We start from the raw sequence: 142571 nt of genomic DNA on the forward strand, positions 1-142571 counted from the left end.
TAAAAAATTGTGGGAGAATTTATTTACTCGTTATATTTATTTTGATACAAATGCACCCCTGGTAAAGCTTTCAGTTTCTGTTTATCAGCCTAGTTGGATCAGTTTCTAGTTTGCGGAAGCCAGAACAACATGAAATATTGTTTTAGAAACTCTTTAGGAAAGGATACAGCATTAGGAAACAACATAACGAGATTTTGATTTATCAATAATTGTTCTCTTTGTGGGTTGTTTCAGGTTTGGTGCATTCTTCATTCTAGTACCTGCTTTTACAGTGGTAGTGGTTCATGATGGCGGACACAGGCTCGGTTGATGTGATTCTGGAGTTTTTGAGGAGAAATCGCTTTACAAGAGCTGAGGCAGCTTTGCGCAGTGAGCTCAGTAACCACCCTGATTTGAATGGCTTCCTTGAGAGACTTAACTTTGAAGAGAAGGACTCAACTGAGGTGTTGGCAGAGAAAAATGGGAGCAAACCGGCAAGTGAGAATCAAGGTTCAAGTTCACAAAATAGTGGTGAAATTTCTAAGGAACTCATTGTGAAAGAAATTGAGTGTGGGACTGGTAGAAATGGTTCTGAAAGCAAATGGAGAAATGCTGCTTCTAGTGGGGAACATAATAAGCTTAATGAGGCTATTGGGACTAATGAAAAGAGCTTCACTTTTTCCAAAGGTTCAGAGGACACTGTGCTGGATTTGTACTCTTGGAATAATTATAGTTCTAGCAATGGACCTTCCGATCCTCACCGAAAAGATGGTGGCAGTAGTACCAACAACTTCCCGGAGCTTCAGATTTCTGAACAGTCAAGATACCCTACAAATGAAGTTCCTGATTCTGGTAAAGTCAATTTGAAACCTCGGGATTTAGATTCAGTAGAAGAGATTCTCTTTCCTGGTGAAAAGAGGACTTCATGGGTTGAAAGTACTAGTGCCAATGTAGAATCCAAGTATGAAAGTTTTCATACAAGTGAATCACATCAACTTAAGACTGGTGTTACATACTCTAAAGAAAGCTTTGGGAACAACCCGTGGTCAAGAAATGAGGAATCGACAAATTCATCTTCAGATCTGTGGAAAGACTGTTCTGTCAAGACTGTTTTTCCATTCTCTAAGGGGGATGTGTCTACCAGTTATGACATCATTGCTGCTTCTGACAAAAAGGAAGGTAAGAAGAAAACAGATACAGTTGATGTGCGAGCTGCAATTAAGCAGCAGGTGGATGAGGTTGGAAGAGCTTTATACTATGGGAAATCTCAGGGGAATTCTGAGCAGAAGAATATAAGCAGTATAGGTTTTCCTCTAGCTTCTGATAATCCCAGGGAAGAGTTCCCTAGGCTGCCACCGGTTAAACTGAAGTCAGAGGACAAGCCATTGAATGTTAATTGGGATGAAAAATTTGACCGCGATGGACCAGGTGCAAAGCTCATTAGTGCTGATAGTACCTTACTTATAGGGTCATTTCTGGATGTTCCTATTGGACAAGAAATCAACTCTGCAGGTTTGTCATATGATAAAAGATTGGACAAATTTGCCTAGGTTCTCTACGAATATTGCTCTTTTTACTGTGTCCTTATTGGTAGATTATCTAGAGCACCTTTGCATTTACTTGATTGAACCTGTTATCACTTACCAGATTTCTGATCTGGTGTTTATTTTGGCTGGGAAAGTTATATTTATGGCTTAATTTTTGATTTCTGAAAAGAGAAATATATGTTATATTGAAAGTCTTTTCTTTGCATAGAGCTCAGTTATCTAATTTGTTGCTGTATAAGTCGTCGTTGACATTGGAAGACACCATCTAGTTTAGGTGGTAAAGCTTAGGGTTTCAAAAGATGATATATTGCGGGTTCTCTTGTGAATGACCAAAAAGAGAGAGAGAGAATGGAAGCATAGGCTAAACCTTGCTTGAAACAAAATGCTCCAAAAACCTTCAAACATCTGCTTCAGTCACATGCCACCTAGAAAAAGTATCAAAAAATAACAAAAACAAAACCTTTAATATTGTTCTTTTATGCAGCCAAAGGAGTTTTTTTTTCTCTCTTTTAGTTGTTTCCTGCGAAATTTCAATCTTGAGAATTAGTTTTTATTGTGGCATCCTTGTGCTATCTATTGAATTCAAGGTTTACATTCTTCTGAGATTGATTTTTATATATGAGGATTAAACTGATCTTTAATTCTTTTACTCAATGAAAATTCGAGTTATATGATGCCTAGTGCTCTCTCACTAATGGCATGCTCTTATTTTTTTTCTTCCTCCAGCTACCTTTCACCGTTCAAAGTTTTTGCTGTGTTCTTCTTTTTCATTGATCATTAAATGAGCCCCTAATACCTAAGTTCTTTATTTCAGCTCTAGTCCGATTAATTCTTAATCACCTCCAAATCAGCTTCTGTCTCATCACCTTCCCCTTGCAAAATATCCTTTAAAAGTGACCTACTTAATATCATTTACTTTAGTGCTTCTGGTAGTAAACTAATTATTTTTTATATGAAGCTATAATAATTGCATCTATGAATTTCATGGTAGTGTTTATTTTTACGGTGTTTGTATCTAAGTTCTTTTTATTTATTTATTCATTCACATTGAACATCTAAATGAAACACCTCTTGGGGAGGTTATTATTATTTTTGATATCTGATCACATTAAACTTATTGCATTACATGCTTAGCCTTTGATCCCCGCTAACTTTATTGTTGTAATACACACACATACACACCCATGGCAGATGAAGCAATGTCCTTTCACAGGATAAGAAACAAAGAAAATTGTTCAGGGAATCCCCATGCTTAGTATACTCGTTAAGGGGATTCCCTGGACAATTTTCTTTGTTTCTTATCCTGTGAGAGGACATTGCTTCATCTGTTATATTTACGTTCAACGTTTTATTTTCAATAAATTGTGACATCCATTAAATAAATGGGAACTTCTTAATTGCATCTGTTATGCACTTACATACTACATAGCAAATAATACTTGATAGCATATTACAGCCATTAAATATATGATTTTTTAGTTATTATATTATAAACAATAATAAAGATGCTTAGTGGTCACTAGTTATTCCCTCTTAGGTTTATACGGGACATGTTTAAGCAGAAGCATGCTCACTTGTTTTCTCCAGATTATTAGATCTGTGTGAATAGTTTTCATCAGCTTTCAGGATCCTGCATTAGGATATTCTCTACCTTTAATTTTTGTTCTGCGGTCATCTGTGAAATAACTTTTAATTTTTTGGTGATATAGGTGGAAAGAGGACTGGAGGAGGCAGTTGGTTGTCTGTAAGCCAGGGGATTGCGGAGGATACATCAGATTTGGTTTCTGGTTTTGCTACTATTGGTGATGGTTTGAGTGAATCTGTTGACTATCCACACGAGTATTGGGACTCAGACGAATATGATGATGATGATGATGTTGGATACATGAGACAACCTATTGAGGATGAGGCATGGTTTCTGGCTCATGAAATTGATTACCCCAGTGACAATGAAAAGGGAACAGGACATGGGAGTGTTCCAGATCCACAAGATAGAGGTCCGACAAAAGATGAGGACGATGATCAATCGTTTGCTGAGGAAGATTCATACTTTTCTGGTGAACAGTATTTTCAATCTAAAAATGTTGAACCGGTCACGGCTTCAGATGATCCGATTGGGTTGACAGTGACTGAAATGTATGAGAGGACTGATAATGATTTAATAGATCAATATGATGGACAGTTGATGGATGAAGAAGAGTTGAATTTGATGCGCTCAGAACCAGTCTGGCAGGGATTTGTTACTCAGACAAATGAACTCATCATGTTAGGAGATGGGAAAGTTCTAAATGAGTGTGTTAGACCGCGGTTAGATGATATATGCATGGATGATGATCAGCATGGTTCTGTTCGGTCAATTGGTGTGGGAATCAACAGCGATGCAGCTGAAATGGGCAGTGAAGTACGGGAAAGCTTGCTTGGAGGTAGTAGTGAAGGGGATCTGGAGTATTTTCGTGATCGTGATCGTGATGTTGGAATTGGTGGCTCCAGACTGTCTCATCATGAATCTGACAAGAAATATATTGACAGAGCAAGCAGGGATAAAAAGAAAATCAGTAAACAGGATTCCAGTAAATATGTGGTTATGAATGATAAAGGAACATGCGCAAAGGTGAAAAATCTTACTGATGTGGGATTTTCGTTTCCTCCCCCACTAAGAGATGGGCAGTCGGTGCAGGCCAGCTCTAGTAAATCATTATGGTCAAACAACTGTGATCCTGTTATTAGTGATGAAACTGATGAACGGTTGAATGCATTGATGGGGCCTGATGACATGCTTACAACATGGAGGCAGAAAAGCAGTGATTCTTCAACTGTTAAAAGTTCTAGGGATGAAAATAATGCAAGTGCTGTAAGATCAGAAAATTCTTCTCCCTCAACTCTTTCAAACTATGGTTATAGTGAACGAGAGCATGTCAAGAGAGAAGAGGATGAAAAAATTAGTGCTCTAAGGGAAGAAGATCCGGGAGTGTCACTTGAAGATGAAGAGGCAGCTGCTGTCCAAGAGCAAGTGAGGCAAATAAAGGCTCAGGAGGAGGAATTTGAGACTTTTAATCTCAAGATTGTGCATAGGAAAAACAGGCATGTCTCTTACAAATACATTTTACTTGTCAATTCCTTGATCATGTTATTTGCTGGTGATTTTGCATACATGGTTGCTGGATTTACATCTAGATTGAACTTTAAAATGCTGTTGCTCAAAAGTTATGATTTTCTTTTTACTATTATTTTGTAGGTTTTAAATTGATGTACTTTGAAATACTCTCTTATTTTCTCTAATTTCCTAACATATCAACAGCATCCTCAAGTATCTCTGATAATAATCTACCGTAATTGTTGTACATGTCTGATGATTGCTGGGTGGGCCCTTGCTGGTTGTGTATCTCCTTGTACCCTTGTACAGTTAACGGAGACTTTCCCATGCACCAAGATTCATGCACTGACTAGTCAACCATGGAAACAGGGATAGAGATGTTATAAATGGAGAAAGGATGATATGAGTTTGAGCTTCTTGGTTAGCTAATCATGTATTGACTTAGCTAATCATGTATTGACTTGCCTTGTTGCATCTAAACCTTTTGTCAAGTGTTCATTCGATGGTGCTTTTGCCTTCGTATTTTTCTGTTTTTGCTGGGATCTTCATGAGCTTTCCATTTTGGTGAATTATATTTTGATATTTAATTTGCAAAAACATGAGCAGTTTTTTTTTTTCTTAAAGGGACCTGCATCTGTTTTCTGGTTGGTGAATGTAGGATAAAGAGGCAGATTTTTTTTTTTTTTTTCTTTTTCTTTTAAGAAGGATCTTCTTTAAGTAGTGATAGAATGTCTTCCTATTGGAGGTAATTGATTTGTAAATTTTCTAAGGAAGTATGATATGCAAACTTTTATTTATTTATTTTTAAATTTCAAGGTATTGTGTAGATATTACCCCTTTTCTGATTTGCTGTTTTCTTTGTGCATACTTAGTCTATGTACCTGTCTAATTTTCATCCTTTAACATAGTTCAGCAGCTTCTTGAGAATAAAAGGTAGGGTTGTGCTCTGTGCTGGTGGAGAGGACCCTCTCCTGCAGGAGGAAGGGATGATTTAGAAGTGTTTTAGTTACCCTTTTTTTTATTTCTCTTTAATACTCTTAAGTAAATGACTCTCTTCTATACCAAAATACTTGATCTCTTCAACTGTTGTCATGTATACTCCGGTGAAAAGAATCGCTTATTTAACATTTTAGATAGACATTCATGCTTTGTGTGTGGTGACAGCTGTGCTCTTTATGTGGTAAACTGCTGCTATTAGCTCGTTTGATTCCAATGGATTTTTTTGCCTGAACTACTTGTCTTTGTTCTCAGAACTGGCTTTGAGGAGGACAAGAACTTTCATGTTGTTTTAAATTCTGTTATAGCTGGTCGCTATCACGTTACGGAGTATCTTGGATCTGCTGCTTTTAGCAAAGCTATACAAGCACATGACCTGCATACAGGCATGGATGTTTGTGTGAAAATCATAAAAAACAACAAGGATTTTTTTGATCAGAGCCTTGATGAGATAAAGCTCCTCAAGTATGTCAACAAGCATGATCCTGCAGACAGATACCACCTTTTGCGATTATACGATTACTTCTACTATCGAGTATGTAGAGTTATGCTCTGATTGTAATGTCAATGCTCCTTTTAACTTTCTCCATGTCCATATACTTGTGCTTATGCCTTTATTTTGTTTTTACTGTTTTTTTTTTTTTTGTCTATTTATCTATTAACATTTCACTTATCACTAAGAATTGGAGTGAGATTTGTTCCATGCTAATACCAACAACCCCTTGGGTTGTCTTGAGTGGTGAAGGCCTTCGGTTTCAAGAAAGAGGTAATGGGCACAATTCCCCTTGGAGCTGGCAACTTGGGATATTATATCCTGCCTGCTTGTTCTTGACTATCAAGATTTAGGGTCCTGCAAAAATCCTCAGATTAGAATTCATTCCCTTACCAAAAGTCAAGGAAATTCAGGGTATCCAAAAAGAGAAAAAAAAATACAAATTCTGATCTCCCTATATGTGTGGTCATGTAGTGCGGACTTTCAAGACAATACATCTCACTACACTTCTTCCCAAGTTTGATAATTTAATTTTTCATCAGTGCTTTAACAGTTGTCCTAGTCGTAAAGGACGTTGTTCGGTTAATGTATTATCATTCACTCTCTCATCCTGATTTCAATGTATTGCATTTTGTTCTTGTATTTAGAATTGGAGAATGGTTATTATATGAACATTTCTGAACTGATTGAAACTATAAACTGACTGCTACTTGTCATTCTCTTACTGCGTGCATGTTTCTATTAGTTTACTTATTTGCTGGAGGTGAATGGTTCTTAGAGCAAAATATGTTAAATATTATTGATGCTCTTAGTGGGATGTGGTATGTGGTATGTATGCAATAAATTATTCTGTGAGAAGTGCATGCTGAATTAATTATTAGCTGACTTCCTGTTATTTTGTAGGAGCATTTGTTGATAGTGTGTGAACTTTTGAAGGCAAACTTGTATGAGTTTCATAAATTTAATAGAGAGTCAGGAGGGGAGGTCTACTTCACAATGCCGAGGTTGCAGGTCAGTTGGTTTCTATTTTCACTGCCACAGTATTTCATTTATTTTTCCTGATGGTTTGTAATCTCTTGAAATATCTTCTCTGCAGTCGATTACTATCCAATGTTTGGAAGCTCTTCAGTTCTTGCATGGTCTTGGCCTTATACATTGTGATCTGAAGCCTGAAAATATATTAGTGAAAAGTTATAGTAGATGTGAGGTGAAGGTCATTGATCTTGGGAGTAGCTGTTTTGAGACAGATCATCTATGCTCCTATGTTCAATCAAGATCCTATCGTGCTCCAGAGGTTATCCTGGGGCTTCCATATGATAAAAAGATAGACATATGGTCTCTTGGCTGCATATTAGCGGAACTTTGTACTGGAAATGTAAGTATAAGCCTTTCAGAGACACTAATTATTATTATTTCCTTTATTGTGTGTGAAGTATGAATCATAAGATGCGATAAGTTTCTTACGCGTCAATTTGATAGTGGTAAAGGTGCTGATGAGATACCAATGATTCATGGTCAGAAGTGTTGTAACTGGCTGGAAATTTTGTCCTTAAGGCTTTTTTTTTTAAATTTTTTTATCTTCTCTTTTTGAGAATATAATTTCTGATAGTTGGTATTCATTTATGAAATACTGATTGTGAAACTAATTTATTTGCCTCGCTTGAACTAAATTTTGTCTTGAAATGCTTGTTTGTTAGGTTGTTGTTGCATTGATTTTTTCTCATATGGCCTTGACAGAGACACATGTGTGTTTCGTGGGAATAAATTGTGATATTACACTCAGATTAAATTCTAATGTGATTCTTGCATTTTCTATTTTGAATAATTTTTTAGTCAGGGACTTGGATTATCTGAAGTATATATATCTTCTGTTTGCCTGTGTAATTTCCAAGCCAGTTGAAATGCATGATACAATGAGCATATCTGTAATTATTTCACCTGAGTTTTTATTATTAGTTGTACTAGTTAGGGCAATTTGGTTATGAGTGAAAACTTTCCTGGATGTAGGTCCTTTTCCAAAATGATTCCCCTGCAACGTTACTCGCACGGGTGATTGGAATCATCGGCCCCATTGAACAAAGCATGCTTGCCAAAGGACGGGATACATACAAATATTTTAGTAAAAATCACATGCTTTATGAACGGAATCAGGTAACAACCGCACTGGTTTTGAATACTTTTATGAATATGCTATTATTATGCATCTACACGCAATATTTATTTGTCATTCCAAAAAGACAAGTCTTTACTACATAATGTCTTTGCAAGCTTGTGATTTTGTAATGTGTGCTAAAAGTGATTGTGTCTGGTTGACTGGGCATGCTGGAGTTATCTGTTTGCCTAAATAATGAATTATTGCTTGCCTTCCTCCTGCCATGTGTTAGCAGAGGTACCTGAGCTTTGAAGAGATTTATGAATTTTTTTTTACACCATATGATTAGCTGCCTGCCTTAATTTTTGATTGCCCATGTGTTGATTCAATACCTTCATATTCCTGTATCATCTCCGCATCATTAGTCTTGATTATGATGTTTTGTATAACATTCTTTTTTCACTATTTTTAACTTCTGTGAGTGTCCTGAACTCTGATTACCCTACTTACCATAACACTTGCTTTAGCAATCTGTTCAGAATATTATGACAGTATAGTGCCCTGAGGCAAATGAGACATTCAACAACTTCTTGCACATCTACCACTTTCTGTTTAATGTTGAAGGAAAAAGTTTAAGATAGCATTTGAGGGGACAAGATATTTTTGTTCACCTGGATACCTGTTTAGCAAAAGTTTCACTCGAAGCATGATAATAGAACTCAGTCATCCAATTATTTATTTTCTTTGATGGAGCATTTTCCTACCGAGTGTTTGTTAAAGTATTATTATTGTCATATTTGTCTGACTGCATTCTAGTCAATTGTTTGATACAGAAATTCTTTTACAGTGCTTGTCTTATCAAATTGTATGTGTAAATAACATGGTCCTTGCCATACTCTTTTAATTCTTCAGGAAACCAACAGACTTGAATACCTGATACCGAAAAAGACATCCTTACGGCACCGATTGCCAATGGGAGATCAGGGCTTCATCGACTTTGTAGCTCATTTGCTTGAAGTAAATCCTAAGAAGCGCCCTTCTGCATTGGAGGCTCTGAAGCACCCGTGGCTATCATACCCTTATGAACCCATATCAGCTTGATCCATCAGAAAACTCTCTTGGTGAAGACATTTTGCTGCTGCCCTCAAGTGTTTTGGGGTTTTGGGTGTTTGTCTTTTCGAGGGGGAAGGAGCCACATTTGATTACTAACTCAAATCGGTCATCTATTTAAAAAGTGATCTTCAACGGTTTTTTCCGGCCCTTCACACATGCCAACACAAAGCGGTTGAAAGGTGTGTTTGAATGTTGGTGATGTATGATTTTCCTTCCCCTTACCATTAACAAGTTGTATTTCTTCAATTTGCCATTATCAAGAATGTAATTTTGCACGTACCGTGTAATTTAGGGATTCCTTCATCGCGCTTTGTTTGATGTGGTGGTAGGGGAATCTTGTTGTACATGATGTGTGATAATTCTTTTAGGTTATTTAGTAATAGCTTGTGAAATAGCTGCTGCTTATCCAATTTTGATTGGCTTTTGACAAATTTTTTTACTGCTCTATATCAAAAGCTTGGAGCAGCAAGCCCAGTGAGAACCTATCATTTGTGTGCCTTCTCTGGTATTGTTGTATCACCTGGGCTCTCTTGACATCCTTTGGCATATCATGCCATTATTCCACCTAAAAATTTAGTTGACATCGTTGAGCTTTGGGTTAATTTTTAGTTTATTACATAAGAGCATAACCTAATATGACACTAATGTAAGATTTTTATATAACCTATTTTGGATCTTTCTAATTTTCTTGTGATTTTACCTCGTCCATTCTTATTATAGTTTGTGCAGAAAATTTTTGAGATAGATTGAGATACGTTGGTAGAGAGAGTTATGGACTATTAGATACAAGGGTTGAGTGGATCATAATCACAAGATGTTTTCGACCATTGAATTATGATTTGTAAGTTGATTTGACGATGATCTAGTGGTGTTATTCTTCGTCCAAATCATTGAATCATGGTTTAAGCCATGATCACATGGGTAATGTTTTTACATAAGGTTTTTATGCTTTTCGAAAAGCATAAAAAAGCCCTTTTATAATTATAAAAAATCCTAAAAATTATTAAAAATTTATATTGCAGGGTTTATAATGAATATAATAAGAATTTGAAAAAGTTTAGTTGCCCTTCAAAATTCAAATTAAACAATTTCGCTAGGGGTTGAAAGTTGAAACCTTATTATAAGATGACATTATTTGATGTATCAATTGGCATGGACATGTCTTAACATTTAATGAACATGTGCAAGCAGCTATAAATTTAATTCCATCATTAAAGTCTCAATCATTCGATATATGAATTCACCCCCATTTAAAGAGGAGTTGGTGGGTTCAAATAGAGTATTGAAGGAGCATAACCTTTTTTTTTCCATATCTTATAACAAATCATATGCTTTTTATAGTTTCTCTTCTTTACAAAACCCATAGATTAAGATGGAATATGTCATAACGTTTGAAATTAGGTCTTTTTGATGCAACTTTCTAAATATCTACCAAGCAATTTCGATCATTCCATTTTTATACAACCCATCAATGAGGCTGCTAAAGATTTCAATATTAACTTCAAACTCGTAGTTCTCTAAAGTACGAAAAAATTTTGCTGCCTCGAGAACATAATCGTTCTTGCATAGCCCATCAATCAAAATACAATACGTACTTGAATTCGGTGCAACATTATTAAGTTTCATCTTGCCAAATAGTTTTTGGGCATCTTCAAACTGTATTTGTTAGAAAAAGACTAGTTAACAAACTATTATATGTAGGAAATGTTGGTCTAATTCCTTTTGAAATCATTTTCATGCGAAGATTCATAGCATTCTCTAGTTTCCTATTCAAGCAATAACCATCGATGAAAGTGTTATAAGTACATGTGTTTGGTTCTAATTATTGATTAGATCAAATCCAATATTGAACTAAAATCTAACTAGATTCAACTTCAATTAGTTTTGACAATACTCTTATTAAGTTCCTCATACAAAATTGGGATAAAAAACTTAACGTAAACCTGGGCATTTGGGATCAACCCCAAAAAACGGGTCCTAGGACCGTTCTTACGAGGCCTAGTCCCAAACCCGGACCATGCCCTTAGAGGAGGGACCGATCCCTAGATCGGGCCCTCCTCCAAGGTGCGGGCCTGGGACCCCAAACCCCTTTGCATTTTTTTAAAAAAGTCCTCTGAAAAAATCTAAAACCCCCTATAATTTTGAAATTGACAAAAATATTGAGGGTTAAATAATATTTTACAAAATTTAGGGGTGCAAAGAGATTTTTTAGGCCCCTCAAAATTATTAAACCACCCTACATAATTTTGTTTAACCCCAAATATAAAAAAAAGTTGTGGATGGAACAAAATTTTCCAAGCCTGTGGGTCCGGGCCTACATTATTTTATCCTTGTTACACAAGGATGAAAGTAAATCTAAGTACATTTAATATCCACTGATGAAAGTAAAAGAATAATCTTGAATACAATGAAGCATTACAATTGACTATTGAATCTAGGGCTGGTCTCTTGTTTCTTTCTTCACACAAGATTATCCCAATTTCAACCAATTTTGCAGCCTGGTTTTTGCTAGACTTTCCTTTTAATTCTTGTCACTTAGCTTCCTGCTCCTCATCACCTTCCTCTACCATCAGATTCGAAACTCAAATTGCTTTCACCATTTCAAGAATCATCACTCCGTAGCTATAAACATCAATCTTGGAAGTGATACGAAGATTCATAGCCTACTTTGGAGCCGTGTAACCCTTTGTACCGCTAATCCTGGAGGCTTCTAAAGTTTGTTTGCCTCTCGGGGACAACTTGGCCAGCCCAAAATCTGAAATCTTGGATTCAAATTCACTGTCCAGGAGAATGTTTACAGGTTTCACATCACAATAAATTACCCATTCTAAACACTCATGGTGAAGATAGACTAAGCCCTCAGCTGTTCTCACAGCAACATTGAACCTCTTTTTCCATCTAAGAAAATTTTTTAAAAATAATATCCAAAAAAGAATATGAAACAATTATGTATATATAAAAAAATGTGACCAAATGTTTCCGAGAGATAAATTCAATTGCATAAAGAACAAGTTAGAAATAGTCAGAAACTATATATGAAAAATTTTATATGTACCTTTCACAAAACTTGTCAATTTGAAGGCCATAAATGATTATTATGGTAAATTAAAACTTCTTAATTTTTTTTTTTATTTGAATCAAAAGAAAAAGTATTAGACGCAGAGTTAATATCCCAACTGATGTAACAATTTATTTATCGGTATCACATTTACGATATAAAATACAAACTTTATTTCAAAACCCCAAAAATATAACATTATTAACATAGCTTATGATTAAAATCTAAAATAGAACTCATTTACTAGCTTGTGAAGCTAGTATAGTTTGCCTAAAATTCTTGAAGAAGTCAACCAATTGATCTCTTGGTGGCATAGTCTCTTTGACAAAAGGGTACTCAAGATAATTGAGCACCCATTTGGCAAGACAAGGGAATTTTTCAGAATAAAATATTTGAACATTTGAAGCTTCTTCAATGACCCCCAACCATGGGCTAATCCATCCCAAAGTTATGTCAATTAACCCAATTGTGTCTCCTCCAAATAATTTCTTCCCTTTGACCTCTTCTTCAAGCACTTCTAGGGCTTCTTTTGCTTGCTTCACTGCCTCCTCTTGTTGCTCGCCTTCCGAAAATAGGATTTTTCTTATCACTTCTATCAACTGAAATAACATCGTCGATAATTATTATTGAAGTGATTTAAATGAATGTTTTATATGTTTTAATACATGATCTTAGACATTTTTTTTTTAATAATTAAAACATAATTTATGTAAATCTAATAATAAAACATTATGCTCCGATAAGAAAACATTTTTTGACTATATAATCTTAAAACTATAACTAAACCAGAAAACAAATTTAAAAAAAAAAAAAAAACGATTACTCATAGTTTTCTATAATTTTCAACTTTGAAAACAGTTTTAAATATAAGCAAATTCTTGAATAGATCTAAGTTTTTAAAAATTATTTTCGGATCACCAACCGAAACGATCATTAATCATTAGTAATGAGAAACAACTTTTAAAAAAAAAAAATAAAAAAGAAAAGAAGAAAAGATATACCTTCTCATCTATAAACTTAGCCCAGAATCTTGCTACAGCTTTGTCACTGGGATCCTGAGGCAAAATGGGGTTGAGTTTCCAGGTTTCATCAATGTACTCAACAATAACAAGTGATTCACAGATGGATTTTTCATTATGGAGGAGGACTGGGATTTTCTTGTGGACTGGATTTGACTTGAGAAGGAGAGGGCTCTTGTTGAAAATATCTTCTTCCACAGCTACATATTTTACTCCTTTCAGCTTCAGTGCCAACTCAACCCTTTGAGCAAAAGGGCTGAACCAGGCTCCCAGTAGCTTCACTCCTTGCTCTCCTGCCATACTTTTCTCTCTCTTTGTTTCTTGCCTTCTGAGTTCTAACACTGCCCAAGTAAAGATATATATGGCCGGGTGAGAGATATTATTGCTGTTTCAATCTGTGGCCGAGAAGAAATTTTCGAGTGGGGCACCATAAGAATGTGATTAAATTATGGAAAATGAGTTAATTGAATGGATAAAGGAAAGAAACATTCAAGGGGCGGACCCACACGGGGTCACGTGGGGTCAAGTGACCCCACCTGAGTTTTATTTTATTTTTTTATAGTTTTTTTTTTTTTTTTAATTTTGTCTCATAACAAAACTAAATTGCAAAATTATAGTAAACTAAATTAATTAAAAAATTTGACTTTTTCTAATAATTTTTTTTTTTTTTTCTCAATCCCAACTTTTTCTCTTGCCTAAGGTGGCCTACTTCAACTCTCTAATCCCTATTTTTCTCTTCCCCACCCTAGCATGCCCAACCACTCAATTGAAGAATCGTCACTATTTTCATAATCTCTTTTAATAATAAGAATATTTGTTGATTTCCTTTTTTAACTTGATTTAATTATTGAGTTTTGTTTAATTAATTTCATTTAAGTTCTCTAGAATGTCCTTTATAGTGTTGTGCTCATGGGTAATTTTGATTGACTTTCTCTATGTTTTTTCAAGCACGTATATTATTATTTTTTTCTGTATAAATGGTGAGGTTGTTGGCATGTTGTTGTAGTTTTGTGTTTGGCTGGCTACTACTTTTTATCTTTTAAGCGTATTTTAATTTATTGAGCTGCCAAGCAAGAGCAAGAAATAGGTTGTTGACTTGTTCTTGTATCAAGAAGACAATAACTCTCAATAAAGAAAAATTAATTTTACTGGAAAAAAAATGATGAAGCAAAAAAAAAAAAAAAAAAATTAAAGCTTTTATAATTAAATTTCTTTTGTTGTTTTGATTTATAACATTAGAATGAATTTATGCTATTCGAACTATATGTAACTTCAAATCATGAATATGAGATTAAACAATGATATACAATTGAAATGGGCAAATTAGCTGAATTTACATACAGTTTACAGACACGTTTAATGGCTTGTAGATCAAGCATTTTTGTAAAATACTATTGATTTTGAGTTCTTGCTTAATTTCTTACTACAGTTTAAGTTCATTTATTTAACTTTAATGTTTAAAATTATTATAAATATTAGTTTAGTTTATATTGAGCATATAATTTATTTGTTGCATTTTTTTTAATCAAGTAATAATATATTGTTGTTTGGAAATAGTATGGAGAGATATTTCAAAAGGAAGTCAACAATGATCTCATCATCTCAACAAGAGGAAAATATTGATGATTCAAGAAAAAATGTGGATGTTGCTTTGCGAGATCTTCCTATGGATCTAGGTTTACATCCCCGAATTTTAGTTATGATCCTAATATTCAAGATCAAATCCGAAAAGTATATTTGAAAATGGATCATTGTCAACCTAAAGGCCATGAATTTCCTTTTAGAGATTTTGGTGGATTTTCAAGAAGATTTGTTGTTTCTTGGTTTGGTGAATTTGATCAATGGTTGGAATATAGTATAGCGAAAGACGCAAGATTTTGTCTTTGTTGCTATCTTTTTAGGTTAAATGTTGGTGATAAAGGGGGTGGTGATCACTTTGGGTCAAGGGTTTTCAAATTCGAAAAAGAAAGAAAGATTGAATGTTCATGCTAGAAGTGCTGCTCATAACCAAGCTCGAAGAATGTGTGAATCATTAATGTATTAAGACCAACACATTCATACATTTTTTGATAGACACTCTTTTAAAGCACGAATTGAGTACCGAACTCATTTAAATGCTACAGTTGACTGTGTTTGTTATCTTCTAAGGCAAAGACTCCCATTTCGTGGTCATGATGAATCCTATGATTCAAACAACCAAAAGAATTTTCTTGAGCTTCTACAATTTCTTGCTAATCATAATGAAGATGTCTATGCTGTTGCATTCAAGAATGCTCCTGACAATTCCAAATTAACATCACCTAAGATTTGGAAAGATATTGTAAGTGTGGTTGCAAGTGAAACTGTAAATGTTATCATTAGAGATTTAGGAGATTCATGATTCTTTATATTGATTGATAAATCTCGTGATATCTCTACGAATGAACAAATGGCTATTGTCTTGCGTTATGTTAACTAGAATGGCCTTGTTGTGGAGCATTTTGTAGGTGTTGAGCACGTTACTAGTACTACAATTCTCTCACTCAAGATGACACTTGACAATTTTTTTTTCTAGGCATGAGTTAAGTTTTTCTAGACTGCAAGGACAAGGTTATGACGGAGCTAGTAATATGTAAGGATAATTTAATCACTTGAAGACATTGATTTTGAAAGAGAGTGGATATGCTTATTATATTCATTGTTTTGTCCATCAACTCCAGTTGGCTCTTATGGCTTTAGCAAAGAGTCAAGATGATGTTAATGATCTCTTTAATATTGTGGCCATTATAGTTAATATTGCTGGTGCTTCATCACAATGTTACGATGTTTTTAGAGATAAGCAAGCTAGTAAAGTTATTGAAACTCTTTCTAATGGTGAACTTTCAAGTGAAAGGGCCTTAATCAAGAGATAAATTTGAAACATGTTGGTGACACACGTTGGAGCTCGCATTATGGTATATTAATGAGCATAATCTTGTTGTTCTCATCCATTATCAATGTTCTTGAAATTGTGGCAAAAGATGGGACAAACTCTGAGCAAAGATTTCAGTCAAGAAATATATTGAAATTGATGCAATCATTTAATTTTGTGTTTAGTCTATTTATGATGAAAGATTTGAACGAAATAGAGACAACAACAGGAACAAAATATAATAGTAAAACAAATCAAACAGTAAACAAAGAAAAATAATACGCGCGATTTACCCTGGTTCACCCAATGTAGGCTATGTCCAGCTGAGTCAATATTATTGCAATATGTCTTACCTCTCTCGTTTACAATGAATGAATTGCTTTAACACTCATAACAAGAGAAAAGTATGTTTATATACTAGGTTTAAGAGATTAAACCTAGTTTTACAAGGATTCCTATTCCTAAGCTCAACCCAAAAAGGAATTAATAACTTAAAAGAAATCCTACAGCGGTTATACATGGAAAAGCCCAAAACTGCCTACGGGCTCGGGGGCGCTGCCCCCGCGACCCCCACCCGCTCACCGAGTGCGTCTCCGTTACCCATTAATGTTGAAGTAGTCGACAACTCCAACAAGATTTACTTAGCTTTACAAATAAACTTTCTCAAGCACTACAAAGAAAAGATCAAAATATTGTAAATGCTATGAATTTAGTTGAAGCGTGTAAGCAAGCTTTACAATTGATGAGGGATAGTGGATGGGAGAACTTACTTAAAAAAGTTTGTTCTTTTTGTGCCAAACATGACATTGATATTCCAAATATGGATGACAAAATTTTTATTCAAGGGCAATCACAATGGAAGACTAAAGGTATCACAAACAAGCATCATTACCGTATTGAAGTATTTTATAGTGTCCTAGATGTGCAGCTTCAAGAGTCGAACAATCGTTTCAATAAGGTAAACACTGAATTACTTATTTGTTTGGCATGCTTATATCCAAATGAAAATTTTGTTGCTTTTAACAAGCAAAAATTGATGCGCCTGGTTGAACTTTATCTAGAAGATTTTTCTGACTTAGAACTCATGGCACTTGATTCTCAATTTGATATTTATATTTTGGATGTACGTTATAATGTCAAATTTATGGAATTAAATGGGATTGGAGATCTTGTAAGAGTGATGGTTGAAACTAAGAAGGATGAAGTTTTTCCATTAGTTTATCTGTTGATAAAATTAACATTGATTTTATCGGTTGCCACTACTAATGTAGAGAGAGCATTTTTACCAATAAATATTGTGAAGAATCATTTGCGAAATAGAATGAGTGATCAATGATTGAATGATAGTTTAGTTGTGTATATAGAGAATAATATATTTGATAGTATTGATAATGAAGTCATTATACAATATTTTCAAAAAATGAAATCTCGTCGAAGACAATTATAAATGTATTAGTTAATGAGAATTTCATTAATACAAATATTTGTATTTATTTATATTTATATTAATTATTACTTCAACCTTTGACTCCGTAAGTTTTTTTCCGGGGTCCACCCCTGCATGTATATATAACATGCGAGGGGAAAGAAAAAACAGAAAAGAAAGGCCATGACAAAGTTTATAGAAAAATAAGAGTTATGTTGATTGCACGAATCTCTTCAAGTTGCCAGTGTCATATTCCACGCTGCCAGTTAATGGAGTTTGGTTTAGTTTATATGACTTTGAATCCTCTTAATTAAATAGACACGTTTTGAGTGGAAGATGTTTGTAATTTGGTTTTGAGACTTGGATCTTTTAATCTCAATGGAAGGTCACGTATCTTTCTACTTTTGGCTTGCTCTATATGCAATTAAAGAGTGGTCCCTGTGACATCCTGGAAATATTTCAACTTGTTATATATAGCTATAAAATTTTATGATATGCAGGCTGTTTTATTATCACATTGCGAAAGCTCTAATAAATTTGAACTTGTTTTATACGAAATTAAAGTTGTGGTCTAACTATAGCCTCTTTGGCTTTTGGCTCCATTATACTGATTATGAAATTTCTCACATGCATGCAGGAAGAAAGTTGAATTGTAGTTGGAAAATTCTAGTTAGCTTGGAAGAAAGTTGAATTGTAGTGATGGGAAAATTCTAGTTAACTTGAAAGAAAGTTGAACTGTAGTTGGAAAAATTTTAAGCCAAGGTTTTATTTAAACGATACTGTGTGCCGTTCCAAGTCGTTGGAGACAATGGAATGGGATGTATCAAGATTGAATGGAAAGTTTAGCAGAAATCAAGCTGAAAAACTGGTTAAATATGCACATCATGTCTTGAGGAAGAGAAGAAAGAGATCAAGATTGAAACACCCAAACCCATTGTCAGGATATTGTGGATTTATCTTATATTCACTTCAAATAGCAGGGCTTAGAGGGTCTCCCTTAACTCATGACTTTATCATTAGAAACGAATTAAGAGTACCAATAGTTGTCGGATTGTCACTCCTGATTCCTTTCTAAGGATAAAGTTTTGAGTTCAAAAATCAAAATTGACGTAGAACGTCTAGCACATGAATTCCTAGATAGGGTCGAGTGTCAGAAGCCCAAACGCGGATAGACTAACTTTAAATAGCTGTAAGTTTTGATCCATGAAGAGTTATGGGGCCTATAATATATCAACAGAAAGCTCATTTCGAGTCCTACGATTTGGAAATAAGGTACCCTAGTTGGGGGATGTTTTTGAGCCCAAAATTCACCATTTTGGCATGTTTCGAGGTTGTTTTAGTTTTCTGCGTGTTTTTTTCCTATTTTATTTAGGATTTTCTTCTTTTAATTAATTTGGATTTTATTTCCTTGTTTATTGGAAGTGTTGTTAGAGTTGGTTATCACTCTATATAAACATTATTCTTTTTTTGATATGATTCAATAATTATTTAGATTTTACTTCAAACTTTATGATCTAAGTTTCTGTGATATATTAAAATTGGTTTATCGATTTTAAAGGTATAATCGAGTGATATCCTTGTTGTTGCGCTAACTTGCTGCGTCAAAAACCCTTTATTTGAGTTGATTGATGTCATCCCAATTAAACATCAATGTCACAGGACCTAGAAGTTTCATGGATGGCTCTTCTGGAGCAGTTTCATGTTCATGGAGTTGGTATGAGGTAACTGGACCAGGTAATTGGAACAAAGGGTACAAGCCAAAATTTTCCTTATTTTTAACAACATTTAAATCCTAGACTTACTTTAATGATTTCATAGATGTAAGCATTAACTCTTATTTATCTTAAATCCACAGATTTACCTCCTGGAAGAAACTTTTGAAAACACACTTAACATATGTATAAACCCAATGAACTAAGGCAAACATAAAGGATCCTTGAATAAAGAACTACTGTTTTCAATTGTCTGAACAAATATTTGATTAGAAGGTAAACTCTACGTACAAATAGATGTAAAACATGTCGTTGAATAGACTGGAGAAGGGGTCTAGTCGTCGTCTCTGAAGTCTTCTCTTAAAAGGGGAAAAATAATTCCCAATTCTCGTACATATATATTAATTATTTATGGCTATTCATTATTGATATATACACCAACTCTTCTTAAATAAAGAACGAAGAAAACCAGAGACCACATTACTACTCGGAACAACAATCGCCAACAAGAAGAATCAGACACCAAGCTTTAATGTTTTCAAAGTGTCCAACCCTTTTCATTGTTCTAATTTCCTTATTCATCTCTGTTGGAATATCAGAAAGCCAAAACTTGTTGAAAAGATGCTCTTCTTTCTCAGCTGAAAATACTTCTAATGTGTTAACATCCGCGGACAAAACTTTCACCTGTGGCTTTTGTAGTCTTGGTGAGAATGCTTACTGGTTCTCAATCTGGTTTACCGATTCAAAAGAGAGAACATTTGTTTGGACGGCTAACCGCGAGACACCAGTCAATGGAAAGGGCTCAAAAGTTTCTTTGCAAAAAAATGGAGTCATGGTGCTCGGGGATGATGATGGCACAGTCGCTTGGACGACTGACACCTCCTCTACTGGGGCTGCTAGAGCTGAGCTTTTGGACTCTGGAAATCTTGTTTTAGAGGATGCAGATGGTAACATTCTATGGAGAACCTTTGATTTTCCTACTGATACTTTGCTTCTTAACCAACCCTTCACTAAGAGCACAAAGCTGGTTTCTAGATTAGGCGATGGAACTTATGCTTCTGGGTATTTTATGCTGTATTTTAATGAAAGTACCTTCAGGTTGATGTATGATGGACCTGATATTTCAAGTATTTATTGGCCTAATTCTGATTATAACGTTTGGCAAAATGTAAGAACAACATATAACAGTAGTAAAATTACTATTTTAAATGAAACAGGCAGTTTATTATATAGTGACAAATGCCAATTCAGTGCTTTAGATATGGGGTTTGGGATCAAAGAAAGGCTGACACTAGATTATGACGGGAACCTAAGGCTTTATAGCCTCAACAATGTCACCGGACTCTGGATGGTTTCATGGATAGCTGTTCTGGAGCACTGTAAAGTTCATGGAATTTGAGGCACCAGAAAAGCCCAAGTGCCCCAGAACACCAGATAAGCCCAAGTGCTCATGCCCTCCAGTCTATGAGGTCACTGAACCGGCTAATTGGAACAAAGGCTGCACGCGCAGCACGCCTCAGTTCAATAGAACTTGTTCAAAGTAACAGCAAGTGAAATTCATCAAGGTTCTGCTAGTATATTTCTATGGATTTGATCTCAATTTCAGTATGACTACATCAATATTCTTGCATGAAATTATGCTTGGATGATTGCCAGTGTAAAGCATTTAGTTATAGGCTGATCGGCGAAGGAATATGTTACACATGAAGTGAGCTTTTCCATGCATGGATATAGTTCTCCAAATGTTCAAATCACCACCTATATATATAAAAGTGCCAGCTACTTTCAAAACATCGGAACCCACTAGTCCCAATCTCACTGGTCCTAATCATGTTAGCCATTTTAGGGAATCTAAAGTTACTGCTGGGGAGAAAGTGAGATGGACTAATTATCTTTACAGCTTCTGTATGCTCTTGGTGCAATTGAAGCTCTCTTCAGGTTGGTGGCTCCTTTTAAGATTAAGACATGTTGTACATTCTATAGTTGAAGATGGATATAGTGCACTATCAATTCATTTCAGGAAATTTAATTATCCCGTACTCAAGAAGGTAACAGAAAATTTCAAGAGGAGCTTGGCTGAGGAGCCTCTGGAGTTGTGTTCAAGGGCGTTTTAGCCGATGAAAGGGCGGTTGCCGTGAAGAGACTAGGAGATATCTGTCAAGGAGAAGAAGTATTTTGGGCTGAAGAGAGCACAATTGGAAAAGTCTATCACATGAACCTGGTGAGAGTGTGGGGATTCTGTTCAAAAGCCAGTCACAAACTCTTAGTCTATGAGTATATTGAAAATTTATCCCTGGACAAACACTTAATCTCATCAGAAAACTTTTGGATGGAAAGAGAAGTTTAAAGTTGCCCTGGGAACAGCTAAGGAATTGGCCTATCTTCACCACGAGTGTCTAGAATGGGTGATTCATTGTGATGTGAAACCTGAAAACATACTCCTGGACAGTGAATTTGAAATTTTGAACCCAAGATAGCAGATTTTGGGCTGGCCAAGTTGTCCAAGAGAAGCAAAAGAAATGGTCAAGTCTCCACGACTTGTGGAACCAAAGGTTACATGGCTCCAGAGTGGGCTATTAATCTTCCTAGCACTTCCACGGTCGATGTTTATAATTAAGGAGTGGTGATTCTTGAAATAGTGATAAGGATTTGGGTTTCGTATCCGAGTAATACTGTTTGTATAAACTATTTTGTATAAAATTTTTCATACAACCTTATGTGTCAAATGTGAGGTTCAATTTCTGACAAAGCCTACCTTATCAAACTACATTGTTTACGTAACAGAGCCAAAAGAGGGTAGAGTTTTAACACAATCATTGGAAACTGATAGAAAAAGCTGGTATAAATCATTTTTGCCAGTTTCCACATCTAACTCGGATGAGGAACAACGCATGGTGTATTCCTACAACACTGTGGTTAGTGGTTTTGCTGCAAAATTATCGCCAGAGGAAGTTAAAGAAATGGAAAAAAAACAGGGGTTTGTGGCAGCCCATGTTGAAAAGATATTGCCTTTGCACACAACGCATAGCCCTAACTTCTTGGGTTTGCAACAAAATATAGGATTTTGGAAGGAATCGAATTTTGGCAAAGGAGTGATTATTGGAGTTTTGGATACAGGAATAACTCCTGGTCACCCTTCATTCAACGATGTAGGAATGTCTCCACCACCACCAAAATGGAAAGGGAGATGCGATTTAGTTGGGGCGGCTTGTAATAACAAACAAATTGGGGCAAGAAATTTTGCAAATAAGAGCACACCTTTTGACGACGAGGGGAATGGAACCCACACGGCAAGCACAGCGGCAGGAAACTTTGTAAAAGGAGCTAATGCGTTTGGTCAGGCCAACGGTGAGGCAGCTGGTGTAGAGCCCTTAGCTCATTTGGCGACGTATAAAATTTGCAATGAAGCAGGTTGTCGTGAGAGCGACATTTTGGCTGCAATGGATGTTGCTATTGCCGATGGAGTTGACGTGATTTCGCTTTCAGTTGGTGGTGGTTCCACGGCTTTCTTTAATGACGCTATTTCATTGGATTCATTCAGGGCTATACAAAAGGGCATTTTTGTGAGCTGTTCAGCAGGAAATTCCGGACCAGCTCCCAAAACTTTGTCTAATGAAGCTCCATGGATTCTTACCGTAGGAGGAAGCAATTCTGATAGAAGCATAATCGCAACCGCAAAACTTGGAAACGGAAAAGAATATGATGGCGAAACCCTTTTCCAACCTAAAGACTTCCCTTTGACACAATTGCCTCTTGTTTATGCTGGTGCTATTGCTAATGGTAGTCATGGTGCAAACGAAGATCATTAAGAAATGGTAATGTTCAAGGCAAGGTAGTGATATGTGAGAGAGGTGGAGGTATAGGAAGAATTGAAAAAGGGAAAGAAGTCAAAGAGGCTGGTGGTGCTGCCATGATTGTCATGAATGACGAGGATGCTGGTTTTACTTCCTTTGCCGAAGCTCATGTACTCCCCAGCAGCACATGTGAGTTATACAGCAGGGATGAGTATTAAAGCCTATACAAACTCAACACCTTCACCAACAGCAACAATCTTGTTTAAAGGAACCATAATTGGTAAGAAATCTGCTCCAGAAGTTGCTGGTTTTTCTTCAAGAGGCCCCAACGTACAAAGCCCTGGAATCTTGAAACCGGACATTATTGGACCAGGTGTGAACATTTTAGCTGCTTGGCCGTTTTCTATAGAAAACATCACTAACACAAAATCAACATTTAACATGATTTCTGGAACCTCAATGGCTTGCCCTCATCTTAGTGGTGTCGCAGCGTTACTGAAAAGTAGCCATCCTGACTGGTCACCAGCAGCCATAAAATCTGCCATCATGACCACTGCTGAGATATTAAATCGTGAAAACAAGCCAATTGTTGACGAAAAGCTTATACAAGCTAACGCCTTTTATGATTGGTGCAGGCCAGGTTAACCCATCAAAAGCAAATGATCCAGGACTAGTTTATGACATCCAACCAAATGATTACATTCCTTATTTATGTGGCTTGAATTATGATGACAGACAGGTAGCAACCATTGCAAATCGTGATGTACAATGCTCAAAAGTTAAAAAGAATAACTGAACCACAGTTGAATTATCCTTCTTTCTCTATCATCATGAAGACCGATGCTCCTCAGACATACACTAGAACAGTCATAAATGTTGGTAAACCTGGATCATCCTATCGCGCTCAAATTCTTCCAAGCATAATTGTGAAACCTACGTTGTTGACCTTCAGGAACACCAACGAGAACGCTACGTACTCTATCACATTTTCCAAAACCAATCGAACTGTTGGAGAATTTTCGGAAGGAAATTTGAGTTGGATTTCAACTGACCATGTCGTTCGAAGCCCAATAATTGTCTCCTTTTGAAACAAAAGCAAGAATAGATGCTACGTTATATAACTTGTGCTACTAAATAGGTGCACATCAAAGTTAATTTTACATCTATTAATTGCATTTTTGTAAGGAATATCCATTCCACTTTAAAGGCTTGACATTTACAAGAACCTTGATTATATGTTCTTGATACTTCCGCTTTATTGTAATGCAGTATTCTAATTACACAAATCATGCCCTTGTCTACACTTATCAGTAGTGTTACTAAAAATTAGAATATGTTATTGTTGATAATGTTTTCACAATTCCAACAAAGAAGCATCTCGTTGTATCCTTACACAGAGAATATCAATCAAAGAGACCAAAACGATTGTTAAAAAATAATAATAATAATTGTTTGGTGTGGGAGGCGAATAATCCAATCACATGTTTTGATGCGAGTTCAATGATTAAGGCTTAAGGACTGTTACATCATGGGTAATCTAGATGGTTAGGGCGAACTGAGAATATTGTGTGATAGGCACACAGTCTAAAATTTGATTGCTTATCTGAATATTTACGATTTAAGTGGGGGTCATGAAAATAGGTTGATGTACTACTCTCTCAGGTCGAGATGTACGTAAGCTGACCCGAACACTTTGGTTACCACAAAAAAAAAAAAAAAATAAATAAATAAAAGAAGCTTAGGGGCTGTTTGTTTTTTTATCTTAACTGGGAATGTTACTAATTTTAGTAGATGAAGATGTTTAAGGATTGTTTGTTTTTTAACTTAAAAGTAAAAAGGTAAAATATTTGACTCTTATCTAAATACAAAAACATCTTAATCAATAATATTTTTCTTTTGTCAACAATACCCCTATTAAATATATATAATTCTAATTTTAGCAAAACCCTTATATATTATTTATTTTTTGTCTTCTTTTATTTAATTTATTTTTAGATATTAAATTAAACATCTTTTGTTTGTAGGATGCAATGCGACCGTTGGGGTCAGTATAGTACTGTCGTAAAGCTTCATATTTGGGAAGGAAAATTTCTTAGGCATCTCTGCGAGGGTGATTGCATCAACAAAAGGAGGTTCAACGTAACTTTTGTGGGAGGCTCTTTTTGATTGGGGTAGGTACTCCAGGGATCCGCTGGATGATCGTCCCCAATTCTGCGAGCTTCTTCGCCATAGCTTGTTATAAAGGAGTCCCAATCTTAGAGAACAGACCAGCACTGACAATTACGAACTGCGAAGTATTCTAACTCGAGGCGACAGGTTGAGTCGAGCTGATTGTATTGGACCACTGGTGAGGAATTGATCTTGTCGATTGGAATGCTGTGAATAGAGTTGAATGAGTGATTGGAGTCGTCGTTGTGTAGAGCGCAATAGATCCTATTGACCAAGCAAGGAATTCCAAGTTGAAGTCTTCTACAGAGGTCGTGGGCTTATGTACCAAACTATCAGTGATTATCAATTGGGCAGGCTGAGGTTGGCTTGACGATCCTCCATACTTAGGGGTCGCAAGCAATTGGGTTGGATTGATCGAGATGCAGAGTCTAGCGTCCTGTTGCTGACTCAGTGTGAAATCGAGGGAATGAAACTTATGGATTAAGATTGATTGATCTTTGCCACTGTGCCTCTTTCCTGTACCAATTGATGTTGCGGTAGTGCCTAATATGAGTTTGCTCCTACCCCAGACAGGTTCGAGGTTCCTATCGATCAATTATAGAGGTTTCAACCATGGTTGTTAGTATCCTACGATACCCGATACGTATCATACGATACGATTCGATACAGGTCGCCAATGATACATATCAGAGAGTGTATCCTAAACCTTTTATTACATTGATATATATCCTACGATACGATACGTATCCGTTCGTATTCTTAAAAATATCAATATAAATCGATACGACTTTATTAATTTGGACTAAAGGCCCAAAAAGAATTTCGGGTCGGAATCGGGTCACACAACCCGATTTATTAAAACTTGTCCAAATTTACCCATTTTGCATGAAGAGGGTGAAGAGGAATATGTGCTGCCCATTTTGCATGATAATAATAATATAAGTGAGGATATAGATATTGACATTGATCTTAAAAATGATATGAATAATTGAGAGAAAATAATATAGATTCTTAATTTTGTAATTAATTTTGATTATGTAACACCATAATTTAAAGCCAATGATACCACAAAATTCTTTACTTAATCTTGGGGATGATATTAATTTTTAGAAAATTTTTATTATTTTATTTATTAATTTATTAATTTATTAATTTTTTTTGAAAAAAAAGTATCCTACGATACGATACAATACGCGATACACGATTCAAAAAATTTGGTTTTCAATACGCGATACAATATACGATTTGATAACCCTGGTTTCAACCACTGAACTTGCTTATGCTCCCCTTTGAACATCGTCGAATGTGGGCCTTGCAATGACCAAATCTGGCTACCGTAAGGCCCCCACATGGCGACCAAGCAATAAGTGATTAAAAAATCATTCAATATTCCCCAATCCCTAATTCGTAAACCTTAAATTGTAATTTGAAACATAAAATTACAAAGAGCCCCTATTTTTTGCTAAAATTTCAGTTAAGTCTTGATTCTTAAACCGGTTCCAACCCGGGTACCCGGATCTCGGTTCTGGCTTTGATTCTTGGGTGAGTTCCGGTTCCTTGAACTGGTGGAAATGGTACTGATANTGTCACGACCAGCCTGCTTGCCCAAGCATGCTGCACGTTGCTTACTGATTAAGTATACTTCAGGGTGAAGCAAACTTAAGAGCTAAGTTAACTTAGGAGCTAAGTTAACGACTCAGCAGCTAGGTTCGACGACTAAGCACCTTCGTTTCCAAGGTTGCTCCAATACTCGACACCCACGAGCTTCGTTTCCAAGGCTGCACCAATGCCCGACACCCAGGGTTTTCTTAATCCTGAAGCATGTAGCTTAGTCATAGTTAATTTGAGGTGCTTGAGCCTATAAATAGGCAACTCCACCATGTAAATCATATAACTTGAATTCCATCAAATACAGAGTTTAGATTTTCTCTATATTGCTCTCTCGTTTATATACTTTGAGCCTGTGAGCGTTAGGCTGCTTAACTCATTTCCGACGAGTTAAGGCCGCACGAACTTAGCAAAGAAGTTAAGTGCGTGACATTATGCTCACCTAGCAATTTACAAAGTATGCTTTGGAGGTAAAGAAGACTGTGTTGAAAGCGATATACTTGCAGGGATTGATGCAGCTATTGAAGACGGCGTTGATGTGCTCTCACTCTCCATGGGTGGAGATTCAGTACCATTTGCCGATGACTCCATTGTAGTTGGCTCATTTGCAGCAATTCAGAAGGGAATATTTGTAAGCTGTTCTGCTGGAAATTTTGGCCCTTCCAACAGCACACTTTCTAATGAAGCTCCATGGATTCTAACAGTTGGAGCAAGCACCGTAGATAGGAGCATAGTAGCCACAGCAAAGCTTGGGAATGGAGAAGAACTTGATGGTGAATCTATTTTCTAGCCCAAGGAGTTCTCCTCTACGCTATTGCCTCTCGTTTATGCTGGTGTAGATGGTAACCTGGAGTCTGCAGTATGTGCAAACGGATCTCTGAATGCTGTCGATGTCAAAGGTAAGGTAGTCTTGTGTGAAAGGGGTGGGGGTATTGAAAGAATTGCTAAAGGGGAAGAAGTGAAAAATGCTGGTGGTGCTGCCATGATTCTCATGAATGATGAACCAAATGCCTTCAGCACTGAAGTTGATGCCCATGTTCTGCCCGCAACACACGTTAGCCATGCTGCCGGGCTTAAGATCAAATCCTACATCAATTCAACGGCAACACCCATGGCAACAATCCTATTTGAAGGAACAGTCCTAGGAGATCCCCAATCCCCTGCTGTTGCTTCCTTCTCCTCAAGAGGTCTCAACTTGGCCAGCCCCGGTATTCTTAAACCAGATATTATCAAAGAGAGCTTAAACGGCAGTTTTACCCGGAGAATGCCGAGGATGAGGCAAGAGCTCGCTTGCGACGGATCAAGCAAACAGGGACGATCCATGATTATATCAGGGACTTCACTGACTTGATACTAGAGATCCCGGAGATGTCCGACAAGGACTCACTCTTCAATTTCATGGATGGGTTGCAAACATGGGTGAAAACAGAGCTAAGGCGTCGGGGAGTGCAAGATCTTGCCACAGCCATAGCAGTTGCTAAAAGTTTGATTGATTACAGCACCCAAAAAGAATCCAGCAGCAAATCCAAAGATAAGAGGAGCGGCTTTGTTAAAGGTGTGGGATACAGGGGGCAATCGAAAGAAAGCAACCGAGACACCCGCCAAGACTACTCCTCATCCAAAGGCAAAGACAAGGGCAAACGTTGGGACAAGGGCTCTAACAAACCCCGCAACAATTGCTTAATTTGCAATGGGCCTCATTGGGTGAAAGACTGTCCGGAGAAGAAAGCTCTTACTTCCCTCATAGCCAAGCTTTTCTTCCGCAACATCATTAAGTTATAGGGCATTCCGACAAGCATAGTCAGTGATCGAGATCCTCGGTTCACCGGGAGATTTTGGACAGAGTTATTCAAGATGCTAGGATCAAACCTAGACTTCTCGACAAGCTTTCATCCCCAAACTGATTGTCAGACCGAGCGCGTCAATGCACTGTTAGAGCTGTATTTGCAGCACTATGTGAGCGCTAGCCAGCGGGATTGGGCAAAGCTTCTTGACATGGCCCAATTCTCATTTAACTTGCAGCGGAGCGAGGCAACCAACAAAAGTCCTTTTGAGATCATCATGGGACGACAACCAAACACACCTCTTTCACTAGCCACACGCTATGATGGGAAGAGCCCTGCAGCCTTCAGGTTAGCCAAGTCTTGGCACGAACAAACCGAACTTGCTCGTGCAGCCCTACACAAGGCAGCAAAGAGAATGAAGAAATGGGCTGACAAGAAGAGAAGGCATGTTGAGTTCCAAGAAGGTGATCTTGTTCTTGTAAAGCTTCTGCCCCAGCAGTTCAAGACCTTAAGGAAAGTGCACAAAGGCCTCGTGCGCAAATATGAAGGGCCCTTTCAAGTGATTCAACGCATCGGCAAAGTTTCGTATCGACTCCAACTCCCTCCGAAACTGAAGATACACCCGGTATTTCATGTAAGCTTGCTGAAGCCATTCCATGAAGACCCGGAGGAGCCATCCCGAGGAGTCTCAAAACGAGCCCCAACGGCCGTTGTAACATCATTTGATAAGGAAATCGAGGAAATACTTGCCGACAGAGTCGTTCGCCGATGTGGTGTGCCAAACTATCGGGAATACTTCATAAAATGGAAGGGACTTCCTGATACCGAAGCCAGTTGGGAGACTGAAAACTCATTGTGGCAATTCCAAGATTCAGTCCTGCGCTATAAAGACAATGCGACGAGGGCGTCGCAGCATTAGGTGCGGGAGAATGTCACGACCAGCCTGCTTGCCCAAGCATGCTGCACGTTGCTTACTGATTAAGTATACTTCAGGGTGAAGCAAACTTAAGAGCTAAGTTAACTTAGGAGCTAAGTTAACGACTCAGCAGCTAGGTTCGACGACTAAGCACCTTCGTTTCCAAGGTTGCTCCAATACTCGACACCCACGAGCTTCGTTTCCAAGGCTGCACCAATGCCCGACACCCAGGGTTTTCTTAATGCTGAAGCATGTAGCTTAGTCATAGTTAATTTGAGGTGCTTGAGCCTATAAATAGGCAACTCCACCATGTAAATCATATAACTTGAATTCATCAAATACAGAGTTTAGATTTTCTCTATATCTCTCTCGTTTATATACTTTGAGCCTGTGAGCGTTAGCTGCTTAACTCATTCCGACGAGTTAAGGCCGCACAACTTAGCAAAGAAGTTAAGTGCGTGACTTATGCTCACCTAGCAATTTACAAAGTATGCTTTGGAGGTAAAGAAGACTGTGTTGATAGCGATATACTTGCAGGGATTGATGCAGCTATTGAAGACGGCGTTGATGTGCTCTCACTCTCCATAGGTGGAGATTCAGTACCATTTGCTGATGACTCCATTGCAGTTGGCTCATTTGCAGCAATTCGGAAGGGAATATTTGTAAGCTGTTCTGCTGGAAATTTTGGCCCTTCCAACAGCACACTTTCTAATGAAGCTCCATGGATTCTAACAGTTGGAGCAAGCACCGTAGATAGAAGCGTAGTAGCCACAGCACAGCTTGGGAATGGAGAAGAACTGGATGGTGAATCTCTTTTCCAGCCCAAGTCGTTCTCCTCTACGCTATTGCCTCTCGTTTATGCTGGTGTAGATGGTAAACTGGAGTCTGCAGTATGTGCAAACGGATCTCTGAATGCTGTCGATGTCAAAGGTAAGGTAGTCTTGTGTGAAAGGGGTGGGGGTATTGCAAGAATTGCTAAAGGGGAAGAAGTGAAAAATGCTGGTGGCGCTGCCATGATTCTCATGAATGATGAACCAAATGCCTTCAGCACTGATGTTGATGCCCATGTTCTGCCTGCAACACACGTTAGCCATGCTGCCGGGCTTAAGATCAAATCCTATATTAATTCAACGGCAACACCCATGGCAACAATCCTATTTGAAGGAACAGTCCTAGGAGATCCCCAATCTACTGCTGTTGCTTCCTTCTCCTCAAGAGGTCCCAACTTGGCCAGCCCCGGTATTCTTAAACCAGATATTATCGGTCCTGGCGTGAGCATTCTAGCTGCATGGCCCTTCCCTCTCGACGACAATAAAAATTTAAAATTTACTTTCAACATGATGTCAGGCACATCAATGTCATGTCCTCATCTTAGTGGTATTGCAGCCTTGCTCAAGAGCTCTCATCCTTACTGGTCGCCAGCTGCCATTAAATCTGCCATAATGACCACTGCTTATCTCCGAAACATTGAAGGTAAACCCATTGTCGATGAAACACTTGAGCCTGCAGATATCTTTGGAATTGGTGCTGGACATGTTAATCCATCGAGGGCAAACAACCCAGGATTAGTCTATGATATTCAACCAGATGATTATATTCCTTACTTGTGCGGTCTGGGCTATAGCGATGAGGAAGTAAGCTATATTGTGCATAGAACAGTTAACTGTTCAAATATTCCAAGCATAACTGAGGGGCAGCTAAACTACCCTTCATTTTCTGTTACACTGGGATCGACTCAGACCTTCACAAGGACAGTGACAAATGTTGGTCAAGAAAATTAATCCTATTTTGTCACGGTTTTTCCACCAAAAGGTGTTTATGTAAGTGTGAAACCCAGCAGACTTTATTTCTCAAATGTGAACCAAAAGGCAACTTACTCAGTGACATTCAGTCATATTGGATCAGGTTACAAAGTTGGTGAATATGCTCAAGGATATATAAAATGGGTTTCTGCTAAGTACTTTGTAAGAAGTCCAATCTCTGTGAGATTTGAATAAAGAACAGATGCTACTAGGCTCAACAAGGAAGAAATGAGTTGTACTGTCATAGAATCAAAAACTGCCGGTAAGATATTGTGATTGTACAACAGTACCATCTCGTTTCTTCAAGTACCCTTCAACAATGTAGTAATTGTTTCAAAATTGAAGATTTTATATATATATCGTTTTCCAAATAAACAAGAGTGGTGGCCTAGAGAGAATTTCTCAGTGCCCCAGGCAGAGTTAATATTTATGCAATGATATCAGAAAGAAAATTAACACCGTCGTCATTTTCACTTCAGTTTCTTGTTGAAAGCAAAACTAACCCAAGTTAGCATACCCCTAGGAAACCCCCCACTGCTAGACTAAAATGTGGTGGTCTGGTCCTAGTAAAAACGCAAAACTAATGAAGCAACTCCACTTCTGTGGAAAAACTTGTAGCCCCTCCAATCAAGATGATGCACACAGTACAGAGAACAACTATAACTACAGTGAACATAAACCTTGCCCCAAAGAGGAAACCTGTTAGATGGGTCATTAACCTCTTTGTATGCAATAGCTTGGCAATCAGATTCCACTCACATACAGCAATCAGGAACTAGTAATTTGCAAAACAATGTTAAAAATTAAAGATTTGGTTGATGTCAAGCCATCATAAGTTTCAGATCCCCTACACCCCTACAGGCCTATACCAGGATGATAAGAATGGATATGCAGAACAACACGAGAAAAGTCAATGTTAGATGCAATAACTAAAATCAGAAGTGATACCATATGACCTGCAACACAGTATTCAGTGAGCACAAACAACACATGAGACTATACCCTAACCAAAGTAGGGAAAGACAAGCTTCAAAACTTAATCAAAAGCCTCTAATGCATTTTTTTATTGACGTATATGTGATGAATGAAACATCTGCCCGTATTCAGGAACTATAATAATGAAATTCAGAAAAACTGTGATCAATTACTTCAAAAATAAAAATGATGACAGGTAAAAGATAATTCTGATACAGAATATTAACAGTTCTGATGCATCTGATCTTCTCGATGATTCAGACATAAACCCTCTCTCCAAGTGTAGAAGAGCAACCTCCTAGATGTAAAATTCAGTCCCTCCACAATTTTATGGATAACTATTTCATCCCAAAGTCTCCACAAACATGAATATGTTAGTGCATCAACCAAAGCCAGGAGGCACATCAGGGTCCTCATCACTACCTCACAGGGCTGCTTGTGCTCCATATCCATTGAAAATCCAGGTGGCTCCAGCACATCTCGAGAGTATGGTTCTCTTCCTTCTGTTGTTCTACTGGTTCTTTATCATAAGGCATAGGCAGCTGCTGCCTCTTGGAGCTGCTTCTCTTGATCATTATGTTTAGATAGAAACCGGGGTGCTTTTGGCTCATATCAATGTCTCATCAACAGTACATGCTGAGGCCTTGACAGGACAATTATTGTCAGGTTCCTTTTGAACTGCATGTCTGACTTGATATTCACCCACCTTAACCCACCAGGATTCACTAATTTATCGTATACAGATTGTACTGTTTCTTCAATTTCACTTTTCATGCCATCCTTCGATCTAATTATTTCCCACACACCATCAGAAATTTGGCTCATTACTTTGGACCTAGTAATTTATCAGTCCAGATATGATTAGCATTTTTTAATTAAAATCAAGGTCATCAAAAGCTTGAAGAAGCAGAAAACTTACCCAACCTCTTCATGTATGGAATCAGAAAGTTGTCTAGGTTTCAAATTTGCAGCACCTGCAGAATTAAGGGCTGCCGATTGCTTCACAACAGAAATAATGTTGTTGCGCAATTCTTCCTGCAGATATTGCATCTTCAGGGTCTCCACACATATATTTGGTTAAACAAACACTCAACAATGCAATTTAAAAAAATAAATAAATAATTTAAATTTTTCCATTCTGTGAATTACAGTCATATGCTATGAAATAAATAAGACACACAGATAGGGTTGGTGTTTTCAAATTTAGAAGAGCTGCTTAATTGCTCTATGATCTCTAAAATTCCAAAATTTCTAAACAAATGCATGTATATAATTAAAATATTTAGTATCACTCCACAAAAATTTTAAACAGACCTGAATAAACAGTTTCAGCATGCCAAACAGTTAAATATCAGCCAACTCATTGTTTCTGGTGGAATCATAGGACACCAAGCAACAAAGAAAAAAGACCAACACTCACTACCTATAATTGAAAAAGCGCTGAAAGCATTCAGTTGATCCATAATTTTCCATAACAAAGTAAGAATGCAATCATCATATAATCCTCTAAGATGCCTGTTTTATTTTTTTTTATTTGATTTTTTTCTAGAAAAAAACCATGGGCTGGATTTAATTTTCTATTAAAGATTGAATTTTTGAAACTTCAAACAGTTAAAGGGTTTGCTTAAAATTAAACGGAGATGCTTTCTAATCTATGAGATATATACTAGAAATTAAAAAACTAAACCACTAAGTACAACTCAAAAAACCAATATACATGTCATTTAATTACAAATCAATCTTTCATATTGCTCAATAACTAGAATCAATAAACAAATAAGCCAAAAATTCGGAGCGTTTTAACCAATCTTCAATAAAAAAAAACTTGAAACAAAGTTATTGTCAAAATCGTTCATCCCACATAGGTCGAAGAAATTTTAAAAAGAAAGTTGTATCTAATCTAAATTGTCAAAAATTTGTGTGAAAACAAACAATAAAATAACCTTGAAAGTATTTCAAGGTGATTATCAGAATCATGAAATAGGAATGAAATGAAAAACCAGAGGATGTGTTGTGAGTGAGTTTTGGAGAAAAAGACTAACGTTGTCCTTGAGCTTGCGAATGATCTTAAGACGAGCCTGTCGAAGTCTCCATCGCTTTGAGTTTTGCAATAACTTCGTCTTTGCTAAACTTATTTTTATGTTTCCAGAGCTTTTCTTCTCCATGGACTTTCTAATTTGTCCTGCCAAATGCCAATATGTTTATGTTTTTTAACTTTGAAGCAAGCAGGGAGAGACTGCGCGCATTTTTTTTTTTTTTTTTTTTTTTTTTAAAAGAAAAGCTTTCAAAGAAAATCGATATGAGCTAAAGACTACAGGATTTAATTTTTACCAATATATATTAAGGTAAAATAATATCTTCAATAAGAAATACTTTTTACTTGAAAAAGTTTGTGAATAAACTTTAACAATTCGTGGCTGGGAATATATTAATACTTCTAAGCTTGGTGTTGTGATTTTTATTATTACAGTTATTATGGAAAAATTATTATTATTTATTATCTAGTATTTGATATAATTAAAATAATATCCAAATAATGTATCATTCCCTATATGAATGCATATAAATGCCTAGTTGAGGGAAGAAGTGTTTTATAAACATTGATGATGAAACTAATAGAATTTTGAGATGGTTAAATAAATGTATGTTTTACACCCAGCCCTTTTTTCAGAAAATAAAAACATTTACAGTGAAAATCTATCAAGACTCAGATCTAGTTTGGGATCAGTATAGCTTTTAATCAGTTTTGAAATGTGTTTGGTAGATGTTTTTTTTTTTACAATTGTTGTGATTTTCAATTTTCAAAAGCTATGATTATATGTTTGGTAAATTAGATTTAGTAATTGTTGGTGTATGAATAATGATCAAAATAGACATTTTATTTCTTAATGTATATTTTTAAATGAATTATTAATTAACACATTCCATTCGCATCAAAATCAAATATCCACCATTTGCCTTCGATGAGAAAGAAATAACTGCTATTAAAACCTCCAGCAAAAAAATCGATGAATTTACATATTTACATTCTACCATGTTTAATCATGCCAAACCAAATTCAATGCATTAGTTTTCTAAATCTAACATAGTCATCCTTTTCCAATCCTCTCTTTGAAAGGAAAAGGAAAAAACATAAAAGAAGAATAATTGGGGCAATGTTGCCCATTTACATGTTGGTAAGCACCCCCCCTCGTTAGATCCAACATATTGTGTACAACATCACAGGGATTAGAACAAAGCAAATTCACATATTGCCCACAGTGGAAATGCAATCATTTCTGGGATGAATGATGTGTTCTCTTCCGTGAGTAAGGCTTCTGAGTTACAAAACTTGGGTTTCTGCATGAAATAACATTAACGAATGGGCGACTTACAACACAACAGTTGATTTCAGCAATTAACTTGAATACTTACGAATCATCATCTTGCTTTTTATTTGACAACTCAGGCACCGGCACTGTCCAAGATGCTCCACCTACCTGTCAACAAGGCTGAACAGCTCAGCTTTGGACTACAGAGATAACATATGATTAGATCAAAAGAGAGGTCTATGCTGTTTAACCAGCCAAGCTCAAAGTCTAAAACAGGGTGAAGTCCCACAAGCATAGGCTTATAAAAAGGATTCAATTAACCAAAAACTGTTTCATTTATTATTCTATAAAGAGAAAAGAAAGATGACGGTGTCATTTTTTGAAATATACTATTTCAAACAGAAAATATCAATCAGGTGATTGTTATCTCATAGGATCCTGAAATTTTCAATTTTCCCAACAAGTTCCATATGCATCCTGAAACTATTGTTTCATATACTCTATAGCCCAATAGGACAAGAAAATCTGATGACCTGCCTCCATAAGTTTCTATATACACAAGTTTAATTTACTCTCAGAGGTCCTGTAGGACAACAAAGAACAAAAACCTCGGCCCATACCTAAAATTTTCACAGTAATTTCTACATGTATTTAAAACAGCTCCGGTAGGCTTTGTTCATGCCACTGCTGAATCCCATGACAAAACCAAGATACATTTAAATGGCATTACACTGTAGGACCATTTCACCCAGATCAAAATGATAATTCCTATGCCAAAAAAGGAGTTATTTCTAGAAGACTACATAAAAATCTCAATGCAGAAAAATAGGAACATATGTAATTTATCCAAAAATATCCAAATCAGTAAAATGGTAAGAGACAAATATACTGACAGGATGGCACAACTGCTTGATGCTTCTGCTATGGACTTCCAGGTATTCCTCGTATGACTACAATAACAAATCAAGTATAAGTCAGTCACCAAGGAAAAAATTAAAGCATAAGTTGCCAGAATGAAGGTTATTCATACAATGAAATGTCTAAAAGTACAAATGTAGCAATAGGATCCAAAAAGTTACATAAAATATAACACAATTTACTCTACGTCAAGTGTTCAAGATAAAAAATAAAGCATTCAAAGCCTAAAATGAAAAGTGAACTGAATACAAAATAAGTTCCAGAGGACTCAGCTGACTTGATGAATAGCCCATGCCCAACAAGCAATGACATAGAATATTCACTTAAAGCATAGTATTTCAAGTATTAACTAAAATACATAGAACAACAGTATTACACAAGATAAAAAAGGGAGAAACTAAAACAGGGCCCAATACCATTTCGAGAAAATCATCCTCAGTTAAGGTACTGGCAAGAAGACTCTCTGCAGACAAACCCCATAAATCATATTGAGAAGGTAAATCATGGTCCACTTGTAAACTAGAAAGATTCCCCTTTAGGTGAGAACATTTCATTCTTGAAAATTTTGACGACGGTGAATGGAAAGGCAAACCTTCAGCATCCCCAGAAGATCTGTGAGCTAACTGAAATGTATTTGATCCAGCTTGATGTTGGTAGAGGAAGGAAGGATAAGGCATGGGTGTCCTGGTCAATGTCATTTGCAGTGCAGGCATATGATACTCTTCATCTCCCAAAGAACATGGAGGCTCAGTACAAGGCCTCTTAGCAGGAAGATCACCCCTTGGAAAACTGTTCAAGAGTTAGTCTAACAACTGAAAAGGTTCATGAACTGCATTTTGACAAAATATAAGACCTTTCAGATCGTAAAACAAAGATACCTTGTTAGCATTCCATCCAGATCACCCTTTCCATCAAGAAGGTCACAAAGAGCTTCTCCGATATCTTGGGGTAACTCCTAAAAAGAATACAGAAATTGAAGTATATATTGTAATTTTCTTTAAATCTCCAAAAGAACTACTTAAAAAATCATGATGCTTTATTAGGACACCTGGCAGTCTCTGCTAATTTTCACAGGTTTGTAATCATTCAATGGATTCTTGAGATGAAGAGTCTTTTGGAAAGGCAAGTCATTTAACTGCAGCCATTTGACCTTAAAACTACGCCCCCAAGGATTACTTTTACCACTTCCTCGACTCCAGACACTGTCTCGCCTCCACCCAACCGAAGACATCATTTGGGCATACCCTTGGAAGAAACCACTCATGTTGACACTAAATATTAAAATGACTTTAACAGAATTCTGCAAAACAGGCAGATGCTTCTCTATAAATCATTGAAACTGAAAAAGAAGTTCATTAAGTTAGATAATAGGGGTCTTACATGAAAGGCTTCTTCCAAAATTGGTTCATTCATGACCTGAGTAGCCCATATCCCTTTCTCGATTGATAGTTGGATATTATGATGATTCAAACTCTTAATGATAAAATATCTTGTACCATACAATTTACCCTTTTTGTTTTCAGTGGACTTTTCCAATCGACCATTAGAATGCCCTGCTTCTGCTTCTTCTGCCCGAGACGGATAGTCCTCATTAGCCTTGTAGCTTGAGCTCTCTGACAAGAGGATTTCTGCTTAGTGACATCTCTTCTACATATTTTGATTAATATTTTCCAGCAAGACAATTACTTTTTCACTTTCTAAGCTATAGATACACATACAATACATAAATAAACAAATCAATATTACAACAGCATTTGTTCATCTTTTTAAAGACCAAGAGCAAGTATTAAATCATCAGATCAAATCAAATAGCAACCATACAAGAAACTGGTAGCTACAAACGTACTCTATCACATGCAGCCTAGATCCAAGTTAAAAGAGCACAATTTACTGCTTTAAGAAGAGGACAATAATGTAAGATCAAAAATTCAAATCCATCAAGTTCTGAACACACAAACATGCATAAATAAAAAATTGGGACAGTCTCCTAACAACAATTCTACAAAATGGGAAATTCAAGCAATGCCTCTAATAGTGCAAGTAAATGATGTGCTAAAAAAGTTACAATTCTACAGCTGAGACAACAGCTTAACATTACCTTTTTCCATGTTAACTGAGTAAAAGCTTATCCAGAAAAATTTGCACAAGAAGTGCTTCGACTTCAATTGTATTGAAAGAGTAACTACAGCAAAATAATCTAAGAAATTTAAGCCATGCTGTCAAGCAAAAAAAGCTTTAGTACTAATTTCTATGTAATTACTAATATAATTAATTTAGTATTTATAGGTACTTTGCATGTAGATGCATAAGCATAATTTCTACAATTCCTTAAGACTGGTTAAATTAGTAACTTTGTCGAGTCCAAGTAGAGTTAATAGTCTGTATCTGATCTTTAGTTGTTTCAATGAATTAGGCATTTTAAGAATCCTAATTCTATTAGAATACGGAAAAGAAGTCTATAAATCCTTCTATAATCTACTATTTTCTAAGGCTTTGATTAATAAAATATCTAGTTTTTGGTTTATTATTAAATGCATGGATGTTTGGTATAAAATCTAACTACAGTTTCTTTTGTTTTTGAAAACGGGTGAACAAAAAATCTTATGAAAATGTGTTTAGTAGAATTGAATCGAATGTTTTCAAAAACAGTTTTTGGGTACAATTCTAAGAACCAGTGTAAAATCAGAAAAACATTATAAGTCGTTTTCACAGTATTATATAGTTTTAATCTAAAAACGGTTTTTATATATTATTATCAAAACATTTTCATATATTAAAGACATTAAGATACAACTCAAAATTTTGAATTGTATTTTTGTTTTTGAAAATTATTTTTGAATCACAAATAAAAAATACCCTAATATTCTCTCTCTCTTATCTATTATTGTGCACTTTTTCTTTCTTTCTAGAAGTTTAAGTTACTATTTACCATTATTATTCCATCGCCATTTAGGTTACTATATCACTAAATTAATAACATTTACTTAAAAATTCTAAAAGCTTTAACCATCAAACAGAATACTTCTAGAACCATAATCAAATCAAAAATCCTTAATATATTCTACGCATTTAAATTCTAAAACCCCTAAATTACAAATTCTTTATATATCATTATGCCCAGCATAATAGAATGGGTTAGTAACAGACCAAAGATGATCATGATGGTTTAAATCAATAGTAGACTATGATCACTTTTGTGCATCAAAAACTGGGTGCAAATGAGAAGTCTTTCATCTAATATATACACAAGCAAGACAATGGCATAGACAAGCTAAGGTTAACTCCCAAGGCTATGGTATACATCAGGACTACTGAAATTTGCATGCTTGGTTGTGCCGACACTTAATTGTGGATGGCATGGACATTGTGTTCCTCGCCTGGCCAGTGCAATTGCATGCATTGTTGGCTGCTACAATTTAGTGTGAAGCCCCAAGGAAAAGACAGACCTTAGTTGCTAGGCAAAGGTTGTGTGTAATGCACCAGTGCTGCCCCCAATAATCACCTTTGCATTTCCTGGATGTTGTGTGCCTTCTCAAATCCTTGCCCATAACTAGTTTGTCAACCGCAATTCTTAAAAACTCAAATAATCTCTATTGAGGTTTCTGGTATAATTATTACATCACAGTGAATCTGACAATGCATTCATACAAACGGAAAAGATAAAAAACTTTAAGATTTTTGCATGCATAATTCAAAGCATTAAAAAAGGGAAACTATATGGAGAAATACAAACAAAGTAAACTTGCATCATAATTACCTCGATCATCCGAATTTCCAATCTCAAGTTTTTCAGTCACCGATGAATCAACCACAGAAGCATTTTCTTTCGCAGTATCAGAAGACATATCCTTTTATTAACTTCCTACGTCACAATGCAGATATAAAAAGCAGATACAAAAGGAAACCTGTAGACTGTAGCACAAAAAATAAAATAAAATAAATTAAACAAAAAGAAAAGAAACTATAGCAGTATAACATTACAAAGCGAAAATAATAATAGTAATAAATAAGTAAATAAATAAAAATTAACATAGCAGTATCATCTTCAAGGAACTAAAACAGCTATCAAAAATCTCTTGCCACTCACAATAGGTGGTGATGATTGAAAATAACAAAGCACAAAAAAAATCAATAGTACGCAATTTTAAGAATACTTCGGAATCCTTTTCATCTCACGCAGAAATTTTCAGAAAAAACAACAAAAATATAACATTTTGATTTAATTAAAATTAGCATTCATTCTACAATTCCACTCAAATAAAATCTACAGATTCCTATTCTCTTTTTCTTTTAAGCACACAGGTTAAAAATAACTTGGACATGACCATTGGAATTTGGACTACACTGGAAATGTAATATACTAGTTTCAGCTCACACCAAGTAACAAGAACCAATTTTAAAATCCTCCAATTTCCCGCATTTTCTCATCACCCAAACAGAACCAGGACATAGAATGAATTAAAACAGTAAGAAGATATAAAGTAGAGTTAAAAGTAGTTAAGATGGGAAGGGAAAAAGTTTACCTTGTATGAGCGTAAAGCCAAGTGTTGATGTTAAGAGTAAAAGTGTTGTGTCTGATTCATGATAAGTTTTGCTTCGCCAAGCCCTAGACTCCTCGACTACAAAAAACTGGCTGTGGATTTTTTTTTTTTTTTAATTATATTTTTTGTTTTGGCTCAATTATATTGGAATTACCCGCTGCTATTGATTATAGAACGGCTACGATTGGTTTGGATATAATGTAAGACCCTTCTGATGCTGACGCGTGCGTCATGTGCTGAGACTCGGACGTTTAAATTAGGGATATTGATTAAATTAACTAAAAGTTGGGGTCTAGATTAATTTACGAACTTTTCAAACTACCAAAATGCCCCTACCTCGACAATTTTAATCCATTTTCTTTACATCTTTCTATCATAACCACCAAGTAAGTCGCCAAAAAGTTCCGTCTTAAACTATTCTAGCATTTTATCCCATTCTTGTATAATTTTCAAATATTTTATTAAACACATTTTCAGAATCTCATCACTGATTTAATCAAACTCAAGTCAACTTATAACACTTTTTTCTTAACAACATTTTTCAATCTACCAAACAGGCCAATCTCTCTCTTTCCTCTTTCTCTTTTCATTCTTCTTCTTCCTCAAATCTTAGATTTTGTCTAAACGTGGTTATGTGCTAGTCCGTAGTGGTTGCCTTTCTGGTCGCGCGCGAAGTAGCCGAAGTGGCCTTATTGGCCTGGAGCGAATCCATCATGGTGGACTAGCTTGCTATGCATAAAGCCACTAGAATGGCCATACTGGTACCACTTCAGGCGTCGAAGCGTCGATGCGTGAAGCTGCTGTCGTGGATTTATTGGTCTCACGGATATAGGTTTTCATAAATAACCAAGTTGTTTATGGTTAAAAGGTTTCTTGATTTGATTTACCTGGGTGTTTATTTATTTTGGGATTTTGTTGTAATCTATGGTGATAACAGGGTGGTGGACTTGATTTGGTTTGTGGACAGTGGTATTGCAATGGTTGTAGATCCATTGTGTTTGTGGTTGTAATTCCCAATTCTATGGTGGGATTTGAAGGTGGTTGGTGGGTGGTGAAGGGCAACTTACTTTTCAGCGTCTGTGTTGAGGAAGTGATTGATTTGTAGGTGTTGAATATGTAGTATTGTAGTGTGTTCATTTGGATTGATTTTGGAAGATGTTCTCTTTCCCATTACTCCTGTTTTGATAGCATTTAAAATAAAAAGGAAATTTACTTTTGAATTAACTAATTTTTTGTTCAATAAAGCTACGGACGCGGGGGTTTTTGCATGGAAAATATGTATCGGTTTACGTGTTTTCCTGACTCACACCAACAATTCAGATGCATGATTAAACAATAAATATTTTTCTAGTGAACGGCCGTCCATCAAATATGGACGGTCGTTCACTTACATAGACTCCCGTTCATATTATATGGATGGGGGTCCATTTACTACGGACGGACGTCCCCATTTAAAGGACGTCCATCCATTAGTAAATAAAATAAAAAATTTTTATAAAAATTAAAGACGGTTGTTCATAGGTTATGGACGGTCGTCCCTTCATTTTGGATGGCTCCATTAAGTTTGGACGAGCATCCGTAAGGAATGGACGTTCGTCCAAACTTAATTTGGTCTTTACGGACGCCTGTCTAAACTTAATTTGGTTTAAAAAATAAAATAAAAAATTTGGACGTCCTTCCATAAATTGTAGACGGGCGTCCCTTAAGTTTGAACGAATATCCGTAACCAGATGGACGCCCATCCCTTATTGTGGTTTTAAAAAAACAAAATAAAAGAACTTGGAAGTGTGGGCTGAGGGACGACCGTCCCTTATGTAAATAGCAAATGGACAAATCTTGACTGCTTAATCCGACATCATTCTCTCAGGCAAAAAGGTGAGAAATTTCTCTGTTTCTAAACTACAAATTTAAACAGATAATTTGCCATCCTGATTGCATGCATCTGGGATCATATTAATATATAGATTATAATACAATGACAACAATGTAAATGCAGAAAATCATGTAAAAGTTTTTGAGAAAAGACCATTGAATGTAAATAAACGCACTTGCAGCCTCCGAAGCCGCATAGAAAGATTCAGCAAAATAGGTTCCACAACATCATTAGATGACGACTCAAGAATCTAAGATGAACAGAAAAAATGGAAACCACAGAGCAAATGAATCCAGATATCCACGACTAGAAACATAAGAAATAAAAAAAAAAAAAAAACAGAGACGCAAAGGTAGAGTGAATCACCGTCAGCAAGCATGATACTACAGTCAGTTGCACTGACTCATCCAAATCATCAAGCAATGCGAATATCACATCAAGAACTTGAGTAGTGTACTGATAAATATTATTGGATGGTATCTGCAACAGCAAATCAAGAAAGTTCATTTTTTAAAACAAAGAAAGAAAGTAAATACCATATATACAAATGTTCAACAACAAGGATGGTTTTGGACCTCCTTTCTCACCCACTCGATTCTCTGGTAAACCTGCAAAACACAAAATCACCATTCTCCGATTCCCAAAAATTATTGCGTCCAGCTTTTCAGTCTAACCTTTGAATATAATACTGGTTGGGTGATTTTTGATTACTTGATTTGGTGTTTGTACTACAGATTATTAATGGGTGATCAGGATAGAGAGAGAAAATAAGAGTTTTTCTTGGAGGATGATTCTGATGAAGAAGACATAGAAGAGAATGGCAAATCCTAAACTGTACGTAGAAAATGAACAGAAAAAATGGAAACCACAGAGCAAATGAATCCAAGATAGAGAGAGAAATTGTACGTCCTCCGAGAGAAGACATTTGCTGTTTACATAAGGGACGACCGTCCCTCGAGTGTGGACTGCCGTCCATTAGTTACAGACTGCCGTCCATTAGTTACAGACGCCCATCCACACTTCCAAGTTTTTTTATTTTGTTTTTTTAAAACCACAATAAGGGACGCCCGTCCACAATTTATGGACGGGCGTCCAAATTTTTTATTTTATTTTTTAAACCAAATTAAGTTTGGAGATGTCTGTCCAAACTTAATGGATGAGCGTCCCGTATTTGTGGGCGTCCGTCCAAAATAAAGGGACGGTCGTCCACAACCTATGAACGGCCATCCTTAATTTTTATAAGAATTTTTTATTCTATTTTACTGATGGACGAGCATCCTTTAAATGGGGACTCATCCATATAATATGGACGAGAGTCCATGTAAGTGAACGGCCGTCCATATTTGATGGACGGTCGTTCACTAGAAAAATATTTATTGTTTAATCACGCATCTGAATTACTGGTGTGAGTCAGGGGGATACGTAGGCCGGTACACATTTTCGGTGCAAAAAACCGGATGTCCGTAGCTTTATTGTTTTTTGTTTCCTTTAGCACTTAATTATTCCAAAATGAAGTACAAGTCTTTATTTGCAGCAAAAAGAATAAGCGGTGTGCCGCCTGAATTTCCCCGGAGGCAAAACAACAAATTCCTATGTGATAATACTTGTGCATCAAACCTCAAGGGTTGACTTATTCCTTTGAGTTTTTAAGGTCAAACCTTGGGTCATGTACCACAATAACATTGTGATTTACTTGATTCTTTGGGCAATGAATGATAATCTCAATATTTGTATGAAAAAGACTCGCACTTGAGCATTCCAAATTGACGTTGACCAATGTCGAAATTAGCCTCCGCCTTTTGTTCTGACCTTGTAGTTCCTCAGGAAGCCTTTGCTATTTTCTTAGAGTAATGCTACAGCCACCGACGGTAGTGTACCGAATTTGTGTATCGAATGACGTGACAAAATCCTGATCGTTGGCTATATTATTTTCCATTTTCTTATCGGGCCAAAGACACCAAGACATCAACGTTCCAAGGACAAAAAGTCAACAAGTCAAAATGTAGAACAGAGAATTCATTGTATTTCTAAGGACAAGACAATCAATTATAGTTTAGTGCGAAATTTGACATCAACAAGTGGATTGGACTTTGTTGATGGTTATGGCAATCGCCGATGATAGGTAATAATTTTCTCGAAAAATACTGTCCTTACAAAAACCCATACAAAGAGGGTTACAAAGTGACATCATCCAGAAGAAAAAAACAAAGAAAAAACGAAAAAAGAGAGAGAGAGAGAGAAATTATGAAAATCAAGGATGGGGATTGTCTTTGTATGCCCCCTTTGTATGTGTCTTTATAAAACTAGCATTGCTCAATTTTCTCAATCTCTATTAGTAGGCCTTTTGTTTTATGAGTTTGTAGCAAATTTATTTGAGTTTGTTGTTTTAGTTAATTTTTATTGTTGTATTTTGGTTTTGATTTCAGATTATGTTAAAAATGTTCTTTTTGTCCAATTTTAATTTTGTTAGTAGAATGGATTGAGTTTGATTTTGTTCTTCAATTTAAATTTGTAGTCTTGGTTAATCTCTATTGAGTATTTTGGTTTTGTTTTCCAAATTTGTTAAAATGTTATTTTAATGGATTTGTATTAAGTTTGGTTTAACTTTTTTTTTCGGGGTTTGTTAGTTTAGAGAAATTTTTCTCAAGAAATATATGAGAAATTGAAAGGGAAAAAAAATTAGTGTTAACTGAGCTTCGACCAATTTAGCAAATTTTTTTTTATTAAAGTCAATGTTAGTAAGTGATAAATTACTTTATAATTGAACTCTTGAACAAGAACCCGAAAAAAAAAATTATGTAATTTATCCACATTTTAAAGGCTAATTTAGGCATTACATAACTTAAGTGGGAATAAAAAAATATTTTTCACACTAGAACGAAAATTGACTTAGTATCATATCAACATTTAAGGCTCATTTCGTCATTTTCCGATAAAGGATATTTCAGTAATTTTATTATCTAAGTGGTTATTAAGGGCATAAAAGTCATTCTAGAAGTCAAAGGACATGGGTTGACTTCTATTAATGGCGTTTTAACGTGAATTCGGTTTTAGGGAGTTTTGATACTTTCCTAAACATTTGTTTTTATCTCTCGGGGGATAAAGAAAAAACCAGGCTTTAACACTACTTCATTATTTTTCAAAAAAAGTTGAAAACAAATGAAGGTTTAAGTTGAACAGGAAGAGCATTTTTCATATGAGCTTTATTAAAAGTACATATACCATGTCTCTTAATTTTGATTTTAATTTAATATATATTTATATCTTAAAAGAAAATAATTAAAAAAAGAGTATATATTCATAAAGAGGTTTTTTACTAAACTCCTATTTATTTTCACGAAATCATGAAAAGCACCTGCTAGTACCTGAAACTGAAATAGAGGCTAGCTCCCATTCTGTTAAAAGTCGTTAATAGTAATATGTTAAAAGAGCAAATGATGTGCTTACCCTTCTAAACCTAAAATCACTCTTTCTTTACCCCTCTAACTCTAAAATCAGACAAATCACCCCATGCCACTAAAACAGAATGAGGCCAGGTCAAGCCTCGTTGGCCTCCTCATTGGCAGTCGAGGCTAGATAGAAAGAAGAAAAAGTATTCCGGATAGAATTTATGAAAACTAAAAGCTTGAAATACACTTCTTAAAATTTACATCTATACCTTAATTTCAGTTAACTTTAACAAGAAAAACTAACAAAATGGGGATTGTTCTCTTATTTTTTATACTATTTCTTGATTTTAGTTTATCTTTCTTGATTTCTAGTATAATTATAAAGATAGATTTAGCTCTATAAGAAACACTGAAAATAAACAAAAATACTTTCAAAATTTTTATGAAAAAATGGATCTTCAAAAATTTTCTCCTTTCCTATATTTTAACTATAAATCTCTCTCTCTCTCTCTTCCTAACTTGAAATGAACCAACCTTCGCCATGTGGCATGAAATGTCCAGAAATTAGAGGTAGTACCCAGAGAACAAAGAGCAAGTCATAATTGGAGCAAAACCAACACTCTAAAGTCTAAACATTAAATAAAAAAAAAAAACGGAAAATGGCATTTCTAAGGTCTCCGGCTACAGCGACAACCACAACAGCCATAGCTTTCTTTGCTTTCTCTTCTTCCTCTTCTTTTAAGTCTCCACCCACCAAACCCCAAACCCTTTCTCCTTTCTCTTCACAACCTCTTTCACTTTTCTGCCAAAATAGATTGCCTATTGTCAAGAACTTCGTCATCCCACCTTCTGCTCTTCACATGGACGCTCCTTCATCTGATCACAAACCTACCTCCCAGGTTCATTGTTAAATCTTATCTGTCTCTTCCTTTCAAAAGTTTCATCTTTTTCGTGTTTTTTATGATAAAGTACGAATTTTTAATCATGGTTTTTTTTTTTGGTCGATTATTTGAATTGCAGGTCTTGCCTGAGCTACTAGTAAGTTCAATTCTTGGTTTTATTCTAATCTATGTTGTTGGAGTGTTGATTTAATTTATTGGTTCTTGGTGATTGAGATTTTTGTTGTTTGAAGATCGATGTTTGCTCGATTGAGGTTAATATGAGTTATTTTATTGGGATTGTTGACGTTTCTAATATGTTTGGTGTTGTAATTTAGAAGAACATTGTGGACTCTAATTATGTTCCTAATGAAATTTTTGTCTTCGTCATTTGTCAGACAGAGTTCATGGTGGACATGAAGTGTGAGGGTTGTGTCAATGCTGTCAAGAATAAACTGCAAGCTGTTGATGGTAGGAAATTTGCGACCAGTGAATGACTCCAATAGACTTCATATTTTTTGATGCATTTTATGTTGGTTATTTTAGTTTTAAGTTTCCTGTTATTTACATTTATTTGGGGTGAATATATTAGGAGTCAAGAATGTTGAGGTGGACTTGACCAATCAAATAGTGAGGATTTTGGGTTCTTCACCTGTGAAGACCATGACTGAAGCTTTGGAGCAAACAGGGAGGAAAGCCCGTTTAATTGGTCAAGGGGTACCTGAAGGTTGGTGGTGCAAATTTTTATGAGTCTTTAATATTTGATATGATTTTCCTCTTGGATATCTTTATCTCTTCTCTATTTGCTGTTCTTTTGTGATTTGAGTTAGCTGAATCTGTTAACCTTTTCACTTTATTTTAGCCTGATTTTACTTCATATCTTCTGGTGTAAAACACTTAACATAGTGAGCCTGGCACATACATAATCTAAATGAGGTGAATTGAATGTATGATTGGGATATGGGATGCTGAATAATAAATCTTTTGCAATACAAGTTAGCCGAAAAACAGTCAGTAAATATTTGTTGTTTCTTTTGTTTTGGAATTAAGAGCCCATTTAACTACCTCATGTTGACACCACAGCAATCAGCTTGCTTCGGTGTAAGGATAAAGGCCTGTCGAAAAGAAATCAATGAAATTGCAGAACTCATTTTTCAGTTCTCTACCATATGCCATTCACACGCCTAGAAAAAAATAACTGTACTTCACATGATAAAGGAAACTGTGAGATGTAGTGTGGTCCATTTGCTTTGTTTTTTGGTATAAGTGACAGTAGTTTAAATCATTATGTTAATGACTGTTTTGAGGGGGAAAAAAAAAAAGAGTTACAGTCTCTGAAGTTTATTCTTGCTCTGTTCTCTAGAATTTTTAGTGCCTGCTGCTGTCGGCGAATTCAAAGGTCCAGATATTTTTGGTGTGGTTCGCTTAGCTCAAGTGAATATGGAATGTGCTAGGATTGAAGCCAGCTTTAGTGGGTTGTCACCTGGAAAGCATGGCTGGTCTATCAATGAATATGGTGATCTGACAAAAGGTGCAGCTAGCACAGGAAAAGTGTATAATCCAACTACTGAAGGAACTGCTAAACAGGTTTGCTTCAATATAATTCTCGCATTTCATTATGTTTGTTTAAATTTACCATTAGCCGCGTAGTGAGGCTGAGTGCTGATATATAAGTTGTGTGATAATGATCATTCAGAGAGTTTAGAATTCAAATAAATGTAGTGGTTGGTTAGTAAAATTTGAGTCTAATGGCCTGGTGATATGTAAATACATTGTGAATGTACAACTTTTTTCACATTGTACCGTTTATATTAAAATCATAATGTGTATCTGGACTTAAATTGTTTATGTTTGGGTTATTTTAGGTAAGCTACTTCATTGTCGGTGTATTAGGCATTCAGCTATACCTTTGTTGAGAATACTATTGTTTCTAAGATCTATGTAATATCCTTGGGTTCTTAGAAATCTAAAGTTGGGGGTATATAGTTTAGAGATGAATTATTGACTAATTGGAGTATCGTATTATGATAGCATGACTGCTTCTCCTAAACTCAGTTGCTTTCTTTAATCATCTCAGTCCCTTGTTATGTGTATCATTGGTAAGTTCAATGGCAATAGAGCACCTTTGACAGGAAGGGTGGCATGTACTCTGGGAGTTTGGTTTGTGATGTTTACTGGTTAACTTACGTGTAATCCACTAAAAAGCCCAACTTTCAAATGGTGAAAGTGCTCTAAATTGCTTTCAAGCCTTGCTCCAACTATTTGTAGGAATTGTATTGTTGTTACAGATGATTTTGCATTTGTGGATTATTAGTTTAGCCATGCATTTTAATCTTTAACGATTCATTTAGTACTGTCACTAGTGTGTTTGTAGTAATATCATAATGGCATTTCCTAACTGGGTTTATTGGATTTTATTAGCCTCTTGGCGACCTGGGAACATTAGACGTCAATGACGAAGGCAATGCCACCTTCTCGGGAGTGAAAGAAAAACTGAGAGTTTCTGATCTAATTGGACGATCCATTGCAGTTTATGGAACTGAAGATAAATCAGATTCAGGTGTCACTGCAGCAGTAATCGCTAGGAGTGCCGGGGTTGGTGAGAACAACAAAAAGATTTGTTTGTGTGATGGAACCACCATTTGGGAGTCAACTAACAGTGATTTTGTTGCCAGCAAAGTCTAAATGTAATAAAGTGAACTTAGTATCCTTTAGCTATAGCTCCTGGTGCTAGGATGGTTGTCGTCATCATTTAATCTGTGCTCAGGAGTTAACGCAATAGTGAACAGTAAATAAATAAAATGAGCCAAGCCCTCTTCTTTCCTGGTTGTGTTTATTAAAGGAAATAAGCTGCTTAAACTGATTAGTTTTTTCTAAGTAACCTCAGAAGGTTACAGGTAACATTGTCCACGTATCTAAGAAATAAAAGGTAAAAAGCTTTTGCAAAAGAGAAAGAAAAAAAAGTCACTGCTGCGAGACAGCTGATGTGATAAATCACCTTAGCAGACAACAAAAAATGTCAAGTAGCTAAAAGGGTTTTGGAGATTAGATTTTGACTGGCAAGAGCCCTTCTCTTTGGGCCATCTCATAGAGTGCAATAGCTGTTAATACCTTTGCATCAGGTGTGATTCGCCAGAGCTTCCGATAGGGAACCACACAAACCTTAATCAGCTCACCATGCTCGCGAAGACCTGTTTCTTTTCCTTGCAGCTGCATGATGACTTCTTTTCCAACACTTCCCTTGTACAGAAGCAAGCCAATTTCTTCATCGCAACCTCCCTAAGCAGGGTAAAACAAGAACAATAAACTTTACTGATTAGATGAAAATAAAAACAGTTGATATCATTAAGACTATCAGAAAAGAAATTTGCCACCATCTTAGAATTTGAAGTTCTGATCGGATACAAGGTTCTCATAATTGATCTAAAGCACAGTTTCATTACTCAAATAATTGAGGTACATGAAATATACATGATAACATCTGACTTCATATCCAAAACCTGAAATAAATCTGACTCATTCTAGATGATTAATTGATCCTATACTGTTAAGTGCATGCTTATTAACTATAACATATTGTTCGGTAAACAGCAAGCATGCAACTAAAATAACACATGCTTTCTTCACAAAACATTATTTATGTTTCGGTGTCAAACTTACTCAGACCATAGTAGTCTAAATTGCAAGCATTGGTCCCTTCTTAATATGCCATGAATGAACTTCCCACACTCAAATACTCCAAGTAAAGATTGAAATGAACATGTACATTTCGCAACGGAATAAAAATTCTATCCAGTTGGACTAAAGTCACTCAACCAGTCGCCTTCAAACAAACAGAAAAATTGATGAATTCATTTTATACCTGTTACCTTCTGTTAGAACCCTTCTTTTATCTCCACCTGCAGAAAACACTCATGCACTACAATTTCCAGAATTCACAGTCACCGCCACAACACACAAGCACACACAACCAAACATTCTGTAATTCCTCTGTGTTACTATTAATATTCAGCAAGTACCAGTACAATCTCACAAGATACACCAAGTACAAGCAGAAAAATGAACAGTGAATGACAATAAGCAAATTAACCAAAGAACAAATTAAAGAAAAGAAATCACTAAGGGCAACCAGCTGGCTTCGAGGGCCAGTACCTCCCCAACCCAATTCCCCTTTACTTTTTCAATCCCACAAATGTTCTCTGTCAACCCTTTTTACGCACAACTCTCACTCTAACAGAATTATTCTAAACCCAATCCAAGGATGCCACCTGTCCCATGCTTTTGCGTAGAAAAAGTGCCATTTTATCCTCTATTCCCTCTCTTATTCCTTCTGCTGAAGACGTGTACCAGCGGGGTCTCATCACCTTCCAACAAACTCACGAAATTGATAAATCATCATTTCATACAAACAAACTAAATTTTAACGTTGTTTATTATTTTGTACAAACAGCCTCATAGATTTATCTCTTATATCAATTTACACCTTCCAACAAAATTGATGTATATCAATAGCCTCAAACTTTCATCAAATAATTCCATAATCTTAGTTACTCATAGAACCACCATTCCTTAGTGCCAAACTGAAACTAACAACAACAGATTTCATACTATTTAAACTCAACTTAATACTTGTGTAGTGAGAATGAAAGATGGAAATTCTATAACTTGGTAGCTCATAAAACCAAACAATCTCCAACACAAATGTTAGACCCCCTACTTAAACTTTAATTAGCACAAGTGTTTACCTCCAAAAAATGAAAAAAAAAAAAAAAAAAAAAAAAAAGTACTATAAAAAGATAAAAGAAATAAAGAACACACCGGAGAAGGAAAAACTCTGCCTCCTGTAGATGGATCCAGGAAGGCAGTGAGGTCAACCATGTCTTCTACATTTAAGTTAATGCCAATCTCTTCTTCAACCTGAAAACATGTCAAATGTTAATCATATGCTACGAACATTGAAATCTGATTAATTAATTCAAAGACTATAAAAACTCACCATTTTCAGTCAATTAGTATGGTCAATAGATTAAACTGGAATGCCAAAACAATTAATTAGGCATTTCCACAATTAAAACTTGATGAAGAAAGATGGATATCACAGATTCTTTACAGAAAGGATGAGTAGCCAGTTTAAGCCAAGGCATCAAGTGATGGACATTGATGGTTGAATGTGAAAGAGCATATCAATAAATACAGAGACGAAGTCCAAAATGACAATCTAGCAGCAGCTAAAATTGAAATTGGAATGAAAAATGAAGATGTTGCTAAATTGTTTTTTGAAGCATAAACATGCACCCAAACAATGAATCCCCAAACATTTTCATGCACTCAAACAAATAATGCATTTATGCTCAGATAGAGATTGAGAGTAGAGACAGACAGAAACCTCACGAACTGCTGTGCCAACAAAATTACCCTTGTCATCATCCAGCATCCCAGCAGGCAATTCCAAAATTAGACGCCCAGTGGGAACCCTAACCTTAGACACACATGGCACTGTATCAAGAATTAAATGAAGCAGCAGTATAAAAGCAGACATCTTTTTTACTCAAATTTTTAACTATTTGTATAATGCTTGATTAGTTATTCCAAAAATTCAAGCATAATAAGAGCACATGAATACAAAAAATACAAAAATATTACCTGTTCAGTAAGAATAGCATAAGTCTCACCTTCTGAGTCCAAAAGAATCAGCACTGCTACAGCTGGTCCTCGTGCGAATACTATACCTGGAACCTAAGCATTTATTAGCTCACTGAATATAGGAACTACAATTTTAGCAGGAAGACTACCACAAGCTTGAGAATGGGTTATACAGTCAATAGGGCACACAAAGCCACTACTTTACAAAGCTCAAGAGAACCTAAACTAAGGAACGTACATAGTACATTTATGAGACAATTAATTAAGTGTTATCAAACATGATCCAAGTAAGTAGATTGTAATGGTTATTTACTCATAAGATTACACACGGAGATGATTAGACACCTTTTTTCCTGTCTCCTTATTGAAAATATCCGCCTTAAATTTCAGAAAACCAATGCGCTTCGCAAACATATCCACTCCCTGCCACCAACAAGATGTCAATTTGAGAACTTACCCTTCAATCAAGTTTATTATCATTTTTCTTCCAATCAAAGTAGAAAGAAACTTTCAAATTGCGTTTGACAATTTAAGCGAAATGATATGTCAATATTGATTTCTCATTTTTAATCTAAAAATTAAAAAACAAAATCAATGATCTACAGAGAAATATGACGATTTTATAGCCACCAACAAGTCTTTTTCATGCTTTCATCCATCTATTTCCCTAAATTCTTTTCTCACTTAACTATCCAAACAAAAGAAATTTCAAAACGTATCTCCACTTTACTTCAATTTTTCCCAAATTTAAATCTTTGACAATGAGACTTATTATGCATTCCCGTTTCACAAAATGACCCGACAAACGAAAACTTCGTTTTAACCACCAAAATTGAAAATTTTAACAAAATGTGCTAAAAGTACATTCATCAGATTAAAAAAAAAAAAGAAAAAACCTGAATGAGAACTTGTTTTAGAAGCATATCACCACTGGCTAAAATCCCAGTTTGGCCTTGCAAGTTCTTCAACCATTGATTCAACAAACTTGACTCTACAGCACTCCTGCAAAACCCACCAGATATATAAATAAAAATCTATATAAGAATTCTGTCTATGAATTTATGTGACTCACCTGAACTCGGCTTCAGAGAGGCCAGGGGCAGCGACAACGTGGACGGGTTGGCTGAGTTGACACGGGAGAACGATGGAATGAGTCAAAGGGGAAGGTGATGAGTTGGAGGACATGTTGGAACACAGTGTCCGTCTTGTTCTTGTTGAAGCTATTCTGTGAGTGTGAATAGCGCGGAGGAGAGTGAGAGAAGGCGAAACGACAAGTCGTTTGGGGATTGTTAAGATGAGCTGAGACATGGAGACTTCAGGAAGATGGCTCCGATGGCGTGATGGGTGACATGTGTCCTGTTTAGTGTTTGTTTTTTTTTAAAATAAAACAAAAGCGCGAATTAAAAAAAGAGTGGTTATATTTGGGGTAGTTCAAATCCGGATATCCGATTCGAATGGTCCTATTTCTGATTCGATCCAGATTTTCGGATCAGAAAATATCCTAATCTACATCCGATCAAAAATATGTGGATATCCGATTTTCTAGATGTCTAATTTTCCAGATCGGATAACTGGATATCCGAAATCGATCCGATTTTTAGAAAATGCTTATTAAAAATTTAAAATCAAATAATTCTTCTAATAAAATTGAAATTACAATGCATGATTATCAACAAATTAATCCACAAGTTGTTTAATGCCAACTTAACACAAAATCTATTACCCAAATTACAATTACAAATTTAATAAAAAGACAAACAAAACAACTAACTTAGTACTAATACATTTTTTTTATCTTCATGCCAACTTCATCACACCAACTTCACTCTATTTCCTTCCTAGACTGAATTGCAAGCAGGGTTCTTCATTCTCAAGTTAAAGCTTGCCTTTATGCTTCCAAGTTCCAACCTGCAATTTACAAAATACAAACTTTAAGTTTAGAATTTATGCTTCTTTAATTATTCATCCCCAAAATTTAATTTAGCCTACTAATATATAAAGACAACATTATGTTAGCAACCTCTAAAATGTCCAACCAATGTTAATAGATCTAAAACAATAAGTATACAACCAACAAATTCATACTCATAAATTAAAACACTTCTATTTTTCCAATCAAACAAACCAGCCCCACCAATCGGCTAGATTTTCCCACTTCAACAATCAACACATTACACAATATAACATCAAATAACTAGAAGGCAATCAACAACATTAACATAACAACATTCTTTATCCAACATATATAATTAAATTGTATTTGGGGAAAAATATCATATTGGTAAAACTAATTAAACAATAAAAAATCAATATTCTACCTTTTGGGGGGTTGCACCAATACAAAATGATATAGAAATGGTCTTAGTCAACAATCATATAGATGAACACGAGAATTTTCCATTGCCAAAGATGAAATCCTTACAAAAGTTGGACAAAAACATAATATGAGTAATGATACTAAATATATTCAACACGAAAGATATAAGTTATAACTAAATATTAATTATTTGAAAATAAAGCAAAAGTTTTACCTGACTCAATTTCTGATAATTCATCCAAGCTCTCCTCATTGACGAACGGTGCACGCGTAGTCTAAATCCAATCTTGTACACAAATAAGAGCCTCCACCAACTTAGGAGTAAGAGAACTACGGAATGAATCTAATATACGACCCCCAGTACTAAAAGCTGACTCCGATGCAACAGTAGAAACATGCATAGCCAAAACATCTCGTGTCATCAAAGAGAGAATTTGATATCTTGATGAATTCATCTTCCACCAAGTCAAGTGATGGACCACCAATAGTCAAGTGGTATAACCGTAAGGGGCAAAGAAGGAAGAGTCATACAGGACAGCTGGAGCAGCAGTATAACAAGTAAGGCAGCAGCACAACAAGCGTGAATGAGTTTGTTTGACAGGTGGAACAACAACACAGCTAGCATGACAAATAAAGGAATAAAAGGAGAACCAACAGAGGAGGGAGGCATTGAGAATATTGTTGGGAATTGTGGGGAGGAGCTGACCCTCGAAGATCAACCTGGATTCTTTCCTTTTTCTGTTTTAGCCATATTTTCCTTTTTGTTTAATTCACTGTAATGAGCTACTGAATATCAATCCAAATATCCATTTTAAGCAAGACAATCACTGCCTCTTTTCTATTCTTTGTTGATTTTAGTCTAAAATGAGTGATTGAATGCATGAGTAACTGAGTTACTTGGGTTGGTTCCATCATCAAGATATCAAAGTTCTCATCTTCATCATCTTCACATTCTTCCTTTAAATATTTTTCCAACTCAGATTTAGGCTCCAAAGCATGTTGTCCAACCTTTTGCTCTTTAAACATAGCCTTCATAGCGACTTGAGGAGCAACATTTGCATCAGTCAAATCAATATTTCTTGCAAGTTTAGTTTGCTGACTTGATTGCGCACTAGGAGAAGCCTTAGCCAAACTATATTCCTCAAATAGAGCAAACAAAGTGTCATGCACTTTTGTTTTCAGTTTACCAGCTTTATCATTATCATACCACTTATCAATAGCCCAATATACATATTCTAACTTTTTGCTGGGATCCAATACCACTGCAATGAATAACATTATGTTGATATTATCAACATTTCCTCAATATTTTTCATGTTTTCCTCTCATTTTTGCTGCCATCAAACGTAAGCTCGGATCATTACTTGTACACCATGTCAAAATCTTCAAGCCAATATTGTATATATCCTCCATGTATACATTAGCGGTAACATAAAGGGAACCTGACACACGTAGAGTTGCATCATAAAAAACTTTCAAAAAAGGCAATAAGTATCAAGTATATTCCCAATCAGTAGGCGTAGGCAAACCCCTTGACCTTTTCCCGCCAGTAAGCTCTTCTCTATACTTATTATCTTGGATTTCCAACAAGTCAAATGCTTTCTGAAATTTTAAAGCGACATTCAACATCAAGTAAGTGGAGTTCCACCTTGTTTCTACATCAAGAACTAAAAGACTTTTTGTTTCAATTTTTTCTTGCTCCACACACTCCTTAAACCTATGTAATCTCGCTGGAGAAGACCTCACATATCTCACCGCAGAACGGATTCTAAATATTGAGTCATTCATATCTTTTAACCCCACTTTAATGGTTAGACTCAATAAATGTGCACAACATCTCATGTGAAGAAAGGAACCATTCAACACACTTCCATTCCAACGTTCTAACCGATGTTTAAGATAAGTTATTCCAACATCATTAAAACTTGCATTGTCAACCGTCACGGTGAACACCTTAGAAATACCCCAATCAATCAAACATCTTTCAATTGACTTTCCAATAATTAAACCTTTATGGCTAGTAATCGGACAAAAGTTTAAAATTCTTTTGTTCATTTTCCAATCATCATCAATAAAGAGAGCCGTAAGACACGTGTAATTAAGGTTTTGATAAGATGTCCACGTATCAATGGTTAGACAAACATTATGAGAGTATTTACTAAAATAATTTTTCAACTTTTGTCTCTCATCAATATAAATGTTCAAACAATCCCTAGCCACAGTAGTACGAGAGGGAACTTGAAACCTCGGTTGTGCTACACTCATCATGTATCGAAACCCCTCATGCTTCACATGCCTAAGCGGTAACTCATCAATAATTATCATTTTAGCTACAGCCTGTCTAATCATATCTTGATCAAATTTCCAAGTCACAAGTGAATGGGGTGTGGAGGTGGAAGTAGGTGCAACACCACTAGAGAAGTCACCTGAGTGTTGTTGAAAAACTAAGGTTTTTTGTCTCTTGTCCACTAAATTGAAAGGGTATTTATAACACTGGTTTAAGTGATTACGTAGAACAGTAGTAGCACTTTTCTTGCACAACCAAGACTAGCCCCACAATAATTACATGAAGCTATCATTTTCTCCCTATTCTCACAATCATTTTTAGTGAAATGGTCCCACACATCAGAAGCATTCTTCCTAGTACTACTAGTAGTAAAACTTACACATTTGGATGCTTGTGGTGGTGGTGGTAGTGTTCCTGGTGGAGACATGACATTTTCAAGAGTAGGATTCACATTGCCACTTGTCACTGGTGTCGACGTATGAACGACATTTGAAGTCTCACAAGTAGTACTAGTATTTTCACTGGTAGATGACATCTACAATATCAATGCAAAAGAATATATCAATTAAAACATTTGAAATAAATAATTAACAAGTAAAAACAGCCAAAATAAAGTGAAAATAAAGTGAAATAATGTAATCATGCCTTTATTTGTGAAAATTCCTTCATTTTAACTTCAGTTGTGATGTAATGTAATTGAAATTTTAAATTAGACTTTGTAATAACCGAGTTATTATATCTAATTATTTTTTAGGTAATTTGTCTGTCCTCAAATTTTGTCCACACCAATACAACAATACTTACAGAGCTTAAATTCTTGTCATAAAACAATCTATCCAACTATACAGGTTTTTCCAAATAAGAAAGCGATATTTTATCAAATGTCTACTCTCTTTTATCACTAAATCCCATTTTATTTTTAAGTGATACTTAGATGATTTAGATGAATCTTCTAAGATTATCATTATGATATCAATAAATTGAATGCGCCATAAAGATATACTTAGCACATTCTCAAATTAGTATACACAAAATAAATGTATATTAGGGTAAGGTTGTGTATGATTATAGATTATGGCCATAACTTTGAAAATTATTTTTCACCATTAAAATCAAGGTTAAACCTTGAATAATTAGTAGAAAACAAAGGAATAGTAGAAAACAAGAGATGTTAAGGAAAAAGCTACAATATTATTTTCACAATCAGTAGACATAAATAGCCAATATACAAGCCTTAGATCCTAAAGTTTATGATCCAAAATAATAGCTGTAATTATCTAGATACAAAATAGAAAATACAAAACAATAGTCTATCTTATACAGCTACTAAAGATACAATATAAGAAAACTAGGAGACTTGATTTCTCAACATAATTAAAATATTAAATTAACATTGCACAACCATAATCAATGATAACAAAAATTAAATGGCGAGTAAGGGGATGTTGCTTTCTTTTCTTGGATGCATACCTTCCTTCTTTACTGTTAGACATTTTTGTTCTTATTAATTCAATAATTCTACAACTGAAAGCCTCCTCGCAAACCATCCTGGACCACTCGTCTAACCAACCTTTAGGCCAATTATTTTAATTTCTACAAAAAAAAAAAAAAAATGAATGAATGAACTGATAACCAACTAGTTCCACTATCAAAACACTAAATAAGAGGGATAAATTTAATCAAACTTTAGCCTTTAGTAATAGTTAATGCTATAGAGGTTCAAGAGGTCAAAATTAGATCCAAAGCAGCGCAAATTTGTCATATACTACACCAATATATTTATATTGACAATCCTGGAAAAACCCCCCAAAAATATTACATCACTACAATGGTCAATGAATACTAACCCTTACTGATATGGCATAAAGAGGAGTGGCTCAATGGAGGAAAATGCCAAAATGGTTGCTGTGAAAAAAGAGAGAGAGGAGAATTGAATTAGTCCAAAAATCAGAGACAAAAAATTGTAGTAGAGAATCCAATTTGAAGACTTAGCCATAAAAAATTAGAAATTGGAAAACCCTAGATTGTCTTTCATCATTTTACCTTATATATGTCTAGCACTTGCACCTAACCAGCAAACTTGCGTACAGAGAGTCCAATTTGGCGGCAACCACAATTGTTGAGAAATGGAAAGAGTGAGATTGTGTTGGATTGATGGTTGGCGATAAGAGAGTGAAGAGATCGTGAGTTATGGCTTTGGTGAGATTTTAGCCTTTTAGGGTAGAGTTAAAACTTAAAAGGAAAATGTAAAAGGAAGTTAAAACGACGTTGTTTTATTTAAAAATGTAAAATCCGAATCGGATACGGATATCCGGTTGTTTAGAATGGTTGATCCGCATCCGATCCGGATATTCAGATTTTTAAATTATTACTATCTGAATCCGATCCGAATTTTCGGATATCCAATTTTTTCGGATCGGATCAGATTTCGAATTTCGGATAATTTTGCACAGCCCTAGTTATATTGACTCTATTAAGAAAAAAGTAATGCTATGAACACCAAAATTTTACACCAAATTTTTGTACCGAAGGACATGGCAACCAGTCATACGCGATCACGCTAGAGTCTTTCGTGAATGAACGGCCGTCCAACATTTATAGACGCCCGCCAATATTTAATGGACTCTCGTTCATATTATATGGACAAGTGTCCATTTACTATGCGCAGGCGTCCATATAAGATGGACGCCCATCCAAAAATTTTTAAAAGAAAAATAATGGACGCCCGTCCGTCTGATATGGACGGGTGTTTATTTACTATGGACGGGCGTCCATATAAGATGGACGCCTATCCAAAAAAATTTAAAAGCAAAATAATGGGCGTCTGTGATTATTGGACGAGCGTCCGTGATTATTGGACAACCGTTCACCTATAATGGATGCCCATCCATGAGAAAATAACAATAGACTCCCATTCATATAATATGGACGGGAGTCCATTTACTATGGATGGGCGTTCACCTAGAATGGACACCTGTCCATTGTTTAAAATAAAAAAATTTTAAAACAAAAATTATGGACGTCCGTCCATATATTATATGGACGGACGTCCATATTCAATGGATAGGTGTCCCTTTTAGATGTACGCCTATCCATTGTTTGATTTAAAATTTTTTACAACATTTGAGTCTTAATCCGAAAAGTAAATGTCGCTATCTTCATTAAATTTTTGTATATATTCAAAGTAATTGGACAAGTATCATAAGAATAAGGCATTAAATTTTTGTCTATATTCAAAGTAATTGGACAAGTGTAATAAGAATAAGGCACTAACTCAATTAGGATTCACAATTAACGCATTAAATAAATTTAAAATTTGTTAATATTAAAAGATTGACGCCTATGGACGGTAGTCCTCATAAGAGGATGGGCGTCCATAAACAATTTATGCCAATTTTTTTTAGTTTAAACTATGAACGGGCGTCCATTCCAGGTGGACGACCATCTATATAATATGGACGAGAGTCCATTTCAAATGAACAGCTGTCCAATAACAATGGACGGCCATCCATATTTAATGGACAGTCATTCATTCGTGGAATATTTGTTAATGTCATACATGGCTCATCTGATTCAGTGGACGCGCCATTCGGTATAAAAATTTGGTGCAAAGCGTCGGTGTCTGTAGCATTTTTCTTAAGAAAATAAAGAAGTACCAATTTTTTTATTAAGAAAATAAAAAAGTTTTTTCTTTTTTTCAAGAGTAATCTCTCTCTCTCTCTCTCTCTCTCTTTATAATATATATAAAGCTGAATACCTATGCGGGTTGTTCGCCAGGTGGCATGTTTTGGAACTTATAGAATTGTTCCATTTTGACACATAAGATTTGTGGTTGTTATGTAGTTGAATTTTATTGGTGATGTTGTAGAAGATATTAATTGCAGAAATTGGTATTTCAAATCCAAAGGTAAAAGCATTCCTAAAATTGGTTTATTTTGGAGGTTTAGGATTGCTCTCTCTTGTCACGTTGGATGTATGGTTTAATGAGATATTCTTAACTCTAAGATTCATGAATACCCTTGCTGGTTGTTCTTCACGAATACCCATGCGAATTGTTTGCCATGTGACACATTTTGGAAGATCTAGAATTGCTCAATTTTGACACATTAGATAGTCAAATTGCTCTGTCTTGACACGCTAGGTTGGTATTTATTGTGTCATCTATAATTAATATTTAATAATAATAGTAATACAGGTGCATTGCATTGGCATTCCAAAAATGTGAATTAATAACAAGTATACAAGTGTATTGGATTGCTATTACTTATTGCATTGTATTGACATTGAAAAATTGTCTTCGTATTGAATTCGTATTTAATTACGTTGGTATCTGGAAAGTCTAAATAAGGGGTTATAAAAGGGGTGCATGTTTAGTTGTGGATCATCGCAATTTATTAATTGGTGTCAACAATACGTCTGGTCTTTTGTTAATTGTTTATAGGTCATGTTAGTTTGTGTCAATAATATGTCTGTTCTTTATTTTTATTTTTATTTTATTTATGTTTTTGTTGTTGTTTACAAGTCAAAGATCATGAATCAGCACAGAATAAAGGCACGATGTATGATTGACATTGTCAGATGAGTTGTTATTTTGATTTGTGCTTCTGAACTATAAGTATATCTTCGAACTATTTTAATGTGAAACTATAAGTATGTCTCCTATCTATTTTAACAGTTATTGTTAGATTGAATGATTGTTTTTATTCGGTCAATTTATTTATTTGATTAATTGTATTCCTTTCGAATGGTCAATCTATTCCTTGATAATTTTAATATGAAGATTAATTAACTTTTGTTGTTGTCGTTTCTAGGTACCAGTTTTTATACGAATGGATAATTGTTTGTTAACGATGTTGACATGAAGATCGATTACATTTTATTGTGTTTATTTCAAGGAGATGAGGATATACGTTTGCTATTTCGTTTGTAGAGTCATTTTTACGTTGAGTCCATTTTGCCGATCAACCGGCATGAGATGTCAATTTGTTGATTTCGTTTTCAGGTTACAGGGAAAAAAGTTGATGTGTTCATACAATGGTCAACGTGTTCTGTATCAAGTTGTGTTTAGTAAGTCTTTGGTGAGGTTATTGATCTGGTATGTCTGTGGTTGCAATTGAACTGTGTGAAGTACATGAAATAACATAAATCAATCGGCTTACAGTTTCAGCCAAACAGTGAGTATTTGTTGTCGGTACATTCATACTATGGGCAATTAGTTTTTCCCTGTATTGTTGACGCTGAGTAACATTAAACGTTGATAGTTTGTGTTTTGTTTAAATATTTTTTTACTGTTTTTTCTATCATGCTATCTATTTGTTCCAACGATATGTGAGTATTTGTTTTGTGACTTAACGTTTTATGTTAACAAGGTTTGTATGAGTACTATTTTTGCTGGCTCTATTTTTAGGTGACACAATCGGCCCTCAACTATTATCGATTTGTGCTGCTTGGTGCACTGTTGTCACAAAGTAGCATTATCCAATAGTAGTTGAGGTTCGATTTTGTGATTTATGAACGGAATCTTATTGTATCTGAGTTGGTCATTGTGGATGTCAACGATTCGTCCAAGTCAACGGGAAAGTCCACGACATAAGATTTGGTTATTCCGGTTTAGTGTTGCTAGATTGTGATAGTTGCTTTTGTGCAAGTTATTTTACCTGCATGAACATTTGCAGTTTGAACTTTATTGACGTAAAGGTTTTTTGGTTGTATTCAATATATGGTGATTTTGAGATATTCAACTGTGTCCCAATTATCTATGTATTTATTAATACTCTGGCAATATATCAAAGGTGTGCTTTCTAGATCATGATATTTTGTGGGAATGAATTATAACAACAAATCGATTTTTTTAAACAAATTATAAATGCAATTAATTACACATGGTTATGGTTTGGCAATGCAATGTAGACCTCGATGATACCTGCATCTGTTGAAATTTCAAGCATTCTTAAATGATGGATGAATTATATATCGGTGTTTGCCTTATTACCATTCTATAGCCAAATTGATGGTTTGACAGTGAAGTTATCAACCACAACAGGCTTTGAGGAATCATAATTATGGACGATGGTTAGGCGATGAATTCCATACAATTTGTTAGACAATTTTTTAAAGGTGCCTAACTATAATATTAATAAAAAAATTGAAATGGCTCAAAGTTTCTTTCAGTTGAAAATTTCAATATCAGTATATAAACGATAAAGTTTATGATTTGCATTGTAATAAATCATTTGTTGTAAGCTATATATTTATCCAAAATTGGTACGTACAGTGTACTGTTATGTGATACTTTCAATGTGATAGTAGTATTAATGGTCAAGATATTAGAATTTTGGTTTAATTATGGGTTAATGTAATTTCTTTTTTATTGATGTGTTCGGTATTGCGATGATGTTTAGTATTCTGATATTTAATGTAACGTGATACTTTCAATGTGATATTAGTATTAATGGTCAGGATATGAGAATTTGGGTTTAATTATGGGTTAGTGTACTTCTTTTTGATTGATGTGTTCGGTATTACGATGATGTTTGGTATTCTGATATTTAATGTAATGTGATACTTTCAATGTGATATTAGTATGAATGGTCAATGTACTTTCTTTTTGATTGATGTGTTTGGTATTACGATGATGTTTGGTATTCTGATATTTAATGTGGTTCTTAATATTGTGTTTTTATTAAAGTGTTAATAAAATAGGTGGTATTGTTTATGTCACATAATAGTATAAGTTCGTGTCATATGCGATTTAAATAAGAATTACAGCTGTCTACATAAACAATTAGAATTTAATTTGTTATTATTGTTTTGTTGTTTATTAAGTGTTATTGAAGTTGATGCAATTTTGTGGATATATATTTATCTGAAAGAAATCGATACATTGTATTTGCTATGTATTATTGTTAACGTGAAATTAATGAGAATTGTGAAGAGTGTTTATCTGAATGTGAAGGGTTTTATAGATAACTCTTGAAATTAATGTGTTTGTACATCATTAATTCGTATATCAAGCTATCCAAATTTTGTCCATCCTTAAATCATGGGTGAGTATGCAAATCCATGGTTTAGCATTGTTCTTAGAAAAGTTATAAGAAATTATAAATGTAATATATCATGATTATGGTTTGGCAATGGAATCTGGGTCTCGATGAAATTTTAAGGATTCTTAAATGATGGGTAAATTATGGATCGATATTTGTGCTGTTACCATTCTATAGCAAAATCGATGGTTTGACAGTGAAATTATCGATCACAGCAGACTTTGAACAATTATAATTATGGACAATGGTTAGGCAACGAATTCCATACAATTTGTTAGTCAAATTTTTTACAATGCCGAACTATAATATTAATAAAACATGGAGTACTTAGAAAGAATATCACAGAATGGGTTTAATCATGCATATATTATGCATATGATTTATTTATATATAGCCTTGATTTGGTAAATGAGAATATTAAAGAAAATGTTAGTGAAGAATGAGAAAAGAAAGAAAGAAAATGGCTTAAAGATTCTTTTAAAGCTAACATGCAAATATATATATTTTCTCATTTACTAAAGAATGCAAGTGTAGAATTTCCATAGCTTGGAAATTCATTTACAAATGTGTATAGTATCTTTTTCTATTCTCTTTCTATAGCATGTTATATTATAAGATTGTTGCGATGGGGAACCCGTGAGTGACAAAGATGTAAAAAATTCCCACATGCACGCTGCCATCAGTGAGCAGCCTCAGCATAGCAGAACAGAATTTGTACAGTCTGTCAGCAGTGTATGTGGATGAGGACTGTACCCAGCAAAAAATACCTACATGCACGCCACCATCAGTGAGCAGCCTCAGCATAGTAGAACAGAATTAGTACAGTCCGTCAGTAGTGCATGTAGATGAGGACTGTACCCAGTATATACTCACATGGCCAAGGTTCCAAATCCATGCTTCAACCTAGTCCAATCGGCAAACTAGAACAGAAAAGAAAGAAACAGAAATAGAAAAGAAAAGAAAGAGACATAGCATAAGAGACAGAAACCAGAAAGAAAATAAAATTCTTTTCTCAGAAAAGTTTATTATTCTACATATGTATTATGCTACTTGCATGATTTAGCATTTCTTATGTGCTCGACGATGTACAGTTTTATTAATTATCTTTGCACATTGGTAAGTAGCAAATCAGAATATTAGAAAAGAATGCAGCATATCAGAAAAAAAAAAATGAGAAAAGGAAAGTCAAAATATCAGTAACGAAGGAAAAATAGTAGTGCGGTTTGGTTTACTTACTGAGCAATTAGTGCTCACTCCGTTATTTTACTGTTTTGCAGGTACTAGATGATTTACGATCGGGTGGGACGTCAAGAAATGGAGGAGTTTGGTGGCACTGTCCAAGACTATCTTGTACTTATTAAAGTATATTAGTTATTTTGTGTATATACTTATATGAATTAAAATTAGAACTTTCGGATTTTACATTATATACCTATATGTATATATGTTTACAAAAGTTATTTAGTGGATTTTGTCATATATTTCTTAAAGAATTACTAGTTAGACAGTATATTACAATTTTTTAGTCATACCCCACCCAAAATGATGTCGTATTGGCTTTCCACAAAATTGTTTTTTTTTTTTTTTTTTTGCATGCAATAATTCGGCAATAATACGTGTATAATTCGTGAATTATATGGATTGGGCATATAATTCTCGTATTATATGACAACCTTGATAAAATACATAAATTTGAGTTTTATATGCGAATTAAAAGGCAAGCTGTATAATTCACGTATAAAACGTGAATTTACTAACTAGGCCTACTAGCCTAGCCATCATGATTCAACCTCGCGCATCAATGCGCACAATAGAAGGGGCTCACAAGCAATAGATTTGCAGACTCACTTACTCGAGGTAAGGCTGGATAGGGCCAATCAGGGCAATCCCATAATGAAGACTTAGATCGGGTGCAAAAAATGCTCGATGATCTAAGAGCCTACCAGAACAATGCGGCGAAAGAGATAGTGAGCTCTCCATTCACAAAGGACGTTTGTCAGGCCCTGCTTTCCAAAGGATTCAAGGCGCCAGAAAGCAAGCTCGGTGGGAAAGGAGATCCCAAAGACCACCTTGACTCTTTCAATGACCTGATAGAGCTCCACCAAGTCTGTGACTTGGCAAAGTGTCGCTGCTTCATGGTTACATTGGTAAGGGATGCCAAGAAGTGGTACAAAAGGCTCAAGGAAAACTCAATTAGTTCTTGGCAACAATTCTCCTCACTGTACCTATAGCAATTCCAAGCGAGGAGACAGTTCACAATGTCGCTCAGCTATCTGAGCAATATTCATCAGGAAAGAGATGAAACACTAACCTCGTACTTAACGAGGTTCCAAGACGAGCAGGCAAAAGTCGCAAATGCAACTGAAGAGTCAATCCAGACTTTGCTAATCGTGGGCATCAAGCCACAGACAGGGTTGGAAAGAGCTCCAAAGAGAAGACCTTATAAGCTTGGCAAAATTCTACTAAACAGCTGCTAAACATCAACAAGTGGAAAGCTCGCTAGCGACTCTAGCCAGAAGCTTGCCACGAAGAGCCCTGGACAGGCGACAAGATCACCTAGTAGATAAACGAAAGGGCCAAGACTGCAATGATAGGGACCAGAACAAGTTCGAAAAAAGGCAAAAAATAGAAAATCGCAGGGAAAGACAACATTTTTCGCAATATGCAAAATACACCCCCTCACTCAAGACATAGCTCATATGTATGAAGTCTCTCGTGAGGCTAAAAGACTGCCCACTCTAGAAAGGATGAGAGGGCTCCGGGTAGAAGAGATTGACAAAAATATTGCCAATATCACTAGGACATCGGGCACAACACCAATAAGTGTCAAGCTCTAAAGGATGCCATTGAAGATTTGATCCGAATGGGCCACCTAAAAGAATTTGTCAAGGAAGCACCAGCTCACAAAAGTATAGGCAAGCAAAATAACCAGATACAACAAGCCTCGGCCAACAACGAAGCCTTGGTAGGCAAGATCTATGGGGGTCCCGACATTGCGGGAAGCTCAAGGTGCTCTTGCGAGCAATATGCGCTAGAGGCCAAAACAGACTCGGTCCCTCGAGTAATGAGCTATGAACAGAAGCCGCCAAAGCGGCCTAGAGAAGAAGGCGAGGTGATAGGATTCACTGTGGATGAGTGTGAAGAATCTCCTTGCCACAATCATAATGCTATCGTGATTGCAGCAAGAATCGAGCGATCAACAATGCCCGAGTACTCAGGGTGATGGTCGATAATGGTAGTGTAGCAAACATCATCTACTTGGAAGCCTTCCGAGAAATGGGGTTCACAAAATAAGACCTAAAGGTGTGTTCATCGCTGCTCTATGGATTCATTGGGGACAACCTAGTCCCCAAGAGAACAATCGACTTGCCCATGACCTTGGGGGCAAACCCCACTTACAACGTCATTCTTGAAAGACCGATCCTGGATGATCTGAGTGCAGTCACCTTGGTATGTTGCCAAGCAATGAGGTTTCTGATTCCAAGCGAGGTCACAACGATCAGGAGCTATAAGAAAGAATCTCAGGAATACTATAACCAGGCCATTCATGCTGTACTAAAACGATCGCTCCCGAGAACCGTGGTCATCGTTGAGTTCGAGCCAAATCCCAAACCCTTGGAAGACACAATAGATCCTCATATCCACAAAGAAGAGCCCATAACAAGGCCAACAGAAAAGCTACGAGAAGTATCTATGAGCGAGGAAGACTCGACTCGTGTGTTGAAAATTGGCAGCAGTCTGAGAGATGAACTGGCAAACAATCTGGTGGGGTTCCTAAAGAAAAACCTCGATGTGTTCACTTAGGTACATGTAGATATAGTGCAGATCAGCCCCGAGGTAATGTGCCACAGATTAAACGTCGACCCAACAACTTGACCAATTAGACAGAAAAGAAGATCTTGGATATAGAACGGTCCAAAGCGCTCAAAGATGAAGTTGACAGGCTTCTGAACATCAACTTCATCAAGGAAGTGAAATACTCGGACTGGCTCACCAACCTAGTCTTGGTGAAAAAGTATAATGGCAAGGGAATGACTTACGTCAGCTTCACAGATCTAAACAAACTTTTTCCCAAAGATAGTTTTCCGCTACCCTGATTCGACAAATTAGTAGATGTTACAGTCGGGAACGCACCACTCAGCTTCATGGATGCATACTCATGATATAACCAAATCCCAACGTATCAGCCCGATGAAGAACACGCCTCATTTATTACTAACTGGGGTATTTACTGTTATAGGGTAATGCTATTTGGCTCGAAGAATGTTGGAGCGACCTATTAGCGTCTGGTGAACAAAATGTTCGCCGAGCAAATTGGCAAAACAATAAAGGTGTATATCAACGACGTGCTTATCAAATCAAAGTTCATCGAGAGCCACATTGAGCACCTGGGGGAAATATTCCACATCTTCAGAAAATATAGAATGAGACTCAACCCACTGAAGTGTGCTTTTGAAGTAAGCTCAGGAAAGTTTTTGGGTTTCCTTGTTAATTAGCGAGGTGTATATGCATTAACATTCAACACAGAAGCAAAATTTGCATTAACATCAACCATAGAATTTTCATCAACATTAAACATAGAAGCAGGATTTGCATTAGCATCAACCATAGAAACAATATGCAGAACAGAATCAGAATCAGATTTGTTCAGACTAGAATAATCATCAAAATCAGGAGTATTATCAGAAACTCTGCCAGAACTATCAACCAAATCAGAGATGTTATTATTATTTGCAAGAATATCAGAAATAGCAACAGTAGAAACAAACATACCAGACTCAGAATTAACAGAGTTTAAACCAGAGTGTTCCAAACATTGTGTCTTATTAATGAAATCAGGAGTACAACCATTTGCATATGAGATAGGACTTTGAGTACTACAAAGTAATTGTGGATCTTGCAGCCTATGATTGTAATTAACTACAACATTCATTGGACTGCTAGTCAGTATATTACAGTTGGCATTAGCATCTTGAAAATTATTCAGAGAACTAATAGACTGAGGCAATCTATGACTGTACTGACTATCAGTACCTACTGACTTATTTGAAAATAAAGTATTACAAAACCTAGAACTCAAAGCAGCCGACTTTTCTAGACCACCAGAAGTGTAACCAGAGGAGAAGCAAGAAGGTATGTGCAATTGGTACAGACCAGCCTTAAGTCCTTCCTGCAGTAACACTGCCTTGGTAGCCTTGTCCTTAACAACACAACAATCAGAGTCAAATTCCATAGTTACTTGATTATCTTTAGTGAATCTAGAAATACTAAGGAGATTTTTAGTTATTCTAGGAACCCACAACACATTGCGCAAATGTAAACACTTAGAATGAAATGAATTGGGAAATAAAGTGAAGCCTATATGAGATATATGGAGAGACTCACCGTTACCAACTTGTAGTTGCTTAACTCCATCATAGGTTCCGCTGGAAATTAGTTGAGTAGGATCAGGAGTGACATGGTCAGTAGCTCCTGAATCCATGTACCAGGCTGGATCAACAGGAGCAGTAACTGGGATAGTCATGTGTGTTTGAGGATAATGGTTTGAGGAAGGTGGTTGGTTAGACACAAGAAAAGCTTGGTTGGGAGCTTGGTTGGGAATTGCATTTTGGTAGGAACTTTGCTGACTAGGGACATGAAACCCTTACTGTTGATGAGTAAAAGATGGTTTGCCTTGCAGATTAGTGTGTTGTTGTTGACTGTGCAAGTTGGAATTTATAGTTGACTGAGATGATGAATCATAGGATCCATTAGTGGGAACAATAACATGCTGACTTCCAGAATAAGAACTATACGGACTGCCAGTATTATAATGCTGCTGATTTCTAAACTAAGGTCCATAAAATCCATTGTGAAAACCTGGACAAAAACCACCTTGTCCTGACATGTTACTTTGAGAAGGTACACCAACGTAAGTGGAGTTGTAACGATGATAACAGTGAACCGCTGTATGACCAATTTTGCTGCAAACTTGACAAATAGGCTTGCCTCTGCCATTACTTCTTCCTCTGCCTCTCCCAAATACAGGTCTGTATGAAGAGTAGAAATGGCTTGAATTTCCACCAAAATGTCCAAAGTTTGATCCAAGATCATTAGAGCTAAACTGAGGATAATTCTGAGATCCTATGGGAGGATTAGGTAAGCCTTGCAGTTGAGACTGACTATGTGTGACCAAACCAAAAGTACCAGTAGGTGCAGAGGAAACCTTAGCATTGATAGGCAACGAATTTTGACCATTAAACCACTTGAATTCTCAAGAGAAGCAACATTAACCGAACCTCCATGAAACTCTATAGAGTTAAACCTATCAAGCCGCAACTCATATTTCCGCAACAAAAACTGAGCCTCTTGAAAAGTAATCGGATCAACCTTAGACTCTACCCTGGAGGTCAGATTGACAACAACAGTGTCAAATTCTGGACCTAAACCGTCTAAAATATGTTGAAGAAGATCTTCATCTGAGATCACTTGACCACTCGTAGACAGGCTTTCAGCAATGCCTTTCATTTTCTTAACATACCCATGAATATTCAAATTGCCTTTTTGAGTTATTTGAAGCAAATTCTTCAAATGTAAGGCTATGGCCTCTGACTCAGTTACAAACTCAACTTCTAGCTTAAACCATACTTCAGACGCAAACTGACATTTTGCAACAAGAGTGAACATGCACTCAGAAATTGAGGGGAGAAGCCAAGTAACAAGGAACTTGTTAGTTCGTTTCCAAGTTACATAAGCTGGATTCAACTTTTCTTTAGCGAGGGTTTCAGATGATTTACTATCACTCAACTCAATTGAACAAGAAACATAGCTAATAAAGGGAGCTGGACAAGGAATTAAACCTATTAGATGTTCTTCGAGTTCATGAGCTCCTACAGCAAAAAGGACTTGAGATTGCCAAAATCAATAATTATCAATGTAGCTGTCTCTCGTCAGTTTAGAGTGACGACCTAAAGACTTGACGAAAAGATTGAGAGCTGAGGACTAACTGAAACATTCTGCATTTTCTCCATTGAAGCTGAGAAAAAAAAAAATCAATTGTTCAGATCGTTGCTGTCAACGCTTGTGTCAGGCTCTGATACCATGAGAAACTGAAAGAGAGAAATTGAGAATTCGTGAACTCTTCTTATTAATTTCAAAGAGAGATACAATTTACAATAACTCTTTTGTTTATATACAAAGAGAGAGAAGACTAATGTTGAGAGTAAACCCAGCTCAATGATAAACTAAAGAATAAAGTTTTTCTTCTCAAAACGACGCCGTTTTTTCTTTTGTGGAGTTGCAATTTTACGAAACTGCCATCTTTTCAGTCTGGCTAATAGAGACTACTTGATGTAGAGCATATATTAGTAAAATTCTGTAGGAAAGGGGATTATATTATTTCCTTATATCTAGGCTTTCTTATTTTTGTTTTCCAATTTTATTTTAGTAACCCTTATTAAATTAGATTTATTGTTTTAGATGTTTTCCATATTAGAATAAGATTTATTTCGATTAATAGGCTTTGTAACCTTAAGAAACTCTTATTGGAAGAACTATCCACACTGCATTAGTTGGTATCAAAGCCAAATAATTTTTCACATCCACCTTTCAAATCTCAAATTCCTTTCGAACACATTTGTTCCACACACAACAACCTTTCATCTATCACTAAAAAATATAACCAAAAAAAAAAAAAAAACTAAATAAATATCCATAAAAAAAAGGTTGCTTGAAACCGTGATTGGCCGTAGTGTGTGGTTGCTTGTGGGTCTTTGTTTATAGGTTTTAGTTTATTTAATTATTGCATTCTTGTGGGTTTTGGTTTATGGTTACATGAAATGGTATAGTGTATTGGTTAAGATAGTTCATTATGATGCTTTCAACAATTACTGATATAGAATTTTACATACCTATTATTGATATGAGATTTTACACCAAACACGGAATCCCTGAAAAGCCTTTATGATGGTTGAATTTAAGGTTGATCGGTGTGGTTGATTGACTCTAGGAACTAACTCTATTGTGGGGTCGAAATGATCATACTATGAGGTCGAAATGATCCTATTTAAGGTTGACTGGTGTGGTTGATTGACTCTAGAACTAACTCTATTGTGGGGTCGAAATGATCCTACGATAGAGAAAACAGAGATCAAGGATACATCGACGGGTTTGTCAATGTTTGTACTTCAACGCTCAAGTGAGTGAGATATTTGAGGTGAAAATAAGCAATAATCAAGTGCTTAGTCAAGTGTTTAGTTGAATTGAGGGGGTTTTCAATATGAATGAAAATGATGTATGTCGTCTTTTATATAGTGAGAAGGAGACTGCCTTGAATTGAGTTTCCTCCTTGGTGTAAGAGTCCTCATATGGTGGTGGATTTGCTTGATAAGGAAGTAGGGTGATAAGATATTTAGAAATGAAATTTAATCCGAACACAACTCAATTACAATCGATGTGAAGTAATGAAAAGCAATATTCATCATTTAATTATTTCAAACCAACGTTTATCATTTAGCGAGTTCTATGAAAACATTAAATCACAATGGACAACAATATTCATCACAGATTATGCTCAAACAATATTAAAGTATCGAAATCAAACATGAAACGAAAACAAATATAATCCAAAGCACAATACTACCAAATGTCCTATAATCGGGCTCATCCAACTAGTCGAGAGCTGATGAACAGAGTCGTGGAGTCAATCTCGATCTCGTCTATGCCATAACAGACAACCGGGAACTTAGCCGCTTATGGTGGTGATGACGGAGGCTGAAATGGTGGAAATGAAGCTGATCATGGCAGAGAGGAGGTAACCGACAGCGATATGATGCGAAGAAGGGGCGAAAATGACCAACGGACAACCGCACTCACCGGAAAACGTTAATTTTCCAACGAGTCTTCCGAAAAATGGTGGCGGAAATGGGATCTGAAGGTACCGATGGAAAGCTCTGGTGATGGGGAGTTTAGAACAAGTCCTAGGGAGGTGAAAAGTCATCGGAAATGAGCAAGATCTGGGCTGGAAGTTGAAGAGTCGCGGTGGCTAGATGGCGGATTCTGACAGTTTTTGCGGCGGCTGAAGCTTGGAATATGTAGATCCGGCCGTTGGGAAGGGAGATCAACCTTCAGGGAGCCCAAATGTCACCGAAAAAATGCGAAATCTGGTCTGGAATGCAAAGAGTCGTGGTGGTGGAAGGTGAAGAGTCACGGCGTTTCGCGTGATTTGCGGTGGTGGTTTGCCGTGGTTTTGGTCGGTGCTTATGAAAGGTGAAAGGTCGTCGAAGATCGTCGGAAATGGGAGAGGAAGAGTTGCTGGAAAATACTGTGGATGGGTGTCGGCGCTGTGGCTTTTTTACGCTTCATCTTCTTTTATACACAAAGTGGAAAATATCACTTTGGTCCCTACACGATTGAAAAGTGACAAAATCAGCCGTATAAATATGACATTTTACCCCCTAAATAGCATAAACAAGACAAAATCACCCCTAATCCATAAACCACAACCTAATATCAACTCATATCCTTTCTAAAATCATTCCAAACACGTTAAATTCATAAGAAAAATATTAGGAAGCGATTTTCGCGAATAAATTCATAAATTCTTTAATTGTCTCAATATACTTCAATTTAATCACACATGGGGTATTTTTATCACCAAAATAGAGTCACTTTCATGACTCTAACAACTGATTGTATATGGCTAGTCGTGCACTAGCAAAGCCAATTCTGACCATGGATCACAAATCCATGTCCGTTTCATGGTTAGATCTATAGCCATTTCACAGGTCGTTTTACGGTTAGATCTATGGCCATTTCAGGGCCAGATTTGGCCGGAAAAGGCCTTACTGATGCATGACTGGCCAGATCCCGCTGATTGTGCGCCAGTATGGTGACTGACGCTTGCGGCTGACAGTGGTAACGGCCGGCAGTGGTCTTGGGTGGCTAGGGGTATTTTGTTAACTTTTAAACTTTTTTATAGCTAGGGTGTTTTAGCTAATTTCTCAAATGTAGGGGGATTGGGTAATTGTTATTGGGTAGACATTTGAGAACAATTGTGTTCGAAATGGTATTTAATTAAGGGCAAAATAGATATAAAATCAAATTACTTGATAATTTTTTAATAACACCCCTGGGAGAGGGTATCGGATTACTTCCTACATTACCAACAATAAACACTATTTGCAATAAAGGATACCTGTAATATTTTATTATTTGCAAACAAAACACCAGAATCTTACAAAATAAACGAAGATTACCCCTGTTATCTTATATGCCCCTGATCCAAACGCACCTATAATATATTTATACTTATACCCCACTCATAATATAAACACTTTATTTATCTAAAATTTTTTAATTTTTTTTTTTTTTTAACAAGTTAGATAAAATTTATTTTACTAAAAAAGTTTGATTAAGAGTATGTCAGTATTAAATTGTTTTCCTTTTTAATTTTTTCCTTACTTTTTTATTCGTGAGCATCTCTCCAAAATAATTAGGAGTAGTGTTATTAATCCCCACTAAATTTTTTTAGGTCTCAATTATAATTAAAATATTTTTAAAAGTTAATTTATAAAAATATTATATTTCTTCTCAAAATTACCCTCATTTATATATTATTTTTTTCTAAATATGGTAGAACCTCTCTGTAGTCATAATGTTGCAACCAACTAAATTTATTACCATAAGGAGGTTATAACTTAATAGAGGTTTAGTTACAAAAATTATTGTTTTGATTTCTTATTTTATAACTAATGTTTTAGTAGTATTAAGATTTCAATTCATTGTTTTAGTAGTATTAGGATAGTACGGAAATGAATATCAAATAGTCATTACAAAATTGAGTGATCAGATTCGACAACTTTATTTTACTAATCAAATAGATATTAATATATTTCTCAATTATCCAAATGAGTAACAAGTCATGTATGCTTTAACTGAATAAGAAATCATTAGCGAAATCATACAAGAAAAGGAATGATATAATCCTGAGGATGATAATATGAAAATACCACAAGTTTTATGTCAAGAAACTCTAAACATGTTTGAGAGCTAGAAATATAAAAGATGTGGTAACAACTCTAAAGCATAAATCATTGTCCTAAACAACTTTAGATAAATATTTTATTTCATCTTAAACCTTTAATGTAACATAGCATATACTTTTTGCAACATACATATAATTATTACTATGTAGAGGCAAATTCCTTAGGACGGGACCTAGAAAAATTATAACTTATTACAATGTAAAATTTATTCTTATTTATAACTAACCCAAGTTGGGGCCAACATTTTTTATGACTATACGAAGATTATTCCTATACAAAGTATCACTATAGAGAGGTTATACTGTATATTTCTCATATATAGCAGAGCCTCTCTATAGTCATAATGTTGGGACCAACTAAATTTATTATTATGAGGAGGTTATAACTTAATGAAGGTGTAGTTACAAGAATTATTGTTTTGATTTCTTATTTTGTAATTCATGTTTTAGTAGTATTAGGATTTCAATTCATGTTTTAGTAGTATTAGGATTTCAATTTATTGTTTATTGTTTAGTAGCATTAGATCAATAGTACGGAAATGGATATCAAAGAGTCATTGCAGAATTGAGTAATCAGATTCAACAACTTCACTACACTAATCAAATGGATATTATTGTCTTCTTCAATCATCAAAATGAACACAAGTCGTGTATGCTTTAATCGAAAAAGAAATCATTACTAGAATTAAACAATAAGAGGCCTGAGATAATTCAGAGGACTTTTGGTACATAAATACCAAAAGTTTTGTGCCAATAGACTCTAAACATGCTTGAGAAGCTAGAAATATTTTGACTTCAACAAGAAGGTTTCCATGTTGGTGACTTATTATGTACCCACAAGATACAAGATTTGATAACAACTCTAAAGCATAAATCATTGTCTCAAACAATTTGGGATAAATATTGTTATTTCATCTTCAACTTTTAATGTATCATAACATATATTTTTTGCAATATATATATATAGAGAGAGAGAGAGAAGTTACTTAACACGAGACCTAGAAAAATTATAACTTATTTCAATGTGAAATTTATTCTTATCTACAACTGGTCCAAGTTGAGACCAAAACTTTTTATAACTACATAGAGATTATTCTTATATAGAGTATTACTATAGAGAAATTCTACTGTATATATTTTTAAAAAAATATTATTGGGGTTAGAAAGAGATTTTAACGGGGTTTAAATAACACCACTCAATAATTAATCATGTCTCTATAACATGTTTGTTGATGCAAGATTTAGGCACCAACGAATTGACACGTGCGCAGCGTTGATTGGACAAGAAACACACGTGAATATGGGTTGTGAATATGAAATAAATGCAATGAGAGTTTTTAAAGTAGTTCGGATGCTAAGGTAGCAAATCTTACATCCACTGATTTGTATTAATATGGTGGGTCAGGTCGCTAAGGTGGACTGACTTACAAATGATTGAAAAGTAAATACAAAGCTTTGTTTAGTGAGAAAGAGCGTTCAAATGTTAAATGATCGAATCCCTTTAATGAAGGGGTCTTCCTCTTCTTATACCAAGCTGAATCCGTGTAATCATCATTAAATCCTTGGGTTGGTGTGAATGTCAGGATATAATCTGGCTTTACGTCCCATTACCCATTTCCCAAGCCGATTTTACGTGATTTGGAGCAGGTTAGCAGACACGTGGGAGCTCCAGGGCGCTTGGCAGGCCTGACGTGCACTTATCGTTCTGACGGGAGCAGGCCACATTTCGTCACACGACTCCACATCAGCCTTTGATTTCCCAGGCATAACAGAAGTCCCCTAGTTTGTAAGGTTTGAGGATCGAACCTTGGAAACTAAGTCATGCCGCGATTGGAGGTTCCGGTTGTTTCGACCTGAATGGAAGAAGCTCGGGACAGGACCTTTTGCGAACACGACCTCGCACAATTCTTGCTCAAACGACCTGACAATCATCACTTTAGTGACCTGGATTCGTCGGACGCTCTTTTCCGTGCCTTGGAGAGATTCAATGGACCTGCCTCCATGCTGTCAAACACTCTGCATGCGCTGCAGTGTCTGCCAGGAGCATTAAATGCGTTGTGCTGACTCGACGTCGTTTTGACAGCTTTAACTGCACGACGCATTTGAAACGACGACCCCCATCACGGCATTTAATGCGACATGGGGCGCATTAAATGCGGGGAGAGAGAGAAGGCTGTCGTTTCGGTTCCGAGAGGTAGTAACCGTCGATTCGCAGTCCATATAAAAGCTCACGTTTTTCAGATGAGGCCACCAAAATCCCTTTCGTTTCCAGTGATAAACCTTTGCAAACCGGAAGTTCCTCTTTTCCGATTGGCGCTTCTCAGGCATCTGAAACGAGTTTCGGCCTTGGTCACGCATCCCAGAAGGTAAGATTCTTCTTCTCCTTCCTCTTTTCTCTTTTTTTTTTTTTTTTTTTGTTTGTTTGGTTGGTGGGTAATGGCGTTGGGTCTCCTGGTGTTTCATCAGCCATTGTTGCCAGACTCAAGCCGTGGGTGGCGGCTCAAGTTACTGTTAGGGTTTTAGGAATTTGTCCCATGCCGTCGCACGGGACAAAATGCGAAGGCTAAAATGACCGTGTCTGTCAGTGTTGCAGACTCTGGAATGGAACCGTCAACATCCAGACCCGAGGAAGGAACCAGCTCGTCCTCGCGGGAAGTTCCCGAGGACGCATCCCTTGACGTCTTCTCGGTTCTCACCTGAGAAGAGCTGGATAGGATTAAGAAACAGTTCAATGTCTGCGTAGAGGTGTTCCTCGACTACACCCGGTCGTCACGGCATCCTGTTGATGGCCTTGCTGTGATCTCCGAAGAGATCTTCAAGGGTGGAGGGATGATTCCCTTCCATCCTTTCATCAGGTCGATCCTGGATCACTTCGGGATCGCACTGATGCAACTCACACCAAACGCGTATGTCATCGCCGTCGCGATGTACATTGCGTGCTGCGAAAGCGGCTTGGGCGAGCCAACGGCGGTGGAGCTCGGCGTCGCCTATTACCTTAAAAAGAGTAGGGACAAGGATTCATATTACTTGTCCCGGCGACCTACCATCGTCGAGGGGATACATAGCTATCCCAGCAACGCGGGGGCCTACGAGACGAAATTCTTCTTTTTCTGCTATGACGGCTACTGCCGCTTTCAGATACCAAGTAGGTTCTTCCTCGCTAGGCATATTATCTGTTCGCATGCTCTATAATAACGACCTGTATTCTTTTGCAGTTAACAGAACGACCAGCCAAGACTTACTTGACGACCCGGACAGGCTCGTATCTTTTGGAGTTCTTCCTGAGGAGAGCCAGGATGCGAGGAAGCTCGTAACAACCGCGAACTTGAGGAAGTACAGTTTTATCAATAGCAACGCGTCTTTAGAGCCCCTAGAAGATAAGTTACATTGATTTCCTTCCTGGTCACGGAGTAGTTTTGTTTACTAACGCACTTGCATGTAGAAACTATGCCTCCGAAGGAGTCCAAGCAGCCTCGTCGAGCGCCGTTCGTCTTCCCTCGGTCAAGGAGAGAGCGAGCGGCCAAAGCTGCTCGTCCTATCCGACACAACCGGTATGAACTGCCGCGCCTTCACAGCCCCAACCTGTGCAAGAAGCGACTAGGGCAGAACAGGTCGCTCAGGCACCACCGGCTCGCCCAAGGCGGAAGGCACCGACCCAAAGGTCGAAAAAGAGGAAACAGGTTCAGGTTGACGAGTCTGAGACCGAATCCGAGGAAGAGCCCTTGAGGTCGCGAAAGGACTCAAGGAGGTCGGGCAAGGAATCTGCAAGTGAGGCGATCACTGCCGACAAGGCGAAGGACACACCAGTGCTGGACTCGTTGGGGAGCCTGCCCGAGTACCTGCAGTTGATAGTCTTTTCTCTGCTCGAGTGTGGACTATCGGAGTCTTATGATGAGTTCGCTGACACGGGCGATGACCTAATGACCACGTCGTTCCAGCATCTAAGCAAGGTAAACGAGCTGTTCTTAAAATTTCATTCTAGTTCATTTCTAATCATTTCTTGCTCGCAGGCTTTGCTTGCGATGAGGATGGCTATGGAGAAGACTCGATTGGGGGCCGCAAAGGGGTCCAGTGACCTAAAGGAGGAGGTCGCGAAGCTCAAGAAAAGCCTGGAGTCTGTCGAAGCTGAAAGGACGCAAGCATTCGAAGCGGCGAATAGGTATCTGAGCCAAAAGGATGCTGCTTTACGAACTGTGGACTTCCAAAAGGCGGAGCTTGAGCGACGTGCGGAGGAAGTGAAGGAACTTCAAAGGATGACCGCCAGGCTCTCCAAAGAGGTCAGAGAGAAGGACCAGGAGATCCAGACGACCTCCATATGGGCCCAGCAAGCTGAACAGGAAAGGGAGGCCTCCAAACAGGAGAAGCAGGCTCTTGAGGCCGAACTCCAGGAGAGTCGGGAAAAGATCGCTTCACTGACTGAAGAAATGCAGAATAGTCAGAGGAGCTGGAGGAAAAGGCCGCCAACTGGGCGATCGGGTCTATTTATTCCCTCCGATTAAGAAACCCAGATATGGACATTTCCGACCTCCCGGAGGGGTGGCGAGAGACTTTGCGGATTATGGCAGAGGAAGACGATCAGGCAGCAGCCGCCACCCGACGATCCGACCAGGTAGGGGGTTCTGGTTCTGGTTCTGGTTCTGCTTCGAGAGATCCCCCCGACCAGCCGTAGTGTAATGAGTTTTGACCCCATTGAAGTTGGGTCAACTTTTGTTTGTACATAAATGAAGATACATTTTGCTTTTAATTGCAGTTCGCTTTTTCATACATAAGTTCAATTTACAATTCAGTTTTACATAGGCAATATTACATGCGAATTCTTACACGCGAACAGAACACATGCAAACTGTTTCCAACGAACAAAATTATGCTTTATATTAAAAAGGAAACTAACAGAAACTAATTGAGAGCTGAGTTCGGGTTTACTGATAGTATGGCCGGAGGTTTTCGACATTCCAAGCTCGGGGTACTTTGGAACCGTTCAATCTTTTGAGATGGTAAGTCCCCGGTCTGATCACCTTGTCGACCCGGTACGATCCTTCTCAGTTAGGTCCTAGTACCCCCGCACTCGGCTCTCTGGTCCCAAGGAGAACTTCCTTTAGCACAAGGTCCCCGACCTGGAAGTCTCTTCGCTTGACCTTTGAATCAAAAAACCTCTTTGCTCGCTGCTGGTAGGCTGCTATCCTTAACAAAGCCTTGCTGCGATGCTCTTCAACGAGATCCAAACTTGCCCTCATAAGTGTTTCATTTTCAACCTCATCGTACAGGTCCCTCCGAAGTGAACCAGTTCCCACCTCTACAGGAATCATCGCTTCACAGCCATAGGCTAGCAAAAAAAGGGTCTCTGAGGTGGAAGTTCTTGGAGTTGTCCTGTACGCCCATAAGACTTCAGGGAGGTCGTCAGCCTAATTTCCTTTGGCCGCCCCAAGCTTGGCTTTTAGAGTGTGCTTTATGGTTTTGTTGACTGATTCAACTTGGCCATTTGCTTGCGGTCTGGCGACTAAGGCAAATTTTTTATGGATGCCCAGCTCGTCGCAGAATTGTTTGAACTCCTCGTTGTCAAATTGCTTTCCATTGTCCGAGATGAGGGTGTGGGGAATTCCGTAGCAGCACACTATGTTCTTGAAAACGAAGTCCTTCAGCTTTCTGGTCGTGATCGCAGCCAGAGGTTCGGCTTCCACCCACTTTGTGAAATAATCGACCGCGACCACGGCATACTTGACCCCTCCCTTTCCAACTGGCATGGGACCGATAACGTCGATCCCCCACATGGAGAATGGCCAGGGGCTAGACATGGTTATCAGCTCGTGTGAGGGGGCTCGCAGAATGTTCGCGAACCGCTGGCACTTATCACATTTTTTGACAAAATTGTGCGTATCTTTCTGGATCCGGGGCCAATAATATCCCTGACGAACAACCTTGTTCGCGAGAGATCGAGCAGCTGTGTGATTACCGCAAATTCCTTCGTGAATTTCTCTCATGATGTAGTCTGCTTCTTCACTGGTTACACATCGGAGGAGAGGGGCACTGAATCCTCTCCTGTACAGTTGGTCCCCGATGAGTGTGTAACGAGCAGATCTTGCTCGCAGGACCCTTGCCTCGACCTTGTCGTCTGGTAAAGTCCCATCCTTGAGGTACTGAAAAATGGGAGTCATCCAGGAATCCGGTTGAGTCATGGTCACGGCCTGTTTGGTTGAGCTGATAGTTGGAGCATCCACGAAATGAACAGGGATGTTGTCTGGAGCCTCTGAGTCCAACGACGAGGCTATCTTTGTTAAGGCGTCTGTTATAGAATTGCTGTCTCTAGGGATCTGAGTGATTTCAAAATGCTTTAATGACCCCAGAGTGACCTTGGCCTCTTTCAGGTAGCGGACCATGTTCTCTTCTTTAGGTTGGTATTCCCCTAAAATTTGGTTGACGACCAGCATGGAGTCGCTGTGAATGCTGATTGCGGTTGCACCCATTTCTTTGGCAAGTCGCAACCCGACGAGCAAGGCTTTATACTCTGCCTCATTATTGATCGCCTTAAACCCGAACCGGAGAATACCATGGATTCGAGCCCCTTCGGGGCTTACAAGGAGAAGACCCGCACCGGCTTTTTTCCTATTCGATGACCTGTCGACGTAGAGGTTCCAGGTCGACAGGTTCTGCATACTTTCTTGCACGACCTCGCTGGGCTGTTGCTCGCTCGAGAGATAGGAAAATTCTGAGATGAAGTCTACAACAGCTTGCCGTTTGATGGTTGTTCTGGGCTTGTACTTCAGGTCGAATTGGCTCAGTTCCATGGCCCATTTGAGCAGCTTACCCGAGGCTTCTGGTTTCTGGAGGACCTGCCTGAGGGGGTAATTAGTCATTACGTTGATTGTATGGGCATGGAAGTAAGGTCGCAGCTTTCTGGACGCGATCAACAGAGCAAAGGCTAGTCACTCCATTTCTGGATACCGCATCTCGGCATCCGATAAACGCTTGCTTGCATAATAGACTGGCCACTGCACCTTTTTCTCTTCCCGCACTAAAGCTGCACTGACCGCGAACTGAGAGACGGATAGGTAGATGAGCAGGATTTCCTGTGGAAGAGGCTTAGAGAGGAGAGGTGGCTTCCCTAGGTGTTCTTTTATACTCTGGAAAGCATGTTAGCATTCAGGAGACCATTCAAATTTCTTGATAGCCTTCAGAACATTGAAGAATGGTAAGCAGCGGTCTGTTAGCCTTGATATGAAGCGACTAAGTGCCGCTATCCGCCCATTTAGACTCATGACCTGCTTCTTGTTGGTCGGGCTCTTCATATCGAGCAGGGCTTGAATCTTCTCGGGGTTTATTTCTATGCCCCGCTGATTAACCATATACCCCAGGAACTTTCCCGATGATACCCCGAACGAACACTTGAGAGGGTTTAGCTTCATTCTGTAGAGTCGAAGAATGTCAAACATCTCAGTGAGATGTGCAATGTGTTCTGAGGCGACCTGGGATTTGACCAGCATATCGTCCACATAGACTTCCATTGTCTTCCCAATCTGGTCAGAAAACATTCGGTTGACCAACCTCTGATAGGTCGCGCCCGCATTCTTGAGACCGAAAGGCATAACTTTGTAACAGTATAGCCCCCGGTCCGTAATGAAGTACGTATGCTCCTCATCCGGCCCATACATCGGGATTTGATTGTATCCCGAGTACGCATCCATAAAGCTCAGTAGCTCGTGCCCTGAGGTGGCATCAACGAGCTGGTCGATCCTCGGTAGGGGGAAGCTGTTTTTTAGGCAAGCCTTGTTGAGGTCGTTAAAGTCAACACAGGTCCGCCACTTGCCGTTCGGCTTCTTTACTAGGACCGGGTTGGCGACCCAGGTCGGGTAGAGTGCCTCTCGGATGGACCCATTTCGGAGGAGGTTTTCCACTTCCGATTTTAGTGCGGCGTACCCCTCTGGATCCATTGCTTTTCTTTTCTGGCGAACCGGTCTAGCTTCACTGCTAATGTTTAATGAATGGCAGATAATGTCCGGGCTAATCCCGACCATATCTGCATGCGACCAGGCAAACATGTCAATGTTTTCCTTTAAGAAGTCTATCAGCTCGGAAGCGAGCTGAGGGATGAGATAGCTCCCAATCTTTAATACTCGGCTCGACTCTTTTGGATCAACCGGAACTTCGGTCAGATCCTCAACCGGGCCACTAGGAGGAATTTCCTGAACTCGCGGATCTATGTTATCCTCCGCTGGACCAGGCTGTGGCTCGATCCAACTGATCGCCATAGCCTGGCGAGGCACACATCGCGAAATGCCCTTTTCTTTGTCTGCCATCTGCACCGCTTTTATATAGCATTCGCGAGATGCGCTTTGCGATCCGCTTACTTCCCCTATCCCTGTTGGAGTGGGGAACTTCATCTTGAGGTGATAAATGGAAGTGACTGCCTTGAAGCTTCTTAACAAAGGTCGCCCCAAGATTCCATTAAAGGCTGATGGGCAGTCCACGACCAGAAATTCGGTAACCCTAGTCACCTCGTCGTAGTCGCCGAGCATGACTGGTAGCTGGATTGTTCCTCTGGGGATCAGGTGGTCCCCTGTAAAACCGTAGAGAGGTATCGAGGCGGGCTTTAGGTCGGCCTCGTCTAAGTTCATTCTGTCAAAAGCAGTCTTGAACAGGATGTTCACAGCACTTCCGTTGTCCACAAGCATTCTGCAGACATTATGACACCCTATCAGGGGCGTGATCACCAAGGCATCCTCGTGAGAATGGTGCAAGCGAGCTGCTTCTCTTTCGCAGAAGGTGATCGGCTCCTCCTTTCGAGCCTTTTGTGGTCACTGCGAAGTATTCATTACTCTGATCGGGTCATGATATGTTTCACGAGCATACCTTTCTTGCGCTCCTCGCGTGTTCCCTGCGAGATGTGGACCTCCGAAAATTATATTAATGCTACTGTACCCACTGCGATCACGACGCTTTTTCTTTTGCTCCCCTTGGCTCTCCTTTGGGGAGTTATCAATATACTCCTTGAAGTGCCCCTTTTTAATGAGCTCTTTGATTGCCTGCTTTAGGGCTCGGCATTCATCAGTGTGATACCCGTTATCCCGATGGTAACGGCAGTATTTTTTGCTGTTCCTGGCCGTAGCTGGAGTTTTCATTGGTTCCGGCTCACCGAGCAGGCTGGCTTCCTCGGATTTGTCAAGGATCACAGATATGGACACGTTCAGCGGAGTGTATTGAGCTCTGTCCCTGTCACGATGAGGAACAGGAGCATAGGACTTTTTGTGCTCGTAGCGGGGTTTCTTCCCTTTTCGCTGATCATCAATGTCTCCTTTGCGATCAGCTCTCCTACTTTCTCCCCGACCAGACATACCGCTCGAAGCACCTTGATCGCGGCGGCGGAGTGCCGCCAACGAATTCTCTATCCGGAGATACTTTTCTGCAAGATTGTAAAATCTGGTGAGGGAAACATCGTCCTCAGCCTGCAGTTCTTTCCACAGGTCCGTTTGCGGGTGAACTCCAGCTATTATAAGTGTTCGGATGGACTCTTCTAGTGCGTGAGCCACCTTGTTCAGCTCCCTGTGGAAACGGTCGATGTAGGACTGCAGGGATTCGTCCTTTTCTTACCTTATGTTGCTGAGATAGCTCAAAGGCATCGAAAATTTCCGATTGGCTTGGAAATGCCGCAAGAACGTCGTGCTCATCTGAGGCCACGAACTGATCGATCCCGCTGGGAGCGACCTTAACCACCGCTTGGCGTGAGAAGTGAGCGTCACAGCCAAACAGCGACATTTTGCAAGGTTCGAAACCTGGTGGAGCTCCATCAGGTCGTTGAACTCGTATAAATGATCCTACGGGTCATGGTTCCCGTCAAACGGTCGCATGTCGGGCATTCTGAACCCTGGTGGGAGCGGAGCAGCTAGCACTTCGGGAGAGAATGGGGATGCAAAGGCTACATGGGCCTATTCGCTTTGCTGCTCCCTTAACCTGTCCAGAGCTCGCTGTAGCTCCTCAATTTATGGTAACGGGCCCAACTGAGGGTTGCTTTCACCCATGCGAGTCCGGCCTTCGCAATTACGGTTCAGGAAAGTCCGGAGGTCGGATTCCTCTTAGCCTCAGCCGGCATTTCTGGCCGCACTCGACACACTCTGGCTAGAGGCGTGTGAAGGCGATGGATTGCGCGGGGCGTTTTCACGACCCTCGCGGTGGTACGAACCGTCCCGCAAGGTGTAGGGGCCACCCGCATAACGATCGGGATCGTTCTACTGGCGGTGATAGGAATCATCGCGCCTGGCATTTTTGCTTGGGTTCGCCTGCGACGTGGCATGGGACAGCTTCGGATTTACTTTTTCGCCGAGTCTCAGCTTTGCCGGCACCCTACTCAAGGCGCGATTTGTGCTCGCTGGTCCTTGGGAGCCCGTAGGCTTACCTTTTGCCACTTGCTTTCCCTTACTTCTACGCGCTGCAGTGCTCGCGGCACGGGCTATTGCCCTTTGCCGTGCTTTCGCACGACCTGCAAGCGTCTTTGGCGGTTGCACCGCCCCAGCTGTCGTAGATGACATGCCTTGGTCCAAACGATCCAACCTCTGGTTGACCGTCTGGAGAGTGTTGTCGAACCTCTCCAGGTAACTTCTGATGGCGGGGTCGAGTTGCGAAGCTGCCGGGATATCCCCCGCAGCATTTTGTGGAACTGGAAGTACCCTGGAGGGGGTATCCCCTTGGGTCAAGGGGACTCCTTCAGCGCGCTGATTAGCTTGCTCAGGTTCTGATTGGCGGGCCATTTGTTGCTGTAGGACCAGTACGTCGAAGATTCTCCTGATGAAGGGTAAACGCTAAATCAGGCCCTCTTTCTAGTGCCAAACTATTGATGCAAGATTTAGGCACCAACGAATTGACACGTGCGCAGCGTTGATTGGACAAGAAACACACGTGAATATGGGTTGTGAATATGAAATAAATGCAATGAGAGTTTTTAAAGTGGTTCGGATGCTAAGGTAGCAAATCCTACATGCACTGATTTGTATTAATATGGTGGGTCAGGTCGCTAAGGCGGACTGACTTACAAATGATTGAAAAGTAAATACAAAGCTTTGTTTAGTGAGAGAGAGCATTCAAATGTTAAATGATCGAATCCCTTTAATGAAGGGGTCTTCCTCTTCTTATACCAAGCTGAATGCGTGTAATCATCATTAAATCCTTGGGTTGGTGTGAATGTCAGGATATAATCTGGCTTTACGTCCTATTACCCATTTCCCAAGTCGATTTTACGCGATTTGGAGCAGGTTAGCGGACACGTGGGAGCTCCAGGGCGCTTGGCAGGCCTGACGTGTGCTTACCGTTCTGACGGGAGCAGGTCACGTTTCGTCACGCGACTCCACGTCAGCCTTTGATTTCCCAGGCATAACAATGTTATACGTGGTAATATGATATGATGAAATGGAAAGATCAAAAGCAAAAAAAAAAATGTTGAAAATGGAGATCATTATTAGAGAGAAAACTGGGTGTATGAAATTGTTTCCATCGAGTGATGAGTAATGATCAAAAGCAACTTTGTATAATAGTATAAATTCAAATATAATACGCACTAATGAAAAGACTAAAACAAGGTTTAATAAGCGAAAAGACAAAAATATCCTCATCACGTTTCATGAAAACATTTTCAACCAGTTCTCTCCTTGTGTTCGTCATACTATTTTTACACCATCTTATTCTGTTATCCTATTATTCTGTTATCCTATTCTAAAAAATGAAAAATGCATTTGTTTTAATATTTTTCAAAATCAAATCTTATTTTATGCAACTCAAAACATTAACAATTGTTTTTCTCAATAAAAGTTTTAAAATTAACAAAAACACCCTCACTCACCCAAGCCACTATCATCCACCAACAACCACCGCCATCACCAACCGTCGTCGCTGCCATAGTTGGTCGTTAGTGCCATAACGACGCACAACCGACTAGATCTGACTGGCTATGTCATGAATCTTGCTAGAAACGGTTAGATCTACGACCAAAGATCTGGTCATCGGTCATATCTTGACTGTTGAAAAAAATTAACAAAATAAAATAAAACTTCCTCTGTCTAAATGATTAAATTCCACAGGAAAAGACCAACTGCGTCAACCATAACACTTCGACTTTTTTTAATACTTTTACTGACTTCAATAATCTAGAAGACAATCTCAACAATCTTTTAGCTTCTTACACAAAACAAATGGTTATGTTGAAATCAAATGAACCTTTAATAATACAAACTAATTTATGCAGATTTTGTATTTAGTATGAATATTAAGTACACTGCAAATTGTTAGAATAAATTTTATAGATATTCAAAGGCAAACTGTTAAAGTGTGAATCTATTTTGGAGAGCTTGAAGTTGTCATTGGCAGAAGTGGGAAGCTACAGCAAAGTGACGAAGGAAAAAGAGATGACCGATCGCTGCAGCGATCGAACCGGTCGCTGCAGCGAACGCTGAATGTGAAGAAGAACGACAGCCGCGGCGAGCGTCTTGGACCGCAAAAAGTTCCAGCTTTATTCTTTTTCCTATTTTCTAGTATTCTAGTTTTAGAATAACTCTTATTCATAAGAGATTTGGTTGAGTCAAATTAGGAAAGTAGAACTTGATTAGGAATATTAGTTCATAAGAGTTTTGCTTGTATCTAACTAGGAAAGTAGAATCTGTTTTGAAGTAGAAGTAGTATTTCCTTTGTTGTATAAAAGTAGTTAAACATTAATGAAAAATTATGAGAGTTCATTGTTTCCTTCAGTAAAAGTGTTAACGTTATTGCTTCCAATTCCAACACAAACAGCCATATATATATACTGTATTTATAATTTCCAAACGGAATGATCTGAAAATGAACCCTCATCTCATCTGTCACATTCATTCTCACAATACTCGAAAACTACACGGATAGAGAAGACAACCACGCCCAAATAAACCCCACAACATCGGAATTGGTTCACCTATATATAAATCCATTGTCCAGACGCTAACGGTGTACCCTAGAATACTGGATTAAATGTTTCTGCCTCTTCAAGTTTCCAGGTGTTGTTCCAGGGAGCCCAGAATCTGACAAGTTGCATAAAAGATCAAGTAAAAGGCTCAACATTAGTGCATGCAGACAGGAGAGTAAACAAAAACTAAACCCATACTCAAACATTAAACGGTTGCAGGTTTATACCACGTGTCAACTGTATAGGAGGTGAAACATACCAAGTTGGACAAGTGGCATTCGCCTCTGTGCATGAAAACACACGTTGAAATGTGGAAATGACAAAGTAGCTATGGAGAATACAGACACTACTTTTACGTGTCAGTACATGAAATTCCCTTAATAAGAAGAACGGTAGCGTCAGAAAGTCCTCAGTCGCAGATTTTTGCTATTTTCTGTAAAGGAAATTTGGTTCTACTTTAAACTTCTGTGTGATCAAGATTGGTGTAGTATCTATAATCTTTGATAAAGATTTTAAGAGCTGAAAGATGAAGGTTTGTTGTTAAGTTAAAAAAAAAGGGAATTTTGGTGCTTATTTCTCTGGATTTAGTATTGAAACACTTGGTTTTGATTCGGTTCTAATAATTTTATTATGTATATTTCTTGTTTCAGTTAATTTGGGTTAGTGTTTTGACAACTTAAAATGAAATACAAATTCTTAGTTGTTCAACTGTTTGTCTATCTTTATTAAATGATTTAAATATAAGCAACAACTCAAGTATTTGAAGTTTCTAATATTTGTTTATTGGGTTGATGATGTTTTGTTAATAAATATGTATGAATGTTTTGTAAATATTAAGGTTCACGAAACAAGGTCGCACTCCCATGCATCTGGTGATGAAGAGAAAGTGATGACAAGGAAGCAGAAAGCTGAAAACAGAACACATGATGCCGAGCAATCTCCAAAGAAGGCCAAGCAAGACCATGACAATGGCAAGACTAATGGAAAAGCTGGAGAATCTGATGCTATAGACGTGGAGTTTGAAGAATTCTGTAAAGCTATTGAGGCTAATCTCTCTATTGAACAAATGATTGAGATTCTTGAAGCTAATGACCAAGACTCCTCTGGCCCAGATCCCATTGTTGTCACTAAATGGTGAGTTCAATTATATAAACCATATTTTTCATTTATATAAACCATGTATGTGGGTTGAGATTCTTATCATTTTAAGAATGTTTTTTTATTTTATTGAAACAGCCAAGACATGCTGTTTTATGGACCGTTAGAGAGATGCCCAATTTGCAATAGTAAATTGGAATTTGATGGTAAAAGATATACTTGCAAAGGAATGTACAGTGAGTGGTCTACTTGCACATTCAGAACAAAGGATCCACCGAGGAGGGAGGAGCCAGTCAAAATACCAGATTCTATCCTCAAATCTGTTGATTCAGACGTATATTTCTGGACCATACATTCTTTCTCTTTACAATTAAGACTTGACTGTCCGGCTGTGTATTTATTTGAGTTCCATTTCTCTCTGCAATAGCTGATAAAGAAGTATCAAGACCCTAGTCGCCGGCCTAGAAGGTATTCAGTTGCTGCTGAGAAACCCTTCACAGGGATGACAATTTCGCTAATGGGTGGTCTTTCTCGTACACATGTATGTACCAATTTTTATTTCACCAATATTTTTTGCCGTGTCTGAGGCTATTAGAGCCAAATCAAATATGTTCCTTCTAAGGAACGGATCTGTATTTATTGAAGTACTTTAACTACTGATGCAGCAATATTGGAGGAGGACAATTGAAAAACATGGAGGAAAGGTCGCCAACTCAGCTANCCGGCCTAGAAGGTATTCAGTTGCTGCTGAGAAACCCTTCACAGGGATGACAATTTCGCTAATGGGTCGTCTTTCTCGTACACATGTATGTACCAATTTTCATTTCACCATTTTTTGCCATGTCTGAGGTTATTAGAGCCAAATCAAATATGTTCCTTCTAAGGAACGGATCTGTATTCATTGAAGTACTTTTAACTACTGATGCAGCAATATTGGAGGAGGACAATTGAAAAACATGGAGGAAAGGTCGCCAACTCAGCTATAGGTAGTTCATTACCTCTCTTGTCATAATCCAATTGCTAGGGGAAATCGACGTTGGATCTTAGCAAACATTTTTAATCAACTCTATAGGTACAACTTGCCTAGTTGCTTCACCGGCTGAAAGAGAACGCGGTGGCTCATCCAAATTGGTGGAGGCAATGTGAGTGAACACTTATGCATCATTTATTTGCAGCTTGGCCGTAAAATTCCATTTGAATGCATTAGCATAATATAAATTTCAAGCATGACTTGATGACTTCCTACTTGAAGCATATGTGTACCATATTCAAGCTGTACAGTGTACGTCCAAGCAATGGTTCAAATTGAATTATTGCAATACTAGTATATACTATATATAACATCAAGCAAATATTAAATTTGAGTACATTTTAGCGCATGGCCATTCTAAATTTGCTATTTAGGGAGCGAGGTACACTGGTCGTGAGAGAAGCTTGGTTGACTGACAGTATCGAGAAACAAGAAGCACAGCCTCTAGAAGCCTACGATATGGTCACTAATCTTGCCCCCGAAGGCAAAGGAATTCCATGGGATAAAATGGATCCGGATGAAGAGGCACTTGAATCAATTACAGCTGAAGTTTGTACTGTCTCCCTTACTCTTTATTCAAGGAGATAATTTGTGAAGACACCATTTCCATATGACATATAACTTGATAATTGTTGCAGCTCAAGTTAATTGGAAAGAGAGGAGTCTACAAGGATACTAAACTGCATGAGCAAGGCGGCAAGATCATGGAGAAAGATGGAATATTGTACAACTGTGCATTTTCCGTGTGCGACCAAGGGTGTGGACTGAATCAGTAATGCCGGAAAATCCTTTTTTGCTGCTTTAAAATGATTAGTATTGGTGGTTGTGCTAAGTTTCTAACAATGATTGATGCAGCTACTGTATCATGCAACTGATAACAGTACCAGAGAGTAACTTGAATCTGTACTACAAGAAAGGAAAAGTGGGTGATGACGCTAATGCTGAGGAGAGGCTTGAAGAGTGGACTAATGTGGATGATGCAATTAAGGAGTATGCAAGACTGTTTGAGGATACAACGGGTAATGAGTTTGAGCCGTGGGAACGAGAGAAGAAATTCCAGAAGAAGCCATTAAAATTGTATCCAATTGACATGGTAACTGCAGCTATTTGTTTTATGTGTCTGTATCTAAACCAATATTGCAACGGTTTATTTACATCTTTTTCCTTGCCACCAAAAGGATGATGGAGTTGAAGTGAGACATGGAGGGCTTGCTATGAGACAACTTGGGGTTGCAGTTACACATTGCAAACTCGAGCCGATGGTTGCGAATTTTATGAAGGTCCTCTGTAGTCAAGAGATTTACAGGTATGGTCCATCTGTCAAGAATTCATTATTAATATAATCCTCATCAGCCTCCTTCCTTGCAAGGAAATCTCTGTTAACTTTGTGTATTGGCACAGATATGCTCTAATGGAAATGGGGCTAGATGCTCCGGACCTCCCAATAGGAATGCTTTCGAATGTGCACCTGGATAGATGTAAGGAATCTTAAATCAACACTTGGTTTTTTCATTCCTATCCTTGTTTGTCTTTGATCAAATGATTGAATTATTTCAACAGGTAAAGAGATGCTCCTAGAATTCACAGAAACACTGAAATCAATGAAAGAGACAGGGCAGAAGGCTGAAGCTGTTTGGACAGATTTTAGCAATAGATGGTTTACCCTCATGCACTCAACCAGACCTTTCATCTTCAGGGATTATCAAGAACTTGCAGACTATGTAATGCAACCCTTTCCAAGCCCTGAAAGTTTTATGCCTTGCATAATTCCAAATCATCTTACTAACATTTTGTTCTGGCTTAAAACTTTCAGGCTGCAGCTCCATTTGAGACTGTTCGGGACATAACAGTGGCTTCCCATCTTATTGGAGACATGAGTGGTGCTACCCTTGATGATCCATTGTCCGACCGCTATGAAAAACTAGGCTGCTCGATCTCAGCACTGGACAAAGATTCTGATGACTACAAGATGATTCTGAACTACCTGAAGAAAACTTATGAGCCTGTCAAAGTTGCAGATATAGTCAGTCCTACTATCATTCTACCCAAGGTTGATTAGTTAATCAATTATCCAGTAATTTTAATATGGCTTATTTCTTGTTGTAATTCAGGAGTATGGAGTGTCAGTTGAGAACATATTTGCTGTCGAATCAAGTGCTGACCCGTCATTGGATGAAATGAAGAAGCTGCCGAACAAGGTCCTCCTCTGGTGTGGTAAGTATGTCAACCTCAGTTTTGTAATTTTTTACTATTTCTTTGTTCTAACAGAAGCTTATTCTCTTTTGACATTTTGTACTAGGTACTAGAAGTTCAAACCTTTTAAGGCATTTGCATAAAGGGTTCTTGCCTGCAGTTTGCTCTCTCCCAGTACCTGGCTACATGGTATGACACTTTAAATTAAATTTCTCTAAGAATTACTATCAGCATGTATAGATTGAAATCTTTTATGCTCATCAACTATGGGTTGTTGTTGAACAGTTTGGCAAGGCTATAGTTTGTTCCGATGTGGCAGCAGAAGCTGCGAGGTATGGGTTTACAGCAGTTGACAGGCCAGAAGGATTTCTAGTTTTGGCTGTTGCATCTTTAGGAAATCAAATAACAGAGCTCAAGAATCCACCTGAGGTATGTTATCGTAGCAGTCTCAAACTTGTTATATTCAGCTTACGTTTTACATTTATGGAAACCTAAGAAATGTTTACCTGAACCAGGATACAAAGTCCTTGGAAGAGAAGAAGGTTGGAGTGAAAGGTTTGGGCAGAAAGAAGACAGATGAATCAGAACACTTCAGTTGGAAAGACGATATCAAAGTCCCTTGCGGTCGGTTAATCCCCTCGGAGCATAAAGATAGCCCTCTTGAATACAATGAGTATGCTGTCTATGATCCAAAACAGGTACGACATTTATCAAACCTTAGGTTATTTTTAGCAGGCCAAATTAGGTAGGTAACTTTTGGTTGATTTGCTCTTAACAGACGAGTATAAGGTTCTTGGTGGCGGTGAAGTTTGAAGAGAAAGGAGTGGTGATGGACACTGCAGAATGAAGAAATCGAAGTGGAAGTGAAAGAAGGGCTTTTTGTTTTTCGTATGGTCGAAGTGTTGTGAAAGTAGGAGATGATGATGACTTTTGATGCATATAGGATCATCGCTAACATCTCTGTAAAAGCTGTAGACATGTATCAAATGCTCTTTATCATCAACTCACTTTAAGACTGTTAATTACAGTTATTTCTGGTTTCTTTAGCCCAACTCCAATCACTCCTTTTCCAAGTGTGATGAGATGAGATGCAAATCTTCTTTTTCCCATCATTTGGGTCAAAAAAACAAAACCGTATTTTCACTACGACGATAACTATAGAATACTGAACTCGTATATCAAGCGTATATCCGATATTACACGGTACATGAACAGTAAGAAAATTTTCAAGAACCAAATGAATCTTACTTCTAAGGAAAGCCCCAACGCCCATGTGAGAACTCATGTTGCTATTGCCTATCAATTCCTCTTTGCTTCAAGTCCTCTGCAAAAATCACACGACATTGTTCCTTTACGCAGATTTCACGTTCCACACCAGCTGTACTCCAGGTTTGTGAAACCTAAAGGCTGATTCTTTTCATGTTCAAGACTCGATCGCAACATGAAAACACTTTATTTTACAATCAAGCTGAGCAATTATCTTGGCTACCTTTGGTTTAGATGGCAACTGTTACAATGGATTCGGCTGTTGTGAAGCAAATGAGATAATACTGTCAAAAATATTTAGTTACACAGAAACAAAAGGAAAAAAAAGTAACCCAAGGACAAGGGGAGCCAAAAGGGTCATAGCCATAAATAAATTGGAAGTACCCGGTTAAAATCCCCTCTTTATCTTTACTATAACTGGGAATCCAAGGACCACCCATTGTTATGTTATCCTTGTTTCTTTCTTTCACACTTATGCATAAGATGGAAAGAACAAACAGTAAGAAAATTAACTGTAATAAACCATAGGTAATACCAAGGTGCTTTGGCTGTTTCCATAACTTACACTTGCGACAGTCCATTTCCTCTGTTCACCGTGGGCATGTCCAAGGTTTGTAGCTTGAAGGGGAGTCCCCTCCTTTAGGCTGTATTTTTTTTATTCTTTCTATACAATTTCAGAGATTACCAACAAAACAAATAAATAAAAAACAGTCCATGAAAGCATCACATACTTCTTTAACAGCTATTTCCAGAGGACTGAGCAATAACTTCTATACAATACATGAAGTTTAATGTAATGGAATTCCCAACCAATATCATATCAAATAGACTTTGTTTATTAAAGCGATGCACAATAGAACAGGTGCCTTACAGTCAAGAAATGTCAGGCAAATGTAATTCTCGGAGCCACAGGAACATAAAATATGCATATGGCATTCTTCAACAGAACATCATTAATAACATCATGCGTTATTAGTAGTAGTTAATAAAACAGAAAAACAGCCTCAAGCTTGGAACAATGGGTAGTTCAGAGCTATTTTTTTTCCATTAGAAGACAAATCTTATAAGATTCTAAACCGTAACAGAGATCATCTTTAAAACAATGTATCATCTGCTTGCTGAACCAAGTGTATCTCATGTTTGCAAGTTTCACAACCTCCCATTCGAGATGTTGTTGAAGGAAAATTTGGTTTTTCTGATACATCACACCTACTAGACTTACAGTTCAGATGAAAATGATGAAGCAGCTCCCAAAATCAAATTTCTAATCAAACAAAAGTACATCTCAGTCAAGCATCTATATACATGATTTGGAACAGAGACCAAGAATGCCACAGGCCAAAAAGAATAAAAATCACACACAAACCTTTAAACATGTGTTTATGTACCCTTCTCACCAGTCAACATAACTGAAGATATAGTACTGATATAAGACTCGAAAAATACATATCACTGCTACATGTGGATCCAATTTCTTCCCAAAGAGAAAAATGAGAGCCTGCAAATGAGAATGTATATAAGCTATGCTAATACACTTCACAACAGTTTTTCACATTACAAATAAATGAGATAAGCTTTATGCATTAAAAATTAAAATATCCAACAAGGCAATTGCCTAAATCAGAACAAATTCTTTCTGTTGTAGTTCTACATTTCAATTTTATATTTCAAGTACCCTTAACCACCTTTGATAGTACAGGGCAATAATACAAAACAGAGTTGTTCAACAATTGTGTTCCTTTGTCTGGTGAAAGACTATTAGCATGATAACAATTTGACCAGGATAAACAAATCAACAAGTTTACAAAAATAGAACATCCAACAGGCCAAAATTCAGTGGTAAATTACCACAGGAGGAATCTTAAACTTGTCTGAAATGAATGGTATTGCCCGTTGATTTTCCACTAGATCATGATAAAATGCATACTCCGCCTCATAATCATGCAACCGAAGCTCAGCCTTTTGACTTGTATGGTAATGATGCTTAGCTGAAGCAGATTTCCCGAAACCAAAAATACTAACTTTGTCACATACTCCCAAAGCAAGCATCACAGCTTGCATACCAGAAGAGTAATGGAACATAGAACCATCATGGGCAGCTCCCCATTCCTCCAGTGGCTTCTCTATCTCCTCCACAAACCGTTTCAGTGAGTAATACTTCACAATCCTGGCACACAACATATCAAATCTCGGGTCTGTGATAAGCAAAGGTGCCTTATGAGATGCATTGCACATGATATAATCCAAGAAATGCACAGGCTGACAAACATACATAACCATCGGAACATTCAGTCCATAAGGGTGGCAAAAACACCCTTCCCTCCTAGCACAAAGATGCAAAATATTACTATTTACAAACGATACATTAGTTTTCGACCCCACACTCTGCTCAAACTTCTCAATCCTGGCATTGTTCAATCTTATTACAGTCTCATGACTGTCAATCAAAGCTCCATAATTACTTTTCAACAAAATCCCACTATTCCCCACAACAGCACAAGACTGATACTTTTTATCCGAACCCACTAATCCATTCTGCCTATCAATAGGATGCTTGACTAGTCTAATCAATTCATTCATTATATCAGCCTGAAACCTTTTCTTTCTAGCCCATTCATTTAAGTTCCTTCTAAAATCTAGCCAATAACGATAAAACAACGGGGACCGGAGCGTTACCGAGAGTCCTGAAGAAGACCTGGTTCTGATATCACGATGAAACCTCCGCCACGTGTTGATGGTACGGTACCGTCCTTGGCTCGCAAAATTCCCTTCCAAGAGTTGCTCAGTCTCTTTCTTTGATTTCTCCTCAGCCAAATCAATAGCAGCATACTTGAGTAAAGTAGAGTTGAACACCGGGAGAGGTTCAGGTGGTTGTTGTTCTCGCACAAAGATCTTATTTTCAAGCTCAAAGGAGCTGAAGAAGCTGCCGCCGCCATGGTGAATGATTCGAAAGCTTAAAGTAACAGCCAAGACTGTGAGCAGTAGAATGCTCAAGAGAGGACGGAACGGCCTTTTCATTTGGGCAACAAAATCAGCGAAGTTGTTAATGGGTATTGCTAAAAAAGGCCATGAAGTTGCACAGATCTTGAAGTTATGCAGAGGAGATCCATAATGAGCTTCAACAATCTTTGGCATCCAGGTCAAGGAAGTCAAGTTGAAGCAAGAAAAAGTGAAGTGGATGAAGAAATATGGTAACAGAAAATGCTACAAGAAAGTGAAAATAGAGTTAGAAATGAGGGAGAGAATGAGATTGGGATGAAGAGAGGGGAATTTCATGGCGAGTGAGGGAAGTGAGTGAATTTATATAATGAGAAGAATAGAATTGAGGAGGGAGGAGCCCTAAGAAAGTGGGGGAAGAGAAGAAGTGAGCTGAAATTAAGAAGAAAAAAAGGTCATGTAAAATGCATGTAGAAGTAGAATTAGTTAGAAGGCGTAATGAAAGGATGGTTTGATGTGTAGGTGAGATTTGAAGTAGACCCTTTTGAGTTTTGATTTTTGGGCACACCCCACTGTTCCAAATCATGTGAAACATTTTGATATATATTATCATTGTTGACAAAGATTTTGTTACTGTTTATATTATTAAACCTTAGGGAAGAATAATTTTTTTTTTAATATAATTGAGGTATCGAAGACCCATATTAAAGTCTGTTTAATCCTCGAAATCACGAAACACTCTGCAAGTTTAATAAACCAAAATAATTATATAAATTATATGATAAATACATTTCTTATGACTTGAACACAAAACTAACTGAGTATAACTAACCTAAATGACTAAAAGGTTTACCGTTGGGTAAGAAGGGGGAGAGATTATGTAAGAAATGTTTTTGTAATGAACAATATTATAAATTTAAATACCATGCTTAATTGAAACGTTTTAATTTAAAATATTTAAGACAATAATAAGACTTGGAATGGAACCCAAACCCACTTGACTTGAGTGATGGTTTTGATTAATAGTAATAGCAACAAAGAGACATTACATGATGCTTGACCTAGAATTCAACAACCAATTATATATTAGTCAACTTTGGAATCTCTTCCTAATTATCTTTCCCATTAGCACAATTCTTGCTTTACATTTTCTTTTATATTACTTGAAGAAAAGAGTTTTCTCTTGTTTCAGCCTCAAGAAACATTTCCATTTTCCTCCTAAGATTATTAAAACTAAGTAGGTTCAAGGACTGCATTTTGATTTAATATGGTGAGCAAGGAAACATTGATGTGGGTGTAGTGTCTCAGTCCAACTCCACCAATTACTAAGAATTAAGATTAATTAATTGAAGATATATTTTACAATGAAGAAATGCGGTTAGGCACGTGAAAATATTATTTAAAATGATATCAGAGAATATTTTTTGTTTATGGGGTTTTGTTAAATTGAACCAGTGGATTACATTTAAATCAAATTATTCTTATATAATAATAATAATAATTAGGTATTAACTTGAAAAAAACAACTTTCTAAGAAAAGAGGATGAGTAGAGCAAGTTAATACTAAAAACAGTATGCCATTAACATCTTCATGACATGCCATTGCCAGCTACCAGCCTCCAATTCAATCCATTGTCTACTATTCACATTACTTCATTTTTAATGAATATTTCATTATATTATTATTTCACATATTTTCATGATTCTAACATAAAATTAATAATGAAAATTAAAAAAAAAAAAAATTGAAGTGTACAAATAGTCCCGATATTATTTAGAAGATAAAATATGTAGTACTAATTTGGACTGAGGCCCAATTTAATACCCATCCAAAATGAAAATGAAAATGAGGCCCATCTCCATTTAAAGTAGGAGAGGTTGTTGCATTAAGTGCTTTTGCCCCCATTTTAATTTTTTTTGTTTTGGGGTAATTACAAATTTATCCATAAATTAAATTAATTATTCTTCTACATAAAACACTGCACTTATGTGTGGATAAACCGTAATTCCTTATGTTTCTTACCTAAATTAAAAGAAAAATTGAAAAATAATATTAAGCCTGGTAATTTTATATGTTTTTAAGATATTTAAATTATATAAAAAAAAAAAAATCTTTAATTATGACCCAGTTATTGTCTCCATATTTGTTTGACCAGTAAATCATATAATTAAAACCCAATATGACTTCAAACTGGATGATAATTTGAGTAGAGAAAAATGTCATTCCCAATTTGCCATTGCTTAAAACATTTGTCGTTATTTCTAGCTAGGGTTGTTTCTAAAAGTGCTTAAAATGTTGATCTTCAACTTCATGCATCCATCTAATCAGATTTGTTATGTATAAAAACATACAAGCTACGTCTCTTTATAGGAAACTCAAAGAAGCTTCCTAGTAATCACACCAAATTCCACAATAATCGTCGCTTGATACCCTAACTTGTTTTTGTTGTCTCTCACTCTCAAGGATCATTTTTTAGTTTTGCAACAGTTGAAGACCAGATTTCATATACGACGAAGATTCACTAGTGAACCTTCTGATGTAGAATTATAAAGTATCATCATACACTTTTTCAGATTTTGATTTGCCTAACGTTATGGAAGAAATATCATTTTCAATTTGAATATCCAACCTCTTGGAAGTAAAAAATCAGCTGAATACCATTTTGTTTTGCTCAATCTCACAATCACAAATTTCCCTCTTTGCACTTAATCACAACCATACACGTTGCTCTGCCTCACCTACATCCCCACTTTTATTTAATATTCAACCCACTTTATCACATGCATTCCCCCAATTTCCACTATTTTTCTTTTTCCCAAATATCAATAATCACATCTTTTCTTTTTTTTTTGGTGGTGGCTCTATTTAATTTAATGGAATTATTTGAAGTTTGGTTGAAATTCCATAATATTAATATTAATCTAAGTATCTAACAACCAAACCACACCTCACCTACCAACAAATAAAATAAGATGCCGAGCAGAAAGAAAGAATATTTTTTTTGAAAAAAAAAAAAAAAAAGAAGAAAACAGAAATTAAGATTATATTTTAATTAAGCTTAAAATATGACTGAATTTACATAGACCACACAAATTGACAATACTACCCCCACCAGCAACAACTATCACGTCCGACGCCGCCGACCCCCATCACCACATGAAACCACGCCCCGCAAAGACACAACAAATATCTCAAATCTCAAATCTTTTGAAGCTTCTCAGCCTTAATAACAGGATTAGCCTTGGCGATCTGCTCCTTCCCCATCTCCTTGAAATCAAACGTGCATTGGTGCTGTTCCGGGTACCTGTGGGTCCCACAAAACAACGACCCACACCTGCACTTGAACCCCGTCAATCCCACGCGCCTCCTACACGTCAAGCACCTGTTCACCCCCGTCGCCACCTCGACATGTTTCTTTTCCTCCTCTTTCACGACCGGAGCCGAAACCGTAATCATCTTCTCGACGACTTCAACGGCCGGAGATGGAACCGATGACGATGCCGAAGAGGAGATCAGGGTTTGGTTAAGGGCTTGTTTGGCCGAGGAAGATTGTTGTTCTTTTAACGCAAGATCTCGGTAACATTTAGAACAGAGATTTTGAGTCGCCGGACTCCCGAAAAATCCGCAGTTGTTTACGCACAAACGCGGTGCTTGGCATCTGTGTTCTTCCGCCATGGTTTTTCTTTTTCTTTTTCTCGTGAACAACCTGGAAAAAATTAAAATCCATAAAACTAATAAATAATAAAGATAATAAAAACAGAAAAGAAAATCTGATGAAAGAGGAGATGAATCTGTGGTGGTGGTTACCTGGAATGGAGATTGGTGATTGATTTGAGAAAAAAAAAAAAGCGTAGAGGGAGAGATTTAAAAGAGAGAATTTGAGAGAAATTTAAAAATTGTTTGCTTGGAGAGAGAGAAAACAGAAGGGAAAAGAAAGGAAAGGAATATAAGGGAAAGGAGAAGAGTGACGGGTTGGGTTCCTCCTCCACATAAAAGGAAAGGGAAAGGGAAAGGGAAAGACAAACTCTAAAGTCTTAAGAGAGAGAGGAATCCTGGTCCTGGGTGAAGATTCCAGACACCTTCTTTTCTCTTTTAGAAACCAAACAAACAAAACAAAAGAAACTCTCTTTTTAAATTACGCGGCGTTGAAACATAATTATACTAATAAATAAAACGGTTTCAATTGGATGGTTTTAGCTTGTTACGAAGCTTCAGCCGTTTAAGTTACTCTAGAGGTAGACGCCAACTTGGACCATTTCTCTTCATCCAGCCAACCACCTCTATTCCTTCCCCCTTTTTGGAATGTTAAATTATTCAAATTAAATAATATAAGAAGATGTATGTAGTAGGTTCTATTTTAATAGTAAACCATACGGCTACGTGGATGTTAGTGTTATGTTCTCCAAATGGGACCCTTATATTTAAGTAACCACTCACTACAGTTTAATTTTTAAAGTAAAATTAAACAATTTTATTATTATGTCACCAAACACTAAACAATAATTCTAATTTACAAAATGTCACAAATCAACATCTCAATAATAAACTCGTAGTGATGAATTTGACAAATTAGATGGAAGATGTTTACGTGAGCCAGGCAAATAATTTACTTGAATTTTGTTGTTAAAATAATTAGTGAAAACATGTATCATTGGGAGAAAGTAATTAAAAAGCATAAACTTTTTTTTAAAGAAAATGATAGTTCTATTCTATTTATTTGCCGAAAATGAAACAAATTCTCTTGTTATTGGTGGTCTTGATGAGTTTTTGAAATTATGAGGATAGCAAGTGCCAATAAAAACCAAAAGCGTTGCAGGGGTATTGAGTGAAATTTGTCCATTTAAAAAAAAAAAACATAATTATACTAGTTAATTATCTTAACTCTTATCTTATTTTCATGAGTAAAATTTTCAATTACAATGTTGAGTATAATATATTAATATATAAGTTGTGAAAATACAAACGTGTAACGAGGAACAAGGTACTGAAAAACAAAAAGAGATCCGTTTTTTATATTGTTGAACCTATGACAGGACTCGTACATCCATTATAGAAAAAAAAAAAATTGATAACTGCTTGGTAACAGTTACTTTGGTAATTACAAGGTAACTTCAATATGAAAGGAAAGAAGGAACCATTTTTTAAGACGCTACTATTTTTGGCGAAAAATTGAAAAGGAAATCCTTCTCTTCTTTCTTTAAAAAAAAAAAAAAAAAAAAAAAAAAAAAAAATCTATGTGGTTTAAAGAACAACTTGGGTATTTATGCAGTGAATTATGTATATTGCAATTGGTTATTTTATATAATGTGATTGCAATTGAGACCTTTGCATGTTTATGATCTTGGGAATTGCTTCAATTAAATCTTTGTGATTTCATAGCTAATTTCTAACATGTATGAGGATATCTTTATGTGAAAATACAACCTTATATGATAATTTATATATGATTGATTTGTTTTCTGTTGTTGCTCAATCGTCTTCTAATGCTTATGCTATGAATGTTGTTGGCTCTCAACATGGAAGAATTGATGAAAATTTCTCTACATTGTGGCATGACTGTTTCGTAGTGTTTGGTTCGGGAAATTTTTTATTATTAAAAAGATAGAATTATCACTAAGATAAATTACTTTGAAGATTAATGGGAGAATGTTATATCAATATGTTTGATTAGATTGGTGAGTATAAATATTCAATATGTTTGATTGAGAAGAATAAAATATTATTAATGGGGTTTTTATTGAATTACCCTTTCTTTTTAATATTATTATTATTATTTAGAGCATTATTTTAACGCAAAATTTAGTTAAAACATCCCAATAACAAAAGTTTAAAATTTAACAAAATACACCTAGTCACCCAAGATGACTGTCGATCAGTAGTCGTATTGGGTGACTGGGGATATTTTGAGTATTATTCATGTAAATAATGAGGGTATTTCTATCCAAAAAATTAATCAATGAGGTTACAAAAGTCATTTCGTACATTTGGACTAATTATTATTTAGTAGACATATGAGGGCATTTGTGTTCAAAATGTTTAGTAATTAAGGGTAAAATTAATATAAACAGTAGATCACCCTAGTAATAAAAAAATAAAACTCTTTTAGACAATAATCAAATTATCCCCTATATCATATACAATAGTCACTATTGATATTGGTCGATTACCGAAATCTTTTATTACTTAACACTTAAACTTGATAATTGTCAAAGTAAAATATAGATAACTGATGTTATCTTTTATGAATTCGAATTATACGCTCACTTTGAGTCAAATTTTTAAATAGAGGATGACAAGACTCGTTAAAGATTGTATCCTCTAGACCTCAACTAGTTTAATTATGACACTTGTGTTGATTGTGTCAAAGGAAAACCAACAGAGAAATTTGGATTTAATACACACTAGTATTTGTTGGCCATTTACACCTATTGCAATTAGGGGTTACAAATACTTTACCATCTTTATTCATTGTCCAAAAGTCTGATTCCTTGCATGCTTTTAAAGCTTTTAAAACTATAGTTGCGTTGTAGAAGGGCACGAAAGTCAAAAGCATTGAGGTGGTCAGCACCATGGGCGATATAATGAAATTGGGCGTAATCTTGGACCTTTTCAAAGTTTTCTCCAAGAATGTGGTGTTGAAGCTCAAAATTTAATCCTAGGTACACCGGAACAAAATAGAGTTGCAAAAAGGAGAAATAGAACCTTTCTTGATATGGTGTGATTTATCAGATTTTCTGTAAGGTAAAGCCTCAAGAATTGCAGCTTACATGCATTTTGAACCAAGCACCCTATAAATTAGTTCCCTAAACTTTTCACGAATTATGGTCAAGCAAGAAATCCAGTTTGCGCTATTTTCACGTCTAGGGTTGTAGAGAAGAAATGAGACCTTGTAATCCTTAATCCAGAAAGCTCAATGCTAAAACTGGTAGTGATTATTTAATTGGCTATTGTATTGGTTCAAAGGGTTATGTCCTTCCGATTGTGCCGTTTATTTTTAAGATGATCAAAACAGTTGGAATTCTAACCTAACAATGTTGTTTTTTGAGAAGAACCTGAACTTTTGATTATCCTAATCTCATTACTGCCTATTCCTACGATGGGTTTGCCATAAGTTGAAAAATCCTCTTTTTGAACTAGATGAAAATCCAAAACCCTTAGACTTGTTTTGGGTGGTATTTTTGGAAATTACAACTATATTTCAAATTCAATTGAAATTACGAAAACAGAAAATCTACTTGACAATAAACCCACAAAAAACTTACCGACCCATTATATAATATGTTTGAAAACGAATTGGATCAAGGTGGGTTTGGATTACCTATTAACGCAAACTCTTTTTAAATATAAATTTATTATATAATTTATTTCATAGATACATCATAATCGCATTTTCTGATAGAACTATTTTATAAATATATTTAGATTTATTTGAATTTATGATTTAATGAAGAAATAAAAGTTTGCAACAACCACTACAACAAAAATTACATGCAAAAAATGTTATCAAAGATAAATGATAGCATTAATAGATATGCTATTACAGCCTATGTTACTAAAAAATGAGGTTTTGGTAACACTTTTTGCGTGTTATTACTAATTATTTTGTTCAACTTGTTGAAAGTTATAAATGAACTTTCAATAACTGTAATAAAGTGTTATTGTTAAGTATATTATAGTATTTATTCGTAATTATGAATGATTTTATGTTACACTACATAAATGCTATAAATAAGTTTTTTAAAACATTCTTAATATGTTATAATTTAGTTTTTTGTAATATTGTTAAAATGTTATAAATAACAAATCTATGACATTTTTACAATGTTATAGATTGGTTTTTCTTAATATTATTAAAATGCTATAAAAAAGTTCTTAATAACATGTTAAAAATGCTACCAAAGTTTTAAAAGTGTTGTAGATAGGTATCTATTACATTTTGTAAATGTTACAAAATTATTTTCCATAACATTTTGAAAGTGTTATCAATGTATCTGTTATAACATATATAAAAACGGTTATAATTATTACTTTAATAATACAAATTATAAACAATGATACATTAATTTTTCAAAGAACATTTCATTAATGGTGAACCTTCTTATACAAAAGTTTGCATATATGCCTAATAAATAAACACCCAACATCATTTACATCCATAAATTCTAATGCCTAAATGACTGGAAAATTAACTATGAACAATAGTTAATACTTTCCAATCATTCAAAAAATTCTAACAACAAAAACCACCATGCATGCCATCTTTCATTCCCAATTGTGCTTTACCGAAAAAAAAATTTTGCATTTTCAGAGCCTACAAAACCATTAATACAAAAGACATTTTCAATTCCCATGTATATTCTCAAAGATGACAACACATATATTGTAAATTTAAGAAAAGATGAAGACAAAAACAACCCATATATTTAATGCAAAACAAAGAGGAAAAGAACATGTTTAAATCTCCAACTTCGCAATCACTAGTTCTAAAAAAATGACACCATGCAAGTTTAAAAGATTTATCAATATTACATATTTCCAAATCTTATCTCCAAATTATATCATTATAATATATGTTACAATAAATGAAACCTAAAAGAGATGATATAATGGAAAAAGAAGTTACCTAAAATTGTTCTGGAAAAGATAGGACAACTTTGTCAGCGGGCCAAGCAATTGTTCTACCCACAACATCTTCAACATAAACCATTTAAGATGTAGGCCTCCACAAAAACGCATTAGGTACCTTGGCTATATCAATCCAAACTCTCATAGCATTAGGTCCAACAGGAACATGATGAACAAGTGTTTCTGGATCATTTGATGAAAAACGTCATTCAGCTACTACTTCATTAGACCCTATCCAATCAAGCCAACTTGGAACAAGTGCTTCTCTTGATAGCCTGTATTCTTTTTAGCCAACTTAACAAAGTTCCATCCTTTTTGCATCTATGCATCTGTAGCTATATATATATGCTTGTTAAGGATAATCATTATTACTTCTAGAGGTGGAAAAGCAGCCCGTCTGGCCCGACCCACTGTGGGTTGCACAAAGTGGCGGGTCGGTCCTGACTCGCCCGCCAACATTGGCAGGTCGGGTTAGGCCCGCCAATGTTGGGGAATTGGCTGGCCCAACCCGGACCGCCAACCCTAACCTGCCAGGTTAGGTCGCGGGTTGGGCCGGGTTAACCCTCTTTTTTATTTTGTTTTGTTTTATTTTGTTTAAGTTTAAATGTTTAATTAATTTTTCAAATGAATAATTAACAATTTATAAATGAATAAATGTAATTGTTTTTAGTTAAGTGTTAACTTCTTTTCAAATATCAATAATTAAATTAAATTAAATTTTTTTTTTGTTAACATTCCAAATATTAATTCAATTTTAATACATTAAAATTGTAATATAAAAAAAATTAAATTTATTCATTTATTAAAAAATAAAATAAGAAATTACAATAATTATTGCCTCGTTAAAAACCTCACCAAGAAAAACCCAATAGGATAAAAACTTGGTAAAGAAAAAAGAGTGCAATAATTGACAATTAATTTACAAGTTACAATTTATAAAACAACTAATTTTGGGGTTCACTAGGACCTCCCTCATCCGTATCATCTATATTACAAAATTGAAATGATTCTATTAAAGTATTGTCGATAACCTCGTATTGATCTTGATGGCGCGATCGTTCCCAATCTCGAAGACATGTGAGGACTTCAATCATTTTTGGAGCAAGTTTAGTCCTCCTTTCATTTAAAATCCTTCCACTTGCACTAAATGTTTGTTCGGATGAGACGGTTGAGACAGGAACAGCGAAAACATCCAAGGCAAGTCTTGATAATACCGGAAAAATACATTTTCTGGCTCTCCAATACTCTAAGAGATCAAAGTGACCTGTTGAAAACATTTCGGGGGTTGCCAAATATTGTTGAAGTTCATTACTCTGCGACTCCATGGAGGACAGCATATTAGTTGTTGTTGTTGTTGGTGGTGGTGCGTCTGAAGAGGAGGCTGTGCTTCGGACTCGGGTCCTCTTCGGCCTATTCAGTGCATTCCAAGAGAATAAGTCTTCATTTGTTTCTTCTGCTACAGCTTCTCTGGATATTTCGCCTCTTTGCGACTGCGGGTTCCCATACCTGTTTTCATATTGGAAATATACTTCGAAAAGACTATTTTTTACCTCTCCTATTTGATTGATATATGATTCGTTTTGTAAATTTTCACTTAAATTGTCAAGACCATTTTCTAAACGTGCTAATTTAATTCTAGGATCAAATATAGCACCTAAACAATAAAGAAAAGGAACGGGTTTCCAATATTTCAAAAAAAAATTTTCCATTGCCTTTATTGGTGCATGTAAAATTTCATTGTCTTTGTTTTTTGTAAATAACTCGGAAATTTTTATAATTGCATGTATTACCAATGGACTAGTAGGGTAATACACACCAGAAAGTTGTAAAGTGGCTTGGTAAAAACATTTGAGAAAAGAATGAAATACTTTAGCTATCTTCCAATCATTTTCTACCAAATGATGAGGACCTCTATTATTTGCTACAAAATAACTAATTATATTAGCATAAGGTAAACATGAATCAAGCATTAAATAAGTACTATTCCATCTAACAGGCATATCTAATGCAAAAGTTCTAGGAGACATATTTGATTTTATACAAGCTTCTTGAAATTCAGCATTTCTTTTATTACTACTAGTAATCCAAGCTAAAGATTCCCTAATTCTATCAATATTTTGTTTAATTGTTTTCATACCACTTTTCACAATTAAATTAATAACATGACATGCACAACGTTGGTGAAAAAACTTCAAATTATTATATAAAAGATAATTATTTTGAAAAAATTCTATAGCTTTACTATTAGAACTTGCATTATCTAAAGTTAAACTTATCACTTTATCAATAATATCATAATCTTCTAAAACTTCAATAATTTTATTATAGATTTCTAAACCACTATGATCCACATCCATTAATCTAAATCCTAATAAAGATTTATTTAATTTAAATTCATTATCAAAATAATGACTAGTCACACAAATATAATCTTGTTTAGCTCTACCACTCCAAATATCAGCAGTTAAAGCCACACTAATATGACAAGTATGAAATTTATTTTTTAATTCTAATTTCATTTTTTTAAACAATTTTATTAAATCATTTCTAGTTGCAGTTTTAGAATAACTTTTAAATCCTGGAAAAAATGAATTTTGAACAAATCTTTCAAAATATTTATCTTCTGCCATATTAATAGGTTGATCAGATGCAGCAATATATAAAGCTAACTGTTCCCTATATACATCAGAATTATAACGCCAAGTAGTACCCATATTAGTTATTTGAGTTTGATTGCTTTCTCTATTTCCATGTTGATTAATATGTTTATTAACATGCCTTTTTAAAGTACTAGTACCATTACCTGAATCAGCTTTATAAATATTTCCACAGTATTTGCATCTCGTTTTCTTGACTTGAACGCCATTTTCTGTCTCGTAAAACTTGCGAAATGTGTCCAAACGTCTGATGTGTGTCTGTCTTCAGTTTTGACGGCAGTTGATGATCCCGCCTCAGCTTGAGATGAAGTTAGACGAGCATGACGATTACGAGGACGACTTCTAGAACCACCGGGAGTTGTTGGAATCGGGGGCGTATTTTGAGATGTATCGGATTCTGAGAATGAGAAAGCGGGACTATTTGAATCTCCTCCTGCATTTATGTTAGTAAAATCAGTGGGACTAGGACTAGGATAGTAGTTTCCTTCATCATTGTAATTGATGGGAGAGAAATATATATCCATTGTAGTTAAAAAAAAAAAAATTGATGTAGAAGAAATAAAAATTAAAGAAAGAGAATTGGAATATGGAAATTGGAATTTGGAATTTGGAAAATTGGAAATATGAATTAAAAATTGCAAAAACTAATAAAAATTAAAATACGAGCAAATTGATAACAAAGAGAATAAGAGATTAAGAGAATAAATGAATAATTGAGAGATTAGATATTAGAGAATATGAGAGAATGAGAGAATTTGAGTTGTGAGAAAAATGTGAGAGTTTAGGGCCAATTTATAGAAAAAAATGGGATAGGAAAATGACGAAAAAGACCCCTCCAACGGTTATAAAACAGCTATATTTCAAGGGTAAAGAGATAATTTGAAAAAACAAATTAGATTTTATATTTTTTAATTTCTTTTTGGGCCAACACCCGACGGGTTGACCGTTATTATATAACAGTCAACCCGCCGGGTTGACAACAACCAACCTGGCGGGTTGGCGGTCTCTCTTAGAAGAGACAAAATAGCAACCCGCCGAGTCGATGGGTTGCCATTTTGTAACCCGGCCCGCCCGGGGGTTGCTGTCGGGTTGGGTTCAACCCGGACCACCAATATCATTGCGGGCCGGGTTAGGGTTGACTCACCTAACCCGGCCCATTTGTTCCACCTCTAATTACTTCATATAGTTAAAGTGTGTCTTTTAATATTTATGTACCCAATTCTTATTCATCATCACTATAGCACTGGTGAAAATGCCCCAAAACTTCGTGAATTAGAACAAAATTTCCTATCTATGCATGAACCTGTCATTAGCAAATGACTTCTGTATTTGCCATAGGAAGCGCTCAAAGTTTCACATTCAAACATTTGACTGCCATTTGCAGCCACAAATCATATTTTTGGTTGAGATGAGCATGTGATTGTGTAGATCGGAATTTAAGGACTTTTTTTTTTTTTTTTTTTTGAAAGACGAGTGGATGACTTACTTCTGTACTTCAAGTATTACTCGTTGGATTGCAAAACTCGAGGGCAAGTTTTTTTTTTTTTAAGAGGGAGATTCCGATGTAGGACATATTTTCTTGATTTAAGATTTAAGATTAATTTTGTTTTTTGGAGTTGATTTTCTAATTTTAATTAGTATTTTAGTTGGTTTTCTAAGTTTAATTAGGATTTTATATTTGGAAGTTTAATTATTTTAGGATTTTAGTTAAATTAGGAAGATTTGTTTTAGTTAGTTTTTGCTTTCTTATGGTAAGACTGCTAGTACTAGTAGAATTAAGGTTTTTATATTCTGATTATAGTAGTATTAATGATTACTTTAGTATAAATATGGTTGTTATCCTACAAACAATTATCAATGGATTATTAATAAAATTTCTCAATGAGTTATTTCATCAGGAGTTATTGTTTGTGAATTCGAGCCACTATGTTAGAGCATATCTAATGTTTGTTATTATTGAAGAAAGAAAGGAACATAACCACTAAAATACTGGAGTGGTCAAAGTTTTGACATCTGAACATTTGACTGCCATTTTGTGACCAAAAATCATAGGGTGCGTTTAGTTTAATATTTCTACCCATATTCTAAATCCTATTCTCCAAATATTGTTTGGCATATTATTTCAGAAATATTACTATATTTTTTTAATTGCTTTTAGACCCCTTAAATTGATTAATACCCCCCCAAAGTTTAAAAATTAACAAAAATACCCCTATTAACCCATACTTGCCAGATTCTGGCAACCACCGTCAGTGGTAGCCGGAATCTATACAATGGCCAACACCACGACAGACACTGGCCGGTAGTTCATCGATCTGGCCGAAAAAGGCCAAATCTAGCCGTCAGCGCCGGCCAAATCTTGGCCATCGTTGACGGAAAACAATGGTCATGTCTTTGGCCTTTTTCGGCCGTCGACCGCCACATTTGGCCATAGATCTGGCCTTTTCCGGCCAGATCCGTGGTGGATCTGGCCGGAAAAGGCCACAGCGACGCGTTACGACACAGATCTGAGCAGTTTGTGTCGTAACGTAATTTTTCGGTCAGATTCTGGTGGTGGTGGCCGGAATCTAGCACTGCGGGTAGTGGGGGTGTTTTTGTCATTTTATATGTTGGGGTGTTTAATTAAATTAGTAAACCTAGGGGTTTTTTTTATAAATTTTTAAATTTTATCTCGTAATATTCCTCTATTCAACTACCCAATATTATTTCTAAAATCCTATCCAAAATAATAAACCAAACGTACCCATACATTTTTGGACTGAGATGACCATGCCGTTGGGTAAAAAAGAATTGAAGGATTATTTCCATATAAACGGTTTCGCTGGAAAAACTATTGAGATGGTGAATATCGACGACAATTAAAGTAATTTAGTGATCATCATTTTATTTTGAAATTTTTTATTAAATAAAATAATTATACTAATTATAATTGTTTAAAAAGGGTTAATGGACCCCCCTGTGGTATGATAAAACAACAAAAATCTATGACATTTCTAAAATAACAAAAAATTTCTTGCCATTAATGAACTGTTAGTGAGTCGTTAAAATTTACACTGTTAAGAGTTTGTAAGTATTACTAAATTACCCTTCTACCATTTATTTTAACACTTAAAAGTTAACAGTTAGGGGATTTATACTATTTCTGAAACCTCAGAGAGACTTATGTTATTTTATCATAGCTAGAAGTATTAATTCATTAACCCTTGTATAAAAAATTAAATTAGTGGGCAACCCAAACTCACCCATACCCATTACAAGCCCAAAAGATTTACCCAAATTTAACCCAATCCTTAATGGGGTGAACCCAACCCAGGCCTCATCCGCCTTTGGAAATGTTGGATCCTTTAATATGTCTAAAAATTCTCTCTTAATACTGACAAAAATTGACTCTGGAAGAAGCGAAGTACTCAACCATTAATGTCAATTTCCCTCCATAATGTAGTTAAAAGACAAAGAAAAACTCTACTCTCTAAAACACATTCGTACTCCTGCTCATTATAATACTAGGCCTTTGGATACGATTCAGAGTAACTGTTGATGCGATTCCAGTGGTGGGTTTTGCCAAAGGATCATTCTCTTCTACAGGTTAGTATAGGTTAACATTTAATGTTTCTGTTTCTGTCTTGAAATGCTGATTTTCATATGTTTCTTTGATCAATCAAACTTGGTTAAACATATAGGGGCTAGTGGTACTGAGGAGACAAATTAAAATTTTATCATTAACAATTTCTAAACAAATAAGTCATAAGTAATTTCATGTTATATCTCAATCTTCTAATTTTATATGTTTTTCAATTCTCAATGTTTTCATTGTATCTTTAGTTTCGTGAAGAGACTTCAAAATTGGCTTATATCTGGTTTAACAAATAAGGATGAAGGTTAAAGAGTGGCTCATTGCAATACTCTTTGTCTGCGTTAAGTTCCTTTATCCCTCCTCAGTTTCGGTTGTGACTAATGGGAGTGAAGTTGATTAGCTTATTTTCTTCTTCCCCGGAAACTTTGTAATATGACATTAATTAACTGCTCTAAGAAATGTGTTTTGTGCAGGATCCCGAATTCTACCTCCTTAAAGAATATGATTCCCCATGCATTCTTGGCTTAATTGATAAACAAAGATGGACCTATGCCTGTGCAAAGCAGATGATTGAAAGGCTAATATATGGTACATTAATTTTTTTATTTGGCTTTTTGAATCTCTGTGTGTTATACTATCTAAACCTTGTTTCAACTTACACCTGTAGCTGAATCTGCATAGCGTTCCCTCGAGTTTACGATTGTAGGACCTTTCAATTGGATTGGTCGAAGGATGGACTTCATTCCAGGCACTGAAAGAGGAGAAGGAGTTCCATCAGTTTTAGCTTGCTTTACCAGTGTAACTCAAGCTTCTTTCACTTCCAACACTGTTTTTTCTTTAATTTTTACAGTACATTTTTTTTTTCTTCCTAATGGTGCACTCAAGCTTTTTGATGGTGGGAAGTCTCAGAGGAGCTTCTGCTATATCAATGATGCCGTTGAAGCTGTTCTTTAATGATTGTAATTTCAATTTAGTACCAATCATTATTGATCTGAAAGCTGCTATAGAACTGGCCCTTTACAAACTAATCTTTTGCAGGAAAACCCAGCGCGAGCAAATGGCAAGATTTTTAATGTGGGTAATCCTAAAGACGCCACCTAGTTTCCTTTTTGGCTTCTGTTCTTCATTTAACACAAAAATTTGCTAAGAGTTTTGACATTCTTCCCATTTTGTATTTTGTTATAGGTTGGACGCCTAAAATGCCCCTTCGTACTATTTTAACACTTTTGCTTATGTCCAGAACGTGGATGAGGAACTATCAGGTCTGAAAGAAGCTTTGAAGTTGACATCTGAAACGATTTCCTTCTGTGCTGCTCCTTTGTTTTCCCTTCCATACAAGATATTAACCACCTCTATAAATTATTATCCATTTCCTCTCTTATAACCTGACTTGTAGTAAAGGAGAAAAAAATGAGGTCCAAACTGATAACAATGTATAATGATCATGCAATAAAATCAGGGAATAGGCCCTTCTGTTAAGGCCACAATGTAGAATATCCATCATTGCATTTGCTATGGAACTGACTGGTTATCTTGATAAAAAAATTACTCAACAAAACTGTCAATTTTAAAAAGGCAGAATTCTCTATGATAGAAGCAGACCCAGTGAAGCAAATGAGAGAAGAGGGCTTAAAATATTGATAAACCCATAGGCCTGAAGAATCCTGGTTTCCTTTTCTCCTCTTTTGCTTTTGTTTTATTTAACACAAATATTTTCCCTAAGGTTTATGCAGAAAGATCTGGTGAGTCTGCCTCTAAGCCATTACTGTCATAAATTTTTTCTTTGACGTAACCTTTTCAATAAGAAGATCAATCTTTTCTGGTATTCGTTGCATGTAACTAACTGAAATTTGTGCGACTTTTATTGTATTTACTAAACTACCCCTCCTTGTTGGTTAATCCCCTGCTTCGTTTCCCTCCATAAAGCAGTTATAAGATTCTCCAAAACACATTCATTCTTGACACTCTCTCCCCAAACCTGGTGACTCCATTTTTGTTTATTCAATGGAAAGATTCAACTTAGACGGTGAAAAAATCAAACCCTTAACAATCTGCTTGATTGGTGGCGGTGGCTTTATCGGCTCACACCTTTGCGAGAAGCTCCTCTACAAAACTCAACACACTGCCATAATCATTGATGTCTCCTCCACCAAGATAAAACATCTCTTGCGTCCTTATTCTTGCTGGTTTGGTCGAGTTCAGTTTCATGAAATTAATGTCAAGCGTGACACGCTACACCAGCACCTTGAACCCCTCATTGCAGCCTCTGATCTTGTAAATGACTTTTCTTGTTTTAACTTCTTTGTCTACTTCACTATTTCTCTTGGATGTTTAATTTCCGGGAATTGATCGAGTTTTTTTTTTGGGTAGGTTATTAATCTTGCAGCCATTCGCACTCCTGCTAATTATAATACTAGGCCTTTGGATACGATTAAAAGTAACTCTGTTGATGCGATTCCAGTGGTGAGTTTTGCATTTTTGTAAAACTTGGTTGCTATTTGGTTATTTTTGCTGTAAATTTGAGTATTTTGTGATCTGGGTTTGATCTTTTTCGGTTAGGTTGAGTTCTGTATCAAGTACAAAAAGCGATTGATCCATTTCTCTTCTTGTGAAGTCTATGGAAAGACTATTGGAAGCTTTTTACCAAAGGATCATGCTCTTCAAAATGTAAGTATAGGTTAACATTTTAAGGCCTCTCGTTTGTTTCACTGAACCAGTTTTCTTATGATAGATAATCTTACTTTCTTGAAATGTTGAATTTCATTGGTTTCTTGTGTAATTCTTTGGTCAATCAAACTTGGTTAATCAAGATTAACCAAACTTTGTGATTAATCGCTCTAAGAAATGTTGTTGGATGATGGTAATTGTCAGTTTTTGAATGAACATTAATATTGCCGTTTGTGCAGGTATCCGAACTCTACCTCCTTAAAGAATATGATTCCCCATGTATTTTTGGCTCAATTGATAAACAGAGATGGACCTATGCCTGTGCAAAGCAGATGATTGAAAGGCTAATATATGGTACTGTAATTTTTTCATTTGGCTCTTTGAATCTCATTGTCTTATACTATCTAAACCTTGTTTCAACTTACACCTGTAGCTCAATCTGCATTGCATTCCCTCGAGTTTACCATTGTAAGACCTTTCAATTGGATTGGTCCAAGAATGGACTTTATTCGAGGCATTGATGGTCCAAGAGAAGGAGTTCCAAGAGTTTTAGCTTGCTTCACCGGTGTAACTTAAGCTTCTTTTATTCCCAACACTTTGTTTTCGCTTCTTTAACTTCTGCTGTACGCGTTTTTATTTTCTTCCTAATAGTTCTGAATTGCAGAATCTCCTGCGTGGAAAACCACTTAAGCTTGTTGATGGTGGGCAGTCCCAGAGAAGCTTCTGTTATATCAAGGAAGCCATTGAAGCTGTTCTTTTAATTATTGTAAGTTCACTTTAGAATCATCATTCATCTGAAAACTGCTATAGAAATGGCCCTTCAATTACAAACCAATCTTTTGCAGGAAAACCCAGCGCGAGCGAATGGCAAGATTTTTAATGTGGGTAATCCTGAAAATGATGTTACAATAAAGCAATTAGCAGAGTTGATGATGGAGGTATACTTAAGCCTAAAGATGCCGCCTAGTTTCCTTTTTCGCTTCTGATATTCATTTAACACACAACAATTTTCCATTAAGGTTTATGCAGATGAAACTAAACAGCCTGCCTCCAAGTTTACAACCATTGATGTAAGCTCAAACAATTTCTACGGTCCAGGATATGATGACAGCGATAAGCGGATCCCTGACATGACAATTATCAACAGAGAGCTTGGTAAGCAACCACTTTTTCTTCACTCTATGCAGTTTTGTTGCCAAGATTTTTGACACTCTTCTCATTTGTGTTTTTGTACAGGTTGGAAGCCTGCAATGCGCCTTCGTACTATTCTAAAACTTTGCCTTGACCACGCGATAGATGAGTATAAGTCGGCAATTAAGAATGAATGTGACAGTCTGTTGGAGTTTCACACTGGTTATGAATATTTCTCTGGTTCTGAATAAATTCTTCAGATTCAATGCAATTTTGTTTTTGTAGATAGATTCCACAGTTCTAAGAGCCATTTCTGACCATTAGTCTTGCTGAGGCCATTGTTGCAAACGTGGGTGTATTGTATATCTCTGCTTTTGTTCAGTTGTCTTGCTTCAAAGTTCAGTGGAACCAATTTTACACTTCGGATAATGAATGAAAATCTAAAGTGCAGTAAACGAGCAGAAATGAAGCGAAGGGCTAGATGTCCAAACTGATAACAATGTATAATGATCATGAAAAAATTTGCTTTTGTCTTCAAATCAGGGAATGGGCCCCTTTGTTAAGACCACAATGTGGAATATCTCTCCTTGCATTTGCAATGGGGTACAACACTAAATTATTTCATTACTCTGCTAATTTTAGGTGGTTCTGTCTCTTACTAAAGCTTGATTCCTTTATTTGTTCTTTATTCAAGCATTCTGCAATATGTTAACTATTCAGAAAAGAATGGAGGTTAGCACAAAATTGGGAATCAATTAAAAATTTTAATCTTTTAAGATAGAAGTATTTTCATTGTCCCAAATACAAATTTTGATTACCTATTTATATTGGGAACAGTATCCAATAAACTATGAAGAATTTACTTAAACTATTTAATCTGCATGAACACCTAAACCCATTATAAACACCCTTAATTTCAACTTGAAAAATACCAACAGTCATTCAATCAATCTTCCCCCTCCTCTCCAATTTCATTGTTTTTCATTCAATCATTTACAAATACCAAACTGATCATGGAGGTGGTCACCAAAATCCCATCGGCTAAGACGTACAAGGCCTTTGTCCTTGAAAAATGACTTAGGAAACCAAGATAAGACCCTCTCCAGACGGTGGATCCATGTGCAAGAGCATCAGCAGGCACTATGGCATTGGTGAGTTTGAGATCAATGAAGAACAAATTAAGGCTGGCAAAGAAAAGGCTACAAGAATGTTCAAGGCTATTGAAGCTTACCTTTTGGCAAATCCCGATGCCTATTAAACACAGGTCTTGGTGATTGTGACCCCCAAGTGGCTCGTAACTTTCTATATGAACAAAGAATCTCAAGAGTAATAAATTTACTGATAAGAATTATCTTGGAGCCTCTCTACATATCACCTGCAATTGATGGGTGCACTTTGTTCCAAATTTTGGAAAAACAAGGCAATTATAAGAGCAATGGTCAGAATGATTCCATGTGAGCAAAACTAGACCTATTTTTAAGACTTGCTGGTGAATTTTCATTAACTAGTCGATGTACTGCTAACATTGTTAAACAATCCAAAGAAATAATAATAAAAAAGAGGAGGCTAGGGTTTCATTGATACTGCAAAATTCAATTGAATACTAAAAGTATGATTTAACCTAAATACAAAGATATATATAGACTAAACAAAGGAAATAATGAAAAGACAGATCTACCTTTAATAAACAATAAAACAAAATAACCTATATTTCTTAACAAGATCACCAATGATGCAATCACTTTTAACGAATGCGAAAATATACATATGGGTTTACATTGGATCTCACCTGAATCGCCCATCTATCCTCTAAGGAAGAGTTTGGTTTTGACTAATTACTGTTTGACAAAAGTCTAGGAAAGGTAAAATTGTTAGAATTTAAGTCTGAGGTTGTAAAGCCACTGAATTTCCAAGTTTAAGACAAGAATATTATTTCTGACAACACAAAAAAAAAAGTCATGGTGATCTTTAACTAGCCCAAAAGAATGTCGTGGTTTAAAAATGATGGTGCTGTGAGCATCTAATCAAACTAGCAGATTGCTTAATGGACCTTTTGTAAAGATACTTAGTGTAACAAACAAGGAACCACGGGCTAACCCAAATAGACAGGAGGGGCAAAAACCACATTATTTGACACTGATGAGGCCTAAAGAGATTTTTGAAATTAGTTGGTATAACGGTATAACCTACCTGTCTGCATACATTTCTTGAAGCTAAAATCTTATATGGTAACATCATTCCAGATGGAAACTTCATAGTAACCTCCACTCCGCATGGTCAATACAGGATTCTTACGGGCGTTAACTGGTTTCGTTTAGCAATCAAGTAATTCTACAAAACATCTACTGACTGAGTTGGCATATTGGGAATTTTCTTGATTATATGTTGTTCTGACTATACTAATATCCATGTACCGTAAGGTTCATACTGTTCTTAGAAAGAAAAAAAGGAAGCATACAAATTCAGAGACTATAAGATAAATTTGAGAAATCCTGAATGCATGACTGTTATCATACAAATATAGTTTTGAAACCTAAAATTTGTAAGGGAAATTAACCAAAAAAAAAAAAAAAAAAGACGTGAGAGTTTACAGCCTTGAAAGTATTTGTTTCACCAACCACTTGCTCACAGGAGCAACTGTCTCAGCAACATTAAGAAGTTCTACCAAAGGAGGAGCTCCGGATTGACTAGGCAACAGCAACAATATATGCATTCCAAGCATCTTTCTGTTGAAAACTTCTAACCTCTTCATACTTCGCATCTTGTGCAACTCCAAAGCCCTCTGTACTTCTGTTTTCTTGCGTGTCTGGCATCTCACGAAGCCAAAAATGGACAGATTGGAACCCGGCTTCTTCTAAGCAGTCCTTAATCTCCGGTAGTGACCACCTGGGAGATGAGCAACCATATTCCAATATTTAAAAGAATTTACCAGAACATGATATAGTAAAAGTCAATATGAATTACAGGGGGAAAGCCCTGAGCTCATGTGCAATTATGTAGAATGCATTGAATACTTACAGCCTCCAGCTGTATGAAAATGCATGTCGAAGTTTTTTCTGCTGCTTTTGAAGATGAAAGTGGAGGCTAATTCTTGTTTTTCGCTCAACAATGTCAAACTCAGCTTGCTCCCAAACATACTGTGAACATATAATAAGCAAAATGGAATTTGATACAAAAAGCTTCCCATGTCAAACAGATATCAATTTACAATTAGACTGGAGAAGTTCAATAATCAAGAGAGGTGAACCAAAATTAGATATCCCTTCCCTTGATACTTCTTAAATGATTTGATGTTGACAACATATATGACTTCTAATGAAAAAATTCTGAGTGTTTTCAAATGTTTGACAATCCTGGTTCAGAATTAATAACACTCAAATAATTAAATTATGGTCAAATATTGTGGAGCACTGTCTGTATCTTATATAAGTTCCGCTGCAAGCCTTGTGCTGATAACAATTCATGTCAGACATTTTACATTTCTGTTAAAAAGGACATTGACCCATCATGTTAAATTTTGTATTTGGAGTGTTCAAACTAATGATATGATAGTCAAGAATTTTTGGAGTGGGATAGATTATACCGTAAAATTGGCAAATCTCCTCTGGAGTCTTAACTTCTGCTCTGATGATGTGCCACCATATAAATCCATCACAAATATACCACCTTTTTTAGACAGGGCACCAAGAGCATGCTTGAAATACAAAACCAAATCTGCACGTTTGTGGAGACAACAACAGCTGTAATTGAAAGCACACACAATGTCTCTTGCCTGCTGTGGATAAGTCCTCATTGAGCAGTTGTTATCACTAGAAGCAGTAGAGCCATCTTGCCTCGCAGAATCCAAAGTGGAAGCCTCAGAACTATTGTCATTCTCCTTTAATGTAATGTTCCTTACCAACTCTTGAGGGTCACATCTCACTAGTTTGGCCTCAAGAGGTTGCAAAACATTCCCATGAAAAAGGGATATTCTGGAATAACAATCAGCGCCAACTTTGTTAACATTATTCTCCATGCACCATTCTAGTGCCTCCAGGTCCAAATCCAAACCCACAGCGGTCCGTCTTGAGTCACTCCGGAGCCATTCTGTACTGTCAAACAAATAGCATAACAGTCATGTTATGTATTTAGGAACATATGTTGGCAGTTGAGAAGCATCAGGACTGTGAATTTGCAATAAACCATTCAAGATTCTAATAGAAAACAAATGTCTTGTTGATTAGCCACATCCTGAAAATTACACTGAAACCCATAAACTACCTTACATTGTTAAGAAGTTAGAACAGTGAGAGAGTAAGTGCATGACAGTTTGTACATACATTCAAAAAACTCTTGAAATTGCAAAAAGACTGCAAATTCACTCACCATGGCTTTTTTTAAAAAAGATCATGGCTCATAAAAGGTAACTTTCTTTGCCGAGATGACAATCTCTTCATAGATTCTAATACAATTGATGACCAGTTAAAATCTTTGAGAAACATGTAGTTCTGCCTATCTGCATTAATTAATATAATTTCAGAGAAGGTGAATTTCATTTTATTTTGCTAATGATATCAGTGTTTTAGGTGTTATACCAAGCGGGGGTGTTTAACCCTGCATAAAGTCTCAAATCAACCTAAAAATTACAAACATCAAACATTTCATCAAATGAAACCAGTCTATACTACAAACCCATCCAACACATTCATTTGTTCTACAAATTCATATCACAAACTCCCAAAAAAAAAAAAAAAAAAAAAAAAGTCCTAAAAATGAAAGCAAGTACCTAAGTAAAGCAGTGCCACAAAAATCTTCTTGAAGATGAAGTGGCTGCCTCCCACCGACGTACATCAAAAAGAACTTCTGCAAATAACTTATGTCCCCTTTTGGTGACTGCATTCAAAACACAATTCACAAAATCCCATTAAAGTTTTACTGCATAAAACAATCCAATTCTGTTAATTCAAAATCACTTGTATATATCCTAAGATGAAAAGTTGGTTCATACTGATACCTGTACGGATTGCTGGTAGAGAAGAAACTTAGAGGGCATGTTTGTTGATGGGTGAGGGTCATTTTGATCATCTTGTTCTTGTAGACCATCATCATCATCATCAAAAATTTGAGGCAGTTCTTGATCAGAAGAGGAGGGTAAACTTGAAGGGTAGCTATAGTCAGCTTCATAACCTTCTTCATGGTCTTGAGCGTTGTATGAAAAGTCACCTCTTCGTGAAGCTGAAGCTTTTTGTTGGTGTTTCTGTTTCTTCTCTTTCTTTCCCATTCTTCAAAATATCAAATCCGCCGCCGACACTCTCCACCAACTCTGAATTTTACCAATTTTCAATTGTTAACCTATAACTTGATTGTGACATCTTTATTGTTTGATTTTTATTACCTAAATTTCTAACCATTCATTTGTTTGTTTAATCTAACGGTTTAAAGACTGAAAATTAGGTCAAGGCTGTAAATATGATTTATTTATTCAAAAATTTAAATTGTTAATTTAAGTCAAAATTTTGGAATTTGTTTTTTTCTTTATTCAAAAGATTAAACACACAGTAACCCTTTCACAAATATTATTTACGATATAATTTATTCAACAATTAAAACATATGGGGTAAAAGAAATCACGAGGATTGAAATAAATAAAACAATTCATTTATCTATCAAATAAAATGTTTTAATTTGAAAAGGAGAATAGCATAAAATACAGTTAAGGTTTCTGACAACATTTTTTGTTATTTTTAAATGGATTCTCAAAAATTAAAAATTGTATAATTAATACCTTCAAAATTTTATCACTGATATCTTTTTTCCCTATTTTTATTATATTTACAAACATTTTTTATATGAACAAAATTGTCATTTTGAGAAGGTTATTATTTTACCCATCCAACTCTAATGATAACACGACAAATATTTAAAATTTTTATTTTGGTATCTTTGCCCTAACTCAATTATATTGCTATTAAGTTTACAAAACACTTTCTTATATGATCAAATTTATCATTTTACTCATCTAATAAAAAATTATTAATGATACAATTTTTAAATTTTGAAGGTGCTTTTAATAAAACTTGCAAAAGTTGTCAGACAAATAAATTCAAAAACATTAATTCACAAAGAAAGAAAAATTAAATTATTTAAAAAGTTAACAAAAAAAAGGAAGTAGAAAAATATATAACAAGTAATCTAGCGTTTGTAGTCCATTAAACGGAAAGGGCGGAATTGGTACGCTTGAAAGCTTAAGCCTTTGGATTTTGGCCCGTCCCTTCCAAGAAACCACACCATTTCTTTTAGTTAAATCCCATCTCACAACACGCTTTTTCACTTTGACAGTTAATCAAACGAATCAGAAATTCTCTATTTCGCTCTTTTTTTTTTTCTTTTTTCTTTTTTTCAACATCAATTTCATCAATCTATCTATCTCTCATGCGATTCGATCCAAAGCCCTAAAAATATGTACAGCAACTTCAAAGAACAAGCAATCGAGTACGTCAAACAAGCCGTGCTGGAAGACAATGCCGGAAATTACGCTAAAGCCTTCCCTCTTTACATGAACGCTTTGGAGTACTTCAAGACCCATTTGAAGTACGAGAAGAATCCCAAGATTAAAGAAGCTATTACCCAGAAGTTTACCGAATATCTCCGTCGTGCCGAGGAGATCCGTGCCGTTTTGGACGATGGTGGGCCCGGTCCGGCCCATAACGGCGACGCTGCTGTGGCCACCCGCCCCAAGACGAAGCCCAAGGATGGTGGTGGCGAAGGTGGCGATGGGGAGGATCCCGAACAGGCCAAGCTGCGTGCCGGCTTGAATTCGGCGATTATTAGAGAGAAGCCCAACATCAAGTGGAATGACGTGGCGGGTCTCGAGAGCGCCAAGCAGGCGTTACAGGAGGCTGTGATTTTGCCTGTTAAATTCCCTCAGTTTTTTACGGGTGGGTTTGTTTTTATTTTGTTGTGGGATTGTTTATTTGGTTGTTATTGAGTTGATTGCGATCGAATTTTTGGGATTTGTGAGATTGAATTGAATTCTTTTGAGTTGTTTGTTCTAATCATGCTTTTATATTTGTTGTTAAGGCGATTGAATAATTGATTTGTGTTACAAACTGGTTCAAAGTTAGATTAGATTTTATGAAGAGGGAAATTTGCTGTTTTTGTTTCTGGTTGGCACTTACGTTAGGGATCATGTTGGTAGAATTGAACATAGGGAGGATAGTGGCTAATTATGCTGAGTTTTCTGATTGTTGGTGGATTTTAAGAGGTAAATTTTGGTTTTGGCACTTCTGCTCTTGTTGCAGTTAACATCAGATAGACTATGCAGTGCTGGACTTGTAAAGGAGTAGGAGTTTCAGCGTTCTTTTTTAATGAGATTCTGCATTGACTGTTGTGGAAAGGCTGTGGTGAATGTTGAGGTTTTTTCTGTATCTGCCATTTTGGCTATGCAACAGTCACAATTGTTTCTGCTGTTTGATAAAGCAGGGAGGGCAAATTAGATTAGTGAATTGTGTATCTTATGATATATTTCTTTCTTTCTTTTTTTAAACAGTTCTGTTCTTTATTATATAGCACATTCTAGTTGTGGGTTTGTTCTTTCATTCATTTTGTTTAAATTCTAAGCTTTTCATGCTTGTTTTATTTCAGGCAAGAGACGACCATGGAGGGCTTTTCTATTGTATGGGCCACCTGGAACTGGGAAGTCATATCTAGCCAAGGCTGTTGCTACTGAAGCTGATTCTACATTTTTCAGGTGACATTCATCAGCTAACAAAATGCAAGATTGTTGTGCTGCTATTATACATGTATAGAAAAAAATTAAAGGCTAGAGCATATGGCAATTTATGCATTGGTCATGTTACGAAGATGCAGGGATCTTGGGTATTTGTACCATAAGTTTAAGTTTTTTGAATATTTTTTTATCACATCCCGAGTTGTGTATCCTTTTGGCTGACCACTTTACCAAGATATGAGGGCATGAAAATATAAGTATTCCAAACTTAAATGATGACCTTTTCATCCCTGATGGCCGGAGTCAACAAGGCCTCATAATTGGTTATGATTATAATATTGTTGCTACACTTGCATACGATGATTTTTATCGTTAACTTTTCTGTCAAACTCAAAATCAAATTATATATGTTTTCACACCGGTTCTCTGCATCTCCACTATATGAATTTCTGCTGAGATTTTCTATGTTTATGGATGTAGGTCAATAAATGGCATGTGCTTATTGCTGGTGATTAATATATTCTTTTTTCTTGGTGGATAGTGTTTCTTCTTCAGACTTGGTTTCAAAGTGGATGGGTGAAAGTGAAAAGCTTGTTTCAAGCCTCTTCCAGATGGCTCGTGAAAGTGCTCCTTCTATTATCTTCATTGATGAGATAGATTCATTATGTGGAACACGTGGAGAAGGAAATGAGAGTGAAGCTTCTAGACGTATCAAAACTGAACTTCTTGTGCAGATGCAGGTATTGTTTTCTTTTGATAAAAAAATTATCTACTTAAATGTCTAAAGTATATCATTTATATCTGCTAAATATGTTTTCCTATTTGGCCAAGAAAATGTAGTAACTGTCATGGCACTAGAATAGTTAAATTAATGTGTATGAATATTTGCAGCTTCCCTCTCCTTCATCATCTTTGTCTTCTTTCTTAAATGACATCATCCCATGACAGCATGGGAATGGGGGTTAGTAAAGCTGTATTGGATAATGTATAAGTAATTTAATATTTTGGGTGATAGGAAAATTTACTACATTTTATGACACTCGTACAAATTATTTGGGTAATATGTGTAATAAATACTTCTGTTTAATGCATATTGAATTTTGATGTCAGCTTTTAGTTTACAGCCTTCTTATGTTTAGGAGCCAGGCATGATAATTGTAGTTTGGTAGCTCTCTTATATAATTGATTTTTTTTGAAGTACAATAGTTGGATTTTTTTTTTTTTTTTAATGAATCGTTTATGAAATTTTGATGCTGGCATTGCTGTTTTGTTTTTGTGTTCTGGATTCTGCATCTGTAGAGTGCTTCCACTTGTATTTGTTGTGCTGCTTTGCAGTTAGGTTGCAAAGCCATGCCTTGATCACGTGCAAATACTAAGTACATTTTTAATCCAGTCTTGAGCTTGAGTTGTTAATCAATTGAACAAGCCTAAGGTAAACTTAGTGGAGCTAGGTTTGGTGAGTTCCTAAGCTGAAACTTTCTGAGTCAGAATTATCCTAAAATTAATCTCAAGGTTTGGTTTGAGCAGTTAAAATTTTTGGTTTTGATCAAGAGGCCAGGTTTTAACTCCCTTTTGGGCCACATACTTAGAATATGGTCTCCCACAAGTTCTCTAATTACAAAAATTGCAGGGTTTGACAGTAGTTTCTAACTTAAAGGTCGAGGGATTTATGGGTGATGTAAAATAAAAAAGCATTATCCCAACATTGGGTTGCAGTGGGTTTAATCAAGATGATATTGATATGATCAACCTTTTCTTTGGCAAGAAAATTGGGAAACAGAGTCGGAGATGTGATGTTCGTTAGCAATCATTTGAGGGAAACTAAGGCTAAATATTTAGCATTTTGCTTTGCGGTATGTATTTATTCTTTAAGGAGACGAGTTGCTGGATTGTATGAAGCTAATGGATGATGAAGAAATCTACTTCTATTTTGTTACTGATGCCAACTTAAGCGCTGATATAAGCTAAAATTGAGTTCTCGTTGCCATGTAAGCTGGTTCTTGTTTTTAGTGTATAAGGTGACTGGGGGTTGGTGGTCACAATTCAAGTAATTTTAGTTGAGGAGGTAATTAGCATGATTAGTTCTGATTGTTTTGGTCTCTCTTTTCTCATGTATTTTGTCATAAATATTGCAGCACACCATCTCCAAATCAAGGTGGATGCTAGTCTGTAATTTTTTGGTCACCTCTCATTAACCTTAATTTTTAAGTGTATGTAAACTATGAGGCATATTGTAGTCATGTTACAACCGAAATATATCTTTTTAGGTAGAAAGGCATTGATTACTTATTATTAGCTTAAGCTGCATGTTATATAATATTGTGATCAATATCAAATCGTAGATGCCTAAATTTGCCAGCTCCAGGCTACCTTTTTTCTTGAGTATAATTGTCTTACCATTTGTCCTTATGATTACGCATTTGTGCTTTTGATGCCAATGCTTTCAAAATTGCTTATGAACAAATTGGTTATTGAAGGTAGACAAGTGCTGAAGCTGGAAAGATTTGTTCTAAGGATGTGTTTGTATTTACAGTGAGATTTGTAAATCCAGTGTGATGATTAGTCTTGTTGACTAATTTGTGTGTTAAGTTTGTGCTGATGGAGAAGATATTTAGATAATGGCATAGAACTTGCGATGTAGCCCATTTAACTTCTTGTATTGCATTGCTGTGAATATGAATTATAAGTTTTAACTTCTGCTTTGTGATGTATTTCTTGCCAAATTCATGGATGTTGATCAGCTCTTTTCTTTGTTTGCAATCTTAGTCCTCAGCTGTACCTTATCTATCTCACTTGTTTTTAGGGTGTAGGACACAATGATCAGAAAGTTCTTGTTCTTGCAGCAACAAATACTCCCTATGCCCTAGATCAGGTAAAAGGAATGTTTGGGCAATTATTTTTGTGATTTCATCTTGCATATTTGGATTATTATGTACTGTCGTTAATAATAGTAACTACAGGCCATCAGACGGCGTTTTGACAAGCGTATATATATCCCACTTCCAGATTTGAAGGCACGACAGCACATGTTCAAAGTATGTGAACTTGCCCATTATTTTTTGTTTTTGTTTAAAATGTTATTGCTAAAAAATATTTGGCTACTCTGTTTTTTTCCCCTGTGGTGAACAATTTACCTTACTTGTTTGGCTTAAAAAACTGAACAGGTGCATCTAGGAGATACTCCACACAACTTGACTGAAAGTGACTTTGAAAGTTTAGCTCGCAAAACTGAGGGGTTTTCGGGTTCAGATATTGCTGTTTGTGTAAGTGTCATGCTTATATGAGATGCTGTCAATAGAGTTGATTGAAACTAGCCAACTGTTGCCTTTTGTTGTGTGGTCTCAACCAATGTTTCTGTTCGGCCATGGTTGTTTCAGGTTAAGGATGTCCTTTTTGAACCTGTTCGGAAAACTCAGGATGCCATGTTTTTCTTTCAAACTCCTAATGATATGTGGATGCCATGTGGACCAAAGCAGCAAGGTGCTGTCCAAATTACCATGCAGGATCTGGCAGGACAAGGACTTGCAGCTAAGGTATGGAGCATTGCAATTTTATGAACTTGCTATGCTGCTTTGGTTAAGATATTTGGGTTTTGCTTGTTTCAAAATTTCTGTATACCACAGTTTTGTAGTTTATCAGACATCTAACAGATTCCATTTTTAAACTTTTCTTCTGACCAAAGAAGAGAAAACAAAGTTGCATAAGATATCCAGAAACATTAGATTTTTATTTAGTATGTTTAGATTGGTTAACCTATTGCTGATTCATGCCGATGCAGATACTTCCTCCCCCAATCTCAAAAGCAGATTTTGATAAGGTACTTGCGAGACAGAGGCCAACAGTGAGCAAGGCTGATCTTGAAGTTCAGGAGAGATTCACAAAGGAGTTTGGAGAGGAAGGTTAACGAGACGAAGAATATGACAGTGAGTCACACTAGTGAGTGCAACCACTATGATTGTATTTTTATTTATCACTTATGGAGCCAATGATTTACTTAAAATGGGGAAGGTGACTTGACTTCCCTTTTTCTGTATTCTGATGGAAAAACTGGAGTTTGATACTTGTTAATTGTTGTTTCAAATTGTGTAAAGAACAGTTCCGAAATTACTGCCTATGTTGAACAAGATGCATATATTGCTGGTTGCCTTCATTGTTCAGACCAATGATTTTCGCCAACTAATTTTATCTGGTTTGATAGATTTTTTGTTTTCCAGATATGTTTCAGAAATTGCTATAAAAAACGTATTGGAAAGGCTGAGATGGCTGGAGGCAGCAGCAATTGTGTATTTTGTGAATTTATTTCTGGTTTTTTGTTCCTCATCCTTTCTTCTACTAATTATTTTTTTTTTTTTTTTTAAAAGGTCTAATAGGTTTGGAAAATGTGATTATATTCATTAACATAGCATATAACTTGTCAATAAATGTGTAGACAATTTTATGTTCTAAGTTGGTATTATGGGATATGAAATCATGCATTTAATTAATTATGCAATTATACGACATTTCCACCTGTTATTTTTACTCAAAGAAACGACACTTTCCACTTGGTTTGTTTATCATCTGGAACTCTGATTTTGATGACCAAGTATTCATTACATTATTGATAATTATTGTTTTCATTACAGAGAGGACGCAACCAGCAGAAATGTAAAATTACAATATGATATTTCAACATTTAAAATTATATACTTTGAAAATTTAGTGTTACAATTAAAAATATATATTTTATATCTTCCTAATTATACATTGTTATATATTTCTAATTCTAGATTATTTGGAACAATGTCAACATTTTTATCATTTTTAATTACTTTTCACCTAAAGCTATGTTCACTTCTTGGAATCGACAATGAATGGAATGATATTGGGAGATTGAGAATGAATGAGATTATCTTGTTTACTAAATGAAGGAAATAGAATGAAAGATATAATATATGAACAAAATATCCTTAAATTTACATAATTTTATCTTAACTTTAACAAGAAATAGGATATTAACAAATTATTTAGAAAAGAAAAAAAATTACCCAATGATTTAAAATATCTCATAATAAAAATTAGATATTATAAGTTAAGTCAACGGCAATCAATAGTGGTCAATGTCGACCAACTAATATTAACATTTATAAATATCTATTTTAATATTACTTCAATGTCGTGATTATAATATTTAATACCCAAACATGTCAAAAGTATTTTTATATGCATAAGAATTTCATATAAATTTACGGTAATTACCTATAATAATTTGTTTATTCTAAGTTTATTCTTAGGATGCTTTTGCTTAAAGGAAGGTTGTATTATTGAGAATGTCGTATTAATGAAAAAATAGATTACCTTGAGGGTGTGTTTGGTTTAAGAAATGTTGGATTATTGGAAAGTTAGATTACCTAGAATCTTCAAGAAAATGTGTTTGATTAGTTAATGGGTATGTTATATTAATATGTTTGGTTGGAAGGAATAAATTGGTGGGTATGTTATTTAAATTACTGAATTGTTCTTTAATTAAATATTATTATTATATTATTTTTTAATATTGATTATTATTTGGATTATTGTAACCCCCAGCATTTAAAAACTTAGCAAAAACAACCCCATAATAAAAGTTTGGAAAATCAACAAAGCACCCCCACTAACTCAGCCATTACCGGCCACCAGCAACCATCGCAGGCCGTCAACAACCGGCAACTTAATGGCACACGGAAGGCAGGAAATGGCCTTCGTGAGCCGTATAGCCATTTCCGGCCAGATATCTGGTCAGAAACGGCCATATCGGTGCATGGCGACCATTCTCGGCCTTTCGTGCGCCATTCCAGTGGTGGTTGCCGACGGTAGGTGGGTGGGGATGGTGGCTAGGATGGGCTGCAATTTGTTTTGAATTCAAGGGTAATTTTGTTCAAAAAGTTAATTAATTGGGGTGAAATAGTAAAAGTCATATTCATGTAAATAAATTTAAAAGTAAGGGCATTATTGTCCTAAAATTTTATTAATAAGGGATAGAATTATAACAAAAAAAAGATTACCCTAGTAATCTTAAAATACCTAAGAAAATTGAGGTAATCAGATTACCTCCAATATTACCAACAGTAATTATTATTGGTATTTGAAGATTACCGGAATTTTATATTACTTGACAACCAAACGTGGTAATCAAGTAATATAAGATGACATAACTCCAGTAATCTCACATTACCCCCAACCAAACACCTTCTAAAGATTATTGTCAATGTTTAGGGAAATATGTTTCGTTAAGTTGGAATAAATTGGTGGGTATGTTATATAGATTATTAAATTGCTGTCCTTTATAAATATTAATATGATATTATTTTTTAAATCATTTCTTTTAACCCCCTACATTTGAGATTTTACTAAAACACCCCAGCTACATAAAAGTTTAATTTCTAACAAAATCACCCCCACCTACCCCAAGCCACTGCCGATTGTGGACAATTGTTGGAACAACGCATGATAGGCTGGATATGGCCGATCGTGTGCCGATATGGCCGTTTTCGACCAGATCAATTGTGGATCTGACCTTTTCCTTCTAGATCTATGACCAGATCTGGCTGTTAACAATGACCAAATTTTGGGCGTCATTGTCGACTAGTTCTCTAGCCGTAAATCTAGTCGAAAACGGCCAAATCAATGCATGACAGGCTAGATTTAGCCTGTAGTGCACCGTTTCGGCCACGTTGGCCTGCGGTGGTGGTCTTGGGTGACTTGCAATTTGTTTTAAATACAAGGGCATTATTGTTCAAAAACTTAATTGATTAGGGTAAAATTGTGATACAGGTTTATGTAATCATCTTCTCTTTCTTCTCTCCTTCATCTTTATTTTTTCCTCCCTCTTTCTCGACGTTCTCTTCTCTTTCTTCTTTACTTCTTCCATATTTTATTCTCTTTTCTCACCTCCTCTTGTCTTTCTTCTTCTACATCTTCTACATCTTCTTCTTTGTCTTATTTTTTTCTCTCTTTCTCTCTATCCTCTTCTCTTTCTTCTTCTGCTTCTTTAGATCTTCTCTTTCTTCTTTTTTTGTTTTCTTTCATTTTCTAAGCTCGAATCGAATCGAAGATGAATAAAGATGGAAGAAGAGAAGATCAAAGAAGTTGGATTGGAAGCCAGAGAAAGACAAAGAAAAAAAATGAAGATTAAAGAAATGAAGGCTGAAGCAAAAAAGCCATAGATTTTGCCTTTTAAAACAGTCACATTTGTTGGACCGGATTTTCATCTGATTTGGTTGGACCGACGGTCTGATACTATTCTGCCAATCCAAAAGCGGTTAGAAACAGTTTAAATACAAATACCGAGTTTCAATTCTCAATGAACCGGAGTTATTGACAAAACCCGGTTAGACCAGTTGGACCGACCGGTCCGGTCCGGGTTTCAAAACATCGCTTTGGAGAAGCGGCATATATCCTAGGAATTCGCATATATAAAGATAGAGCGAAAAGTTTAATAAGCTTATCCCAAAGAATGTATATAGAAAAGATGTTGAAACTGTTTGGCATGAAAGACTCCAAAAATGGCTTTTTGCCCTGCAATCATGGAATTCATCATTATGAAGATATAAGTCCCAAGACTAATCAGGATCATGAGCGGATGCGTGGGGTACATTATGCTTTTGTTGTGGTTAGTCTCATGTACACTATGTTATATACTAGGCCAGATATAGCTTATGATGTAAGTGTTACAAGCAGATATCAGTCCGACTTAAGGGAGAAGCATTGGTTTGTTGTGAAAACAATCCTTAAATACTTGAGAAGAACTAAGGATTTAATACTGAGTTTATAAAGGTTTGGAATTAAAGATTTAGGGATACTCGGACTTTGATTATTAATTAGATGTGGATGATAGAAAGTCTACATCCGAATTCATTTTCACCGATAATGGAGGAGTAGTTAGTTGAAAGAGTTCCAAATAGTCGACAATTGTCGATTCCACTACAAAAGCTGAATATATTGTCGCTTCAAAAGCAGCAAAGGAAATTGTCTGGATGCTCAAGTTCATGACTGAACTTGGTGTGGTTCCAAACATGGTTTATCCAAAAACCTTGTACTGTGACAATATTGTTGTTATTGCACATGCAAAGGAACCAAGGGTGTACTAGAAGTCCAAACATATTCAATATAAATATCATATTTTGAGAGAATTCGTTGGAGCTTGAGATTTTGGTGCAGAAAACACCTTCAGCAGAAAATTTAGTAGACCCACTAACTAAAGAGATGATGCAGAAGCAGTTGAACTATCATCTTGAAAAGATGGGTATAAGATACCACAATGATGGGCTCTAGTGCAAGTGAGAGTTTTGTTAGTGTATGGCCTAGGAACCAATCGTGTTGTTGGTTCTTGGACATTATATCGTGTAAATATTTTATTAATAAAATGAAGTGTTCTTATTTCAAATATTTGTTTACTACTTCATTTATATTTTATATATACAAAATATGTGAAATGTCCAGATGATACGGATTTTCAGAAGATCAAATCATCGAAGCATCCCCTATGTAATTAATGTTGATTGGGCAATAACATTGCATAGTATGCATGTTGAATGCCTCCATTAAATATCATGTGATAGTAATGAGTGGGTGATTATAAAATTTATATCACTAGGACATTAGCATGGATTAACGGTTAGTGAACTGTTTATCGAATATGACCGATTACGATAAATCACATGGACATTCAGAATATGGTCAATAATACATCGTAGAATCATATACCACTAAACTTTTGACCTGAAACATCATGGTTGGATTCGACAAAGGATACATATGGTTCATATGGTGTATAAGCACAAGACTAATCATGTCTTATGCAAGAAGCCGATTTGGTCATATGTTATTCATGTGCAAGGACTAGTGATGGTTAAGATGAGATCCGTTGACTCGAAATAGTTTGATGTTCCCAGTCGAATGCAATAAACATTGGAAAAGAAAATCTCTGGCCAGAGTACAAAATAGTCATATGAAAAGTAGTTTCATGATGACACATTCCATGTATTGATTGATGATTTGATTAAAGATTAAATCATGAGTTTTAACATACCATGAACCTATTTTTAATCGGGATTGGACGACAGAAGAATTTTACTACACGGTACATATGATCAGAAAAAGGTTCATTGAAGTTTAACTTCATTGTGGCTTAGGGTGCATTTGGTTAGGGGATTGGGAAGATTACTCTTGTAATCTATCTTTTATTACGGGTATTACATTGTTTGGTTGTCAAGTAATAAAATATTACGGTAATCTTTCATTGCCAATAGTTGTTACTGTTGGTAATATAGGAGNAAAGTTTTTAGATCCACCGTAATGGTTTTATCTTAACTTCATACGATTATCATAATACTTTTGTGATCGTTTCTAACACCACAAAATTGAAAAGTATATTACAATACATAACAGAAAAAAAAAAAAAAAAAAAAAAATCCATACCTTAAACTTTTCACTACCAAAAATATCACAAAGATATATTCAATTCAATCCTCTTTTATGTTATGGATCTCTTTATCCATGTTGAGACTGAATTTTATTTTATGTTACAGTTAATATATGAATTTGAAACTAATATTAATATAACAAGAATTTTGTAAATATTATATCGATAAGATCTTATCTAATGAATGTTCTTACGTAATTTATGTATTTATTAATTTAGAATAAAATAAATAAAGATATTTAAATTCATAGTTTAGACACTTGATTAGATTATAGGTCCTTCTTAAGTATCACATAATTTTATATATTACGTGTTTTAAACAATTTTTAATAATCTAAACTATGAAAATCAAAACAAAAAAAGGTATGTAAATTAAAATTTACGTTATTATATTGTCTGATGTAATATTTTAAAAAAATTATAAAAAATTAAAAGAAGCCGAAAAATATATAATGCACAAAAGTTTTGTTAAAATTGGAATTATATAAATTTGATAGGGCACTGTTGACAAAAAAAAATATTATTGATTAAGTTGTTTTTATATATTAGATAAAAGCTAAATATTTTAGCTTTTTTATTATTCGATATATAGATAGCAGCTAAAAACAAAATAAACCTCATCTTAATTTATTATTAATTACATTCAGATTAAAAAAAAAAAAAATCGGTCCTTATTAAATAATTTTTTTAGTTTTTAATTAATTAATTATTTTTTGTAAGTATAGATATGGTCTAGTCAAATGAAGACAAATATTATACAAAACACAAAAGGGCACTATACTTAGTCCTGAGAGATTATTAATTCAAAAGTAATGTTATTTGAGCCCATAATTTTCGTTTTTGAAGCCCCGTTAATAAATTTTTAGAATTAATATGTACATATTTTAAACTGAAAAAACCAAAAAGACATTATGGAAGTTTGTTCAGAACTTTGTTTGCAAACAAGGATTGGTTTGATATTCTAAAAATCTTTAAAAAAATAAATTTAAATGGGCACTTGAGATAAAATTACTAGAACTTAGCGGGGTATTATTATTATCAGACTATTATTATTGCAGATTGTTGTGGTCACCAGATTCTCAAAAGTTGTTAATTTATTTACTTCTCTGAGCAAACCTATTGAAATTACAATTGTTAACTTGTTTTGTTTCCCAAATTATTTCCTTTATGATATACAACTTTATTTTCATAATCTGTGTAGTGACGGTAGCATTCTAGGTGCAAGAAGAGATCATCTATTAAAATAATATGTTACGAAGAAAAGTACAACCTGTTAATATAAATGAATTCGAAGAGGGACATTTAGGAATCATAATTAGTATAAAAAAAAAAGGCTTACAAAAAGTCACCCTTAATTGTTCAGTATAATTCTTGATCTCTAACATCTTATGGCCAAGGCACAGACCCATAAACTCTGGATTAAGTTGGGCAAATGATGGGATGGTGCCAACACACAAATCCTAACTCAATAGTACACCAAAATCAAATTCATATACATGTGGAATAAGCACTCTATGTAAGCGTGCCTTCAGACATTATAATCAATAAAATAGATTGACTAACACTTCTATTGTATATGAGGAGACCCATTGCGAGTTAACACGTTGTATTTATAAAAAAAAAATTAATAAAAAAAGTTTGTAAATATAATATTATTGGATGTAATAGATGGATAAACCGGCAACATGACCCACTAATCACCAGACCCCAGGAGGCTTGATAAGTATAAAGGGTGTCAAAATTTAGATGCTTCTATAATGTCAAACAAGATAAAATGTATATCAAAAACGCCCAAGTTATGATAATAATGCCGTAGAAGTATTTATGGCAAATCATAATCCCTTACAAACATCAGCTCAATAGAACAGATACTCGCAAAAAATAAGTCAGAAAAGGACGACAAGTAATCCAAAAAATGTTAATTTCACGGCTTATTGAATTGAAGCAAGTTGTGAATTGTACACGCAGGTGCTTTGGATTTTTAAGTGATTTTAGTGATCAAACAGCAAAGGGTCAAGTTCAAGAATTAAAAAAGCAAGTAGATTTTCACATATATCCATTGACAAAACAAATACTCTGAAAAAACAGTCAAGAACATACCCAAGCAAAACTTCTATGATTGAAGTCCCCAAAGAAAAAACTCCAGAAGGAGGAAAAGTCAACATGCAAAACTCGGCCCTAATTCCAATAACACATCCACTATGGCTCATTTTCATCCTCTCGTCTCCATCTCCACCAGCAGCTTCTTGGCAGCAGCCTTCTGGTTCCTTTTTCCACTTACCGGGCGGACCACCACAAAGGACTTGTGATTGAGAAGTCAATGTGCTTCTGTGAGTCCATTCTCACATGAATGACGGGATATTGAACAACTGCCTCCCAACTCTGAACCGAGATATTAAAATTAATATATACAAAATAGCCATGCTCAAAACCAAAAAATTAACATTACAACCCTAAAAAGTGAAACATATCATAAACTTGACTACAACAAAGCAATATCAACACCACACTCATGTATGAGAAATACAAATAGTAGTAATGGACATGTATCTCAAACGACATAATGAATCCATAGGAAGGCATAACCTCTGAACCAATTCAGTATCAGTCGTTTGATCAGTACAGCCATCAATCTAAGAATGCACAAGGCAAATCTTAGAGGCGATCTTTCAATTAATTGGACAAAATTATTTTCCAGGTAGCTAAACAACTGGAAAATATTAGATGTATTCAATTAACCACAGCTATTCACAAAAAAATGATACTAAGAATTACGTTAAAAATCTTAGCTGGCATATCATACACCAAACAAATCCATTTAGTGCAGCGCCAAATCCATATTCACTCACACTTATAAAAATGAGAGCATACTAGTGAAAACAAATCCTAAGAAGACAACAGTTATACATAACAGAATAAAATATTGAAAAACATGGTATGTAACGTTTTCTGAAGAGAACAGAATGCATCATACCTAATGTGCCTCTGTGCGATGAGACTCGTGCATGGTGATCAGACTTAGCCATTCCGTTCTTGAATACAAGAGTTGGAGACGGCGCTCAAGGAAGTTCTCCACAGTAAGGGCCAAAACATAATCAGCTTATCTGACTCTCATCAAGAAGCCCATACTGTTCATCTCCTCAGAAGGGCCTCACCCTCAAAAATACGACGAGGGTTCTTCTCAATCAAGGGTTAGAAGCTCCCGTCGCTTGCATTTCGAATGCGGCTCAGTGCATACTGCACCCCAGAGGTCCCTCTTGCAGCGAAGGCCATTCTTCCCACAAGCCTCAGTTCAGCATCCAAAACGCTCTTCTAATAGGACGTCTGGCTTCTTAAAAAGTTTTTCCATCTTATCCATATGTGAATTTTAATTATTCAAGCTCAAGTTCATCCATTAAACATAACATTAACTATCTAACACATTACAAATATCCACCCATTTTGATCGAACATCTGAAAATGTGAATTATACGTTTCATCAACTTATAAAAATTACAGCTTTTTGCATAAAACACAATCCCAGCTGCCAAAAACTTATCTTTGTTGGTCAGAAACAATAGATTTGTAGAAAAGAAAACGTAAATCTAGCAGCTCACAAAATCTTTAAGTTTGGAACTCGAGATCAAAATAATCTGTAATTAATCTAAATGACTACAAGCGAAACAAACTAAAAACAAAAGAAACTTCGAATTACTTATCTATTCCGACATTTATTAGCAGCTAAACAGTGTAGTAAATAAAACATAAATGATAATGTCAACAGAGCACTAACAAAACGAAACAGCACAATCTCAAAGTAAAACAAACAAACAAAACTAAAAACAAGAGAAAGATGAAATGACATGAAACAGATATTGTGAATACGGCGTTAGTAATACAAGTAACACTCACAGTGCGGTTAAAACGAAGAATCGTGAACCATGCTGTGAGACGTGGTGCTCTCTTCGCCGCTCTGACGAAAATGTAGAAGACCGCGTACTCAAAAGTGGAGAGACAAAGTAGGGTTTATATGGCTATTCATATATGTTTCCCAAAACCCTAACCCTAACCCAACCCTAATTTTAATTGCTTGTGGGCTTCAAGTTGTGGGCTTTAAGAGAAGTGCCCAAATTTTACTTAAATTCATAAAATTGTAATGTTAAAATATCTCCAGATATAAACCACTATTTCAAAATGAGAAATTAGATTTCTATTCACAATTTTTTTCATAATTCTGAAATAAAACATATAATTAATGTATTCAGCAGATTAACGTTTGATTGAATTAAGAAAAACTATGATAAAAAACATTGTGTCATCGATCACTTACGGGGGATACTTATATAAATGATTTATTGTCAACTTTTAATAATTTTTGATGGTATTTTATAAATAATTCAAGTATTAAAATTATAAATAGGCTTTTAAAAAAGCATATAATGTGTGTGTAATTAAAAGGTGTATGAAGGTAAATTTAAGGTATGTCAAATTGTAATACACTAGACAAAGCAATGCTAAAAAAACACCGTTAGCTGATAATCAAACTTATTTGTAAATTCTTAATAGATTATTTAGACTAATTTGGTAAGTATGGTTTAGTTAAAATTTTAAATTAAGTGTTAGTGGTATATAGTGTTATGATTAATGGTAATATAAAATGTAGATAAAATTTTATAAATTACACTTATAGCATAGATAGAATTAAAAACTTAATACAATGATAAAAAAAAAAAAAAAAAAAGTTTTGCTAAATTTGGAGAATAAATTAAAGTTTATATTGTATACAAGTTTTAAATGATAGCTTGACTAACCTAACGTTTGGGTCTATATACAAGAGAAGTAGTCAAGAGTAATTCACAACAAAGCTCTGGAGTTATCAAACCCTACAGCCCTATAATACAAACAACGGCAGAACGGGTAAACACAATACCATTGTTACATATCAAACTACTGAAAGACTTTGGAGCAAAAGGTGACTAGGTCAGGGGGTCGGTTCTAGTGTCTGGGCGGTCCAACCAGAGTCAGACAGGGATATCTTCAAATATATATGTATATTCTCACTGTCACTCATCTTCTCTCATTATCTTTTTTCTTTACTTATCTTCTCTTTCTTCTTTTTTATATTAATATATATATATATTATATATATATATATATGATAATATATAATATATATATATATTTCTCATGTGTCACCTCATTTCTCTTTCTTCTCTCTCATCTTTATTTTTCCTCCCTCTTTCTCGACGTTTCTTCTCTTTCTTCTTACTTCTTCAATATTTATTCTCTTTTCTCACTCCTCTGTTTCTTTCTAATCTTCTAAATCTACTTCTTTGTCTTATTTTTTGCTCTCTTCTCTCTATCCTTTCTTTTCTTCTTCTGCTTCTTTAGATCTTCTCTTCTGTCTTTTGTTTTCTTTCATTTTTAAGCTCGAATCGAATCGAAGATGAATAAAGATGGAAGAAGAGAAGATCAAAGAAGTTGGATTGGAAGCAGAGAAAGACAAAGAAAAAAAAAATGAAGATTAAAGAAAATGAAGGATGAAGCAAAAAAAGCCATAGATTGCCTTTTAAAAAACAGTCACATTTGTGGGACCGGATTTTCATTGATTTGTTGGACCGACGGGTCTGATACTATTCTGCCAATCAAAAGCGTGTTAGAAACAGTTAAATACAAATACCGAGTTTCAATTCTCATGAACCGGAGTATATGACAAAAACCCGGTTAGACCAGTTGGACGACCGGTCCGGTCCGGGTTTCAAAACATCGCCTTGGAGAAGCGGCATATATCCTAGGAATTCGCATATATAAAGATAGAGCGAAAAGTTAATAGCTTATCCAAAGAATGTATATAGAAAACGATGTGAAACTTGTTTGGCATGAAAAGACTCCAAAAATGGCTTTTTGCCCTGCAATCATTGGAATTCATGATATGAGTAAGCCCAAGACTAATCAGGATCATGAGCGGATGCGTGGGGTACATTATGCTTGTTGTGGTTAGTATCGTACACTATGTTATTACTAGGCGAATATAGTTATGATGTAAGTGTTACAAGCAGAGTATCAGTCCGACTTAAGGGAGAAGCATTGGTTTGTTGTGAAAACAATCCTTAAATACTTGAGAGAACATAAGGATTTAATATGAGTTATAAAGTTGGAATTAAGATTTAGGGATACTCGGACTTTGATATTAATTAGATGTGGATGATAGAAAGTCTACATCCGAATTCATTTTCACGATAATGGAGGGTAGTTAGTGAAGAGTTCCAAATAGTCGACAATTGTCGATTCCACTACAAAAGTGAATATATGTGCGCTCAAAACAGCAGCAAAGGAAATGTCTGGATCTGTCAAGTTCATGACTGAACTTGTGTGGTTCAAACATGGTTTATCCAAAAACCTTGTACGTGACAATATGTTGTTATTGCACATGCAAAGAACAAGGGTGGTACTGACAGTCAAACATATTCAATATAAATATCATATTTTGAGAGAATTCGTTGGAGCTGAGATTTTGGTGCGGAAAAACACCTTCAGCCGAAAATTTAGTAGACCCACAACTAAAGAGATGAGCAGAAGCAGTTTAACTATATCTTGAAAAGAGGGTATAAGATAACCACAATGTGGGCTCTAGTGCAAGTGAGAGTTTGTTAGTGTATGCCTAGGAACCAATCGTGTTGTTGGTCTTGGACATTATATCGTGTAAATATTTTATTAATAAAATGAAGTGTTCTTATTCAAATATTTGTTAATACTTCATTTAATTTTATAATACAAAAATTGTGAAATGTACCAAGAGGATACGGATTTTCAGAAGTCAAATCATCGAAGCATCCCCTATGTATTAATGTGTGATTGGGCAATACATTGCATAGTATGCAATGTGAATGCCTCCATTAAATATCTGTGATAGTAATGAGTGGGTGATTATAAATTTATATCACTAGGACATTAGCATGGATTAACGGTTAGTGAATGTTATCGAATATGACCGATTACGATAAAATCACATGGACATTCAGAATGGTCAATAATACATCGTTAGAATCAATATACCACTAAACTTTGACCTGAAACATCATGGTTGGATTCGAAAAGGAACATATGGTACATATGGTGTATAAGCACAAGACTAATCATGTCTTATGCACGAAGGCGATTTGGTCATATGTTATTCATGTGCAAGGACTAGTGATGGGTAAGATGAGATCCGTTGACCTCGAAATAGTTTGATGTTCCAGTCGAATGCAAAACATTGGAAAAGAAAATCTCTGGCCAGAGTACAAAATGAGTCATATGAAAGTAGTTCATGATGACACATTCCATGTATTGATTGAATTTGATTAAAGATTAAATCATGAGTTTACATACCATGAACCTATTTTAATCGGGATTGGACGACAGAAGAATTTATACACGGTACCATATGATCAGAAAAAGGTTCATTGAAGTTTAACTTCATTGTGGCTTAGGGTGCATTGGTTAGGGGATTGGGAAGATTACTCTTGTAATCTCTCTTTATTACGGGATTACATTGTTGGTGTCAAGTAATAAAATATTACGGTAAACTTGTCATTGCCAATTGTTACGTTGGTAATATAGGAGGTAATCAGATTACCTTATCAACATGTGTTATTAAAAGATTACCGGGGAACCACTGTTCATACCAATTTTATCCTTAATAAAAAACATTTTGGACACAAATGCCTTCATATGTCTACCAAATAACAATTAGTCCAACTGTGCAAAATGACTTCATAACCTCATTGGACAGGCTATTCGCAAGTGTACGAAATCGCGCAAGTAGTAAAACTCGAGTAAACGAGTGTCGAATCCCAAGGGAACTACCTACCAAGTACCAAACTATTATATTCTATTACATTTGATTAAACTGAAGTTTAGAATGATTTTAATGAAAAGTAAATAAAATAACACTAAAAATTAAGTACTGAATGAAAGTAAAACTTGTAAACACTTTGAAGTAAAAATCAATAGACTAAACCTAGGGCATAGATTTCACACCAATTTAATCCTATACATGACTTTTTGTGTAACCTAAATCGAGTGTATCTAAAAGCCAAAATCCCTATTTTCCACTAACTCTCTCTCGAGCAATTAGCAAATTACCCTTAAACAATAACCCAAGATATCTCTAGATTGGAGTTAGGAGCTAGAGATCATTAAGCTCTATGGAATTTACCGGAGCCTCAAGATCGCGGTAACCTATCTCTAGCGTTCGCGCAATCTATGGTTTTTATTACCTAGACAATCAGGTTTATCTCTTGATCTCAACCTAACCCTTACAATCATTCAACCTCGGGCCCTGAGAATTGAAAGCATTATGCATAGTATAAAACTTAGAATCATAAACTCAATAAGGATGAACAACCATTCAAGTCAACATATATTCATAAATCGGGCTACATCTTAGCCCTAGACAAGAAAGTAGTTCATAATCAAAATAACAAAACCATCATTCTCATTAAATACATCAATCTGAGAAAAAGATAAACTTCTCTAACGCGTGAACGAGAGCTTTCAGGATCCCGATCTTCAATTGGTAGCCGTCCCTTCTTCTCCCCTCCAAGTCTCTCTAACTTCTTCAAGACTCTCTTTATATCCTTTGGGTTCTGGTCGTGCTTAGGAATAATATTAGAAAACTCGGCCCATTCAGATTTGGATTAGGATAATGAATTAACACAAACCCGCGACCCACCGCCGCGGCGGTAAGAATGATCGCCGCGGCGATCGTTCCTCTATCCAAAGAATCTGTAAACTTCAGAATTAGATGAAGTAATCAACATGAACATTGTAGCTCTTTGAATAAGCTTTCCAACGCCACCAGAATCGTCAAATTCCGACTTCTACAGCTCAAGTTATGATAAGAAACATCGAGGCATACTCATGATGAAGAATTTCCAGATTTTCCGTAACATCTTCGACGTACCACAACTCCCTCATTTCGACCCTGATTCTTGTGCCGTTTGTTCCTGCGTGTCGGAATCTATCGATAGCTTTCTTTCCCTTCAACAACCTGTTTGAGCCTGAAAACACTTAAGTGCACCGTGATCCCATAAATGGATTATGATGAGAAATAACCAAATTCCACACTTTAAGCACATTTTCCATAAATAAAACCAATAAAATCACTAACAAAATATCAACATTAAGTCTTATCACAACCCCAACCACACCTTTTTGCTAGTCTCTAGCAAAATAAGCGATAAAAATAAGTCTCTAATCTTGACAATAAAACAACCAATTAAAACTATATCTAAACTATTCTAAACCACTTTCGTTAGATTGGCACGATTGCATTTAGCGTATGCAACAAGCCTTTCACCCCTAGGCGGCCCTAGTGGACGAGTTGGTGTCTCGTGAGGGTTCCAGTGACGATACCCACAAACATCCACATAAACTTATCCTAAACTCACAAAAGTAACAAAAACATAAACATAACAAGAACACTCTAAAACTCCACAGACAATGCAAACATCAATTTCATTTTCGTTATCGACCCTAGAACATCCATACAACCACAAACCATTAGTCTACAAACTCGGATGGTGTTATGCACACAATTCATGAACAAAATTGATCTCAGTATTGGGTTATGACTATATGTGAATCATGGAATCAAAACTCCATAGGCTCATTTCA

At 36.1% G+C, this 142571-nt stretch overlaps 13 protein-coding genes and 1 pseudogene across 18 annotated transcripts; 7 read left to right on the forward strand and 7 right to left on the reverse strand.

Moving 5' to 3' along the window:
- The first annotated feature begins 240 nt into the window (after nucleotides 1-240).
- Nucleotides 241-9967, forward strand: LOC116108900. Its single transcript, XM_031395145.1, has 7 exons — nucleotides 241-1491; nucleotides 3236-4607; nucleotides 5872-6151; nucleotides 7013-7120; nucleotides 7206-7484; nucleotides 8117-8260; nucleotides 9114-9967. Exons 1-7 carry the CDS (start codon nucleotides 285-287, stop codon nucleotides 9300-9302), a joined length of 3579 nt encoding a protein of 1192 aa, XP_031251005.1. The 5' UTR covers nucleotides 241-284; the 3' UTR covers nucleotides 9303-9967.
- Nucleotides 9968-12478: 2511 nt separating this feature from the next.
- LOC116108992 (probable glutathione S-transferase) lies at nucleotides 12479-13787 on the reverse strand. Its single transcript, XM_031395235.1, has 2 exons — nucleotides 13374-13787; nucleotides 12479-12971 (listed from the first exon to the last, which is right to left on the reverse strand). Exons 1-2 carry the CDS (start codon nucleotides 13689-13691, stop codon nucleotides 12609-12611), a joined length of 681 nt encoding a protein of 226 aa, XP_031251095.1. The 5' UTR covers nucleotides 13692-13787; the 3' UTR covers nucleotides 12479-12608.
- A 5593-nt stretch (nucleotides 13788-19380) lies between these two features.
- On the forward strand, nucleotides 19381-28341 carry LOC116108944 (annotated as a pseudogene).
- Nucleotides 28342-28844: 503 nt separating this feature from the next.
- Nucleotides 28845-31809, forward strand: LOC116108945 (subtilisin-like protease SBT1.2). Its single transcript, XM_031395178.1, has 2 exons — nucleotides 28845-29648; nucleotides 30092-31809. Exons 1-2 carry the CDS (start codon nucleotides 28845-28847, stop codon nucleotides 31469-31471), a joined length of 2184 nt encoding a protein of 727 aa, XP_031251038.1. The 3' UTR covers nucleotides 31472-31809.
- Nucleotides 31810-33079: 1270 nt separating this feature from the next.
- On the reverse strand, nucleotides 33080-34653 carry LOC116108946. Its single transcript, XM_031395179.1, has 3 exons — nucleotides 34510-34653; nucleotides 33387-33502; nucleotides 33080-33302 (listed from the first exon to the last, which is right to left on the reverse strand). Exons 1-3 carry the CDS (start codon nucleotides 34630-34632, stop codon nucleotides 33080-33082), a joined length of 462 nt encoding a protein of 153 aa, XP_031251039.1. The 5' UTR covers nucleotides 34633-34653.
- A 1003-nt stretch (nucleotides 34654-35656) lies between these two features.
- On the reverse strand, nucleotides 35657-41350 carry LOC116109064 (YTH domain-containing protein 1). 4 transcript variants are annotated; one of them, XM_031395324.1, is made up of 10 exons: nucleotides 41220-41350; nucleotides 40454-40608; nucleotides 38077-38309; nucleotides 37745-37996; nucleotides 37575-37651; nucleotides 37289-37485; nucleotides 37113-37159; nucleotides 36672-36728; nucleotides 35882-35942; nucleotides 35657-35806 (listed from the first exon to the last, which is right to left on the reverse strand). In XM_031395324.1, exons 2-10 carry the CDS (start codon nucleotides 40539-40541, stop codon nucleotides 35790-35792), a joined length of 1029 nt encoding a protein of 342 aa, XP_031251184.1. In that variant the 5' UTR covers nucleotides 40542-40608; nucleotides 41220-41350; the 3' UTR covers nucleotides 35657-35789. The 4 variants fall into 4 exon arrangements, with proteins under 4 accessions (XP_031251184.1, XP_031251183.1, XP_031251182.1 ...); XM_031395323.1 differs by having other exon boundaries at nucleotides 35882-35946; XM_031395322.1 differs by having other exon boundaries at nucleotides 37113-37485.
- Nucleotides 41351-47132: 5782 nt separating this feature from the next.
- On the forward strand, nucleotides 47133-50200 carry LOC116109001 (copper chaperone for superoxide dismutase, chloroplastic/cytosolic). 2 transcript variants are annotated; one of them, XM_031395249.1, is made up of 7 exons: nucleotides 47133-47398; nucleotides 47520-47537; nucleotides 47632-47652; nucleotides 47776-47848; nucleotides 47970-48104; nucleotides 48741-48964; nucleotides 49799-50200. In XM_031395249.1, exons 1-7 carry the CDS (start codon nucleotides 47159-47161, stop codon nucleotides 50060-50062), a joined length of 975 nt encoding a protein of 324 aa, XP_031251109.1. In that variant the 5' UTR covers nucleotides 47133-47158; the 3' UTR covers nucleotides 50063-50200. The 2 variants fall into 2 exon arrangements, with proteins under 2 accessions (XP_031251109.1, XP_031251110.1); XM_031395250.1 differs by lacking the exon at nucleotides 47632-47652.
- Nucleotides 50040-54328, reverse strand: LOC116108948 (nudix hydrolase 14, chloroplastic). The gene is made up of 7 exons (XM_031395180.1): nucleotides 54093-54328; nucleotides 53917-54022; nucleotides 53366-53443; nucleotides 53050-53113; nucleotides 52764-52873; nucleotides 52196-52294; nucleotides 50040-50656 (listed from the first exon to the last, which is right to left on the reverse strand). Exons 1-7 carry the CDS (start codon nucleotides 54326-54328, stop codon nucleotides 50423-50425), a joined length of 927 nt encoding a protein of 308 aa, XP_031251040.1. The 3' UTR covers nucleotides 50040-50422.
- A 23603-nt stretch (nucleotides 54329-77931) lies between these two features.
- LOC116108951 (protein ADP-ribosyltransferase PARP3) lies at nucleotides 77932-93892 on the forward strand. The gene is made up of 20 exons (XM_031395185.1): nucleotides 77932-78056; nucleotides 78829-79000; nucleotides 79701-79967; nucleotides 89442-89737; nucleotides 89840-90035; nucleotides 90129-90267; nucleotides 90619-90687; nucleotides 90774-90843; nucleotides 91106-91280; nucleotides 91370-91503; nucleotides 91587-91824; nucleotides 91910-92037; nucleotides 92133-92209; nucleotides 92292-92452; nucleotides 92545-92754; nucleotides 92843-92945; nucleotides 93031-93113; nucleotides 93210-93353; nucleotides 93440-93622; nucleotides 93703-93892. Exons 1-20 carry the CDS (start codon nucleotides 77932-77934, stop codon nucleotides 93769-93771), a joined length of 3039 nt encoding a protein of 1012 aa, XP_031251045.1. The 3' UTR covers nucleotides 93772-93892.
- Nucleotides 93893-94635: 743 nt separating this feature from the next.
- LOC116108884 (beta-1,6-galactosyltransferase GALT29A) lies at nucleotides 94636-97634 on the reverse strand. 2 transcript variants are annotated; one of them, XM_031395121.1, is made up of 2 exons: nucleotides 96039-97634; nucleotides 94636-95688 (listed from the first exon to the last, which is right to left on the reverse strand). In XM_031395121.1, the coding sequence occupies exons 1-2, from the start codon at nucleotides 97323-97325 to the stop codon at nucleotides 95584-95586; spliced, it is 1392 nt and encodes a 463-aa protein (XP_031250981.1). In that variant the 5' UTR covers nucleotides 97326-97634; the 3' UTR covers nucleotides 94636-95583. The 2 variants fall into 2 exon arrangements, with proteins under 2 accessions (XP_031250981.1, XP_031250982.1); XM_031395122.1 differs by lacking the exon at nucleotides 94636-95688 and having other exon boundaries at nucleotides 95898-97632.
- A 2502-nt stretch (nucleotides 97635-100136) lies between these two features.
- On the reverse strand, nucleotides 100137-101144 carry LOC116109000 (zinc finger A20 and AN1 domain-containing stress-associated protein 3-like). Its single transcript, XM_031395248.1, has 2 exons — nucleotides 100936-101144; nucleotides 100137-100834 (listed from the first exon to the last, which is right to left on the reverse strand). Exon 2 carries the CDS (start codon nucleotides 100801-100803, stop codon nucleotides 100327-100329), a length of 477 nt encoding a protein of 158 aa, XP_031251108.1. The 5' UTR covers nucleotides 100804-100834; nucleotides 100936-101144; the 3' UTR covers nucleotides 100137-100326.
- Nucleotides 101145-113988: 12844 nt separating this feature from the next.
- Nucleotides 113989-116033, forward strand: LOC116108952 (UDP-D-apiose/UDP-D-xylose synthase 2-like). Its single transcript, XM_031395186.1, has 9 exons — nucleotides 113989-114258; nucleotides 114355-114447; nucleotides 114544-114651; nucleotides 114891-115005; nucleotides 115085-115218; nucleotides 115316-115417; nucleotides 115497-115589; nucleotides 115671-115806; nucleotides 115888-116033. Exons 1-9 carry the CDS (start codon nucleotides 113989-113991, stop codon nucleotides 116031-116033), a joined length of 1197 nt encoding a protein of 398 aa, XP_031251046.1.
- A 2198-nt stretch (nucleotides 116034-118231) lies between these two features.
- LOC116108953 lies at nucleotides 118232-121042 on the reverse strand. The gene is made up of 5 exons (XM_031395187.1): nucleotides 120776-121042; nucleotides 120548-120654; nucleotides 119366-119873; nucleotides 118801-118919; nucleotides 118232-118668 (listed from the first exon to the last, which is right to left on the reverse strand). Exons 1-5 carry the CDS (start codon nucleotides 121040-121042, stop codon nucleotides 118470-118472), a joined length of 1200 nt encoding a protein of 399 aa, XP_031251047.1. The 3' UTR covers nucleotides 118232-118469.
- A 1073-nt stretch (nucleotides 121043-122115) lies between these two features.
- LOC116108996 (protein SUPPRESSOR OF K(+) TRANSPORT GROWTH DEFECT 1) lies at nucleotides 122116-127793 on the forward strand. The gene is made up of 8 exons (XM_031395240.1): nucleotides 122116-122699; nucleotides 123406-123511; nucleotides 124032-124230; nucleotides 126294-126362; nucleotides 126451-126525; nucleotides 126655-126753; nucleotides 126868-127023; nucleotides 127269-127793. The coding sequence occupies exons 1-8, from the start codon at nucleotides 122222-122224 to the stop codon at nucleotides 127392-127394; spliced, it is 1308 nt and encodes a 435-aa protein (XP_031251100.1). The 5' UTR covers nucleotides 122116-122221; the 3' UTR covers nucleotides 127395-127793.
- The last annotated feature ends 14778 nt before the right edge of the window (nucleotides 127794-142571 follow it).

This window comes from Pistacia vera, unplaced genomic scaffold (genome assembly GCF_008641045.1).
Source record: "Pistacia vera cultivar Batoury unplaced genomic scaffold, PisVer_v2 Contig570, whole genome shotgun sequence".
Classification (NCBI taxonomy): Eukaryota; Viridiplantae; Streptophyta; class Magnoliopsida; order Sapindales; family Anacardiaceae; genus Pistacia; species Pistacia vera.

Excerpts from the sequence above, each read along its gene's own strand:
- LOC116108900 (XM_031395145.1), top strand. The coding sequence starts at position 285 with ATGATGGCGGACACAGGCTCGGTTGATGTGATTCTGGAGTTTTTGAGG. Across the intron at positions 1,492-3,235 it reads ACAAGAAATCAACTCTGCAG|GTGGAAAGAGGACTGGAGGA; the intron begins GTTTGTCATATG and ends TTGGTGATATAG. Across the intron at positions 7,485-8,116 it reads CGGAACTTTGTACTGGAAAT|GTCCTTTTCCAAAATGATTC; the intron begins GTAAGTATAAGC and ends TCCTGGATGTAG.
- LOC116108992 (XM_031395235.1), bottom strand. The coding sequence starts at position 13,691 with ATGGCAGGAGAGCAAGGAGTGAAGCTACTGGGAGCCTGGTTCAGCCCT. Across the intron at positions 12,972-13,373 it reads CTAAGTTTATAGATGAGAAG|TTGATAGAAGTGATAAGAAA; the intron begins GTATATCTTTTC and ends ATGTTATTTCAG.
- LOC116108945 (XM_031395178.1), top strand. The coding sequence starts at position 28,845 with ATGCTAGGATCAAACCTAGACTTCTCGACAAGCTTTCATCCCCAAACT. Across the intron at positions 29,649-30,091 it reads TGTGGCAATTCCAAGATTCA|CTGCTTAACTCATTCCGACG; the intron begins GTCCTGCGCTAT and ends TGTGAGCGTTAG.
- LOC116108946 (XM_031395179.1), bottom strand. The coding sequence starts at position 34,632 with ATGGAGAAGAAAAGCTCTGGAAACATAAAAATAAGTTTAGCAAAGACG. Across the intron at positions 33,503-34,509 it reads TTCGCAAGCTCAAGGACAAC|GAAGAATTGCGCAACAACAT; the intron begins GTTAGTCTTTTT and ends CAATATCTGCAG. Across the intron at positions 33,303-33,386 it reads TCCATACATGAAGAGGTTGG|GTCCAAAGTAATGAGCCAAA; the intron begins GTAAGTTTTCTG and ends ATAAATTACTAG.
- LOC116109064 (XM_031395321.1), bottom strand. The coding sequence starts at position 40,541 with ATGTCTTCTGATACTGCGAAAGAAAATGCTTCTGTGGTTGATTCATCG. Across the intron at positions 38,310-40,453 it reads TGGAAATTCGGATGATCGAG|AGAGCTCAAGCTACAAGGCT; the intron begins GTAATTATGATG and ends TCCTCTTGTCAG. Across the intron at positions 35,947-36,671 it reads TCAAGCAGTTGTGCCATCCT|GTAGGTGGAGCATCTTGGAC; the intron begins GTCAGTATATTT and ends CCTTGTTGACAG.
- LOC116109001 (XM_031395249.1), top strand. The coding sequence starts at position 47,159 with ATGGCATTTCTAAGGTCTCCGGCTACAGCGACAACCACAACAGCCATA. Across the intron at positions 48,105-48,740 it reads TGGTCAAGGGGTACCTGAAG|AATTTTTAGTGCCTGCTGCT; the intron begins GTTGGTGGTGCA and ends TCTGTTCTCTAG. Across the intron at positions 48,965-49,798 it reads CTGAAGGAACTGCTAAACAG|CCTCTTGGCGACCTGGGAAC; the intron begins GTTTGCTTCAAT and ends GGATTTTATTAG.
- LOC116108948 (XM_031395180.1), bottom strand. The coding sequence starts at position 54,328 with ATGTCTCAGCTCATCTTAACAATCCCCAAACGACTTGTCGTTTCGCCT. Across the intron at positions 53,444-53,916 it reads TAAAACAAGTTCTCATTCAG|GGAGTGGATATGTTTGCGAA; the intron begins GTTTTTTCTTTT and ends TGTTGGTGGCAG. Across the intron at positions 50,657-52,195 it reads GCAGAGTTTTTCCTTCTCCG|GGAGGTTGCGATGAAGAAAT; the intron begins GTGTGTTCTTTA and ends TACCCTGCTTAG.
- LOC116108951 (XM_031395185.1), top strand. The coding sequence starts at position 77,932 with ATGAGGCCACCAAAATCCCTTTCGTTTCCAGTGATAAACCTTTGCAAA. Across the intron at positions 78,057-78,828 it reads TTGGTCACGCATCCCAGAAG|ATACCAAGTAGGTTCTTCCT; the intron begins GTAAGATTCTTC and ends TGCCGCTTTCAG. Across the intron at positions 92,755-92,842 it reads CTGTCAAAGTTGCAGATATA|GAGTATGGAGTGTCAGTTGA; the intron begins GTCAGTCCTACT and ends GTTGTAATTCAG.
- LOC116108884 (XM_031395121.1), bottom strand. The coding sequence starts at position 97,325 with ATGCCAAAGATTGTTGAAGCTCATTATGGATCTCCTCTGCATAACTTC. Across the intron at positions 95,689-96,038 it reads AGTTTAAGATTCCTCCTGTG|GCTCTCATTTTTCTCTTTGG; the intron begins GTAATTTACCAC and ends TCTCATTTGCAG.
- LOC116109000 (XM_031395248.1), bottom strand. The coding sequence starts at position 100,803 with ATGGCGGAAGAACACAGATGCCAAGCACCGCGTTTGTGCGTAAACAAC.
- LOC116108952 (XM_031395186.1), top strand. The coding sequence starts at position 113,989 with ATGGAAAGATTCAACTTAGACGGTGAAAAAATCAAACCCTTAACAATC. Across the intron at positions 115,006-115,084 it reads GATTGAAAGGCTAATATATG|CTCAATCTGCATTGCATTCC; the intron begins GTACTGTAATTT and ends TTACACCTGTAG. Across the intron at positions 115,590-115,670 it reads TAGCAGAGTTGATGATGGAG|GTTTATGCAGATGAAACTAA; the intron begins GTATACTTAAGC and ends TTTTCCATTAAG.
- LOC116108953 (XM_031395187.1), bottom strand. The coding sequence starts at position 121,042 with ATGGGAAAGAAAGAGAAGAAACAGAAACACCAACAAAAAGCTTCAGCT. Across the intron at positions 119,874-120,547 it reads TGTGGCACTGCTTTACTTAG|TACAGAATGGCTCCGGAGTG; the intron begins GTACTTGCTTTC and ends TTTGTTTGACAG. Across the intron at positions 118,669-118,800 it reads TTTTCATACAGCTGGAGGCT|GTGGTCACTACCGGAGATTA; the intron begins GTAAGTATTCAA and ends CTCATCTCCCAG.
- LOC116108996 (XM_031395240.1), top strand. The coding sequence starts at position 122,222 with ATGTACAGCAACTTCAAAGAACAAGCAATCGAGTACGTCAAACAAGCC. Across the intron at positions 122,700-123,405 it reads ATTCCCTCAGTTTTTTACGG|GCAAGAGACGACCATGGAGG; the intron begins GTGGGTTTGTTT and ends GTTTTATTTCAG. Across the intron at positions 124,231-126,293 it reads AACTTCTTGTGCAGATGCAG|GGTGTAGGACACAATGATCA; the intron begins GTATTGTTTTCT and ends ACTTGTTTTTAG.